Raw genomic sequence first — 121,896 nt, forward strand, 5'->3', positions numbered from 1 at the left:
CTTGGAAACTGCATGGGAATTCACAAATCCCCAAGGCAGAAAGGGCCTAAACCCTCAGATATTCACGATAAAAGATGTATCCAAAAGAATATCAAACGCCCCAAAAAGCTGGACTCCCTTTCCAGCTCCTGAGCTCTTACTCTGTTGAAAGCACACGAATTGTAGTAGCTGGAGTTGGAGATACAGGGAAGAATGTGACTGTGGCCATGTTTCAAGCTTGTAATCTAGTGAGAGTACACACGCACACACATACACACACACACGCACTCACGCACACACACACACACACGCATGCACACACACACATACACACACACACACACACACACATGCACACATACACACACATACACGGTGGGAGGGCACGGAAAGACAGAGAGTAATCCATTGTCCAAAGATGAGCGTTGCTCTAAGAAATGTATTGCACTAATATTTTGTCCTTGTGAGACCATCACGGAATGTGCTTACACAAACCTGGATGGTAGAGACTTCTGCATGCCTAGGTGATAGTGTATGTATAGATAGCCTGTTGCGCCCAGGGTCACGACGAACAAACAATACATGATTAAATCAAGTGTAAGAGAAAATGATGCCACGAAGAGATGCCATAAACATGAGAAATGTTAAGACCAATGCCAACAAAGCAGTGCGGCACACTGCTTCACAGAGCTCAGTTTTAAATAAGTGAGCTGTGCACTCTAAAATAACGCTAAGAGTGCAGTGGGGGTAAACACATAAACCAGCAACACGAGTGCTTATTACGGACTACTCTGTTCTCGCTGCAATTGTATTGCTGGGTCTTTATACAACCGGCAGAGCTGTCAGTGTGCTATACTCGAGTCTTCACAAATACTGTGATGTTACTATGACGACAGCATCACTGAGTGAAAGGGGTTTTTCAAGTCCGTTATTATCTTCGGGAACGTGCAGCATGTATGTGGTAGATGCGGTCTATCACTGACCATGTCATTATGCGCACCTGGATGTTAGTGATGCAAATTATAAAGTATCATAAACTGTGGGAAGCCAGAGGAGGGGATAATGTGGAGGACTCTGTGATCGGGGTGCAGTTTTCTGGGTGATCTTTGAGAGGAGGCTCTGCAGTAGGACACCGGAGAATGCTTATGGCAAAAAGACAGGATTCAGCCTGGATGTAGGAAACCCTACAAGGGTTGGAGAGGGGAGTCTAAGCTGGAAAGATGTGTCAAGGTCCAGTCTCTCAAACTCCTTAATCACACGCTGTTTGCATTTCTATGAGAGGCTATTCAATCACCTATCAACAGCTTCTAGTTTTCTCTCCCACCTTCTTTTCATTAGGTAGGGACGTCGCTCCTTTTCCACTTGAAATAATTATAAAGATGATTATGGAAATAATGGTGTTGGTGGGCTAATGAGGAGGAGGGAGAAGAGGGTTTGTAACAGTTCCTAATCTCCCAGACTCGGTCTCTCCACTCTGGGAAGAACTGTTGAAGCTCTCACTCGCAAACCTCTGTGGGCTGATGTTTACTGAACATAAAGTGCCACAGATAAGAGCTGTTTGGGGAATTAGTAGATCAGGAGCCCTGGACAGTGCTTTAGAAAGCCCAGAAATTCTAAAACACCACCTTTAGGCCAAAACTGGATGCGACTGAAGACTTTCAAATTTCTGTTAGTATTGAGACAGTTTTCGCTACTCTGGGCCTTTCATAAGGCCCTTATGGATTACTGTGGAGTGTTCTTCTGATACAGGTATTAATTCCTTGGTTTGAATGACGCAGACAGGTCAACCAAGCATGTCACACTGCAGCAACCTGGCAGGTTGAGTTAGCAAGAATGACCCTATAAGGTCATTCCATTGGCCATAAACACCGCCTCACCGTGGTGTGTGTATACTGCCAGCCTCTTCATGAAGCTTGTCCTTGTGTGCCTTATCATCTGAACTCAGCTCAGTTCCTGGAAACACTGGAGAGCGGTGACACGAAGAGGCCGCTGTCCTGTGAAGACCAGGACAATAGCTACTTAGTTTGCCTGGGCAGCCAGCACGCGTCAACAATCCCTGGCGTCTGGTGAAAACAACACAAATCTAATCTCTTGTGTCTGGAAAGCGCATTCTGAATACAAGTGTCCTGTGCTAGGCAACCTTCGGTTGTTATGGTGGGATAGTCGACGTAAACAATGTGTGGGAGGAAATAGGAATTTTGGCTGATCGTTACAGAGATTTCAGTCCATGGTGAGTTGGTCCCATTACTTTTAGAGATGAGACGCAACAGCATGGCGGAAGGAAAGCTACTCAACTCACGGTCACCAGGAAACAGAGAGAAAGAGAAGAATAAGCCATGCTGTCAGTGACCTGCTTCCTCCACCTGAACCTACCTGGTGATAGCTCATTTAGTATGGACTCATCAGTGCATTGACCCAGTGATGAAGCTAGCATCCCGATGGTCTAATCTCTTAAGAGCACGATCATTGGGTACCAAGTCTTCAGCACACAATATTTTGAGGAAACACTTCAACTCCAAACCACACCGGGCCCTGAGGTTGGAGGAAGTCTGAGCGTGGCTGATGTGGTTGAAATAGAGAAAGCAAGAGGAACCTAAGAAGTTGAGATAAAGGCTTTTGCTCACCTAGTCCTAGTCAAGTTATCCTAAGGACAGTGGAAGAGTTAGTAAGTTCATGAAGAAAATGAGAGACGTATAAATGATCATTGTCAAGCCTTCTTTCATACACACTATCCACTCTGCTGGCTCTCCAAGGCATCCTTCAAAACAAACTTCCATCCATCCACCTTCCCTGCTTCTGCCCGCCTGCCGTTCCCTCTCCATCACCTCCTTCCTGACTACCCGCTCCAGCTACACACAGAACCAACCTTAACTTCTTTTGTATGTCTCTAGAGAAGCACCAGGGATAGTGTTTGCACACAGGAGCCCCTCAGTGGTGCTTCCCTTCCTCATCCCTTAAAACCTCCCCTCCACTAGGGATTTTCACGGCAAATCAAAGCTGAACTGAGTTTTCCGGAGAAGGCCCCGTTTATGTGCAAAGACATAAGGAGGCAATAGAATCCTTTCAAAGCACTCCCTTGCTAATGCTGCATCTTAGGGAGGAATGCAGTATCTATCACAACCAGATTCCCAGATCAGGGCTAGGAGGCGGTGGGGTGGGGGAGAGGCGAGCGGTTTTTTATAGAGGTTCTCTGGTCTGTTTCTTCTAGACTCTTTATTCATGGGCAAAGGGGGGAGAATTCACATGAAAACACATAGGAAAAATACATTTCATGATGCCAGGTCACCAAGGTCCTGTGTTTTATTTTATTTTATTTTTTGGTAGCTAAGTCAAGTGTGTTTGTGTGTGTGTGAGAGAGAGAGAGACAGAGAGAGAGAGAGAGACAGAGAGAGACAGAGTTCTATCTGGTAAAAGATCTAAAGAACATTAGAGGGCAACACCAATCTCTCTCTCTCTCTCTCTCTCTCTCTCTCTCTCTCTCTCTCTCTCTCTCTCTCTGAGTATGCGTGTTTAAAGAGGGGAGGGGAGAGATAAGAAACAGAGTTGACATATGCTGGAGATGAGAGAGAGGATTGGTGGCTCAAGTTCTGATGAAGAAGCTTAATAGGCATTTGACTGTTAGCTAAATGTGGAAGTATTTCCCCATGAGTGACACCATTATATGGCAGGGGGTTGTCTGTAAGTGGCACACTTCAGGCTGGAAGGTTTCCACACCTGCTTCAATCAACTTCACAAGCATCTTTATGAAGACTCACACTTCCAGAAGCTGGAGTTGTTTTCCTGAGTTCCTTCCTTTTTGCTTATAGCTTGGAACTTTTCCATGTTTTTGGACGCAAATAAATGCAGCTGTTTGCTCTGCAAGAGCTATGGAAAACATATATTTATGCTGTATTTGTAATACAGAGAATGTTCAATTGGGGCTGAATTTGGCTTCTTGCCTTATGTTTCAACTTTTTAATACCATAAGGTCCTTCATTCATACAAATGATACTGTTGACTCATCAGTGTGGCGCTGTGAGGGAAGAGGGGTGTGTTTCGTCAGGAATGACCTTGTGCGGCGCTGTGAGGGAAGAGGGGTGTGTTTTGTCAGGAATGACCTTCCAGGATGTGGCACATCCTAGTCTCCAAAGATGGCCTCCAAATTCTCAAGTCCCAGGAACTCTTCGACAACGTAACTTGACATTTTCCCGCAAGGTGGACAGTCTCTGAGAGCCCCAGTCTCTTCCCGCTTCTTGCAACCAAGCCATCTCAGCAGAAGTGATGGTGCAGGGTTTTTGAATCCCAATCTTAGGGGCCATTTACTTCTGCCTGCCCACTAGAATAGTCACGCTGGAGCCATGCTGTTGTATAAGAAGTCTGGCTGTCCCGAGGCAGCCGTACTGTTAGGAGCTGGGTGCCTGGAGTGGCCCCATGTTGGAACTCCAGGGCTTGTTTTTAAGTTCTCCCGGCTTAAGTGCCAAACGTTTGATTGGAGAGGGCTTTCAATGATCCAAACGCCCTGTCTGAACCTTCAAGTATTTCTAGCTGAGATTCAGGACAGACAGAAGCTTGACCCACATAATCCATGCACACTGTACAATGGCTACTTTGTGCCAGTGTTAGACATAACAGGAATAGATTGAATAACCACAGAAACAGAGAATGCGGAGCAGAGATTCAGAATCTGGGAGTGGAGGATTATTATAACTGCACACTGAAGAGGGGATCCTTGGCTTTGGGATCCGAGGCCGACACTGTGAGCAGAGGAAAGGTAAGAGGGGTGTGGCTCAACGATGTTGTTGCAGGTTCATGGGAAACAGGAAATAAGATCAGACACTGATGGGAGGGGCATTGTTCTTACACACTAGGAGGAAGCTTGACAAAGCTGCTTCTGTAAGAATGCCTAAGACATACAGTGTCCACCGAACTTACATCCAGGCAGAGGGTTGAGGGTGCTCCCCAGTTTCCAGCCACCTAAAACAATATGGGAGGAGTGAGATAAAGGATGACTCCTTAGGTTTCCATGTGGCATAGGTGCTGACAGAGATTCCTGTCCCACCAGGTCCCACATCCGTTTAGTCCCAAATAAACACGCAGAGGCCTGCATTAATTATAAACTGCTTGACCTATTAGCTCAGGCTTCTTAGTAATTGATTTTTACATCTTAACCCATAATTCTTGTCTGTGTTAGCCATGTGGCTTGGGACCTTTCATCAGTGAGACAGTCTCATCTGCGTCCTCTGCATCTGGGTGACAACCGCAGACTGCATCTTTCCTCTTCCCAGAATTCTCCTGTTCTCGTTGCCCCACCTCTACTTCCTGCTTGGTCACCCTGCCTATACTTCCTGCCTGGCTACTGGCCAATCAGCATTTATTAAAAGATAAAAGACCATTGTCCCACAGCACATGTGGAGGCTAGAGCAAGAGTCCACTACAGTATACCAAGGCAGAAAAGGATCCAAAGCTTAGAAACGAGTCCGTGACAGGACTCAGGAAAAGCTGCATGAGCCTTTGTCCGTGTTTGGTTCTCAGAAGGATCCAGGCTCCACCCTCTATCTTCCGGGTCAACCAAAGTCCTGCACATCTTTAGTGTATCTTGTTGATTTTCTTCTCTATGCAGTGGGTTGTTAGAGAGTCTTGTGGGCCTTGCCCCTCAATGTTGTTTACAAAGGCCAGGGACAGAGGAGGGATCCTTCCAAAACAGTGCGCAGAACTTGGTTGCAAAGCTGACTCTATACTGATCCATAGTAAACAAATAAAACAAAACAAAAACCCAGGATTTTTTTTTTACAAGGAATATATCAGCTTTGAATTAGAGGGAATAAATAAAAATCAGTATCTTTGGAGCTTTTTGACCCCCGAACTTGGAAGGGCAAGGAACTAACTGAAAAGTCCAGTCCACTGTGTGCATAGGCCGTGTCTTATGGGGAAAGAATGGTAGCTCAAAGGGCAGGACCAACAACTGCAAAGGAGATGCCCAGAGAACAGGACAGAGTGCCACTCTAGACGCCACGGATGCCTTCTTTGTCCCTGTGTTTGAGGAGGGTGAATAGCAGTTATCTAGAGCATGTCCTCTAGTGTGTGGGGCTGGTACAGGGGACAAAACGTATCTCTCAGCTATGAATGTAAGGGGCAAAACAATGATATTTAAGGGGGTTATTTTTTCTAAAATGTCCTCAAGGAGCCTCATCTACACTTGAACAATGTTTAGAGGATGAGGGTCTGGACTTGTACCCAGTCCAGTTACAGGATAAAATGCTGTGTGTCTTTGGAGAGAAAGGGACTCAGTTTGGACGTGTGAAGGGTATCTTGGCCAGTGTGTGTCTGACTCTTGGGCAGAAAGTATTCTGCTAGGATGGCTGTAATGATTCTTCTGTCTGCAAGCTCCTTCGAGAACTCACCTTGACACTCTTCCCAACAAAAGTTGGAATCAAGGTAAGTTTTTGACTGAGTCCTAATTCCCCCAATGTGGAGGAAATGCAACTTCTGCAGTTTTACTAGTATCGTCATTCTTGAACCTCCATGACACTTTGTGAACTTGGTCACGTGGCTTTGCAAAAGTGCCTGGGAGATATGCTCTCTAGGACAGCCTTGTGATCATGATAAAAAGACATATTTGCAGCAATGGCCACAGCATCTGTCTGATCCAAAGACATTTGATCTAATGTGGTGAGATCAGATTTCTGAGACTTTGTAGTTATGAAGGAAGCCTGTTAGAACAACTCTGCTCTGACAAATACTGACCACGCCCAGGGATCCAGTTCTGTTGCTGCACCAGCCAGCTCAGACCCCATGGTGTAGAACACCTTACTGTAGCCACATATTCCATAATCAAGAATCCATCGAGAGCACAGGAGGGTGGGCATGCTTGGCTCCATGATCCTTGGGACTCAGTGGGAGATTTGGTGACTGGGGCTGGCCTCATTGGAAGGCTCTGTCTTTCCCACACTTAACGCCAGGCCTGCAAGCCTACATAGACTAAATCTGTTAAACTGAGTCCCTCTTTCGCCCTCTCCATGTGGCTCTACACAGCAACCTCGCATATGAATTAAATTCTCTTGCTCAAACCACTGTAGATTTGTGTCTTTTTGTGTTAGGTTCTGATTTCAATTCCAATACACTGTGCATAGGCTCCTGGGGCCGGTGTGGTAGATTCCAATGTCCTTATCCTGGCTTAGGCCCTGGTCCCCCTCCCACCCAGTCTGTTGCCACTTCCTTCCCTACTCTCTATTCTCTGGTCACACGCGTTTTCGTTTTCACCCAATCCTCATATTCCCACCTCTTCTTTGTCCTGGTCATGCCTCCCTGCAGCCCAGCTTCTTGCTGGCTAACCTTTACATATCCTTGGGTCTTCCTCTTAATAACTTAAATTATCTATATTATACATTGTCATAACAACTCTCTATGCTTTTTTTGGTAGATTTACCACTTGGATGGTTAAGCAATTATTTTCACGGTTGTTTGAAATGTGCTTCCCCACTGTTCTGTAGCTATCTCCGAGACATGCTTGGGATTCTTGTGCTCTGTCCTGTCCGCAGGGTCTAAACAATGTCTGTCTCAGAGTAGATGCTCATAAAGTGTTTGATGAGTGCCATCAAATGACCTTCTTCCTCCTCCTCCTCTTCCTCCTCCTCTTCTTCCTCCTCCTCCTTCTCATCTCTCTCTCTCCCCTCTTTCTTTCTGTCTCTCTCTCTTTCCCTCTCTGGTTTTTTGAGACAGGGCTTCTCTGTGTAGCCCTAGCTGGAACTCACTCCGTAGACCAGGCTGGCCTTGAATTTATAGAGATCCACCTGCCTCTGGCTCCCAAGTACTGAAATTAAAGGTGTGCACCTGACCTTCCAACTGAATGACCTTCTAAGATAACCAAATGACCAAAGCTTGTCAGTTCATGATGTCAGTTAGTCATTGAGCTAAGTAACGTGTTAGCCTGCTCACGTGCATCCCTGGCTCTTGACTTATCATACCTACAAGTCAGCTGGGCTCTCACCTGGATGTGCCCTTGGGTCTGTTCCCTGGAGCCCTGATTGTCCCTAGAGATGCTTCTCATAATAGAAGCACACTCTTTAAAAAATTGGTTTATGGACGAAAAAGTTCCAAGTATGTAGGGTGCTGAGTTTAGCAGAATCTGTATGTAAATTGGTATTTTGCTGGTGATCAATCTTGTGCTAAAAATGGAAAATCAATACAAAAAGAAAATCTAAGGGGAAGAAAATAAGTTGTAGACATTTTTGGTCCAATGAGTTTTCCAGTCTGAGGATGCTGCATCTAAAACCAAGGTGACTGCCTTTCAAAGGTGTGCGGGAAAGCAGACGGTTACGTCACAGACACAGAGTGGAGCCTGAGACCTGGGGAGGGACAAGTTCTGGAGGTAGAGTCCTCCACAGTGCTTGGCAGACGGAACCTTTAAGGTGGCTCCTTGGAGCTAGGAAGGGACTCTTCAGATGTGTGTGGCAACCCAGGGTTTCGTAAGCCATAGTCCAGTGAATGAGTACGGGGAGGAAGGCCGAGCCATGGGCCAGCTACTGATTATAGGACCAGCAGTGAGCTTGACAACATCAGAGAGGCATGAAAAACAAAACAAAACAGCAAACTAGTCCAAAAATGCCCATTTCACAGCCTCCAATCCGGTGTCAGAATGGGTTGGTAGGACAAATGTAAGTGCGTTGCATGGGGTGAGGGCAAATAAATATGGTGCAGGTTCCCACTAGGGCATCTTCTGGCTGAGGTCAAGCCGCGAAAGCCCTGGGGATGAGTAAGTATTCAACAGGATGCAACAGCCGTAGAGAGACAGGAAGACATCACACTGAAAATGCAGCAGGCATTATGGGTTGTGACACCCTTCTCAATTCATACGCGGAATCATCTTGACACTTAGTACTCCAAAGTGACCTTCTTTGGCAATCAGGTCATGGCTGATGTAATTAGTTAAAATGAGGTCATTCTACAACAGGTGGGCACCAGTATAATATGACCAGCATCCCTAGAAAAGAGGGAAATTTAGACACAGGATGATGCGGAAAGACAGAGTAGAGATAGATAACAAGTCATGAAAGAGGCCTCTGAACTGACCTAGTCAACACTTTGAACGTCATGCATCTAGAACTGAAGGACAACCAAACTGTCTGTTAAAGCCACCCAGCTAGCCGGGCGGTGGTGGTGCACACCTTTAATCCCAGCACTTGGGAGGCAGAGGCAGGCAGATCTCTGTGAGTTCGAGGCCAGCCTGGTTTACAGGAGCTAGTTCCAGGACAGGCTCTAAAGCTACAGAGAAACCCTGAAAAAATTAAACAAAACAAAACAAAACAAAACAAAAACAACCCAGTTAAGGGTCACACCGTCCCCAAGGAATTAACATACTGGCTTACTACAATGGTGAGCTGCACATACACACTTCTCACCAGCTATGTGCCTCCGGTGGAGTCACCTAAGGCTCTTTAAAATCCTGGCTCACCTCTTCTGAATGCGGATAGGACACCAAATCTTCAACAGTCCATGGGTGCCTGGCAGAAGCCTCTATCCCCGCAGGGCCATAGTTCCCGAGGACCAGCACGGGTGTTGGGTAGTAAGACTCCCACAAAGCATTGACTTTCTGAGGTCCAAACACCACCTGCGCCATGGCCCTTTCTCCCTCTTCAGGGCTCTGGTGACTCAGGATATGGAGACACATGGAGAGGGAGGTGCTTATGGGGAACTATAGAGAGTTCTTAGGAAAGGAGGCCCTGAGGAGTGCCTACTTGGGTGTCCCCTGGGCCGAGGTACTCACCAGAGACAGGAATGAGGGGAGGGGATTCTTGAAGGGTAGTGGAGCAACTGTTATTTTCTAACATCTATGGAAGTGCTTTTGATATGTCTCCAGCCAACATAGCCTTCCAGGCTTTAACCTACTGTCTCAGTTAGGGTTACTATTGCTGTGATGAAACACCACGAAACAACATGGGGAGGAGACGGTTTATTTGACTTATACTTCCACATCACTGCTAATCGCTGAAGGAAGTTAGGGCAGGGACTCAAATAGGGTAGGAACCTCTGGCTTGCTCCCCATGGCTTCCTCAGCCTACTTTCTTACAGAACCCAGGACTACCCCCAACAATGAGCTGAGCCCACCCACATTAATCACTAATCAAGAAAATGCCCCATGAGCTTGACTAGAGCATGGAACATTTTTTCCTTTCCTTTCCTTTCCTTTCCTTTCCTTTCCTTTCCTTTCCTTTCCTTTCCTTTCCTTTCCTTTCTTTCTTTCTTTCTTTCTTTCTTTCTTTCTTTCTTTCTTTCTTTCTTCTTTTTTTTTTGAGATAGGGTTTCTCTTATAACAGTCCTGGATACCCTGGAACTCACTTTATAGACCAGGCTAGCCTCAAACTCACTGAGATCTGCCTGCCTCTGCCTCCAAAGTGTTAGGACTTAAGGCGTGCGCCACAACTGTCAGGCTGGAAACAATTTTCTGATAGAGGCTCCCTCGCTCCCCTCTGATGATTCTAGCTAGTGTCAAGTTTCTGTAAAATGAGCCAGGATACCTACCTTTGTAGTTTGGATAGGAAGTGTCACTCACAGGTTCACATCCTGAAAGCTTGGGTCCCAGCGGGTGGTTCCAATCATGAACAAGTAACTGGATCACAATGTCTCTCTCATCATGGATTTATCCATGGGCAGATTTATAGCTTGATGATATTATTGGGAAGGGATGGAAACGTCTAGAGGTGGGGTCTAGTTGGGAGTAATAGGTTTTAGGGGAGGGTGCTTCTTCTGAGTTATATCTCATTCTGGTTCCCTCCCTCTAACTCTTTGCTTCCTGCCACAAAGGGGTGAGCAGCTTTGGAATAAAGAGTCTCATCCTGACAGGATGCCCTGTCTCACCACAGTCTAGAAACAGGAGAGCCAACTGACCATGGACCAAAACCTCTCAAACTCTGAGCCAACGCAGGTCTTTATTCCTATACATTGTTTCAGATATCTGATCACAGCAACTAGGATGTTGCTTTGCTGAATATGAGGCCTGGGATAATTTTCTATAATAACGTAGTTTTATTAAGGTTCAATGAGGTGACACCTGCCAAGTGCTTGTAAAAACTCAGGCAGGCTTTGAGGTTTCAAGGCCAAGTACCACCCCAGTTCAGTCTCTCAGCTTCCGGTTTGTGGTTTAAGATGTGAGCTCTCAGTTGCTGCTCCATCCACCATGCCTGCTGGCTTCCACACTTCCCCTCCAAGAGGCAATGGGCTCTTACCTTTCTGGAACCAAAAGCCCAAATAAATTCTTTCTTCTATGTGTTGCTGGGGGTAGTCTGAAGGGGAATGCCACTTCTCTCCATAGGTTCCAATGTTTGAATGCTTAGTCCCCAGTTGGTGGGACTGTTTGGGAAAGATTAAAAGGTGTGACCTTGTTGGAGGAGGTATGGCATTGGGGTTTTGAGGTTTCAAAAGTCCAAACCAGGCTCAATGTCACTCTTTTTTTCCTGCCTGTGGATCAGGATGTAAAGCCCTTAGCTACTGCTCCAGCACCGTGCCTGTCTGCTTCCCACAATGACCATAGTAAGTTCCCAATTAAATGCTTTTCTTTCTAAGAGTTGCCATGGTCTCTTCACAGCAATAGAACAATAACCAAGACACCTTGACCATGGCTTCTTATCATAGCAACATAAAAAAAGCTAAGACTGTGGAGGTTCTAGAATCTGTCTTTGGAGAGCAGCTACAGTACTTTCAATGGGCTGTCTTAGTTAGCTTTCTATTGCTGTGATAAATACCCTGACCAAAAGTAACTTTGGGGCGGGATATTTTATTTTTGTTTGTGATCCATTGCCAGTGAAGTCAGGGCAGGATCTCAAGGCAGGAACTGATACAGAGGTCACGGAGGAGTGTTCTTTACTGGCTTGCTCCTCATGGCTTGCTTGCTCAGCCTGCTTCCTTAGACCATCTAGGACCACGCATCTAGGATCTGCACTGTCATCTGTGCGATGGGCCCCACCCACTCAATTGAGGTTCTCTTTTCCCAGATCACTGTAGCTAGCTGACATGAAAACCAGCTAGCACATCGTCTTAATGTTGTTTTTTTCTATCTCATGGGAAGAAAGGGGCTTAGTAAGTGGCAACCACGTGGTATACGAAGACACAGAAAGTTCATACAAGCGCTTCCCTCTCTAAGATAAGACATTTGTCAGAGAAAATGACAAGCTGGCAGTTATCCTAAACGTGATGGGATCATACTCAATCTATTAAACATCTGCCTTACCATCCCCACAAGCCATGATCTTGGATTTGAGATAACCTCCTCTTTGTCTACATTCAGATCAGACCAGCCCTGGAAGCTCAAGCTCCCAGAAGCCCTTCCCTGTGCACTCAGAAACAAATGTAGCTTTGGCAGAAGGTAGGGCCAGTGCTGGAATGAGGGGTGGGGGGCTGGAGGGATGACTTGGAAGAGTGACTCTCAATCTTCCTAACCCTTCAACATGGCTCCTCATGTCATGTTGACCCCCAACCATAACATTATTTTCCTCGCCAAGTCATAACTGTGATTCTGCTGCTGAGTGGTATTTCAGCTCCTAAGACCATCAGAAATATGTCTTCCAATGGTCACCACCCACACAGGTTGACAAACGCTGGCTTAGAGGTTAAGAGGTCAGGACCAAGGTTTGGTTCTCAGCACCCACATAATGGCTTACTGACTCCAGTTCCAGGGGATGCAGCATCCCCCTTTGGCCTCCACAGGGACAAGACATCGCACAATGCACTTACATACATGAAGGCAAACACTCAGACACATAAAATAAAAACAAATATATATTTTAAACAATAAGGAATGAAGGGAAAAATGATACCCTTTGACCTGGCCTGCGGCTGCATCTTGGAGTCTTATTATTATTATTATTACTACTATTATTATTATTTTGGCAGACTTGGGGATGACAGCTGAGGCTCATCTCTGTTGGCTAAGCATTCTGAGATACTTCCCTGCCCTTGATGTGTTGATTCTACTGTTTCGATTGAATTGCAAACTACAAAGCAAGGTCTAGCCCAGAGAAGTAATTCCTAGACCATGAAAGCTTGCTGGCAATGTTCGGCCACAGCCAGGCCAGAGAGACTGCTATTGACTTGGGAGAGCCACATTAATAGACAAGTGTCATGACCTGCTATGAGGAGTGGGGGGACAGAAATCTCCCATCTGCAATAATAAAGGACAGCCTAATGGCCAGTAAACCTTTTACCAGCTCCAGACAATTCTATGGAATACCACCTTTCACCCTCTCTGTCAAATGATTCGCCCACTGCGCAGAAGGAAAAATATGCCTGTCACTTCAGTAGCTAATTCTCTGCACACAGTAGGTTCTTGAGAATGGCAATTCTCTTCCTCCCGGCCCCCTTCCTATTCACACAAGCCTGTCCAGCACCACTGGGTAAAAATCGCTCCCCCACCCTCAGTCAGAACCGAGACAGGAGGCCAATGGAGGTGATCCTATTTTGGACAGTCATCAGCTTTTAAACTTTTTCCCCCTAAGTTTTCCAGAGCGACAGGGTCAGTCCTGTTGCTGGCCTGCAGGAAAGGCCAGTGGCCATCAAGCCATACGGTTCTATTTTCAGCTCCCCGAGTACAGAGAGCAGTCACCTCCCCTCGCTGAGGGCCACGCAGCCAACCCGCCGGCAGCTTGGAGCTTACAGCCTCTCTGCATTTCTATTTCCATAAATTTACATCAAATTTGTGCTGAATCATGGCCCCCAGCCCCCGCAGAATAGATGAAACACATTATCAATAAGTACAACATATTTGAGTGATCTGAGCGCCAAGTGACTTTGTTTGACTTTTCCGTTTAACTCCTTCTGTGGCTGGGGCCCTCTCCATTTCCCACAGGGCTTGGGTTGAATTTTTTCTGACGCCCGAGGTTTTTGACTCTCCTCCTGAGGTTCTCTTTACTTTCTGGTCTCTCATCAGAAGCGTGGGCCCCGCCCTTTCCTGGGTCCCTCGCCCCCTCCAGCTCTTTTCCCAGTTCTTCCCTTTTCGCCCTGGCATCTCAGCCCCCTTCTCTCAACCTCCCCCTTCCACCACCTCCTCCTCTCCCCGCCACTGCCTCCCGCAACGCCCAAGCCAATCAGCCCAGGCGTGCGACTGCTCCGGGTGACAATTGCGTCCCGGAGCCTGCCAGGCGGTCATCAGCCTCACTCAGTGGCTCGGAGCACCTCTGCGCGGTTCAGCGGGAAGTGGAACTTCCTTCCACCCCCTGTGGCCGGGCTGATTGGCAGCCAGCCGGGCTGGAGGCGGATCGTGAGCGTGCATGATTGCTGCCGGGCAGGGAGGGTTTAGAGGAGGTGGCAGGGACACCCCAGGAACTCCACCGGCTAACACACACAGCATGCTGAGAATGAGGAAGCGGCCTGAATCCCTCATCTACCCCTCTGCTGCCTGGCCCTTTGCAGGGAAATGATGAATGAGATCTCTCACGGAGCTCCCTAAGCGGTGGAAGCGACAGAGCCTTGTTTTTCCACAGAACTGAGGCCAGTGGCCCAGGGGACCTCAGGTCTCAAGGCTCTTCAGGAAGCCCTTACAAGGAACTTAAAGATCAATTAGGTCTCTGTCTCCAGCTAAACTCATGAGCAGCCAGTCCATGGAGGCTCGTGGTAGGGCGGGCCAAAAGGAGCCTTTCTTTATGAACAAGAGGTATCCGCAGTCTTTAAGTTAAGTGAGCCAATTAAACACGTGGGCGCGTGCATCCCCCTCCCTTCATAACCCGCAACCATTAAGAATCATTTTTCCCCACAAGTTGGATTTCTTAATTCAGGCAGGAGAAAGGCAGTGATCAGGAGACCTGACTAGTGCCTTGAAGGCTCAGAAAAGGAGGGCCCCAAAATCTCTCTCCAGGTGATCAAATCTCCTTTCATTTAATGAGAACTCTGACATTTTCGCATGGGTGGCCAGAATCCAAACCAACAACACTGTGGAAGTATCAAAAACTTTGGATATTTTTCCCACATGTCTGAAGCTTTTGGGATTGGGTGGGGGTGGAGGGGGTGGTGATGGTGGGGGGTGGAGGGGGTGGTGTGGGGTGGTGGAGGGGGTGGTGGGGGGGCGTGGTGGGGAGAACCAGCCAAGATGATCTTCTCAGCAGATAACTCATTCTGACAGTCAACTCGAATTGTCTTTCATTCCCAGTCTCCCCAGGATCTTTTTGTTTGGTTTGGTTTTGTTTTTGTTAGTATGTACTGGTTTAATTCCTGAGATTGAACTATTTTGGAGTTTCCACATCTAAATCCTTCTCAGACTCTGACAAGTGAGAAACATCCTTCCAAGGCATCTAGGCACTCCTGCTACGTTAGGTGTATAAAAATAAATCCATAAAATTGGTCTTGGGGCTACGAATACTTATGAAGAAATTGGGTCTTGAGAGATATCCTTTAGAAAGCGAAGGGAATGCAAAAACAGAAGCTAAAGCCAGAGTTTCCGTATTTTGTGCCAGGGTGGCAAGTTGAACAGAAGGTCACCTGTTTTAAACTGGCACCATGCACCAGCACTGGGTAGGACATTTAGTGGATTGCTTTTGAGCGAGGTGAGGACACTTGTAGGTAGTTTTATTTTTATTTATTTTTTTCTTTGAAAACAGTTAACCACAATATAATTAGCTTTGTTTGCCCCAGTCAGGGCTGCTGTTGATGAGGTGTCTAGAGGCCTTCTGGTATAGGTGCCTAAAAGCTTAAACTGGATTTAATTATTATTATTACTCAATGTCAGGCTGAATACATGAAAAGAGATGAAACGAATGGCTCGCAGCCCCACCGCCTTGCTGTGTGATTCCATCACATCTTACCAGAGGAGCCAGTGGGAGCAGGCACAGGACAGCTCCAGGAGACCCCCAGCAGCTCAGGACGGTGTTTTTCAACCTGGTGGAAGGTTTCTCAGCCTGCTGGGGAGGGGGTGGGGTAGAGGCCTGGCACATTTTGATTTCCTCCCCAGTTTTTCCTTTTTGATCGCTGTCTGTTATTGCAGGGAAAGAAAGCAAATCACAGGGCCTCGCCTTAAAGGTTCATGGTCTCCAAATGTAGGCATCTTGGCTCTTAGCAGTTCATTGATCACCCATCCTGCCGCCTACAATATCAGGCACGGCTCCATGCAGGCAGCCGCTGAGCTGAAAGACTCAGCGAAACCAGGTATCCAGAAGGGGCTTTCCCACCTGAAGGCCAGCAGGGAGCAAGGCAGATGGCCCAGATCTGCGCGCTCTCCCTATATCCTATTTCATCGACAGGTCAGAACGGAAGCAGATGGTTTGCCAGAGGGCAATATATTGGCAGACAGTACCTTGCTTTTCAGGTAAGAGACAGGCTGTTTGGAATAAGTGCTTGGCACCGAGTTAATTAACCCTAGTGGCTCTATTGAGGGATGACCTCTTTCCACCTTCTCGGATTGCAAAAAGAATGAGCCTAGGTGGCATAGAACGGAGAGAAGATTAGAAGATTTAGTTCATTTCCTCTCCCTCCCCCCTCTTTTCTTTTGTCCTGTTCTCTAGAGCATTAGCTTGCAAACCACCAGGACAGAGATCATGGGCTCCAGGGCTCTTCAGCCTTCTCAGGACAAGTTCAGGCACAAAACCAAAGAGCTCACAGGTAGGAAGGCTTCTTCTCATGTTAGTATATCGTAGAAGCTTTCGTGGATGAGAACTCATTAGGCTGTGATGTCAGGCACACTACTCCAGTAAGGGCTGACAGGGAGAAAACTGAGCCCGTCCCATACCGGTTATCTGCTGCGCTACAGCAGACCAGCCCCAAACACACGGGGGTAAGCCCTGCTTGTTTACCGCACGAGTCTGTGGGTCATCAGCCTGGGCAAGGCTCAGCTGGGCAGTCCCACTGCCATGTTAGCTGGGCTCACCCGTGCACCCGTGTATGATGGGGACCTCACACAGGCGCGGGTTGGTTGGTGGCTGGATGGTCCAGGGAGTCACGTGACAGCCACCACGTCATTCTGGACTTGTTTTCATGGAGGTACTCACCGGTTCCCAGGAGTACTATACAAAACGAAGGCCCAACCCAAAGGTGCTTAGTGACTTGAATATTATAATACATTGACAAACGTGGCTTGGGCCAAGCCCGACCGATGACTGAGCCCAGAATGAGAGATAATGGAAGAGACAGAAAGGCCACCATCTTAGAAACAATCGACTATGTCAAGGGGAAAAAAGCCAAGAGCCGAGCTCAGGGTCTCCCTTTCTCAGGCATGACAGTTCATCTTTAGGTTTACCATACACTGGGGCCAAAGGCCACTTACTGCTCCAAATTCAAGAACTCAGTTCCTTTCTTGATAAAAGGGGGTAGCCGCACTGGAGTGAACCACTAGCGACAGGAAAGGAACACGTAAATAAACACACATTGACTGTGAGGTTTCTGCATCTGTCAGATGGATTGATGACTTCTCAGGCCTCCTACTCATTTGTACAAGCTGTGTTTCCCCCAGTAAGGAAAGCTTTCTGTTGGCAAATACGAGGGGGTCACACAGCATCCACCTGAGGTTCCCTTCTGTCTGCAGCTTCCTTCTAGTCTTCCCTCCAATGAAAGTTTAATGGAATTATCTTTATAAAAATGTTCTTATACCTGGAAACAACCTAGATGTCCTTCAATGGAAGAATGGATGAAGAAAGTATGGAATATATACATATTAGAGTACTACTCAGCAGTAAAAAACAAGGACTTGAATTTTGCATATAAATGGATGGAAATAGAAAACACTATCCTGAGTGAGGTAAACCAGACCCAAAAAGAGGAACATGGGATGTACTCACTCATATTTGGTTTCTAGCCATAAATAAAGGACATTGAGCCTATAATTCGTGATCCTAGAGAAGCTAAATAATAAGGTGAATCCAAAGACAAACACATAGGCATCCTCCTGAATGTTAACCTTCATCAGGCGATGAAAGGAGACAGAGACAGAGACCCACATTGGAGCACCGGACTGAAATCTCTAGGTCCAAATCAGGAGCAGAAGGAGAGAGAGCACGAGCAAGGAACTCAGGACCTCGAGGAGTGCACCCACACACTGAGACAATGGGGATGTTCTATCGGGAACTCACCAAGGCCAGCTGGCCTGGGTCTGAAAAAGCCTGGGATAAAACCGGACTTGCTGACAATGAGGAATACTGAGAACTCAAGAACAATGGCAATGGGTTTTTGATCCTACTGCATGTACTGGCTTTGTGGGAGCCTAGGTAGTTGGGATGCTCACCTTACTAGACCTGGATGGAGGTGGGTGGTCCTTGGACTTCCCACAGGTCAGGGAACTCTGATTGCTCTTTGGGCTGATGAAGGAGGGGGACTTGATTGGGGAAGGGGGAGGGAAATGGGAGGCGGTGGCGGGGAGGAGGCAGAAATCTTTAATAAATAAATAAATTAAAAATAAATAAATAAATAAAATTACAAAAAATGTTATTTATTTTTTTGAGAATTTCATACACTATATTAAGATTATAGCTTTCCTCTTCCCCAAGTTCCTCAGATTCCTTCTATACACGCCCCCTCCCAAACTTCATGTTCTTTCTCTTAAAAACAAACAAAAAAACCAAGCAAAAGCATTTTTTAAAAAAATTATGGAGTTCTGTTTGCCTTGGTCAACTGCTCCTGAACATGGGGCCTGCCCTGGAGTGTGGCTGAAAAGTCACTCTGTTTAAGAAAACCGCTTTTCCCTTTCCCAGCAGCTATCAGTTGCAAACAGCTTCCTGGTTGGTGGGGGGACACCGACGACGACTCTGTGCCACTTTTCTTCCCAGTGCTCGCTTATCTGTCTTAAGCTTGTGTGGGTTTTGGGAGTTCATACCTACATCAGTCCTGCTGCGCTTGCGAAATGCTGTTTACTTGAAGTCGGCCACCCTCTCTGACTCTTAAAATCTTCCTGCCTCCTCTTCAACATAGAACCCTGAACTGCACAATCTTGAACATCTCTCTTAACTCCTGCCAAGTCTCACCATTGAACCTTCTGGCCCTATTCAAAACTTAAAGTTTTGTTTTCCAATTTTGCTTTGCGTCCTAAATATGACATCTGATACCTTTTTAAATTTTTTTTAAAAAAGTAAATATTGGTCGCTTTAAAAAAGTTATATGTGCACAGTATGGAGGGGCTTATTTATGTGTTCAACAAAAACATGTAGAGCGCCTACTACGTGCAGAAATTGTTGCAAACCTTCCTGGGAAAAGGAAGGCCCTTCAGGAGCTTCGATTCCAATGGCGGAGGCCTGACCTGGCTGCATATGGCTGGATGGAGGAATTTGGCTTCTCAGGGTTGGGGTGACACCCAATTGTTCCCCAGCCTCCTTCCCTTTATGGCAGGCCTGGGATTGTGTGAGGGTTCACAGGCCGGCCCCCTTCCCGAGGAGACCGGGCTGGTGACCTGGGGACCCTAGGCGCCGCAGCGGACGCTGGCCCCGGACGGTAGCAGGGCAGTGGTTGGGGCCCGGCTCCTCCTCCCCTTCCTCCGCGGAGGCTGACGTGGAGGCAGCCGCGCGGGCGGCGGCGGCGGCGGCGCGGAGGCTCGGCGGTGCCCAGCCCTCTCCCGGCTGCGCTGGTTGGGGTGGCGGCGGCAGCAGGAGCCGGAGGAGGAGAAGGGAGGCGTCTGTGTAGCCGGCTCGCGCACGCAGGAGGGGACATGGACGGCGATCGGACCGAGAGCGACTGGCAGGGGCTGGTGAGCGAGGTGAGGCCGGGGCTCCGGGCCGGCCTCCGGAGCGGCTGCAGCGGCTCTGTAACCCCCGAGAAGCCGGGTACCAGGTGGCCCCGCAGGACCTGCAGGTGCGCGGTCCATCCCGCACTTTCGAGCCTGCGGGGGCGCCGCCATCTCCCGCGCCATCTGGCGCCAGGCTCTGGGGAGGGGCCTTTAACCCACCAGGGTTTGGCCTAGGATTGGAGAGAATATGCAGCCCTGGGATCCGGGAGGGGAAAGACAAGCCCCACCTGCCAGCCTAGTCACCACTGTTTTGGAGGCAAGTGATTGGATGATTCTCGGTGCTGGAAAAGTGACGCCTGGGGGACAATCCGGGCCCTTGGGTAACAACTGGGCCAGGTGGCATGACTTGGAACAGTGGTTTGGGTGGATGAGTTTGGCGTCCTTGCAACGGCTGGTTCGTGCGTTCACTTCTCCATTCTCCTCAGCTCCTGTTTCCTGCGCCCACTGTGTGTGAAATGGTTCATTCATTTCTCAAAGGAATAAGACAGGTGCAGAAGTGATTTGACCTGTGGAAATAGACAACACCACATCCTCCCCAGCGAGCGTGCCAGAAACATTGCCAGGAGTGAGCTTTCACACTCTTGGTCTGTCTCCTCTTTAATACACCCAGAGTTTGGCGTCCCCCCCCCCCCCCCCCCGCCAGGCTGCTGGCTTCTCTAGGTGAGAGGGATAGTAATGACTCTATTTGCCAAGCAAGCCACCACTCAGCACCACCACCTGTGTGGATGGGTCCTCCAGTTATCTAACCACTTAATGCCCAGTTAATGCCCAGTTAATGCCCAGTGTGTGTAGAGCTCCACCGTCTAGGGTCTCAGCCCTAATTTTAATTGGTTTAGCCTTGGTCTATACTGAAACCTCCCGTAGGATATGTTATATCTCAGTCCATCTCTGTCTCCTCCGTCCGTTAGGCTTTATGTCAAGGGATAGACCCACTGGGAATCTTGTCTCTGGGCGCATCGAGAATCACCCATAGAGTAAAGGAGGCTGGAAGGGGTTCCCCACGGAAATCCAGTGCTGAGCTCTGACTCAGAAGGCACAATATTCCCTGTTCCCTGTTCTAGTAGATGTTTGTTGAGAGTTCTTTTTAGAGGTCAAGACCTGTAGCCAGCCATGGGATGCACGTCCGCGACCCTAGCACTTGGTAGAAGTCGAGGCAGCAGGATCAGGAGTTCAAGGCCATCCTCTGCGACCTAGTGAGTTCAACACTCTACACAAGATTCTATCTCCCCCCTCCTCAATAAATAAACGACAAACAAGAAGTTAGATGCACTATTCTGTGCTTAGAATTCAGTGGCCCTCCATTCAGAAGACTCCTGAGAATCTTCTTCCTGCCTTCAAAGAGCACATGAGGTTCATTGGTGTAGTTTGGGAAGAAAGTCACTCAATAAACAAAGGAAGTAATCAAGAACTAAATCGTGCCAGGTGTCCCTTGAGGGTGCCTCCCACTGGCAGGTGCATTGACCTCGTTGAATAGCCATGGTTTCCTAGCTGGACTGTGTTTTTCAATTGGTTCTCCAATGCCCGCATTTTGAGCTCCATATACAAAAGGTGGTTGATAAACACTTGTTGAATAAGCCCACAGATCATGAGCTAGGTATTTTAAAAGTTGCCCCATCCATCCCAAACGAGCTTCATCTTGTTAATATTATAATATATAAGAACCACACAATCGAGTTACAAAAAAATTGTGAAAACTTTTCATGTTTTAAGTAAGTTCATAATTTGGTGGCTCCATTCATAGCTATCGTGGGCCATATGCTGTAGCATAGTGGAATTTGCTTTGCACAGATGTGTGTTACAGACCTAAAGTGTGAGCATGAGCAGAACTTGCCTTCTGCCTCAGGAGTAACAAATGTCTCTTGACTTTGCCCTTCATGTCGGTCATTGCACAGGAAGCCATATTTTTCTTAGCTATCTGAGCCTCATTCTACATCAACATATGTAGGAATCACTTCATAAGCAGTATGGAAATCAGGGCTGAGGCCAGCCAAGGAACATGTGCTAAGTCTTACAGCTTGTAACTAGAGGGAACGTGATTTGAACCCTGGTACGTCTTGCCCTCTGGGTCCTTGCTTGGCATTATGAAGCAGTGCTGTATATAATCTGTCTACATCTCTCATCAAACGGTATGTCTCCCAAGACAGGGGCCATACCTAGTCCATCTTTGATTCTGCGATAAATATATCAGATTTCTCAAACAAGGCCTACAGATCAGAGCCCCTTTGGATGCCCATGAAAATGCAAATTTTTGGTCTCCAATCTACTTCAGTGGGTGGACGTGTAGTACCCGAACGCCATAGATATATCTGAGTTTTAGCTCTCTGTAGCTGTTCTTATGTTTGGAATTTGGAATTAGGGTCTCTGGAGTCAGTCTTTCTTTGTATTGCCATCTCCCAAATAATAACAAGGAGATTTCTTGTTAATTATGAATGCTTGGCCTAAGCCTAGGCTTATTCCCAGGTAGCTCTTGTAACTTAAATTAACCCATTTATATTAATCTACGTTCTGCCAAATGGCTCATTACCTCTTCTCCATGCTGTATATCTGACTCCTTCCACGTCTTGCTGGCAAAATTCTGCATGCCTTAGATTTTTCCAGTGTTCCCCTCTCCCCACGGAAATCCTGCCTATTCTCTCCTGTCTAGCTATCAGCCATTCAGCTCTTTATTAAACCAATCAGAGGATGCCTTAGGCAGAAACACATCTTCACAAAAAGATTATTCCACAGTAAGTCTTTGTAGATATTGTGAAGTTGAGATCCTTGCAATGAGATCATCCTACATTTAGGATGAGCACTTAATCCTATAATTAGTGTCTATATTTTAGAAAGGAGTGAGAGAGGGGCTCTCAAGACACAGAGACATGGGGGCATGGCTATAGGAAGACAGACACAGAGAAAAAGCATATGGCAACTTCCAGAGGATAGAGGGCACACAAGCCAAGGAGTGTCCACTGCACACTGATTCTGGACATTTGACCTCCCTGACTGGGAGAGTAGGTTTTTGGTTTTTTTTAACATCCCATTTGGTGTCAGTTTGTTACGCTGGACACAGGAGACAAATCCACCTTCTGCTTCTAAGTGCTGAGAGATGTGTGTTGAGAGATATGGCCCCAGGACTGCCTCTTTTGAAATCTCAGCTGCCCAGGAAACTATCTGTCCACTTAAATAAGTGCCAGCAGGGTTCCCTGTGCATGGAGTGGGCCTGGTACCTAGTCAAGTAGAATTCAAGGAAGTATGGCTGGTGGCATTACCAAGAGATTTAGGGATCAGGGCCAAATGAACTTTATAAGGGAACACCATCTCTTTCTGTAGCAGTCCTAATGTCTGTCCTACTGGGGTCCCTACACCATTTCCCTTTGTGCCTTTAGCCCTGGGCTGTTGTTTCTACCTAAGTCTCTATGGTGCTATTTATCCTAAAGACTTGAGAGCCAAATGCTGGAGTGAAAACCTGCTAGCTCAAAGAGGCAGGGAAAGCACCCAGCTGCTTCCTCCTTTGCTGCTGTCCCAGAAAGAGGGCTTTCTCCTATACTGTCTGAAACTTCTCCAACTGGATGTACCTCCCTTCTACTTCCTGCGTGTCTCTCTATCCATCCTCATGATTTCCTCCCACTCTCTATGGTTTTTCTTATCAACTGGTTGCTTGCTCTGCTCTTGACCTATGGTTGATTTTATTGAATCCTGTTTACCACATTCAAGCAGAAAGCTCGTGAATTAAAGGTGCTAGGACTCAGCCACACCATACCTAGAAGCAGGTTCCTCCAGTAAAGACACAATCTCAGGGTTCACAGTGTGATCAAATATTTCAAAACACAGGACTGTCTTCCAGTTGTTTTCTTCCACTGGTTTGGACATGGTTTTCATTTAAAATGCGATTACAGAGATCAGGCTGATTTTTCCATTTTTAGTGTAACCATTGGTGGCAGCCTTCTCTCAAGACCTGACTTCAACACTCTCTGTGTGGGAAAGAGGCATGACTGATGCTCAGAGCTGGACGTTCAGCGCTTAGGGAGGTGCAGATATTGCGTCTCTCATTGCCAGACATGGGTAGCTTTCCACCTTAGAGAAACCACAAACGCAGCCGCACACGCAGTCTGTGACTTGTATTCATTTTTTTCCTGTATCTGTGACTAATTACTTGCCAAAGGTAACTTAGTGGAGGAAGGTTTATTCTGGGCTCATACTTTCAGAGGGCTCAGTCCATCGTGCTAGGGAAGGTATGGTCAAACAGAGCAGTGCACAGACTGGTGGTAAAGAAACAGAGAGCTAAGAGAATTCAGGCCCCTTGCTGGCTTTGTCCTTCACTTCCCCCTCTATCAGCCCAGCCCCCTGGTGTGGGATGCTCTGCCCAGATTCACGGTGGGTCTTCTTTCATCTATTACTCTTCCCTGGAAATACCCAAACAGATCTGCCCACAGCAGAGCTTCCGTCTACCTTCTCAGTGACTCTAAACACAGCCCAGCTGACAATCATGTCTCAGCCTTATCACCGCTTGAAATTTAGTTGGTTAATTTGGGTGTGTGGTATACAGTGGCTGTGAGGCAGACAAAAGACAGTGAGCTTGCTATCTCAGCTCCAAGCCACTAAAGTTCAGGCCTGTGGCTGAAGACCCAACTCTTAGTTTTAGTGTTGACAGACTCTGAAGATATTAAGATACTTAGGGACAAGCCTACTCCAGTTTTGGTGAACACAAAACTTGGATCTACAGAACTTCTAAGAAAAATAGATGTATCTGTTAAAATCCTAGATATCTATTCTCTAAATGTGGTGTTTTAAATAAGATAGACATCAATGTGTCTTTCATATTATAGGACTGCAGTACAACTGGGCCTTACTTGGCTCTGTGAATTAGTTCAAAACCCAGGCTCCTTCCATCTTGTTGCTCTATCATGATTTAAAGCTTGGTCATCAGCTGGGCAGTTGAACAAAGATGCTGCTACCTTCATATCCAAGCCCACAGGAAGGGGAAAGAGAGAGAGGGCAGGGGGAGTTCAGACCATGGGACTTTTCTTTACTGAGGGATGGATGGAGAGCTTTTTGCATTACTTCCGGTCATAAACCATTGGTTTGAGCATTTTTACATGGCAACTACTAACTGAAAGAATAGAAAGAAAATATAATCTTTATCTAGATAGACCCAACTTGTATTTGGGAAGATTTGACCAAAAGGTAGCGAGTGTCTACAGACATGGAAAGAAAAATCATCAAAGAAAGAGGTAGATAAATTGAATTTTATCAAAATTAAAAATTATTTGCCTCTGAAAAACTTGCTTGATAAATGCAAAACAAGCCATAGGTAATGCAAAACAAGCCATAGGTTGGGAGCAGGTATTCACAGAATATATGCATATATATATATATATATATATCATATCTAGAATATAAAAGCAAATCTTATAACTAAATAAGAAAATAAACAATCTAATTTCCCAAATGGGCAAAGTTAAGTACATGCTGCTCTGAAGATGAGATAGGATGGCAAGTAGGCACCTGCACAGATGTTCAGCATCATCAGTCACCAGGGAAATGGAAATTGGAACCACAGGGAGAAACCACAACACTCCGATTAGAATGGAAAAACAGCAAACAACTAATGAAGAACTGACAGGGTGCAGAGCCACCGGAGTCTCCATTGCTGGAGGAGCAGACTGTGGTTGTCACTTCTGAAAAAGTGTGTGCGTGTGTGTGTCTGTATGTCTGTGTGTGTATGTCTGTGTGTTTCTTTGTGTGTGTCTGTGCATGTGTGTTTTTTTGCTCTGTGTGTGTCTATGTGTGTTTCTGTGTGTCTGTATGTGTTTCTCTCTCTGTGTATGTCTGTGCATGTTTCTGTGTATGTGTGTGTCTGTATGTCTGTGTGTTTCTGTTTGTGTGTGTGTCTATATATCTGTGTGTTTCTTTGTGTGTGTCTGTGTGGTTTTCTCTCTGTGTGTCTATGTGTGTTTCTGTGTGTCTATATATCTGTGTGTTTCTTTGTGTGTGTCTGTGTGTGTTTCTGTGTGTCTGTATGTGTTTCTCTCTCTCTGTATGTCTGTGCATGTTTCTGTGCCTATGTTTCTGTGTATGTGTGTTTATATGGCTGTGTGTGTTTCTGTGTGTGTGTCTGTGTGTCTATATGACTGTGTGGTTTCTCTCTGTGTGTATCTATATGTGTTTCTCTCTGTGTATGTTTGTGCATGTTTCTCTGTGTGTGTATTCCTGTGTGTGTGTGTGTGTGTCTGTGTGCACAGAGGCCGGTGGAGGATACCCAGTGTTCTGCTCTATCATTATCTGCCACATTCCCATGAGACAGGGTCTCTTACTGATCCTAGAACTAGATTGGCAGCCAGCAAGCTGCAGAGATCTTATTGGCTCCTCCCCACATTTGCTGGGGTTAGTGTTGGGGTTACAGCATGTGCCATGCCAACAGCTGCCTCTTTATTTGGGTATTGAGGATTTGAACTCAGGTCCTCATGCTTATGCAGCAAATGCTCTTATCAACCGAGCCTTTTCTCCAGCCTGTCATATGCCTTCTAAACACACCTTTACTAAGGTTTAGTTGACATGTGTAAAACACCACACTTCTTTACGGTGTGCAGTTGATGGTTGGGACATTAATATATACCTTGTGATGTTTATTACTAAGACCAAAGAATAAAGAATTCTTTGAAAAGTTAGAAGTAGGGGAATAGAAAAGCCTTGTGGTTTATTAGGGCCTTGAAGTGGTGTAAAAGAGGAACCTGGGGGAACTTTCTGGTTTGATGAACATATCCTGTGTTTTGTTTATGAGAATAAGTTTATTAAAGTATATAGAACTTCAAACTTTGCAGAGGTGGTTTCACCTATGTAAATTACATGTAAATACTATAATAAATGTAGTCTTATTCTTTGTAATTCTTCAACCCAACAGGTTTGTATCTAAATTAGCACATTCTCTCTCCAGCCCTCACTCCCTCTCTCCCAACACTCATCAGGCTAGGCTCAGCATTCCTTCGAAGACACTAAAGACCAAGTTCTCCTTTACACTCTGATTCCATCCTACCCTTGATGTAGGCTATACTCTCTTATCTTTGGGAAATCTTGGTGGAAGGAGCAACTGGGGAGTCATTTATACCTGAACATCACGAGGGCAAGGCGTTTGAAATGGAAAAGGCCATTACTTTACTACCTGGGTTTTGCTGGGCTTCTCCTTTACTGGGACAGAAAGACAGAATGTCTGGCCTCTTAAAAAAGAGACACACACACACACACACACAAGGAAAAATGGCAGTGGCTACAGGAAATGGAGGTGAGATGGGAAGACAGGCCTGCCCTGTTATTATTTTGAAGCAGTCACTCCCATTAAATGATATTTTTATTGACTAAAAGAACTATGCACAATAGTACATGAGCTGGGCAGAGGAGCAGACGTTGAGGAAGTGGATTGCGAACAGGCTCTCTTCTCTTTAGAGGGCAAAGACTATCAGGAGCAGAGATAGGTATGAACCTGAGCTGGTGTTTGTGCTGTTAGGAAGCAGTCCAAGGAGGAACTACTGGATTGGGGGAATAGCACGCATTACAGTTAGATAGTCAGGGTAGATCAGGTGAAAAGTGGATTCAGAGGCCAGACAGCAGGGTGTGCTCTGATGTAGCCAGAACAGAGAGGCACCAAACGCTTGTTCAGCTGAAGTCCACGTTGATGAAAGCACTCGGGGTCAGTTTGTTTCCATTGAACTCGCTTGTCACAGAGCTTCGATCACCCGCAGGGCATGGTGCCAGGCAGTGGGAATGGAATCGAGATAGGACAGGTGAGGGCGAGCTACTGCTGATCTGATCCTTTCTGTCAACATCAACACTCTCAGTTGCCTTGCGTGTTCTGGAGAAAGGTTTCCGAGAGCCAGACTTCTGGTTTTGAGTAAGTGAGTTTATTAAGGGTAGAGGAAGTAAAAAAAAAGAACCAATAGCAAATAGCAGATAGGAAGAAGACGGTAGATTGCAGATAGACAGTAAAATATTAGGTTGGGAGTTTACGACGTTTAGCAGACTTGACAGGAGTAGCACAGTTGAAAGAACAAACAAAGGAGATACCATCAAATCTGGAGCTTACAGATATCCAGTAGAAAGTCAGTGGGGTAGTCTCACGGAGGCACCACCAGTTGGAGGTCTCCTCCTGAGTCCTGGGCCAAGCATAGTGTCCCCTCAGCTGGGCCTCCAAGTGAAAGAACAAATAGCAGCAGGTGGGGATGACATCATTAAACATCTTTCAGGGTGGGCTGGGGAAGCCGGGGCCGTCAGGTGATGGCGGGTCCTCTCCATCCTCCCCATGGCTGAGCAGCAGGCTGTTTTGTTTTATGGGATAAACAGCAGTAACCACAGTTGGAAGTACTTTACTTCCTAGCTGTTCTCAGATGACAATTGACATAAATATACTGGGTCTAAAGTGTGTGTGTGTGTGTGTGTGTGTGTGTGTGTGTGTGTGCTCCCTTTCTGGACTCAGCTTCTCAGTGAATTTCAACAGCACACAGCAACTGACCCATAGAATGGACATTACATCAATGGATCCTAATTATTCTGTCATTGTCCATCTCTCTACTGGACCCAAAAGCATTGAACTTGTTGAGAATAAGTAACTCTAAGTTTTTAACTTGTAACATTGGCACTTAGAACTGGACTTGTCCATTGTAGGGAAGCATGGTCCTAAGTAAAGACTGTAAGATAGGGTCAGTGTTTTGAAAGAATGAAGAGATATAGAAATGCAGAATGAGTGGACATTGAACACATTGACGATGGGAAACATTTCTAAGGAAGACCCATGCAGGATCCACAGCGAGCTGGATGGAGTAGATGGGGGGATGGCTCTTGACGGGTACCTTGAGCATCCCAGTGCTGGGGATGGCAGGAGGTGGGGGCTACGAAGCTTGGTAAGGAGAGGGTGCGTGTTCTATTTTGAACTCTGTATTGTTCAGCTTGCTGGGAGAGCTTGAACTCTTGTGAGGAGAGCAGAGCGCTCACTGGGAATGCTTCTGATGAGCAGCTATCTTTGTAGTGGCAGGCTAATTTCAGAGTAAGTTTATTAAAATTAGCATGTGGGGAGAGGGGATTGAGCACGCTGCTATTTTTAACTAATAGGATTCATGTTCTCTCCTATGCAGAGAAATTCACATATGTACTTCTAAATTTGACAATTTATACTCTTTTTATGTTGAAAAAAATCAACTGAGTTTCACATTGAATCAAATACACTGGCTGAAGACGGGAAGAGGATTGTGGCTAGTCTCTCAATGAAAGTGACCAGAATAAATGATGTTTCTTACACACAGTCTCTTTTCCCATCAATTACTCCAAACTGGGACTGCTGCCTGACCTTTCTCTGGCGAGGCTTGAACAATTGTCTGTTTGCCCACATGGGGCACTGTTGATAGGCCAAAGAAAAGATTCCATTCTAGTTGGTGATACAACGAGCTTCCTGGGAGTCACTTATAGGAGCATGGGTGACCCAGAAGCAGCTGCTTCACCCTAAAGCTTGCCCCACAATGATGACAATTCATAGAAACCCATATCCATGGAGCTCTCTGCCCATCTTGCAGGCAGCTCCATTGAAGAGTGTCCTCTCCCCTGGCGATTGCTCACTGCTCATATAATACTTGAGTCTCCTGATTTTCCCAACTCTTGAGCCTTGCTGACTTTCTGAGCTTCCCCCAGCCTTGGGACTTCTTGGCACCCTGCTTCCCTCCAGGAAGGAATGATTCAATTTGAAAGAAAGCGCTACACAGTGCCAGCTTTGGCTCCCTCATGGCAAGAACTTGGCTTAGGGAAGGGTCTGTTCCTATCCTGGAGGCCACAGACAAACGGTACCACAGGCTGGGACTAAACGATTCCTGTTTGTGTAGGAAGTATTCCCTACCCAAGGTTCAAACAGCAAAAGTTTAATTCCCCAGCAGGTGGTCATCACTGCAAGGAGGCTGGGTCATGAAGGCTGTGACCTCCTTGGAGAATGAATCTGTGTGTGGATTCATACTTCACTGGTGTTACTGAGAAGCGATGAGAACTGGAGGAGGAGGGCTCTCTTGGAGGACGTAAGCCACATGAGGGATGTATTGGAAGGATGTCTGGCCCCAGAGTCTTTCTTTTCCTCCTCTGCTGCCTGGCTGCTGTGAAGAGAGCAGCTGCACTCTTCTGGGCCGCTCTTGCATGATGCTTTTGCCTTGACACAGGCCTGAAAGCATGGGCCCAGCCAACCTTGCCTTGAAATCAAGAACCCTTCTTCCTTTTAAGTTGTTTATGTCAGGCATTTTGTTGGAGGAAATATGCCTCTGGAGGGTGGGCTTTGAGGTTTCAAAAGTCCAAGTCAAACCCAGAGTCTCTCTCTGCCTATTGACCAGGATGTAGCTTCTACTCCAGCACCTGCATGCTGCCATGTTCCCTGTCGTGATGATAATGAACTAAACCTCTGAAACTGTTAGCAAACTCCTATTGAATGCCTTCTTTTATAAGAGCTGTCGTGGTCATGGTATCTCTTCACAGCAATAGAGCACTGAGTGAGATGACTCCCCAAATCATGGTCATTGAGCCGGAAGCTAGTGCTTCTTACTCGGGTATCTTTCTTGAAAACCCTTTTCCATCAGTACTTGCCTGCAGCCTGAGAGAGAACGGAACTTCTCTGTATATGTGAATGAGCTTTTGCAAGGTTAGTGAGCTCTTCAGTGATGGGACATGACTGCTTACGGAAAGCCGGGAGACGGTTTTAGCATGCTGAAGCTTTTGCTGTGGTGACTGCTTGGGAGCACGAGCTGAGGCAAGACCCTGGCAGGATTGATCCATTTTGAACCATTAGCTTCACATCCTCATTTATGGAAAATGAAACGTGGCTGCCCCTGCCCACCTACCCATGGTTTCATTAGTGGCTGCCGCACAGGTAGGGCTCAGCAATGTGAGGATGCACCCCAGTTGTTCCTGGTAGGAAGGGATGGTGCAAAGGAATGGGGGTCCATCCACACAGTGTTTCTGGGACAGGTTGGGTCACAGGTGAAGGTCACCCTTCGGTACACTACTGGGCATGCTCTGGTACAAAGTCTCTTCCCTGGCACAGCTGGCCTCTGGTGTCCACTGGTGACCGAACATGAAGTCATTATATGCATTGTGCTTCAGGGCAAATTAGCCGGGAAAGAGGAAGGTTCTGGATGCAGGTGACTTCTGGGGCAGGAACAGTGGGCAGAATTTCAGCATGTGGGGTGTTTTTGTTTTTTTTTTCTGTTGCTGTATAAAATACCCTGACATAAGGAACTTAATAAAGAAAAAGGGAAGGAAGGAAGGAAGGAAGGAAGGAAGGAAGGAAGGAAGGAAGGAAGGACGGACGGACGGGTCTCTTTCAACTCACAGCTCTAGTATATAGTTCATCATAAGGGTGTGTTGAAGCAGCAGGAGCTTGAAGCAGCTCTTCACAATGCACCTACAGTCAGGAAAACAGAGATGAATCCTCCTCATCAACTAGCTTTCCCTTGTGCAGTCTAGGAATGGTGCTGTCCTCCTTTTGGGTGGGTCTCCATACTTAAATTAACAGTCTAGATCATCCCTCTAAGGCACACCCGGAGGCTAACCTACACTAAATAATCCTTCGGGTGCATCATCTAGGCGACTCTAGATCCTGGCATGTGTTAGCCATCTCGTGGAGATGCAGAGGTGCTCCAGACAGAGGGAACGGAGATGGGAAAAGTGCAGAGCTGGCAGAACGCAGGCTCTGTGGCTTCAGGTGGGGACACTCAGACTTCGAGTGCCCCAGCAGCAGCAGCAGAGAAGCTAGAGGAAGTCTGAAAGTTTGTTTTCGAGCCCCACTCCCGTGCAGAGCGCTTATCTTCGTCAGGCTGCAGGAAAGCCCTTCCCCAGGGCATCGGAGATGCCTCTGCAAATGGAGGTGATGTGTCAGCTGCAGCTGTCAACACGATGCCATTGCAAATTCATGCTGATGGGGCACAGATTGACGTGCCTGCTTGCTCTGCCATCTGTAAATCCACGACGAAGGCAATATTGGAGGTGCTTGGGTGGGGTGGAGGACTCCCTTTTTCTAGCCTGTTCCAATTTGCTTTATAATTGGTTCCAGCCTGATGCGATGCGGGGTCAGCCTGTAACCTTCTTTCCCTCCACAGCCTTTCTAGACCTTGCAGTGTGCTCGCTGGCTACTCTGCCCGTTCCAGGCAACTTCTTGCCTATGACCTCTTTTTGAGAACCTCTTAACTTCCAGCTTTGCACCCCCTTCATTGTCTCTGAGCATCATCTCCTCTCAAGTCCACATTGTTCTGCTCCTCTCCACTCCGGCCCCCGTCTGATATTGAGAACATCGGCCAACCACTCTAATTTCTGGCTTTGCTGAGCAAAGTCGAGTTTAGTGTTTAGGAGAAAGACATGACACTTGCTCACAGGGAACTAACAGTAACCTCCTTCCAGGATTGTATTAGAAACGTCATCAACCTTCCTGCACCCCCAGCCTTCCTGCACCCCCAGCCTTCCTGCACCCCCAGCCTTCCTATACCCCCAGCCTTCCTGCACCCCCAGCCTTCCTATACCCCCAGCCTTCCTGCACCCCAGCCTTCCTGCACCCCCAGCCTTCCTATACCCCCAGCCTTCCTGCACCCCCAGCCTTCTTATACCCCCAGCCTTCCTATACCCCCAGCCTTCCTGCACCCCAGCCTTCCTGCACCCCAGCCTTCCTGCACCCCAGCCTTCCTGTACCCCCAGCCTTCCTGCACCCCCAGCCTTCCTGCACCCCCAGCCTTCCTGCACCCCCAGCCTTCCTGCACCCCCAGCCTTCCTATACCCCCAGCCTTCCTGCACCCCCAGCCTTCCTATACCCCCAGCCTTCCTGCACCCCAGCCTTCCTGCACCCCCAGCCTTCCTGCACCCCCAGCCTTCCTATACCCCCAGCCTTCCTATACCCCCAGCCTTCCTGCACCCCAGCCTTCCTGCACCCCAGCCTTCCTGCACCCCAGCCTTCCTGCACCCCAGCCTTCCTGTACCCCCAGCCTTCCTGTACCCCAAGCCTTCCTGCACCCCCAGCCTTCCTGTACTCCCAGCCTTCCTGTACCCCCAGCCTTCCTGCACCCCCAGCCTTCCTGCACCCCCAGCCTTCCTGCACCCCCAGCCTTCCTGTACCCCCAGCCTTCCTGTACCCCCAGTCTATTCCACCTTTCCATCCTGGCCAGGGCTGCCAGCTCAAGATCCAGAGGTAGGAGTCTGACCATAACTTTTCCTTGCTCAAGGAGCCTCCGCTTGCTGTTGGCTCTCACTTTGGCCCCAGCTTTGCTGTCAATTAAAGCAGGTCTTACTTTCATCCAAACCAAATGGACCAACTCTACATCGCGTTTCTCTTTCCATACGTCTAGCAGTCCTGGCAAGCAGAACCACTTCCGGTATATATGAAGCCTGGTTCCCCTCACCTTCCTTTCCACAGGCTCCGTCCTCTGCCCAGAACTCTCACACCCCTTCTTTTCCTTACTGGCATTTCAAGGCTCAGCCATCAGTGCCACTGCCCACTGCTAAAGTTGTCTCCCTGCCTGCCATCCCACAGCATCCATTTAGCCCAACTTGCTCTGTCCAAATGTCCCTGTGGGGGCTTAGGCTGAGATTGTTCTTGCCTTGTCTTCAGCCTGGAGTTGCTGCAGGAAGGGCAAGGCTATTTCATTGTAGAATCTCCACTGGGCCCCTTGAAGCACACCCCCACCCCCCAGCAGTGAACAAATTCAGAAGAGATGGCAACCTCAATGGTTTGTGGTTAACACTTCAATTGAAAGACTACTGAATCAAAATAAGGACATTATATTTTTTATGAGAATAACATCATCTGATTTTTCCCCCCTCCAAGTCTCCTTCTATCCCTTTCATCCCACAGGGCTTCTGGCTTTCAGAGTATAGATTGTGATCTCTCGGAGGTGGTAAGTCAAGCCACCTTCTGATAAGCTCTCAGGATTTATGCGTTAACTGTAACTCACTTCCCTCCTCCCCGTTTCTCTCCCCTCATTCTTCCCATGCTGGAATTGTACTGTATCAGAGATATTGCTAGGGAAAGGCAGGCAGAGGCTGTGGGTGGGAAATCATTTGGTTATAAAGAGCTATTTCTATAATGGAATCTGACCTGCCCCTGAGTGTTCACCAGGTTTTTCCTCTGCTCTCGACTGGAATTAGCTTGCTCTAAAGGTCGTTTGCCACCTAGGCTTGACTCTTCGGCAATGAAGTTCCACAATTTCTTTCTTTTTTTAAAAAGATGTATTTTGCTTTTTGTTTTCTTCTCTCTCTCTCTCTCTCTCTCTCTCTCTCTCTGCATGCTAGATGAGGGTGATGGATCCCTTCCTGGAGCTGGAGTTACAGATGGTTGTTAGTCACCTGATAGGACTGTCGGGGATTGAACATGTGTCCGCTAGAAGAGCAGCAAGCGCTCCTACCTCCTGAGATGTCTCTTTAGCCCCAGTCAGACAGTGTCTTTGGTCTCTGTGGTCATTTTCTCATCAAGCAAAGTGTTAACAAAGTAATTCTTCACACCTATTTTTCTTCAACTGATATTTAAAGGCATTAACTATATCCTAGGTACTTTACCAAAAGTTGGGATGCACAATCCAGAAGGCCATTCTCCCCACAACTGTGTTGGCGGTTAGACCGAGCAGGTATTCCTGGGAATTCCAAGTGTTTATGAAGTATCTAAAAATTCAGAGCCCTTATTTGTGGTTAATCAGCAACATCTAGGAGCAGAGAACTTTATGTTAATTTCAAATCACACGTTTTCCCGCAAAACCAGGGGTTTGTGCTAGAAGGCGTGTGCTCAGGTATCTCTTACCCTTGCTTTCAGACCTCGGGAAAATATCTTTTCTCATGTTGGTTCCCATCTCACTTAGGCCTATGCCCCAAATATTGAGTTAAAAAGCAAGACTTTGGAGTATCAAGATGGAACAGATTCAAAATTGTGGGCCCTCACGTTGGGGTTTGACCCGGGGTTCCTTCCTGGATGCCACATAGGCTTGCAGCAGCACCAATGGGGTCAGCAGCCCTGTAGTTGTGACTGTATCCTAAAGGGGGCATCAAAACGCCTCTCCTGGTACAGCTGGAAGCAGGGATACCAGATGACCTAATAATACTCAGGGTTTACTTCCCCACCCTGGACTTGCTTCTCCCTGGCCATGTAGAGTGTCCTCAGGCAACATAGAAGGCTTGGCCATGGTGGCCTAGATTTTTGAATGAGGAAGGATTTGGGAAGAAAAGTAAATGACTAAAGCTATTATATAGGCATGATACATATCTTAGGTAATGATGGGTTTTAACTTTAATATTGAGTAATATAAATTCTCTGTACACTTCAAATTCTCAAAATATGGATGTGTTTAAGGAGAGGAATCTATAATTTACCCAGGCCTCACTGCTGTTGACATAGAAGCACAATCTCCCATTTCTCATGTTGTTGTTTCTCCAGAGTGAACCTGTAATATATGCTGTTTTATCTTTGTCCCTATAGAGACTAACGTGCAGGCAGTGAAAGCACACATTGTATGTGGAACAATCAATGAAGGTTTTACATGTGGATGCAGCCATTTGGCCTTGTGTTTACCAGCGTGAACCTGGGAGAGCCAGGCCTAAAAAGGAGGCAGACTAAAGTCTCATGCAACAGCATTATTCAGAGCATCGGACAGTTGAGAAGGGTCACCTGAATAAAGTGGATAATCACAAAGACAAGTCATGCTTTTTGTTTTTCTGTAAGGCATATGAATAACAACAGCTGTAAAATCTCTCCTATCTGCTACGTCTGGAAGGAGCATGGAAACACTTTCCATGAACAGTTCTGTGTTTCGAAGAAGCTGAGGTCTCAGGACTCTTGTCTTGTTTTCTTCGTGTTTTCCCACAAGCACTCAGAATTCTCACGGACTCCATTCTTGGACTGTATTTCAGCTGCCTTGCGTAGATACAAAATCCAGAACATTCCAAGCTCTCCAACAGGTTCTATGCCCTTACTCAACTTGTCCCTCTTCTCCACACCTCCCTGAGGTCACCGTTGTTCTGAATTTGTCACCATATGGTATTTTATTACTCACTTCCTCCCCAGTGGTAACTCTTAAATCATTCCATGGTACTTATTGTTCCTGGTCACTATCACGCACAGTGGAAGGGCAGGATTCCAAGCTACTGATAAACCATACCTTTGTTAAACCTTAAGTGTATGTTTTAGAAATTGCGTTGTTTCCCACTGTCAGAGAGGTCAGAGGTTTGACATCAGGAGCTCTGAATCAGGTTTCCAGGGCAGTGAGGTGAGAGTAGTTGGTATGATATTTTTGGGGTGTAGGGAGCAGGGCATTGGCTTCTGCCTTCCATGGATCACTCTGTAAGTGTGAACACCTAGGTTCTGTGGAACATCCTGATGCCAGTTCTTACCTGTGTGTGAAAGGGCATCTGAGATCCCAGTATGACGATTGCACGGTGGTGTTTGCAGGAGAGCAAATTCTAGATGCTTGCTCATCCCAATTTTAAACTTTTTCTTGGAAAATTCTAGAAGAGGGAGCTGGAAAGATGGCTCTTGCTTTTTAAGAGGATCTGGGTTTAATTCCCAGGACATATGTGATGGCTCACAGCTGTCTCTAACTCCGGTTCTAGGGGTCCAGTGCACTTTCTGGCTTCCATGAGCTCCAGGCACACAAAGTGTACAGACATGCAAGTAGGCCAAGCACTTTTGCACATCAAATAATTTTATAACAAACAAACAAATAAAAATTTCTTTAAAGCGTGAAATAAATTTCGGAAAGAGAAGAGGCTTCCATCTTGCTGTCTGCTACTTTGTACATTTATGGGCTGATCACAGGGTCTGCTTCATAGGTCCTCCTTGTGAGGGCCCCATGAGCCCCCATCTGCTATGGCTGAAACAATTCCAGGACAGGCACCCGTTTGAAATTTAGTCTTTGTACCTGAAATTTAGTCTTTGTACCTTGCCGCAGTGCGGACAGAGACCAGTACTGATGATTCTCAGCATTCCTGAGAGTGGCTCAGCTATTAAGAGCACTTACCACTCTTCCTGAGGACTGGAGTTCAGTTCCCAGCGCCCACATGGTGACCTCTGACCCCCAAACCCATTTACCACGGCTGTGTCCACATCTCCCCTGTCTGCATCTCATCTCCTTTAGAAACGGCTAGTCTGGTCATCGAATCAGCCATCCATCTGATATTTCTGTTTGTGCTGCTCCAGACAATGCTGAATTTCTTTACAGGTGGGGAAATATGTGAACCTGACGTTTCCTGCCTCAGTGCCTTCTGAGTGCGGGAACGCTTCTGTTAAGTGTCAGACCTTCAGACAACACTTGCAGGCTAAAACAGCGCACCTTAGTGACATTTAAATGCTGTTTTGATGAATGGCAGTGACCAAAGTGATGGTGGTGGGGGACAATCAGACTGGAAGAAAACAAAACCTGTACCCAGTGTTGGATTGAGTTCCACGGGTGGTCTGTGGTCAATGGAGATTTTTCATCTTCCGGAAAAGTCATGATCTCAGGCCACCCACAGAGACTTTCTGTTAACATAACCAACCCATGTGCGGTCGACAGCCAGAGAAATAGATCTGGGCGGGCGAAGAATCCTCCATGACTCGTCTTTCCACTTCAGCTTGTCCCCCCGAAAACGCCGGCGGTTTGACTCCCTTCCCCGCATCCCAGACTGAGTCTCCACCTGACTTGTTACTGTGGGCTGGTTCTGAACTGACAGCTCTTGTTGAGGAGAATTTCTCCCTCATCAGTCATGCCTGGAGATGGCGGAAAGAAAAGAAGCAGGGCGAAGATGAAGCAGGAGAGCAAATTAGCAATGCTCCGGGAGAGATGCACAGGGCGCGGAGCGGGCGAGCAAACAGCTCCCCGCCTCAGGCTGCGGCTGGGGACACCTTCATCCTGCAGGCGGAAATTCAGGGCCCAAGTGGTCCTTTAGGGATGTCTATGAGGTTCTCATCCAGAGAAAACGACTGTAATGATCACGATTGGTTGGAATCCTGGCAGATGGTGGCAAGAGCTCTACTTACTTGGGTAATTAAAGCGGTAAGGATTTGCATGGTTGATTTGAAGGATCTCCAGGCTGCGGATGCCCGCGTGTGGGGCTGACTGGGATGGAGCACCTCCTTGCTTTAGAGGATATGCACCTGGCGCCAGGAGGAGAGCATGGGGGCAGAGACTGTTCCCACGCAGGCTCTATCTCCAGCACTCTGGTCCACTCATGAGACTGTTCAGCTCCGCAGGAGATGCAGAAAGATGGAGTCTGCTCTCAAACCTAGGAGGGAGACTTTTCTTCTTTGCGGTGGTTCGGACACAATTTTCTTGATGACTGTGACGACAGGATGTGTACTATTGGGAGTCGTGGCTGTGACTCAGGTGCTCAAGTGCCCTTTGCCTGTTTAGCACGTGGTTGTAGGCAGCTGGAGCCCCAGTACAATCAAAGGAAATGGCTGGTAGCGTTAGAGTTTCAACATTTCATTTTAGGCGAACTGTTTAATGGAGTCCTTGCTACCCTCCTATGAGTGAGATAGGGTGCTGTGGCCCGAGAGCCACCGGGCTGGCCTGCATTCAAATCTCACTGTTGCCAGGGACAAACTATAATGCTTTGCTGGTGTTCTGGGTTCCTTAAGAGCAAATCCCTTGAAGACTTTTTTTTTTTTCCTCTGTAGAGGAAATGACAGTTCATCCGCTTTGGGATGGAGATTTTGATCAATGGGGGGGGGGGTGCAAGGAGCTGTGTTATACATTAAGGCTCCAGAGTGCTGAAGACCCTGTCTATGTTTTATGTGCAGGAGGGGGGATAACCCCCAAGTACCGGGTCAGGGAACAGCTCCTTGTGTTTTCTGGATGAGTGATGGCCATGAAACCCACATGGTGTTCCCCAGACCCCCAGTACAACTCGGCAGCCTTGGCAGATGCCTTCCTGTTAGCTCATTCTGGATTCCCTTTGTCAGCAGCTGCCTAGGAGGCAGAGAGAGTCCTGAAGGGGCCATGTTTCAGCTGTCTGAGGAAGTAAACTTCCTCTGTAACACAGCCTGGGTCCCCTCTGGCTTGCTGCGTTGGAAGAAGGTCTGAGAACTTAGAAGCTGATATTTTTCCAAAGGGAACATTAGTCCTGCCAGCAGAAGTGTTAGGGCCTTTGTAAGGATGGTTGCATTTTTGTTTGTTTTTATTCATTTGCTAGGCATAAACTCTACCACTGAGCAACCCAGACCTGTCTGGAAACGTAGAGTCTTTCTGTTTGACCCAAGTTGGCCTCTTACTCCAAATCCTGTTCCTCTCAGCTTCCCGAGCGCCGGCTTCACAGACTTGCAGCACTGCTCCTGGCTCTGGGTCTTTTTATCGTTTCTTTCCCATTCCAGGGGAGGCTGAGCAGCTGCCGTTTACCAGCTTTTGAAGTCAGCCTGACTAACATGTGCCACAGATTCTGCTGCTCAACCCTGAAGAGCTGAATTGAATTGTCCTCCCATGTGGGGAGTGCCAGAAAAATCCCCTCTGTGTGACTGTTACATAATATAGTATGTAAATAGATACAGGAGCGTCTGTGTGCACGCTGCCCCATCCAGTGTACCCTAGGAGCCCACTCGCTCAGCAACATAGATGGGAACGGAACAACCTCTGCAGAAGCCGGGTGATTGCAGTGCTGTCTCCTGAACATTTGATCTCTGTAACGAACTGGAGCCGCACACCCCACTGGCTGGCGGTGTCTTGGCCCCAGGCAAGGTCGGATTATCCTCACGCTGGTGACAGCAGCGTCACTCTGGGGAAGCAGTGAGTTTGACAAAAATGTGCTGTCTTCAGCAGAGGGAGAGGAATGTCCTGGCTCACTGTGGCCAGCAGAAGGATAGGCAGTCTCCTTCCCTGGCGTTCTACAGACCCAAAGGGAGCAGGAGGCAGGGCAGGAGTGGAAGTGAGATGGTGGGAGGGAAGAAGAGTGGGAAGGAGAGAAGGGTTGAAACAGAGATGCAGGTACAGCTCGTTATTCACCACTTCAGTTAACCAAGACTGTCAGGGAATTTCACATACCCCCCAGCTACTGCGGTTCACGTTATAAACTTTTCCAATTACCTGAAATCTCACTTAACTTAAATTCCAGCACATCCCCTGGGGCCTTCAGATCATCAAAGTTTGCCTGTTGAAAGCAATCCCAGGGAGGGGGAAGTGTGGTGGCGAGTCTGAAGAAGACGGATCATAAAAAAGTCATCTTCCCGGATGGCAAGAGAATCTTAAGACACTGGTTTGGGATTGCTGGATTGTTAGCTAAAAGTTACAGAGTTGAACGCCATCATGGCAAAGGGCCCATGCCATGAGAGATATACCCATGGAGGATGGGCTTAGGTGGGCAGGAAGGGCTCGCGCCCAAGTCTTGAGGGAGGCACATGGGAGGCTGCCATTCTGCAGCAGAGACTTCAGTAAGATGCAGAACACCGTACCTGCCCCACATGGTGTTTTACTCTGGATGGCCAACTCATACCTTCAAGAAGTTAAGGGCACATATGTGTCTCTCTGAGGGACAGTCCTGGGTGCCTGTTTGGCAAATCTGCAGGATAAAGGTGAGGAAGGATCTGTCTGACCACAGAAATGAAGGGAAGTACCGTGTTCAGTGCTAAAAGGTCAAAACCCAAATCCCATTTTGATGACTGTGGGAATTCTCTCACATTCTCGTCGTGTATACACTGTGGCTTGTAGAACTGTACATTTCCCCTGCAACATGAAAAGCTTCGTGAGTGAGTAGGCCTTTGACCTGGCAGAGTGATATTGTCATCTACAGAGTTTACCTTCCAGGACAGAGCAATCACGTTACAAACAAAAAACCACAGACATTCCCATAAAATAATCCCCATAAAATCCCAGGTTTGTGATTTGTGTACAGCCGTGTTTGGGCCATGGGTTGCACACAGCTGGTAGAGATTTAGGCAGAATATCAAATCAATGGCTGTATCACTAAAATATGCAAATACCAAATGTATATATCTGTATAACGATGTATGTGTACATTCGGTTACTGGAGACTGAGGTTGCGTCTCTATTATTTAGTGTGTTCTGAGCTCTCACTGTGGGATAGAGCCTGTGCTTGTCTGTGGGGATTCAATGTTGTGTGTGAAAGGCCTGGTTGCAGAGGCCAAAGGCGTAGAATAGGCAAGTGGGCAGGCATTGTGTCACAGCGTGTATACGTGTGGCTTGCTTGTGCTTGTGCACATACTGTCCCACTTCTGCTCTCGTTGAGGTGCATGCAGAACGCTGTGCAGCCAGCCAGGGGGCATTCTTCCTCTACTTGGGGGTTAAGAGGCTTTTGGGACAGGACATGTTCCTGAGCACTGGATCAACTAAGATGAGAGAGAGAGGAGAGAAAATGAATGTGGGATTCCTTTCTGTATGCTGTGAATATCATTGGTTGGTAAAGAAGCTGTTGTTTGGGGCCTGTGATAAGGTAGAGAAGAACTAGGTGGGAAAAACTAAACTGAATGCTGGGAAAGAGGAGGCGGAGTTAGAGAGAAGCCATGTAGTCTTGCCAGAGACAGACATGCCGAATCTTTGCTGGTAAACCACAGCCATGTGGCAATACACAGATTAATAGAAATGGGTTAAATTAAGATCTAAGAGCTAGCTAAAATTATGCTTATGGTATTGGCCAAGCAGTGATTCAAATGGAATAGTTTCTGAGTGATTATTTTGGGTCCGAGCAGCCGGGAACAAACAAGCAGCCTCTCATACAACAGAGAGTTGGGCAGGGTGGATAACAGCAGGAAGCGTTCATGGGCAGAAGTGGAGCAGGTGAAAGAGCAGCTGCAGCCCAATCAGAGGCAGGCTACTGCCAAATACTGAGGGGGTGTGGCGTGACAATCGCTTTCCATTCAGTGTGTGTGTGTGTGTGTTTTTAAAATATTTTTTATTTTCATTTTTTTTAATGGTAGGAGGAAATCAAAATGACTGTGGGTAAAGGTGCTCGCTGTAGAGACTGATGATCTAACTCAATCCCTAGGTCCTACATGGTAGAAGGAGGCAGCCAAGCATTGCTCTCTGACATTCTCTCTCTCTCTCTCTCTCTCTCTCTCTCTCTCTCTCTCTCTCTCTCTCTCTCAATGGATGAATGAATGAACATTTTTTTTTAAAAAAAAAGAGTGGCAGGGCCTGATTTATGCTTTTTCAAAGCTCCACAATGTGGACTGGGCAGATAGGAAATGCAGAAGAGGCTGTGATAGCCCCGATGTTATAGTGCAGAGCCAAGCAGAGGTTTCAGAACAAAGAGGTTGCTTATTGGAGACGGAGACAGTGTGCTTATTGTTGAGGGCTGTTTACCCGGTGCTTCTGGTGGGGCAGGAAGGAGAGGTTCCTGGAGGGAGACGGGGCAGGGGAGAAAGAGGGCACCGACAACAGCCGGGAAAGTAGAGGGTAACCTGCTGTTGTCAGCTTTCCGTTACTGCGCTCAGTACCTGAGAGAACCTATCAGCAGAGACGGTTCTTCCTGGCATTTTAAAGACTGCATTCGTGGCCAGTTGGCCCCATTGCTTTTGAGGTTTAGGATGATGGAGGTGGGGAGTGTGTGTGTTGGAACAAAGCTGCTCACCTCACGGCCAGGACTCAAAAGAGAGAGAGGAGCATCTTGCCCTACACTGTCCCTTCAAACAGTACTCTCCCATGATCCACAACCTCCCACAAGGCCCTGCCTCTAAAAGGATCCACAGCCTTCTAATATTGCTATGCCACAAAGGAAACACATGGGCCCTTGGGGACATTTAAGATCTAGCAGATAAAGTAGCTCTAAACAGAGTGAGTTTTCAGGTAGCAAATATTGGGACTATTCCTGCTCGTGACCCTCTTCTGTGTGTGTGTTGTCCCCTTTCTAGGAGGCTTTCTTGGGGTAGCAGGCAGGCTCTTGCATGGTGGAGGAAAACCAGCTTGATTTCTTCTCCAAAAAGTGCTCACTCAGGACCAAGGGGCGCTCACTCAGGACCAAGGGGCGCTCACTCAGGACCAAGGGGCACTCACTCAGGACCAAGGGTCGCTGTTTGGTGGAAAAGGTCCCTTGGCAGACATACTCCCCTGACCCTGAGCCACCTCCTCTCTCGGCTACAGCCAGCCAGTCATAAAGCTGTCCAAATCCTAATGTAGTGTGTCAGGTCGTCATTTAATTATTATGGTCTTCCTTGTAGCAATTATGATTTGCTTTATGGCAGATAACCGGAAATGGGTAGATAAAAGCCACTCAATGGCCCAAACTGTGGGATTGGGTTCTTAAGGTGACAAGTACAACTGCCTTCACCTGCGGGCGTGAATTAACATCACACATGAGTTACAAGCTCAGCTTCAAAAAGTCATTGAAATGCAATTCAAAAGAAATCTATTTTTGAGTGGATAATAAAAATATTTCACGATATCTAGTATACATGCCAGAAACGGGGCATATTTTACGGAGCTCCACTCGCTCTTTCTGGGTTGCCCGGTCTACTTGGTGTGTGGCGTCTCCCTCTCTCCTGCTGGTAGGTATGTACCCACCTGCAGCGGTAGGAGTCCCAACAGCCTACAGCTGTCATTGGGAGACACATGCTCCTGCTCCTGATCACCAGCAGTTCAGAGGTCAACAAAAATGAAAGGGATTGCTAACGAATAATCATCCTTTATTTCTCAGCTTTTTTTCATGAGCCACAAGAAGGTTCCAGAACCTGAGCAAGGTTCAGAAACAGTCAGTAAAATGGATCCTCCCCAAGTTGGCCATTTCCCCAATCCCCAGCATTCGTTTCTGTTTCTCAGAGCTCCTTTATTTGGAGACCATTGTCCTTGACCAGTCTGCCTACCATAGGACTGTGGGTAAGGGCCCTGAACACACTATTGAACAGAAAAGATACCAACAAGGGAGCTCAGCTTACCCCTTTGGCAATTCCTGAGCCAAACTCCCCTGTAATGATACCTGGTCGTGGGTGTTCTGGGCTTTCCCTCTCTACCTCCCCTCCCCCTAATCTATCTCTTTCTCCACTAGTCAAGTCTACAAGTGCTGATATTCTCCCAGTACATTGCTATGCTTCCGCGTCTGTCACTGTTACTGCCCACCAAAGCATCCTATCTCTGCATGCAACTCTGCCACCTCCCTACCTCCGCAATCATGAGATCATTGGCCTCTTTGGGCTCAGAGTCCTCACCTTTGAAAAGGGGTTCATCTCACCGCTTGTTACAGAGGCCGGCCACAGGGAACAAATACAGCACTTAGCATAGACAGGAAACTGCTGAACTCACCCCAGTGGTGGCCACTGTTACTATTTCAATGGAAGCCCTTATTACTTCTAGGAATGCTGGTCACGTGGCGGCAAACGTTCAAAAACCAACGTCTTTGCTCCTTCTCCTTTCTTGAAAATAAATTGAATGTTTCTTGACTTGAAATGGGAAAGAGGGTGGAAAAGCCACCATTTTTATTCCAGCTGTGAACTTGGCCAACAGTGTTGTTAGCCGACTAAAGATCAGTAGCAAAAGAATCTGGAGAATAGGGCTGGAGAGATGGCTCAGTGGTTAAGAGCATTGCCTGCTCTTCCAAAGGTCCTGAGTTCAATTCCCAGCAACCACATGGTGGCTTACAACCATCTGTAATGAGGTCTGGTGCCCTCTTCTGGTCTGCAGACATACACACAGACAGAATATTGTATAATAAATAAATTAAAAAAATAAGAATCTGGAGAATAAAGGTGGAGCCTCTGGCCCCACCCAATGGGCTAGAGGGTGGAGACTTTTCTTGGATTTGTCCTGCTCATCAGGAGGACAGTGATGGGGCAGTCACATGACTCATTGACCCACAATATGATCCCCACATCAGGCTCTGTGGCTAAGGCGAATTTCGCGTGTGTCTGGTTGTCCGGGGAAGGCCCTGTCTCACCATGTTGTATTAGACACGGTGAGGACAGACCCCATTAAGAAATAGCAGAGCTGGAGTGTTCTCTGGAGGCCTGCTGGGGCAGACCACGCTGCAGAGTGCAGCAGTGTTGGTGTCCTGAGCCCCACTGTGGGCTGCATGGCAAATTGTGCCCATGTTGTGCAGGCCAATATGAGTTACCCCCTCTGACGGCAGGATAGCATTTTTTTCCCCATGAGAAGATTCTGAATGATCTTCCCCTAGTTAGAGACCCTAGGTTCCTCATTCCTGGGAGAAGAGAGGCTGAACAGCTCAGCCAAATCTGTACCCTAAGGCCTCATCTCTCTTTACCTTCACCCCAAAGAGCCCCCGGCCAGCCCACCCTTGCCACTCATTGTACAATCTAATGTCTTTAGTAAGCCTATGCTTTTGCTTCTCTGCTAGAGCTCTGTTGGCTTCCTGTTGCCTATCATAGTAACCTCTGACCCCACCTCCCGACCTGCAGGCTCCATGCCACATGTCACCCCCTCCTCCAGTGAACACCTTCACTTCCAAGATTTCCCCACTTGTCTCACCCTGAGCGATCTGAGTGGAAGTCATGGCAATCACAGTTAATGTGTTAGAGGTTTCACAGATGCTAGCTCGCTTCTTACATTGTTGCGCTAACCCCTGAAGGTGCTTCTCCATCTCTGTGTGTATACAGGGAGTCTGGGCACACAGTGGCTAACTGATCACATAGCTAGGAAGTAGCAAAGCTAAGACTGGAGCTCAGACATTGCTGGCTCCTTCTGCCACAGCTTCCACCATGACTATATCCTGCTTTGTCCCTTGGAGGGAAGTGTCTATCGCTCTTACTAATGTCTAGGGCACAGTAGTGAGGGCTGCTAGTTAATAATATATTCTCACATCATTATCAACGCCTGCCGACTATGATCACAGCAAAAACTTCAGCATTATTCTGAGTTCATGGTCTGTCTTTCCTTTTTTTTTTTTCTTACAAGAACTTGGAGTTGTTTGCTATCCTGAAAGAGCCTTGAACTTGGAGTGAGACAAGTACACAGCTTACCTAGCTTTGACCAGCCAGCTTTGGATAAGTCACTTTACCAGGCCGAATCCCAGTTTCCTCTTCTGTACACTAAGGAGCCCGGTGTGGGTGACTCAGTGTCAGGGAGTCTGTAAAACGGGGGTGATACCGCAGTGCCACAAGGCCTGGGGAAGCTCTAGATAACATGTGAGGGGTCCTCACCCATCCATGTGAGTAGTGTCTATGTACATATATTCTATGTGTATTATATATCTGCATATAATAGGACAAAGGAGAAAATCCATACGTCATCAGTTTACAGCGTTACACCATATGCATGTGTCTGTGCATGCACACATCTAGATACATGTATGGAGTACCTGCTGTGCACCATGTCTTTTTCTCAGCACTGGGAATCTGGAATGAATATGATGATGTCTCTACTGTCACAGGGGAGATACTGGAAGTAACCAGTCTCTAAGACCAAGCATAGCTCAAGACCCAGGCATACTACAGAAGGGACAGGGAAGTCAGACCAGGCGGCTGGCTTAGCCCTTTCTCTGTTGCTCTGCTGAATACTGTGACAAGAGCAACTAGGGAAGAAAGGGTCCATTCTAGCTTGCAGTTCCAGGAATAGTCCACCATGGTGGGGAAATCAAGGCAGCAGGGTTTGGAGCAGCTCACCTCGTGTCTGCAGTCAGAGAAAGAGAGCCTCTGCTCAGCCTCTGCCCTCCATTTTCACACTTCAGGACGGACCCTGGCATGTCCCCTGTTGAGGAAACATTTTGTTCCTGGGTCCTCAGTCCTCAGTGCTGCCTGTGGATGCAAATGTCTAAGACAGTTCTTCCTGCACCCAGATCCACTTTGCGCTGTTTTGTAAGCGAGGCTTCAGACTAAGGTTTATCCTGCTGATAAATAGCATTGGGCTAAAGTTTTTGACAACCAGGTCTCTAAAAGCAGAAGAAAGACTGACCAGTTGCTTTCTAGAACCATCTTTTTCTCAGTGTAGCTTCACTGTCTGTACAGATGGCCTCTGCTTTCTTTGAGTGTATATATATATATATATATATATATATATATATATATATATATATATATATATGTGTGTGTGTGTGTGTGTGTGTGTGTGTGTGTGTGTGTGTTGTGTTTATGTATGTATGTGGTACATATGTATGATATATATATTATATATACTTTTGTAATATAATTCTATCACCCCAACTCCTTTGTTACCCCCAGACCCTCCCCAACTTGTCCCCCTTCTCACCTTCATGCCTTTGTGTCCTCTTTTTTCTCTTTTGTATACCGCTGTGTCCAGTTCTTGTGGCCTCATGGAATGTTTCTGGATCTTTTCGGCTAGTGCTTTTGTGGGTAACCTTAGCTGTGCCGAGCTCTTGAGCGGAACAGCCATGCCAGCACCTCACTGCTCTCCTCCATCATCAAGCTCTTTCTGCCCCCTCTTCCGTGATGTCCCCTGGACGGAGCTTTAGCTGTCACCCCTGTCACGTGCTCAGGGATGGGCCTGCAGAACTCTCCTTCGCAAACTCTAGACCACTGTGGCTTGTGCAGGCCTCCAGGTCTGGCTTCTACCAGCTTCCACAGAACCAGAAACTGGGTTTTTGTTGTTGTTGTTTTCTTCCTTTCACAGCCTCTAACTTGGACTGTTCCTTGGGAGAGAAATGCTTTTTCTCTTGGATCATTCAAGGGCAGGGAACCTGAGAATTTCTGTTTCTGAGTACGAAGCAGCCTTTGCTGTCCCTTCATGAAATGGGTGTTCTGTGCAGACTTACCTACTGAAATGTCTTGATCCAATTGAGATTCCCTTCCTTACAGTCAAAGACACTGGATGTGTATGAACCCATAGATGGGACCTTCGTGCTACTGATGCCCCAGGCCCCGGGACTGGGGCTGCTGACGGGCGGGGGGGGGGGGGAGAAGAGAGCAAGGGCGGATGGGTCAAGCGGTGTGTAGTGCCTCTTTCCCCTGTGACATCGCGATGCCTCCCTCCCCCAGGACACCACTCAGCTCTGGTATTTATTTGTTGCCGACTTGACTCTTGAGAAATCACTGTGACAACAGGATTATTTTGCATCAGGCAGACAATGTCAGAGTCTCAAAAACTGGAGCGTTTTAAGGCAGGATTCCAACCTCATTACTGCGGGGAATAAAATTCCACCAAGGTGAAATGTCCTTTCTCAGAACTCAAATCTCCCTCAGCACGACTTTTCTTTCCCCTTTGTTTTTGAAACTAAGCAATTACTTTTTTTTTAGGGAAAAAATGTGCTAATGCACAAGACTCTCCTTTTTTTCCCCCTTTCATTTATTTGAAATTGAACTTAACAAAGTCGGTTCTGAGCGAGCACTATATATGAGTAATGCTTTTTGTCCGTAAAGAGCATTGGCTCAAATGGTATGGGAGTGCCGGCTCTTGCTCGGCTTTGTGTGAGCGCCCACAATGACAAAGCGCTCATGTCAGGGTGGATAATGAAACTATAAATTGTTTTCATGAATGCTTTGAATTTGGTCTTTTATGGGGAAAATTCAAAAGGTATTTAGTGCCACATCTCACATATGTGAGTAACGCCAGGCGGTGTAATATATCCAGTAAAAGCAGAATCTCCTCTGAGCTCACATGGGCCGCTGTGGTGGGACTGTTGACTGGGCTTCACTCCTGGAGGGAAACACAGAGACACACAGTGTTGTTGCTTGAAGGCAGGAGTTCCAGCCAGCACTGCCCAGCTGTTGGGAGAATCCAGAGTGTGGCAAAAATACCGACTTCTGAAGTTGGTCTCTGGTGATAGATGGGTGCGTGTGTTTGATCCTTGAAGAGGTTTTACAGATCAGCGCTGAGTTAGTGAACAAATTCTCCAGAGGAAAATGACTGCTTGGTTTCATAGGTGGGAAGGATCAAGTGAAGTGATTTATGGCTTAAAGAGATGATTTTTCATAATATTTGCGGTTATTGTTATAATTGAGAGCATATTGACTTATCCTCAAAAATTTAGAAAATAAAACCAGAAAAGCACAAGGAAAAAAATTTTAAAATTTGAGGGAAAGGAATTACTAGCAAGAAATGATTCCTATCAATATTTATAAATTTTTCATTAAATATGTTTGTGTGTATTGCTTTGTAAAATTTTAATAAAATTTTATGTGGATGTATAAATATATATATCATACTGGATAAATCTGGGATCCTGGCACCTATTTATCCTTACATGTAATTTTAAAAATAGTTCTAATTTATTATTATCATAAGCATGTGTATGGTGTGTGTGTGTGTGTATGCGCGCGCACGCCACAGCACGTGTGCAGAGTCAGTGGAGGAAGTTGACAATTGGCTCTCTCATTGCACTATGGACTCAAAAATCAGACTCAGGTCATTAAGGTTTGATGGCAAGTGCCGTGACCTGCTAAGCCATGACCTGCTAAACCATCTTCCTGGCTTATAGTTCTATTTCTTAACTTATTTGCAAATACATGATTGTATCTCTCCCAGTTCGTGAACGTTCGCGGACAGCTAAGGTTTGACTTTGTCTTGAGAGAACTGTGTGTCAGGCAATGCGGCAACCATTTTGTATATACGCTGCTGTGGAAGTGTCTAAAAGTGTGTGATTCCCGAGCCATGGAAAGGGGGGGGGATGTAGAGCACAGTGCCCTGGGGCTGCGACGCCCACCTGCCATTTCTGACCAGTGGCCATTTGTTCTGCAGTACCTGGTGTGTAAGCGGAAGCTGGAGAGCAAGAAGGAGGCCCTGCTGATCCTCTCCAAGGAGCTGGACACCTGCCAGCAGGAGAGGGACCAGTACAAGCTCATGGCTAATCAGCTGCGCGAGCGACACCAGTCCCTGAAGAAGAAGTATCGGGAGCTGATTGTAAGTCTGGCACTGGAGGGATATCTGGCCCCCTCTGCAAAGACCGGAAAAGGGGCTGTGGTGATTTGCTCTTTTCAAAAGCCACCCCTTGCCAACAGTTCGCCAGGTATCCTTTTATATGCCTGGAACCCTAGCTTGGGAGGTGGAGGCAGGGGGATCAGGAATTCAAGGCCTTCCTTGGCTACCTAGTGGGTGAGAGGCTTGATAACCTGTCCCAAGCAAGCAAGCAACAACAAAAAAAGCCCAAATCAAACCAAACCAAAGTTTAAAAGTAGAAACGTGCACACCACCTGCTTCCTCTACAACCCGCTCCACATGCATGCAGTTCCAGGCTGCTGGACCTAACACATGTGAAGATGCTTATATCCGTGTGTGTTTACTGTGGCTGTTTCCTTATTATTTTATGATGCACTTTTCTTGTTATTTTAAAGAGTATATCTTAAATCTGTGCCAGTCCAGAGGCTGCCAGCTGCACATGGCTCTCCAACTTAACTAAGTTAATTGGCATAAAGAAAATAAGAAACTCAGTCCCTCATTTTCCTGTCCTGTCCCATGGGCTCAAGCCCCACAGGTGGCTGGTGGCTGCTGTTCTGTTCTCCCTCCGCATGGTGTTCTGGACATCATGTGCCAATGCTGCCTTAAGCATGTTCTCGTTACCCAGCACTTTACAGCAAAGGCTTCCTAGGCCTTGTAAACAGGCTGAGGTTACCTATGTTAGCCAGGGTTCTCCTAGAGGAAGAGAGCTTATATAATGAACACACAAACACACGTCCCTGTGTGTTCCTGTGCATGTATGTTGACATGTGTATGTATACATGTATGTACGTGTGTTTTCATATGTGCACATGTTTATGTGTATATATATGTGCTTGTGTCTGTATGCGTGTGCACATCTGTGTGCATATGCAATATGTTTATATATGTGTGTATACATGTGTGCACATATGCCTGTGCGTGACTATGTGTATGTATATGCATTTATATGTGTATTTGTACGTGTATGTGTCTGTCTGTGTATGCATGCATGTTTATGTGTGTCTGCACATGTGCATGTGTGTACATGTGTTTATGTCTGTGTACATTCTTTTTATTCTATTTCAAAGAACTTTAACCAAATGAATAACTATTTCAGTTTTATGCTCTGCTCTAAAGTAATTTTGATCCATCTAGATTTCTCTTTTAGAAACATCATTTTGGAAAATTCATGTTTGGTCTTGATTGAGCCGATTCTCTGGGGTCCCCATCAAGTGGTAGTTATTTTTAAAGCGTCGTCAAGCTTGCCTTCTCGCCTTACTAGCTGCGTGGCTGATGGGGATTTAGATTCACATTGGTCCAACTGAGGGTTGAGATTCTGCGGTAAGTCTGGGTTTATTCTTGGGAAGAAGTAAAATGTAGTTTGTGTTTCTTTGTAGGATGGAGACCCATCACTTCCCCCTGAAAAGAGGAAGCAGGTAAGATTTCTTCTTGGTATCAGGCAACTCTCGCATCAAGGTGACCATGACCTTAACACAGTCCAAAGAATTGGGAAACCCCAACTGTCTAGTGCAAAATTCCTTTTTAAGTTTTCCTGGAATATTTTCAGACACTGGGGGGATGTGGCTGTAAGAGGGACCAGGAGAGGCAGAAGGGATACTGAGCACAGCCCAACAAGATGTGGGGAGACACCAGATGACTGAGCCCTGAGACTCTGGGGGAATTCTCTTGAGAAGCTGGGAACTGAGTGATCAGGCTCCTCCTTTGGAGGAGGCATGCTGACTTTTAAACATATCTCCTATCAAAACTCCCAAGCTGTTTTCTTACTTTTCTCTACATGGCCAACCCTGTCTATTGGTCTACCCCCTTTCTTACTTCCTCTTGTATACACATGACTATTTCATTGGGCTTCCTGTACAGGCCGGTGTCTGTCCTACATGATCCTGATTGTTCGCCTTTGCTGTGTTTTTCATGTCTGTTTGGGTCTGTCCTTTTGCCTTAGTCTCTTCTGTTCAAATGTTTCATATTTGTTACTTTTTTCAGATAAAACTGAAAAATATTTTTATCAAGTCTTCCTGTTCTCATACAGATCTTACTGGAATTTTCTGAAAATTGTTTCATTAAATTGCTACAAGTGAGCATCTAAATTTGTTGGGTGACAAAAGGGGCTATCTCAATTTAATTTCTTTAAAAATTGTTTTTGAAGATGCTGGTTAACAGTAAATTGATTAAATCTGTCAAATTATGGGTTAATTTGAACTCCCTCCTGTGTGTGTATGAAAAGCAGTGATCTTTTTTCTAAGACAGATTTCTTGGACCTTCCCTTAACTTTGCAATTTTTCTAATTTGCCTCGTGCTGTGTGTTAGAAGTTTTATGTGCCCAGGTGGTGGCGATGTTAGTGGTGGCACGTTCTGTTCCAGCAGGCCTCTTCCCTTGGTTCAGAACCGGTGGACATAAACCAAGACACAGACAGGAACCATATGTCCTCGGCCTTACCGTCAACATCCTGTGGTCGTAACTGACGGGTGTCAGTGAACACAGTTGACTGCTAATGTGCAAGATACTGCACATAAAACTCCTAGGTTCATTAGCTTGAGATATCTGATGCTGATGAATAGTGTTAAACACACACACGCACACACACACTCGCTCACACGCACACTCACACATACACACATGTTCTCACTCGTGTGTGCTCACACACATGAACACCTGCTCACGCGCACACACACACTTGCTCACACGCACACTCACACATACACACATGTTCTTACTTGTGTGTGTGCGCACACACATGAACACCTGCTCACACGCACACACACACTTGCTCACACGCACACTCACACATACACACATGTTGTCACTCGTGTGTGTGCACACACACACATGAACACTTGCTCACGCACATATGCACAGACACACACACTTGCTCACACGCACACTCACACATACACACATGTTGTCACTTGTGTGTGCGCACACACATGAACACTTGCTCACGCACATATGCACAGACACACACACTTGCTCACACGCACACTCACACATACACACATGTTGTCACTCGTGTGTGCGCACACACACATGAACACTCGCTCACGCACACACGCACAGATACACACACACACACACACACGACTTTCATCTGTAAATAGCGCCGCTGTCCACATCCACCTGTCTGTGCTGCCGGCTCGTACACTCCTTTCTGCTCTATGTGACTAGTTTATAAAGCTCCATGTTTGATCTAGTCTAATTTTTCTGTGTGGCTAATTGATGTTTTTTTCTAAACAAAATTACATGGGAGTTTATCATTACTGTTTAAAAACTGAAATCCGTAATCTTGGCTTGCTGGGTGTTTTCGATAGCTGTAGGCAGTCATCTTCCCTGTGATTTCAGAGTTTGTTAGTATTCATGAAGGAGTTTTCCAGTTCTAAGTGCATTCGTATTCTGTGACTTTATAATGATACATTTACATTGACTGAGGAGAATCTGATGAATTCCAGTAAGTCTGTCAAGCTGCGTCCTTACCGTTCTAAAAATACAAGTTCAAGGTGCCAAACATGAGCATTGTGGCTTTTAATGTGGTACTCAATTCCCTTCCCTTTGGGGATTAATATGATGCTGAAGCTTGGGCTGAGCATCCTTCCTTCCTGGCTGGGAGACATAGAATGGGGTGCAAATAAGAGAATTCCGAGCTGTGCATCTGGTCAAAGATGTGATGGACTTGAGGAACCAGAATCTCCGAGATGATGCAGTCAAAGGGCTGTGTGACCAGCTGTCTCCTGAGGTTGACAGTACTGTTTCTCTCCTCTGAGGCATATTTAGCAAATAAAAATGCAGGGTACCTAGGTAGACTTGAAGTCAGATAGCCAATGAATACTCTCTTAGGATAAAAAACATGTCATACAAAAGTGTAAGTCAACCTGAAGTTCAAGCTCATCTTATGTTGCAGGAGCTCCTTCCGCTCCTTCAGCCAATAGCTGCTGAGATAACAGCCCATTGGGGCGTGGTCTCCCTTTCTTTAAGAAAGCAGCAACTGCCCTGGCTCCCTGGCTTCGGGCTCTGCTTCTGGCGACTAGGCTCCTTTCCTGATTGTGCAGAGGGATGTTGTCTGGGACAGTGATCTGTAAGTTTTTCCCCTTTAAATAAATAACCATTCTATTAATCATAATTCCAAACTGGTGTGGGATTGTTTGTGACTTACGCCTTCAATCTTACCTGAAAACTCTATTTTTGTGGCAACTGAGGACCCCTTCCTCTTGTAGTCAGCTTCCTTTTATGGCTGTTGCCCCTGAGCAGGAGAGGCGGGATGCCCAACGGTCAAGCCCTTTCCTCCAGGTTGTCCCATGAAGACTATTTCCCATTCTTGCTCTAACCCTCAAGGGTTATTATGCTCTTGGCTTAGGTTGGTCATCTGGGATGGAAGGACCATTAGGGGTCAGCAATGATGTGCTCTAGAATGTGTGGACTCAAGAAGGCATCTCTGGGTACCTCAGCATTCTCCTCCCTAGAATATGATAAATGTGGTACCCACTGTGCGGAGTGTTCATGGGGAGGCAGATGATATGATGCAGGTAGATTGCTCAGTGCAGTGCCTGGCACAGGTGAGCTTTAGCGAAGGTCTCTACTTCTCCTCTTTTCCTCCTCCTCCTTCCTTTCTTCCTGCACTTCTTTTTCCTTCTCTCCCTCTTCTGTTTTTCTTTCTTCCTCCCTCTCTTCCTCCTCTATGTAAATAAAAGTCATTCTCCCCTCAGATGCTAACTGTGCATGACTTCTAGCTCTCCACAGAATATGATGGCCTTCTTGGAGCCTTTTGGTTGCATTTGTAGTTCCAAGTAGCTTTGGCTAAAGAAATGGTTCCTGGCTTCTAGGAGCCTCCCTAGAGTTGTTGTTTGTCCAGTACTCATAGGAGGCCAAAAGACAGTTGTCCTGGGTAGTAGGGAGATCAGCTAGAGTGGCCCTAGGTCTGCCCTCCATGTCAATTCTCTTGCTTAGGCCACTATGACATTGGAATTATGAACCCTACCCTTTTGACCTTGACTCAGGGCAGTTCCCTGGGGCTTAGGGAAGAGCATAGGCCAGGATTGGCCTAGGGTCCATTTCAGGTTAGACAGGCTGGGTTAGGCTTTCTGCAGACGTGAGGTGACTCCCACTGCACCCATGAGATGGGTGCTGGTGCACAGTGTCATGTCCCCTGCTTTATGTGCCTTATTGAAATGATCTAGGAGTGACATATACTAAATATAGTCAACCTTCCTGATCATCCATTCTCACTCACTCTTCCAGGCCCTGAGGGTGACCTCATTTAGCTCCTTCCCAGTCAACCAAGTCAGGCTGTGGTTATGGTGAGTGCTGTCTGACCAGGGTGGAATTGGAAGCTTATGGAGGTCAAGGATATAGAAATCATATGACTAGCTGGCGAGGAATTAGAGCTTGAGAGCCCCTTTGCAGTCCAGCTGCTGGTGGTGACTACTGGGTCTCAGGAAGACCTTAGTGAGCACTTCGCATGCGCCCAGTGCTTATTTTGGCAGGAAGAATCTGGGGTGAAAAGAGCCAGAGCAAAGCCATTGACTTGTTGGACTTGGTGCCGTCCAAGTCACCACTCTTTGATCTCACCTCTTGTCCCGGCATCAGCCCCTCACTTCAAGGTATCTTGGTATGAATGACCAATAATGCAGCCATTATTCATTCTAATGGTGTTACTGTGAATAAGCTAGTGAACAAAGTCATTAAATATAGGCTGGCAGGCAGTAACTGCAAAGGAGAGAAAACTGTGGTCCAAGATAGATTCTGGCTGTGCAAATTGGGGGAATAAGTAGTATTGAGGAATAGTCTTGGTATTAGAAAGAAGGCTCTTTCCCTTTGAAATATTTTAAAATTTTGTTTCCTGATAGTCCTTAGGCCAGTGAATGGTTTTGAGTGGTCATTTTAAAGTCCCTCTGTCTCAGCCCATTCAGAACGGGAAGGAACACGCAGTTGTGTTTTAGACCCTGGTTCCTATTTCGCCCAAATCAGACAGTATGTGTGTTTGTAAGGGGAGGCATGCTCATTTCCTGAGCTGCTTTGTGAACAGGAAGTGGGGGAGGCACACCCCTGACCTGGTGCCCCCAAGCCTACATGGCATATTGATCCCAGATGTGAGCCAGAAGGAGCAGTGTTTACCCCTCCAGCTGCAAAGTGAATGCACCTGGCATGAACAGATGGTGCTGAACCGGACCTGACTGCCAAGTTAACAGAGGCAGCATGGAGGTCACAAGATGTGCACACGGCAGAAGAAGGCGCCCATTATGGTTCTTGCTGTCCAAATGTCCTTATGTCTGTGATAGCTATCCCTGACTTGGAAGGACCTCACTAGGCTCTTGCCTATTCATTTCTTGAATGAGAGATGCTGTGACCATACCTTGTCATACCTTCTCCATTTTTTCAATTCCTAGGACCAGTGTATCTCATCCTTTTGAGAATCAGAGATGACTCTACAAACATGTCCAAAGCCATGGGCCCTCACTCTAGAAGAAGCCCATGTGCTTGTCACAGAAACTTTCCTTCCATTTCACAGAGTCATAGATTCCTTACAGCCTGCCTGTGACTCCTTGGCATTCCACAGGTTGCATGTTAGGAGCTGCAAATGTACTGAGGGTTCTTCATATATTTTGATAGAAAATAGTAACCTTAGTTATCACAGCACTGTGTGCTTTCTAAGAGACCATAGAGGTGTCCATGCCTATGTGTGTAAGTCCTGCTGTGGTCCGAGGGCATATTGGTGAGGTGCACCTTACATAAAGGCAATGCCATGGGGCTTAGATAATATTTTCCAGCCCAGTGAATTCAAGTATAATCTTTTGCTGGCTGGCTGACCCTAGGCAATCTGCATAACCTTTCTGAGCCACCATTGCCTCCTCATCAAAATGGAGATACTAATGAGACATAGTCATGAAGTTCTTTTGAGCAACTTCTACAGGGAAGCTTCTAAGTGCCGTAATTAGTCAGGGTTCTCCAGAGGAACAGAACATATAGAATGAGTCTATTTAACAATAATATATCAATAATCAAGATACTTGGGAGTTATTCTGGGAGTTAGACAGAAACAAAGTCACAGTGTCACAGATCAGACAAATATATATATATATATATATATAGGATTTACTGGAGTAGCTTACAGGCTGTGTTCCGGCTAGTCTCACAATGACTGCCAATGGAAAGTTCAAGAATGCAGTAGTTGTTCAGTTTATGAGGATGGCTGTCTCAGCTTGTCCTCAGTGTATGCTGGAACCCCAAAGTAGGCTCTAATGCTAGTGAAGGAATCAACTTGCCAGCAAGAGGAAGGACAAGCAAAGAGCAAGCGCTTCCTCCTTTCGAGCCTTTTATAAAGGCTGCCAGCAAAAGGTGTGGCCAGGTTAAAGGTGGACCTTCCCACCTCAAGGGATACTTAGTAAAGATGGGTCTTCTCACTTCAAATGATTTAATTAAGAAAAATCCCTTGTGGGTTTTCCCTGCCACTTGAGGTTTAGCTAATTCCAGATGTAGTCAGGTTGACAACCAAGGATAGCCACCCCATGTGCTTTGCCTAGTACTTGGTGATTGCTTGGTCAATGTTGGGTCTTGTATAATTTTCTTGGGATTATCCAAGGCCATACAGCAGGTTCACAGAGCAAGGCTAGGTTCTAGATGACTCTGTGTGTGGTGATGTTTGGGGTCTGTCTTACATCTGTAGGACTGCTTGAGCAGGAATGAACCATGGTCGTCACCATTAGTCCAACCCAGTTTGGAAGTCCTGTTCAGAGCCCGCTGACAAGCAGTAGGAAAGAACCAGAAATGGAGGTAGGGATTTTACACTAAGCTGTTGTGGTGTATCCACCAGAGAAGAATACTCGGACACTAGGAAGTCTGTGGTAGCTGACTGGAGGTGATACTGGGGATTTGGGGTCTCAGTGTAATCCCAAGCCTTTTTCAGAAAGAAAACTTTTAAATAGAAAAACAATCTCCTGGGCTGACGAGCTTCAGGTGGTATGAACCGTTAGCCAGAAGCAAAGCTACAGAAGCCAAAAAGCAAGGTTAGTACATTTAGAGACTTTTCCAGAGCTATGGACTTTGATGGATTAGGTCTTTGTTTTTGTTTTTGGCAGGTGGTGCTGTCTACATGCTGAGTTTTGTGGTGTGAATAGTACTTTCATCATGGTGGCAATAGTGCCAAGGTGTGGGAACCTGTTACATAAACTAGTCTTGTTTCTGGTGGCCACCAGCCACTGACCATAATTGTGTCTGTCTTTTTCCCTTCTTAATCTCCTTAGAACACAGACTTGAACTTCACGCTTGTAAATTCTAGGAATATAGTTGTCATGCCTTCCTTTTGGACCTTGGACTTCTTTTTCAAACAACTCAATTTCCAGTGGTAAATCACCCGTTAAAGAAGCTGTGAAGAAACCAAGAGAACAGCGATTGCACTAATAGCTTCTCATGGGATATTGAAATGAAAACGTCTTCCCATTACTCCAGGCAGAACTGTACACAGTGCGCCCCTTTGCACTGCGCAGAGAGATCATGGGAAAATCTCCAACGACCCTTTAAATATTTTTCTTTTGCTAAACAAGCACTTTCCGTGAAGGAGACAAAGGGGAATTGAGATGATCTTGGGTTAATCTTCTTAGGTGATAGGATTCTTTTGGGTCACGGCGGCACACTCCTCCCCCCTAAACTCCTCCTTGAACAGACAGTCAAACACATCTTTAATATCTTTGTCTTTGCTTGTTTGATTTCAAGCACGAGAACCCTGGGAGGCATCTCCCCTGGCCCACCAGGGAGCCTTTGCTTTCTTGCCTCTAAAAAGGGATGGCTTATTTATACAGTGACGTGCGCGAGATGTCAACGCTCGGGGAAATGGAGTGGAGAGTGGCCCCGTGCAGGAGAGGAGGGGGCCTTTTATTTCAGCAAAGCCTTCTTGGTCAAGCTTATTTTAGTCCCCGGGGCCCACAAATCAGAACGGCTTTGTACAGGAATCCTGGTTTGATGTAGAGAACCTGAAACTTCCTTCAAAGACTTCAAGCGCTTTGTGGAGTTCTGTCAGAACACTTTGAAAGGAGTGACTTACTGTCGCGCTAGGGAAGCCAGGAGGCAACGCAGGTCCAGCTGCTCCGAGCCCTCCCCGGCAGGACTGTGGCTCCATCTTGGCTTTCACACTGCAAATTCTCATAACGACTTGACATGGAGTGTGGGTGTGCCCCCGATTCATAGACTCACTCTAAAACACTTGAAGGTTATCCTGGGAGCCACTAGCAAGCAGCAGCAAAATCATAATGTCCTAGGTCAGGCAAATATTTATTTAAACTGTGCCTTTCCTAAGGTCACTCAACAGGTTTGCCTGGAAAGAGGTTTATCTGTGAGGATGGGGGAGGAGGCTGAGCTCTTGTGCTGATCGACGTATGCGCAGAACATGCTCGCTGTAGCTGGTGTCCATAAATAAGAGCGCTGCCGGTGTGATGGGGGATATTGCTCCGGCAGTCTCTATGAGCAGGGGCCCTTTGCTGAGCAGGTTTTACTCAATTACTGTGAACATAGGAGTTACCACTGGACCAAGACAGCATAGTGGAAAGTGCAATTAAACTTGCCAGCATCACAGGCTCTAAGGACACTGGTGTTTCATCAAATGTAAGGTGGGTATATATTTTTTAATGTATTTTTGCTTTATCTTGTACTCTGCCTTTTGGAAGCTGTGGCTTCCAGGGGCCCAGGATTTAAACTTCCCCGTGCAGTGCAACCCAGCAGTGTCCTCTGAATTTGCTCTTTGTTTCTTTCTCTCATTTCTTGATCAAGTCAAGGACTTGCTTCTCTTTCTGTCTCGTCTTATTTTCATTTTACTTTTAACTTCCTATTTTGATAAGTCTGTAAATGAAGAGGTATGTTGTAAGACTTACGAGTGTATATCAGCTATTTGTGTAACGTGTGCATGTACATGTGTGTATGTGTGCGCGTGTGTGTGCATATGTGTGTATGTGGGGGGGTATGTGCATGTGAGTGTGGGTACCTGTGAAAGCCAGAGGTGTCAATTATTCCTGAAGCTGGTGATGCAGGCAGTTATGAGTTGCTCGATATGGGTACTGGGAATTGAACTCGGGTCCTCTGGAAGGATAGTAACCTCTGAGACTGAGTCATCTCTCCAGCCCAGGCCCTATCATTTTATATTATGACATAGACTAACCTTTCCATGGCTTGATGGCTAAGCTGCTGTGTATGTAATGGATTCCAGAGGAGATGCAGAAGGGAGAGAGACTAAGCTTCCCCAGTGAGAATTCCTACCAAAAGGTGGCCCTGAGGTTTGAGTGAGAGGTGCTGGCTCCCTGATGTCTTCATACTAGCCGTCAAGAGGTGTGGCAATTGCCCTGTGCAGAACATTGCCCGGGCACACTGTTCTCACAGTTAGGAGCTGGCTTGGGGAGTTGCTGAGGTACACAGATGTCTTAGTTAGGGCTTCTGTCATGATAAAACATCATGACAACTTTGGGGAAAGGGTTTATTTCACCTCACAGCTTATAAGTTCATCATCCAGGGAAGTCAGGGCAGGAACTCAAGACAGAAACTGGAGGTAATAACTGATACACAGGCCATGGAGGAGAGCTGCTTGCTTGCTTGCTTAGCTTGTGCTTGCCTTCTTACAGCACCCAGGACTACCAGCCTAGGGATGGCACTTCCCTCCCATATCATTCAGCATTCGAGGAAATGCACCCTCGGCTTGCCCACAGACAAATCCTAAAGAGGCATTTTACTCAATTACCATTCTTTCTTCCCAGATGACCCTAGCTGGTGCCAAGTTGGCATTATAAATTAGCTGATACAGCATGCATCACCCATGCGTCCCCCATGTGTCACCCATACATTACCATGTAGCATCCATGCGTCACCCACCCATGCATCATCCATGCATCACCCATGTGTCACCCATGCACCATCCATGCATCATCACCCATGCACCATCCATGCATCATCACCCATGCACCATCCATGCATCATCCATGCGTCATCCATGCATCATCCATGCATCACCCATGTGTCACCCATGCACCATCCATGCATCATCATCCATGCATCATCCATGCATCACCCATGCGTCATCCATGCATCATCACACATGTGTCACCCACGTATCACCTATGAATCATCCATGCATCACCCATGTGTCACCCATGCATCATCACCTATGCATCATCCATGCATCATCACACATGTGTCACCCACGTATCACCTATGAATCATCCATGCATCACCCATGTGTCACCTATGCATCACCCATGCATCACCCATGTGTCACCCATGCATCACCCATGTGTCACCCATGCGTCACCTATGCATCACCCATGCATCACCCATGTGTCACCCATGCATCACCCATGTGTCACCTATGCATCACCCATGCATCACCCATGTGTCACCCATGCATCACCCATGTGTCACCTATGCATCACCCATGCATCACCCATGTGTCACCCATGCATCACCCATGTGCCACCCATGCATCACCCATGTGTCACCTATGCATCATCCATGCATCACCCATGTATCATTCATGCATCATCACCCATGCATCACCCATGTGTCACCCATGCATCACCCATGCATCACCCATGCATCACCTATGCATCATCCATGCATCATCACCCATGCATCACCCATGCATCACCCATGTGTCACCCATGCATCACCCATGCATCATCCATGCGACATCCATGCATCATCCATGTGTCATCTATGCATCCTGCGCTGGGGCCCAAGCTTCCCCTTATTAGAGGAAAGGTCTCCACAATGCAATGTGACAAGAGCCTTTAAGCCTCACCTCTCCCTACTTGTCACTAAGGTTATATGCTGTGTGTTTGTATCTACGAGTGACTGGGCATGTGTGTGAGGATGTTCCTGGGGCAGAGAGTGTGTCTGAACCCCCGGAGCTGGTATTATAGGCAGCTGAAAGCTCTGGATCTCTGGAAGAGCAGCAAGGGCTCTTAACCAACAAGCCACTTCATCGCCCTCTCTTCCTGTATTATCCTTGCAAATCTCCTTCCCTCTTCTGTCACAAGTACAGTTTTTAATTACATTCTATTTATTTAATCTGTGTGTGTGCACATGAGCCACAGCACATGTGTGGAGGTCAAGGGGCACGTTTTGGGAGTTAGTGATCTCCTTCCACCATGTGGGCCCAAGGGATCGAACTCCCTTGTCAGGCTCAGCAGGCCCCCTGGTTGGCTGAGCCATCTCACTGGTCCGCAGTCACAACTTGACTTAAGGACAGCTCGAGTGACTTAAGTGTGAGGAGTCTATAGTTTGCCCACTGTTTTCGGCACACACTCTTATTATCAAGGAGAATATGTCAGCCTTTTCTAGCTTGGTCTGAATATTTAAAAGAGGCTCCTTTATGTCCCTTTGAGCTTTTTTCCTGGGCCACCACCTGCCCTGGCAATGGAAAGATGCGCGCTCCTGGGCCCATCTCCCTTCCCTCTGAAACCCTAGTGCCTTGCCACATTCTCCCTGACATTTCTTTCACGAAGTGCTATTCCAAACTGATGGTCACGGAGTCCTTCTCAATAACAGGGAGACAAAGCGCTCTGCATAGCAGATAAATTATAAGCAGGCACCACCTGCTCGCGTGATGGATTGTTAGAGCGGGTGTGTGAGTCATGGCTGTTATTTTTGGTCAGGAGAATTGTGTGAACTTTGCTCCTCTATTCCAAGCTCTTGAAAATGTGCCACACCCTCCCTTTTAAGGTGTTGGGTACCCTAGCAGAATAGTCATTTTCTGGTGTTTAGTTACTGTTTCACAGTTGAGAAGGCAGAAGGCTTGAGTAAAGAAGGGTTGTGTGTTGACAACCCTCCCTTACAAGTATAAAAAAAAAAATACAGTCACTTGCCTAAAGGCAAGAGTGCCTCTCCTTTCCACTTCTACCCCTGAGGTCAAGCACACGACTGGGGTAGATATACTGTGAACTCACAGCCCCAAAGGTATTGTGATTGCAACTGACCACCACCACGGCATTGTGGGTGATGGCGGGATGCCTGGCTGTATTGTGGTTGTAGTCTTTTCAGCTGGGATGCAGACTAAATACGGCTTGATAACGATGGCTCTGGCTCTCTGAATGCCTTTTCTGTTACAGCCCAAACCTCTACCCCAGTATTCTCTGGGATCTTGGGTGTTTATCCTGGGTTTCTGTCCTGCTCTAGGTCCAAATGTCCAGGAGCCCCAAGGCCAGCACTTATCAGAGCAAGGCCCTAGGTGTAGAGCCACGATGTATGCTAATTGTTTCTGGTCCATTAAAAGATTATCAAGGAAATTAGGAAAGCTTTCGTAGGCCTTTAAAACCATTGTATGGGCATGGCTTTAAAATACAGAGTTTTATTAAATTTGTTTTCCTAATAATTCATGTTGGCTGCATTGCACAAAAGCATTGATCAGGGACGGACTGAAGAATGCGTCTCTTTTGCTGCACGAGATGAGTTTGCTAATTCAGTGGCTGTGGTCCCTGAATGTCAGGGTCTCCCCTCCCTGCCAGGGGATGGAGCCAATGTTGATTGAAAAGGGGACTCTGGGGGTGTGGCCATCTTTGTGTTTTGGTTTCCTTGTATGTTTTGATTGGTGCTCATGGAAGGGTGCAGGTAGCAGTGGCTCCTCCCCTGAGACCATCATCCTTCCTGCCTGGTGCCTGCCCTTCCATCTGGGTGGATGCTGCTGCTGGCTCTCTAGGAGGATCCATGAGCTAAGGTCTGGGAATTTTCTGAAGTTCAGTGGAAGCAAGGCACAGTGCAGAAACCAGGAAATGTCAATCAAGAACAATTTCCAGTGCCTGCACCCAGCCTATTCTGTGTCTTTAAACTGTACACACACACACACACACACACACACACACACACACACACAGAGAGAGAGAGAGAGAGAGAGAGAGAGAGAGAGAGAGAGAGAGAGAGAGAGAGAGAGAGAGAGAGAGAGAGAACACTCTGAGATATGTGGTGAGGAATGCCCCTTTCCTGCCCCGGATTCTTGCCTCCAGGAAACCCACAAGGTCCACCATCTCCTTTTCACTGTGACCTCTTCTGCACACTCTGTTTCCTGTACTTCTAGAGTAATACCTGGCCAAGTACCACATGGTATAACATATAATTAGTAGCTCCACAGAACCACAGAGTTTTGTCTGTTTGGGTCATTGCTACGTCCCCAGGCCTTAGACAGAGCCTAACCCAAAGCTGATACCCAGTAAACATTGTGTAAATAAACAAGTGACGGATGAACAGTGCAGGCACAGAGTCATAAAGGGCCAGCTGTGGTCAACGAGGGACTTGCTGTGTCCCCACAACTCTGTCCCCTGTGTACTTGAGTTAGCGCCATGGGGAAAGGGCTTTAGGTAGCACCCCCTGGGTGCACAACCTGGGCTTCAGTATTCTGTGTTTACTGTACACATTCCAGGTCACCACATGGAAAGTTGGGTGTTAGTTCCCTTCTGCAGATGGAGAAAATGCCCTGGGCGGCTAGTGACAAAGCTGGGAAGGAACTTTGAATCCCCACAGGGGAACTTTCCAAAATCAGTTGGGAGCAATGGTTCCTTGTTGCTTTATTTACAAAAGGGAGTCTAACTTTTGCTGTCTACTGCAACTTTGTATCTCCTGAGAGCAGAGTTCTTGGAAAATGGGGAGCAAGATATTGTAAGCTATGAGCCTTGCCAATATGGGGTTGAAGATGTAGATTGCACTGTGGCATGGAGATTGTTTTGGGGACAGTACAGTTTGTCCCAGGCGAGACCGCATGCTAGGCACTGGTTTTAGGACTTAGTGCTTCTTACTCCCAATGCCGAGGCCAGAACCTCCAGCTCAGCTTCTCATTTCCCCTTTCAACTGTGTTAGGGCAGAGGGGAGGAGCAAGAACTAAGTTCCTCGCCCTTCATGGAACTTATGCTTGAGCAGGGAGAGGGAGGCAGGAAATAAACAGCAAGCAATAAACCATGAAGTGAATTATATGGTGTGTTAGGAGATGGCACGCGCCTCAGACAAAAGGCACGGGAGCAAAGGGGAGGGTGGCCGTGTTAAATCCAATGGTCCAGGGGGCGTCCTGTGGGGACCAGTGACCTCTATGAAAAAGCCTGAAGGAGCTGACAGAGATTTTGGGCAACAAGATGGGATCAGGCCTGGCATGGAGGAAAAAGGAGTGAGAATGGAGGAAGAGACAGAAGGCAGTCCCAACCAATGAACTGTGGAGGTCTGATTGGGGTGTGTGTCAAGAACTGCTAAAGATTTCATCTTTAGAGTCTTTCCCTTGCTGCCTTTTCCTACCCAACATAATTGTTCCCAGAAGTGTAGCACTGAAGGCCTTGGAGACGTGGCCACTAGAGGGGGGTTGTCCATTTACACCTCTAGATTTGGGTTTCCTGAACTTCAGCAGGAAGGCATCTGGAGATTTAGCTCTGTGTACAGCTTTTTAAGTGACTGCTGTGAGGCCCCCGCTTTTTCCATCCTTCGTCCTCATCCCGAGGCTTGGAACACACACATACAGCCTTGTGTGACTGACTGCCGTGTTCAGTGGTTGTCTCCACTAGAGGTGGGGAGAACTTGGTCTGTCAGGTAACAAGTTTTCTTTGTAAAACAAGGGTAGGTTTCTGCAGAGCAGGGGACAAGGGTGAGCTAAAACTGTGTAGGGGTGTCCAGAGTCTGGGGGAGCCCCATGAAGAGATGGGTATATGTCAGAGGGCCAGAAGTGCTGCTTTGGGGAAGGGAATGGAGCTGCCTAACTACGTGAGCCCCTCCGACAGGGTCGGTACCCCAGGTCTAGATAGGAGTAAGTGTTTGTGAGAGAAGAAGCTTGTGGTGTGTGTGGGGGGATGATGTTTTGAAGACTGGGGTGGAAAGCAATAACCTGGGCTCTTTGGCACCGTGAGAACTACCATCAGGAAACAATGAGATGGGAGACAGACCAGGAGACCAGAGAATCACAACTAGATCCCAATGTTGGAAACGGTCGCCTTTCAGAATGGCAACTGAAGTTCTGAGCATTCAGCCTGGGGAGATGGCATTGTGGGTAAGATGCTTGCTGCAAAATCATGAGATCTGAGTATGATCACCAGCACACTTGTAAAAAGAAGGCACAGCTACAACTGTAATCACATTGTTGGGGAGACAGAGACAAGGCGGTTTCTTAGGGCTCACTGGCCAGGTAGACTAATGGAATTGGCGAACCCTAGGTTCAGTGACAGACTGTCTCAAAAAAGTAAGGTGGAGAGCAATTGAGGAAGATATTTGATGTCAGCCTCTGTCCTCCACATGTGTAAACACACATGCATACACAGATGCACAAGCAAATAGACACACAAATTCTGGGCACTAAAATAGCAAAGAAGAGTTCATTAAACAAGACACATTGGAAGGAACAGAAGAAATGACCTAATTGAGACAACGAATCCTTTCTTACATTGCTGGCCTTAATTTGTGAACTCAACACCATCCGATTTGAAAGTGGCTATTTTATCATCTGTGTGTATACATGTGGTGTATATGTGTGCAAGTATGTGCTTGCGAGGGTACAGAGGTCTGAGGAGGACACCAGGGGTCTTGCTCTATCATTCTTAACCTTACTCCCTTGAGACAGGGTCTCTCATTGAGCTCAAAGCCATGCCTGACTTTTTATGTAGGTGTTGGGGATTTGGACTTGGATCCTCATGCTTGCACAGTAACCCCCCAGGATAGACAAGCTCTTAGGAAAGTTTTGTAACCTGTCCACTTCTGTGAGCCACTCTGGAAAAGAACCTCCCACACATTCACTGACACGGGGTTCTGTGGGATCCAGCTGAGCTGGATGCCAGCATCCGTACATCAGGAAAGCCCACGTTTGTCCATACCTCCATACTGATTGCTCTTGTGCTATGTTGATATTTCCAGGCTAATCTTGTGCAGCTGTTGAGAGACTCTCAGGACAGGAATAAACATCTGGGAGAAGAAATTAAAGAACTCCGGCAGAGGCTTGGCGAGGTCCAGGGTGACAATAAGGTACTGTGAACGTCGACGGGGAAAGGCTCACTGTGGGAGTGCGCGCTGGACACTTCTGAGTGGGTAGCACATCCGGAAATGCACTGCAGCATTGGTGGGGAAAGATTGCTATAGATTTTATATTTGCCATCATGCAAATTCACAGTTTAGAGCTTGCCTTTATCGCAGCCCCTTTGTGGGTGCACGCGCGTGCACATGTGTGTGCTCCGGAGCTGCTCTGATATCGTCCCAACCCATTCTAGAACTTTCGCTCTATCCAGCTTGGTGGTAGATAACATGTGGTTGAAGGCAAAATAAAAGCAAATGCGATACTTCCTCCCTTCTACACAAATAATGGGTTTGTGGCTCCGATGATTTGAATTTTAAGTAGTCATTCTACTAATGATGTTCACATCACCAATTTACTTTATTGCTAAATTTGGCAATTTGTATGGAACATTGCTCAAAATCCACTGCTCGGCATTAATCAAACTCCCCTGTTGGCAACGTTAATTATAAAATATGAACTCATAAACTCCACACTAAACGCGTGCATCCACTCTCTCCCAGCTGAAGCTGCGAACAAAAGTACAATCAAAAAAGAGAAGGAAAACTGAAGTTAAATTCTGTTCCCCCAAATAATTCTCCACTTTGCCCGGTGTGGACAGATTCATTTTCAGCCTTTTGCCAGAGGCGGTGCTCACAACAGCAAGGGTGCTGGGTTCCGACTTAGAAACTCTCTATTGTGTCTCTGTGTGTCCAGGGGTGCTTTCTTGGGGAGACATTTTTTTCTAGATGTTATCACATTCCTTGACAAACGAAGGTAGCTTTCTCTTTTATGGGGAGTGGTTGGTCATTAGGAGGCACCATTTTGAAAGATGTTCACTTTGTGTGTGTGTGTGTGTAAAACATGTTTAGTACTCTCTGGAAGTCAGTTGCCTACAGGGAACTCTTCCACAGTGAAAGATCAGAGAGGCCAGTGCTGACTGCTAGGTGGGAAGGAGGCCCAGATGGTTTGGATATGGTGCCATCCTTGTACCCCACCCCACCCCATTTGTGGACTGGAAGTTTGGCCCCTGTGTTAGTTACATAATAAAAGCAGCTTTAGGAAGCATCTTGCTGGGAAAGGAACTGCGGCAGGAACACGATGTGGTCGCAGAAAGAGATGGTACGGTACTGAAGTGTTCTCCTTTTATTGGTCCTGGACTCCAGCCCACAGGCATCCGTAGCCTACGTTTAGGGTGGTCTTCCCACTTCATGTAAGTTAGCCTAGGAGATTCCTCACAGCCTTGTCAGCTGTTTGTTTCTATGGTGATTTGTCATGTCAAGACTACCTGCCACAGTCCCCAGTCATGGTTGTGAAAGGAGCTAGGACCTTGAAGAAGTAGGGTCTGGTAGGTCAGGTCAAGAGTGCCCTCACCAGGGGACTACTTACTTACCACCTGTGGACCGGAGCAAACCGGGTTTCTAGTCGTCTACAAGAGTCAGTACCATAGGAGCGGCTGACCCTTCTTCTCTGCTGTCCCCCTTTCCCCCTCCCCAGCTGACATCTTCTGTGTCTGCCATACTGTGCTATAGCCATGAGGCCCTCACTAGAAGTCCTCTGAAGATGTGAGCCGAGAAAGCTTCTTTACTTTCTAACGTACCCAGCCATTGGTGGTTTGCTCCCGTAATGGAAGATGGGCTTGGGGAAACCCTCAGCAGTTAAGAGCGCTTGTTGCCTGTGTCTGGGAGCTAGAGTTTAGATTTTGGCGTTTCTTAATGAACCAGGTGTCCTGAATGTATCTATAAGTCCAGCTCTAGTTGGGGCAGTGACAGGAAGTTCTCTGGGCTTGATGGCTTTCAGCCTAGTGAAGAAAACTAAAGCCCCAGGGTCGTGGAGTGAGCCTGTATCAAAGGAATACATGGAGCATGGCAGGTGGGAATACCCAGTACCCCCTTCTATTCTGAGAGTAGTGCACACAGACATTTTATTTTAGCTCACAGCTCTAGGACATATAGTGCATGTTTAATAAATTAAACAGAGAAATAAAAATATTTTTGAATGAATTAAGTCTTCATTGATCTATTTTTGAGATAGGATTTCACTGTATAGTTGTGATTTATCTGGAATTCTTATGTAAGATTATACTAACCTTGACCTCACAGAGATCCACCTCCCTCTGCCGAAATTAGCTAACTCTTTTCCATCTAACTACTGTAAGACATATAGATAGGTAAAGAGATAGATAAGCAAACCTCTGTATTTAACATAAATTTGAAAACGGAGGCTCTGTTTTTCCTGGTTGTGAAATAGGAGTGAGAAAGAATGCCCAGAACAGGTTTTCACTAGCACCCCAGAAGCTCGGCAGGCTCCCATGTGGCGGATGCATCATGGGATGATTAGGTCAGGGATCAAAGGTCAACTCTGGAAGTGTCTTCCTCCATCAGTCACAACAGAGCGTGGTCTTTCTAATAAAATGTGCAGTTGTTTTCTTTATGCTCATAAAAATACAACGTGGATTTTGGAGCCAGCAGAAACAGTTTTTCAAACTGTTTTGTGACTGTTTCTGATCCATGCTTCCTTAGTAGTATATTAGTTCCCTATTTTCCTTTTGTTATTCTGAGCGAATCCTGCTTATAACTTTTCTAATTATGTTTCTGCTTTACCAGTTGGTTATGTCTTGATCTTAGGCCTGTTCCCTTTTCTGTGTATGTGCGTGCGTGTGTGTGCGCACCTGTGTGTGTACATGTGAGTCTGTGTCTTTGTCTGAGCCCGTGCTATGATCTGCACATGTGTCAACTTGTATCCAAGATTTTGGATTTAGTGACTCCTTCATGGCCTGTAGAGCAATCTGTCCACTGGCAGGTACCTGGAGGCTGTTATCTTGTTCACCAGACCCCTGCTCATATGTGGTTCCTCTCCAAAGATACAGACATGGCAGCAAGCCGCAGTCACCATTCTGTTCTTTGTGTCTACACTTTTGAGGCTGGCCAGGTCCCTGAAGTTGTTTTCAGGCCCATGGCCACCCTTCTCTCAGCACCTCCAGGCCTTGGTAAGATTGCTGATTTCACAGTGGTAGTAGACCTCCTGACACTGAAGGCCCTGTTCAAAGGTAGCTGGGGCTGTGTGATAGAGAACTGGTTAAGCCTTTGAGGTCTGTGTGTGTGTGTGTGTGTGTGTGTGTGTGTGTGTGTGTGGTATTGTGGTCATGGTGGGGTTCTGATGGTTGGTCATTTTTGTCGTTTTGATCCGTTATGCCATGGGTAGCTACCACTCTTTGAGGTCTCTCTGTGTGTGTGTGTGTGTGTGTGTGTGTGTGTGTGTGTGTTTGTGGTGTTGTGGTCATTGTGGGGTTCTGATGATTGGTTATTTTTGTCGTTTTGATCCATTATGCCATGGGTAGCTCCCACTCTTTCTTCATCTTCAAGATACTGGCCATGTTTCTGTCACAGTGTGCCAGGCATCCATGGTCTGTCCACCACCAGTTTTTCCCATCACAGTCGGACTGAAACCTTCATGCAGGCTTCAGCCTATCTGCCTTTCTGCCTGTGTCACGGGATCTTTACACCTATTACCTACCCTGGGGCCGTCTCCTTGACTCCGCTTTCTGTCCACTCCCATTGCAGTCAGATCATGGATTACATGTTACCTTTGCCAGCTTCGGGTGCCAGTCCTGTGTCTTCTCACTGTGTTTGGCTCTGCTTCTCTGATACTGTGTGGCCCTGTAGCCCGGGGTGGGGGAGATGCTCAAAAGATGAATGCTTGTCCCATACTTCAGCCTAGGACCCTTAGACCCCTTCTTAGGAAATCTCCCAAGAAGTGGAGGGGGGGTTGCATTGACTGAGTGAGCAGTGCTGTGAGGGGATAAAGGGAACCAGAAGAAGAGCAAAGGGACTGATACGGCGCTCACGAGTAAATCCAGCACTTGTTAGTCAGAGGCAGGAGGATTATTTATTTATTTATTTATTTATGATTTCTGTCTCTTCCCTGCCACCACCTCCCATATCCCCCCTCCCCCAATCAACTCCCCCTCTCTCATCAGCCCAAAGAGCAGATCGGGTTCCCTGCCCTGTGGGGAGTCCAAGGACCTCCCACCTCCTTCCAGGTCTAGTAAGGTGAGCATCCAAACTGCCTAGTCTCCCACAAAGCCAGTACGTGCAGTAGGATCAAAACCCATTGCCATTGTTCTTGACTTCTCAGCAGTCCTCATTGTCCTCTATGTTCAGTGAGTCCGGTTTTATCCCATGCTTTTTCAGACCCAGTCCAGCTGGCCTTGGTGAGTTCCCGAAAGAACATCCCCATTGTCTCAGTGTGTGGGTGCACCCCTCACGGTCCTGAGTTCCTTGCTCGTGCTCTTTCTCCTTCTGCTCCTGATTTGGACCTTGGGGTTGTAGTCTGGTGCTCCAATGTGGGACTCTCTGTCTCTGTCTCCTTTCATTGCCTGATGAAGGTTAATATCCAGGAGGATATCCTGTATGAGGCAGGAGGATCTTGAAATCAAGACTAGCCACAAGAGAGTGGGACAAAGGAGTTTAATTAAAGAGAAGGAGAGAGGGGCGCACAGCAATGCGTGGTGTGAGGAAGTCGGAAACAGAAATAAAAGTTATAGAAAAACAAAAGTCCCAATAAGGGACAAATAGCAGCTCCACTGGGAGCCCGTGGAAGGGGTGATAGGTGCGAGGGCAGAGGACAGACGCTGTGGCCAGAGGGTGCCCATGCCTGTCCTGCTCATGGCCAGGCCCATTCCACTCAGCATACTGAAGGGCCAGGTATTTGCTGCTTGGAGACCAAACAGGGGCCAAGTGCAGTGTTTGCTGAACACCTGTGCCTGTGGGCAGCATCTCCGAGCTGCCATTTAAGAGTGACCCGTCATGCCAGAGGAAGGCGGACTGTGGGTATTAAGCACATGTGAGCACTGAGGTGACAGGAAATGGCCTGCCTTCGATATTGCCAGAGAGACTGATTTTTCTATTTGTTCAGCTAGGGCCTTGGCACCCTACACTCTATAGAGCACTTCCAAATGTTTTCAGGAGGCTTTGCAACGATAGCAGCTAGTACAGCTTCGTATTTGCATAAGCTGGGGGGCATGTATCTTGTGACATGTGGGTGAGGGTGCCTGGAACTCATCACGACCTGACCTCCTCTGATTAGTCCCCAAGAATTGGGGTGAGGAGCAAGAATGCACCCAGAGAAATACAAACTGCCAACCCGAACCAGATGAGAGGATGACAACGGAGTCCCGCCAGAAGCTGCCCCTTCCTCAGAATTTCAGGGTCTTTGTTTTTGTTTGCTTTGTTTTGATTTGGTGGGATGTGTTCACACATGTGTGGGTGCTTGTATATTTGTGCATGCATGTGGAGTCTAGGGATTAAGGTAAGGTGTTTTCCTCGATTACTTTCCTTTTATTATTTTGAGACAGGACAGGGTCTCTTACTGAATTTGGAACTTGTTAGTCAGAAAGGCACAGGGATCCCCCTGTCTCCACCTTCCCAGTGTTGGCATTAAAAATGTTAGTGTTTAAAGGTCAATGAGGACTTGGGAAGAAAGGCTCCAGGCAACACCCATCACCTTGGGGAAATCCTGGTGGTTGATACAGGGCCCTTGTATTCATCTGAGGGAGGGAAGAAGTAGTTATGTGGGAAGGAGCCCTCCCATCTGTACTGATCCTACTCTGAATGTCCCCAACATCCCTGGCCTTTGCCTGCCTTTTCTTCTAGACGTGGAACAGAGAGAAGGGTAAGGAGATGGAATGTGGCAGAAGAAGGGGATCTCTGTGTATCTAAAATTTCAACAGCAAGCTTGTAGAGGCTGTCTGAGTCTTAAGACCAGCTCTCTGGCAGAGAGAGCCCAGCTTCTGGAACTTAGCCAGCTTTCTTGGCATAAGAATCGATGTCATAGCAAACATCAGGTCCCTGTTTTAATCAGGGTTACTATTGCTGTGATGGAACACCAATACCAAAGCAAGTTGGGGAGGGAAGGGCTTATTTGGCTTACACTTCCTTATTACTGTTCATCACTGAAGGAAGTTAGGATGGGAACTCAAACAGGGCAGGAACCTGGAGTCAGGAGCTGTTGCAGAGGCCGTGGAGGAGTGCTGCTTACTGGCTTGCTCCTCATGGGTTGCTAAGCCTTTCCTATAGAATCCAGGACTACCAGACGAAGGGTGGGACCACCCACCATAGCCTGGGCCCTCCCCCATCAATCATTAATTAAGAAAATGTTCTACAGGCTGCCTATAGCCTGGTCTTGTAGAGGGGTTTTCTCAATAGAAGTTCCCTTCCTTCACACGACTATGGCTTGAATCAAGTTGACATAAAGCTAACCAGTATACCACCAAACTGATGTCTATGATCTTGGGATGGTTTGCCACCCAGAAGGATCTGGCTGAAGAGCAATAGTGCAGACAACCGAGGAGACCCCACCTTTGGGCATGCTTAGACCCCAGTGTGTGTTCCTGCTCTGCCTGCCAGGGTGTAAGTGATCTGAAAAAATTTGGTCATGCTCTGGGTTTCCCGTGTCCTCACCTTTAAGATGCCCATTGGTGGTGGCCGGGCTTCTTTCTGTGTCCACCCACACACACCTGGTGACTTCCTGTGTTCCAGCAGCTAACATTGCATAAGAGGCTGAGAAACACAAAGTTCCCCACTAGGGAACTTAAACGCTGATTGGGGAGACAGACAGAGAACAAAACACATAAAGTCATCAGACAGTGTCTAGTGTGAGGAGATGAGAGAGCGGGGTGATGAGCTATAATGAGAGAATGTGTGCTCCATCCTTCTCACTGTGCAGCGAGTTCTCCGGCTGGGAGGGGACGGCGACCTTTAATGTGTCACGACCAGTGTTGCCTGAGAGTCCCCTCCCTCACACTAGTGTCACCAATAGCCACAAACTTCCCTCCTGTGGTCCCACTATTTCCAGGGCCCTCAGTGTATGCCCTGGGAGAGACCACGATCCAAGCTCAGCCCCCTCATCACCACCCCAGGTGTTGCTAGCAGCGAGCATCATTTTTATGCAGGGCTTCTGGAAGCTCTTGGTGTGCCGTGCACCCTATTAAAGGAACACCTGTAAGATGCACCCACAGCAGCCACCCCCAGGCCCTCTGGGACAGTGACGTCAGTGATGGCTCTGGCACTATTACAGCAATGGTGGCTCTTGTGTGCCTTTCATTTCGTGTCGTGGGCATGGGCATAGCATGGGCAGAGGCAGAAAACTTGTACTTTTTTAGTCGTCTCCGTGACACTGGAGAAATGCCGGCTTTGCCTTCAATAGTAAGCTTTACGTTTCACCAACTGGCAGCCCTGAGTACCTCTCTTTGATCTGGTGTTGGCCCCGGAAAGCCACAGAGCCCTTCTGTGACTGCCGGTTGTGGGGAGTGGCTGGATGGATCCTGCAGAGCAATGAAGCCCAAGTCATCAGCCAATAAAGACAAGCCAGTGAGCAAGCAGGTGACCAATTAAAGTATACTTTGCTTATTAAAAAAAACAAGGAAAACATGTTGTGTTCAGCTGTGGTTGTTTGTCATGGTCTTGGATCAGAGCTGGGGAAGCTGTGTACAAGCAAGCTGTTGTAGAGGGTTCACGGAGGGGTCTGTTGCACTAATCTCCAGGAGGGGACACCTAATGAGACATTCTTTCTTGGAGTATAGCAGACATTTTGTTTTGAGGTAGAGTCTCATCTAGCCCATGGGTTCTGTTCATTTAACACATATGCTCTGGGGATGCCACACAAAAAAAAAAATAAGACCGTACTTCTATGGGACTTCATTTGTGGTAGAGCCATAATTGAACAAACAAACAAGTCCCTTTCCTGGATCCTGGGAAGTGGAGTTTCACCATTGCACCTCTGGATAGCACACAGTCTGGGTATGTCAGCCATGGCAGGCCCTAGGCAGACCATGAGGCTAGCTGGCTAACAGTAGGGGTACCCCAGAAGTTCTTCCCTCACATGCCCAGGCCACAGAGACCCTGGAGAAAGGAGAACAGATATCTGGGGGATGGTTTACAAGTGTCCTGAGGTAGAACTGAGTAGAATGTATGTTTGAGGATTACATTGGGAAATTGTAACACATGCTCACTTGGAGCAGGCTCTGCAGAAGTATATGTGCTTTGTCTGAGCAGGGGTGGGACAGCACAGTGCCACAACAGAGGACAAGCCGTGGACAGCCAGGACCAACCCCACCTCAGTCATTCCTAGGACTTGGGACTTAAAGCCAGTGACCTTGCCTCTCTTGGTCTGTGCTGGATACAGTGGCTCTTCCCCAAGTCGAGCATGTTTCAGCACCCTGGACAGCACCACTCCGTGGACAGGGGTCGAGTGATCCTGCCTCTCTGTAAGGAGGGGACACCAGGATCTTCTTTGGCGAGACAGTGACCTGAGAAGCATTTGGAGATCCTTGCGGGGGGGAGCCTGACGCTGGGCTGTGGGAACTGAAGTGTTCAGGAGGTACCATGGAGCTGATGGCAGGTGCCACACGCAGATGTGGAAAGAGGCAGGCACTGGGAAGCAGGGGACCTGGGAAGAAATAGCTTTAGCTGAGACGAGATGTCTAGGGAAATCTCTAATCTGAGCCCTGACAAGGACGGCAGGGGTGACTGTGGGATGTTTTATCACTAACTGTGCTAGGGGCAGAGGAAGTACAGAACCTGGGGGCTGGGATGGATACTAGGAGGTGGGCGGGATGGGTGAAACACAGACACAAGGTAGCTGGGAATGGCTTTGGGGCAGGTAAGAAGGGCCATTTGGGCCTCCAAGTCTTAGCAAGAGCTCTGAGCCCATCTGGTGCAGAAAAAAGCCACTGCGAGTGATTTGAGGACATTGCTTTCTCATCCCAAGTAGGGAGCCCATTAGCTGATACACACACTTAGTGTGTAGATGACAGTTTCTTGAGGCCCAGGAGTGGTGCACGGACCTCACAATCTTGTTACTTTTTTTCTTTTTGGTTTTTTTTTGGACAGCGTTTCTCTGTGTAGCTCTGGCTGTCCTGGAACTTACTCTGTAGACCAGGCTGGTCTTAACTCAGAGATCCACTTGCTTCTCCCTCCTGGGTACTGGAATTAAAGGCCTGTGCCACTATGCCCTGCTGACAGACTCCTTTGTATAGATGCTAGTATATCTATAAGAGTATGCTTATCTTTGTTTTTTAAAATCACATGTGGCTTGGCAATGTTAGGTGACTTTATCAGGGCACATAGGATTATCAGAAGAAGAATCTGAACACAGGTAACATGCAGAGAATAGTGGTTCCCACCTTGGCTGTTTCTCAGTGCCCACTGAACAAAATGGATTCCAGCAAATAAAAAATATATAAGTCGGAGAATGTTGAAGACCATGACAGGAGGAAGCTGGGAAGAGGTCAAAGAAGGACTGAGCCCCTCTGACTCAAGGACTAGGAAGGCCTTTCATAGGTTAGGTCTGGTGAGGCCTGGGCGGCTGGCAAAGAACCCGGAGCCTTCCTGCGACATTGTTTTGTTCCCTGTCCCTCAGCGACATCTGAGCTGCAGCTGGGCCTTGTGCACCAGCCAAGACTCATGTCCATAATTCATTCATAAACATTTATTTCTCTCTAAATCAGTGAATGATGGTGTCCCTTGGTGACAGAGCGGGTGTTCACAGAGCTCTCGTCCTCTTGGCACTGGGAGACTAGCTGTATTGTTGTGATGCCCTGTTTGAGGATAGCCAGCATGGGGATCAGTGCTTATTGTCACTTCCCCTGGAGGACAGCCACCCCCTCAGGCTCCCTTTGTAAGCCTGGGTCTAGAGCTCAACTTCAGCCATTCGAAGACAGCAAATTTCCCTGGGTGGTTGTTAGGAGCTCTTGAACAGATGATGACAATGACAATGACGACAATGATGATGATGATGATGATGATGACGATGATGATGATGTGGTGATGGTGGTGAAGACAGCAACAATCATTACGACAATGACAGCAATGAAGGTGATGGTGATGGTGATAACCATCCTGCAAGCAGCTGGTATTAGTTACACACTTTCTCTGCTCCTGGACAAAGCTGGTGTCGTAGAGAAGACAGCCATATCCTTCATGGCTGTCCTCAACATGGGGCAAGCTCAGATGACCTGGATGGTCCTTAAATCACACAAACAGTCCAGGACAAACAGTTGCATGTATGCTTCCAAGCTGTGGCATTATTGATGATTGCAAACATTACAACTCTGCATTATATAGCTGAGGAAATGCAGTCTGTGAGCATTGAATACATAAATGCAGTATCTCTTAGCAGAAGGGTGAGGGGAATCACTCAATTTTTAGAATTAGTTCTTTTCCTCTGCCTCCCTTATTCCTTATCACCTATGTGACCCCTAACCCGGTGTTCCCTGACTATGGCTCCACTCGCTCCAATTTCATGCTGTGCTCTCAGCAGGGAGATACAGAGGCCTGGAGAAGTTCAAGCTCATTCTTGGGGACTGAGCATAGGAAGCCCTAAGCAGGTGACCCTAGAGCCTATGAGCTGTCTTTAGAGAGGCAGACTTGATGTCCCTGGGCTCTATGTAGGCACAGCAATAGCCGCATCAGGCCCCTTCTGTTGACTGCATTTAAATTTCAGACCCAAATAACAACCCAACTTGAGCCTCCGTTTAAATGTGTTTCAACCAGTTCAACCCTGTAGTGTGGGAGCAATATTATCTGCACATTAGACACCAAATGATAGCTAACGTGTTGATTGACATTTAACCAGCATCCAGTGTGAAGATGACTCTGTTCTATGGAGTGGGGCCTCACTGGGCGTGCGTAGCCACTAACTGGCATTAACAAACATAATTGCGTGACTCCAAATAAAATGTGCGGTGAGGCCAGTTGTGACTGGAAAGTGAGGTTTCTTTACATCTAGTTCGTGCCGTCTGTCTATCAGGGAACATTTCAGGGAAAAGCTTGAGTCTTCAAGACACAGCCCGAGTCTCCTGCAGCCTCCTGCCAAAAGCCTGCGTGCTTGAGATCCTGCCTCTGGGGCTTGACAAGCGCTGCTTCTTGGCTTTGCTGTGTGTCTTTGGAAATGTGCTTTTCAGAGTCCTGTTGTCCTGAGCCCAGGACCAGGGGACATGAAAGATGTTTCACATTCAAGCTTTTGCTCTAGTCAACCGCTTCTGTGGTCCACTTGTTCCATGAGGCTACTTCAATGCCTAGTGTGAGAGTCTTGGCCCACTGGTCCCAGGGGAGGTGGAGAGGCTCCTTCCAGCCTCTGTCATAGCTACTGTGCCCATTCTCATCACATATGTGGTTTCTGTATCTTCCATTGAACATACACTTATTTAACAGAGATGTTTAACTTATCATCACTGTACTAATGGGTTCACCATTCTCTAACTCAGACTCAGAGGGAACTGCTTTAATTCACATGTTTTCCCTATGAGGCACATCGCAGCCTCTGTTCTTGCACTCAGGGACTCTAGACAGTATGCTAGCAGTGTGCATGAAGCCATGGCCAGGAGACCTTTTCTACACCACCAGTGGAAGGGTAGATTAGCACAATGTCCCAGTGGAAGGGTAGATTAGTACAATGTCCCAGTGGAAGGGTAGATTAGTACAATGTCCCAGTGGAAGGGTAGATTAGTACAATGTTCCAGTGGAAGGGTAGATAAGCGCAATGTCCCAGTGGAAGGGTAGATTAGCACAATGTACCAGTGGAAGGGTACCAGTGATTAGTACAGCCATGGGAAGAAATGCTGTAATCCTTCAAATTATAAATAAATAAAATGTTATATATATGCACACCAACCTCTAGCAGTTGCAGTACTAGGTATGTGTAGAAGGAGCTGCGGGCAAGCCTGCTTTTTGTCTCACCCGGCTCCGGCATGGCTAGCTTAACACATGAAATAACAACACACAAATTGTTATTCATTTAAACACTGCCTGGCCCATTAGTTCCAGCCTCTTATTGGCTAATTCTCACATCTTGATTAACAAATTTCTAATAATCTGTGTAGCACCACGAAGTGGTGGCTTACTGGGAAGATTCTAATCTGCATCCATCTCAGAGAGGAGAGTTATGGCATCTGCCTGACTCTGCTTCTTTCTCCCAGCATTCTGTTCCATCTAGTCTGCCTATCTAAGTTCTACCCTATCAAAAAGCCAAGGCAGTTTCTTTATTAACCAATGAAATTAGCACATAGACAGAAGACCCACCTACATCAGGTATGTATTCAAGGGAATGACATCACTGTATCAAAAAGATGCCTGTGTGCCCATGTTCATTAATATGCTACTCGGGCTAACCATAGTGTGGCATCAACCTAAGTGTTTATCAATGGACTGGATAAAGAAGATCTGGTACATGTATACAGTGGGATACCACTCTGTCTTCATAATGGATGAAATCCAGAAGATATTATGTTAGCTAAATCAATCAATCAGTCAATCAATCAATCACAGAAAGACAGTTGCCACAGGATCACTGTCATATCCAGAGTCTTGAAAAGGGTCTTCACAGAGACGTTGCACTAGGTAGTTTTTATCGTCAACTTGGCACAACCTTTAGACACCTGGAGAGAGAGACCCTCACCTGAAGCATTGCCTCAATCAGATTAGTCATTGGCCATGTCTGTGAGAGAGTGTCTTGACTGACATGCGAGGTCTCAGCCTACTGGGATGGGGGTGGGAGAGAGCAAGATCTCTACACAGTTGGATCTGGGCTGCATAAGACAGCTAGCTCAGCATGGGCCAGGAGCAAGCCGGTCAGCTGCTCTGATTTTGCTTTCTGCTGTTCCTGCTTGACTTTCTGCCTTCATTTCCCTCAATGATGGCCGGTGGCCTGGAAGTGTAAGCCGAAACCAACCGTTCCCTCCCCAAGTTGCTTTTGGTCAGAGTGTTTTTATCACAGAAACAGAAAAGAAGTAGGAAAAAGAACCGTGTTAATCTGAGACTGAGATGGGCATAGGAGAATAGGTGTTAGTACCCCGATAGAGTCCCAGACTGCAGGGATTGAGTACCCCGATAGAGTCACAGACTGCAGGGATTGAGTACCTCGATAGAGTCACAGACTGCAGGGATTGAGTACCCCGATAGAGTCACAGACTGCAGGGATTAAGTACCCCGATAGAGTCACAGACTGCAGGGATTAAGTACCCCGATAGAGTCACAGACTGCAGGGATTAAGTGCCCCGATAGAGTCACAGACTGCAGGGATTAAGCCCCACACTTTGTTGTGTAGTAGGTGACTATGGTTAATTAGCACATTGATTGTGCATTTCAGAGCAGTTAGCATCCAAAGCTTTGCATGATAAATAATAGATGTGGAAGGTGAAGTGTGTATTAATTACCCTGCTATGACCATCATACAGTGTATATATGCATGGAGGCAACACACTGAGTCCCACAAATTTGTGAATTTTATAAAACCATCAAAATTATCAAAGAAAAAAATGTGGGCACTCAGCACCAAGCAGGTCATGGCCAGGCCGTCCATGGTATGAGACAGGGAGACAGGAAGTGGCCTTGTTGACCTCATCTGGGCTGAACATCTGGCACTCACATTTTTCCCACTCTGTGAATGTTCAGCCATGACACTGGAAGACCTTGAACATGAATTTGGGGGTGCAAATAAGTTGGCCTGAGTAGGAAAATCCACAAGTACACACGCTGTGAACTCCAAGTATGGACTTACCAGATTCCATTAGGCGTGAAGTTTTGCATGTGAGTATCCTCCACCCCGTGCCAGTCCATGGCTCACGGCGCCCAGTAGACACTGTGAGAGTCAATGCGGCAATGGAGGGTCACTGCATCCTGTCTGCCTTCCTGCAGTTCCCACTTCTCTCCATTGCTGTCATCATTTCAATTAGGTAATTCTGCCTTGGCTTGAATTAGCTTTCTCTCTCTCACCTGACCCAAATCCTTTGGAAATGCTGGAGTTTAACCACTTGTACTGGTCAGTGTTCTCCAAGACTCAATCAAGCAGGAACAAGAAAAGAGCATGTTCACAGGGAGCCTCACTGGTCTGTCATACCCATATGATAGGGACAGCGTATTCCGAGGGCTTCATGCTTATGTGAGCCCATCCACATCCACCCATAGAGAGAAGACGATGCATTAGGAATCTTTTAGGATAAGTACATGGTGATGGGCAGGCATGGATCCGCTGAGACTATGGGTTCATCCTGGGACCTCTCCCATAATTCCTGCTTTACCTGGGGGGTGGGAGCTGGGATGCAGTATGCAGGAGGTCTACATGGCCAAACACACACACTTGAGTACTTTATGTATTTGGTCACTTTCTGTATTCTCTCACACATTAGTTCTTAGCACACACACTTGGTCACGGTGCATACAAGATTTGTGTTCTTGAGTGCACTCTACTTATCTTTTCCTCAATAAGCAAGTCCAGTCCACATCTGGATCATTCACAGACCACATTGGCATGAGCTTGCTGGACACTGAATAGCATTTTTCAAGTTCTTGAGAGCCTCGCCTAGTGTTTCAATGTGGGGCATGCCATCTCAGCAGATTCTAACCAGTCCTAGGGGTTATTATGGGTCTTGGCTAAGTCTAAATGAGGTTCAAGATTTTCTTCTTCATTGTGGCAGTGCCCAATAGCACATCCGCCTTCCAGGATCAAGCCTGGGTGCCCTGGCCTTACACTGAATGCACAGATGTATCAACAAGCACAAATTATAGCAGAAGTTTTCTCTTTCTTAAAACTTAATCATATTGGCAAGTCCTTTCTTCCAGTAGTTCTTGCAAGAATTTTGTTCTTCCAGAAATTTCTGTATAGGTCCTTGAGGTTTGGGGGGATGTGCTCATTCATATTCTTTCTCTCTTCCTTTGCCTTTTTTTTTCTAATCATGGAAAATGCAGCTGTTGAGGATGACAATTGCTAAACAAAGGCTCGGAGATGAAGAAATTGGCATGAGGCATTTCGCAGCCCATGAGCGGGAGGATTTGGTTGAGCAGCTGGAGCGAGCTAAGGAACAGGTGACTGTTGAGCTCTGGTTTGGGTGGGGAATGCCTGAATGTGGTCTCACAACAGGAAGCAGGGCACACATGCTCCCATGGCCCCTCACAACAGGAAGTAAGACACACATCCAAATCCAAGAGAAGGCCAGGGATGCCGAGAGGTCTTGACTTTCTCAGTTCTTCCTAGGTTCATACTGAGTGTCTGACCCCTAGCCAGGAGTATCCAGCATTGATTTTCTATTGTTCTGAGCACATCAAGAAACTTGCCGCCCTCCACCCACTTAGACAGTGGGGATGAAATGTGACAAACTGGCCTTTAACTTAGGAGTTTCCACTAAGATGCTGAGCAATGCTTTGTGGGCAGGATTTCAGAGGGCGCAGAGCCCTGTTTGGGAAGCAGCCACAGGGGCAGAGTCTTCCTTTTCCTTCTTTTGCTAACTGGGCCCAGGACACCCGGGTTGAGTGACTTGGAACTGCATTGCCTTTGTAGGACTCTAGGATCAGCCTGTCCTTTCCATGTCTGTGAATGGGGGCAGTGTGCAGGGATTAGAGATCAGGCTCAGCAATCCCACCCATGTTAAGTGTCTGGTTGGAAGGTAGCCCCCAGCTCCAAGCCCTACCCAGCATGCAATGCAACATGGGTGACTCTAGCAGTACCCCTAAGCTCTCCAAGTCAGCTAGTCTAGTGGAAGCCCGTGGCTGAGAACACTATGACACTCCTTGGATTTCAGATTGAGTCCTTGGAACATGACCTGCAGGCGTCAGTGGATGAACTCCAGGACGTTAAGGAAGAGCGGGCTTCCTACCAGGACAAAGTGGACCGGCTGAACCAGGAGCTCAACCATATCCTGGGTGGTCATGAGAACCGAATCATTGATGTGGATGCTCTGTGCATGGAGAACAGGTGAGTGCTGAGCATCCAAGGGAGGCAGTCTGGGGGGCGGGGTGGTCCTGAAGCCCTGCCTGCGGTTGAGACAGCCGCATTTGGAATAAAAAGTAAGTTACAGCCCACAGATATTGGCAATGGCGTGTGCTGGTTATAAAAGAAGGGGAGTGGGAGACGCCCACTTGTCTAGCCCCCCTCGCTTCCCACATCTTCTCTGATTGGGCCACAAGGGTGAAGAGCTAGGAAGAGTTGTTTGTGATTGCTGTCAAGGAGAGGGGAAAGAATAAGAAAATAAATTGAGAAATTCCCTTAGCTGTGTCTTTGCCCCCAGGCACATTTCTGCGTGTGGATGTGTCTGACTTGTGTTATGGCTGGCGTCTTCTCTTCCTGGTTTGCTCCCTGGTGCAATCATCTTAATGAGAATTATGTGAAAAAGGATGTTGTTGTCCCCAAGGGGATCTCCGAGAGGGCTGTTTTAAAATGGGGTGTCTGTGATTTGGGCATGTCTGACCTTGATCGCATCCCTTTAATAAAAGGTCACATTTTCCCGCCCCTGCCCTCCAGGATGAGAAGGAAGTCGTTACACACAAATGACATCTGGGCTCCCTGTTTTGCTCTTATCATTCGGTGGGCTTCATTTCTCCCCCATGCCCATCCTTGTTAGGTGTGGGTTGTTTTTTTTTCTCCAGATATCTCCAGGAGAGATTGAAACAACTCCATGAAGAGGTCAGCCTTCTGAAGTCCAACATCGCCAAGTACAAGGTACCACAATCAAGACCAAGTCTGTGATTCTCCACTCAGCATCCGTGTGACATCTTATTTTGAGTCTCTTTTATGTTTCAAAGACATTTCATCGCTTTTCTATCCTCCCAAATGGAGCTCAGTAAGACCCCCTCGTTGGGGTAGCTAGTATAACCAGTCACAAAACAGCAGACTCCCAACACCATTCCCCCCCCCCCCAGTATCTGCTTCTACATCTATAGTCTGGACAGGGCATCCTGAGACCTCCAAAACCTGTGTGCTTCCACCTGGGAGTCTCAGCCCTGTGAACTCAGGGGTCCTCTCCACTTCCTCTATGAAATGTACAGTTGTCAGATGCTATTTGTGTCATAATTATCCCCCAAGAAAAGGGTTTCAGTGGAAGAAACAAAGATGTAACATCACAACCCAAACGCTAATATTTGAGGCACACTGCAACGGTAGGATGTTTGAATTCACCTCACTCTCATTTAGTCTAATTCCAGTTCCACTGGCTTGATAATATCTATTTCTGCTGTGTTAGTTGTAAGTGTTATAATTGGAAAACTCTCCTGGGTCTCTCTGCTTTGAAAATAAATTGATGGCTCTTCCTACGGGTGGAGTTTTACAGCCAGCTGCATGCTAGGGAGAGCTGGCTCAGTGTCATGGTTGTTGACATTGGCTTTTGTTCCCAGAGATCACCATGGCTTTCCATTTGGCGGGAGTCACACTTTCATTTATATCGATCTATCTATAAACTTGAAGCAAAGAAGTATGTGCTTTTTAGCATATAAATTTCCAACCATGTGTATCCTTTCATATATCATGTATCTTGTTCATATTCCAAACATGGCTGACTACTATATATCAGTGTGAAGGCAAGAGTCCATTCTAAGACCATAACAGCGTGTGTACTTAATCCTATGTCCAAGACAGACATCACAAATTGGCAATGATCTTTTCCCAAGCCAAACATCATTGGTACCACCATTAATTAGTACATGAAAGCAAATGTCATCTTCATCTCAGGTCTATTCTAAAAACGAATCCAATAACAAGTCTCTCCACACATTAGCCTGCCTCAGATTCCTTTTAAAGAATGTGGATTAAACCCCTCTGAATACAAGGCTACGGTTACTGCCTTTCTCCTTCACTGTAACTTCAAAACCAAACAGACTCTCTATACAGAGTCTTTTAAAAGCCCAAGGACAGAGAGGTCTATGTTTTGGGCTACATTTTGAGTCTGCCAGCATTCATGGGGTGTATCCCCTTAACGAGGTATTTTTTCATTGCTGCCTTTTCTGACAAAAGCTTTTGTTTTTTTCATTGCTGTTGCAGAATGCTCTCGAGAGACGGAAAAACTCCAAGGGTCAAGGCAAGTCCAACAGTAGTGCTCTGACCGGGGTCCTGTCTGCAAAGCAAGGTAGGAGTTAATATCCAGGTTGGACCAATTTCTGAGCAAAGAACTGGAGTACATGTCCCACCCAAACCCTCAGGGTTTGTGGGACAGAAAACGAGCACCCGATTGCCACTTGCAGCAGGATTGCCTGAGTCTTTCTAACCCAGGTTACGCCCACCCAGGTTTCTGGTTTTCCCAGTCTTAGGGGTGAGACCTGAGAATCTTCATCTTCCGGATGCCCAGGCCATGCTTTTGTAGTGGGAGACCCCACTTTGAGAACCATCACCTTGGAGCTTCTCCAATGACTGGATCCTCTTGAGAATCTTTTTCCTTCCCATCACCACCCGAGAGCCTCTAGGTGCCCAGCCCCCTCTAAGCATATTTCTCCTGGCCTCTGCAGACAGAATGGAAAAGCCCCCTACTGCATAGATCATGGGAATGCATGCCGTTTTCAAAGAAGCTTTTATTGATTGCAGCTTTGTTCTTCCTTCCTGTCGATTCCAATGAAAAATAATGATCTTCCGGGAGCAGTCCAGGGGAATAAATAGCAGAGAGCTTGAGTCTGGTACTTCGTTTTCTGCAGTCAGTTCTTGACTTAAGCCTAGGTTGCACAGGTCGGCTTCTCAGCTGCTGACAGTGCCGACCGGTAGCTACCATGGCCCAGTCTTAATGGGAACTGGCTTTCAAAAGCATGGCTTATGCAGTGGGCTTCACAATCAAGGTTCTTTCCCAGGCAACTTCTTTTCCCCACTCACCTAGAAATGAACACCCTAGAAGTGTTTGTGAATGGGAAGCTATAACACCCTAGAAGGGAAAGCCCATCTATGTGGCTCAGCAGGGAAAGTGTCTGCTGTGTAAGCAAGAGGACCCAAGTTCAGATCCCCAGCACCCATGTCAAACACTGGCTGTGGTGGTGCACACTATAATCCTAGCACTGGTGAGGAAGGGGCGAGAGGACCATTGGAGCTTTCTCACCAGTCCTGGTAGCCTAATTGGTGAGCTCCAGGTTCAGTGAGAGACCTTGTCTCAAAAAAAAAAAAAATAAGATAGTATCAGGCAAAGTGCCTTTTATTTCCCTTTTATTTCAGCTCTCTGGGAGCAGATATCTCCAGGAGTTTGAGGCCATCCTGGTCTACATATCGAGTTCTAGGCTAGCTAGGGATGCACAGTGAGACCTTGACTCAAAAATAAAAAAGAAGAGAGAGTAAAGAAAGCCCTGATGTCGATCTACAGCCTCCACACATGTACACACGCATAAACACATATGCACAGAGAGAGAGAGAGAGAGACTGAGATAGAGAGAGAGAACCCAATGCATGGTTGACTGTGGATACCATACCTAGCAACCAGTTTAGAGGAAGGATCCCTGTCCTGACTCTTATGTCACAAGTGCCAGTCAGAGTCAAACACCACAGGCAGTTAGTTATCCACTGACTCAGGTCTTCTAGAAAAACCTATGAAAGGAGCCTATGACATGGCCTATGGGATCAGTAATCTAAGTGTATGAGCATGGCAGCCCATTATAAAAACCCTAATTGATCCCCTAGTAAGAACTAGTAAGAAATAAATTAGACATATAGGAGCTTTTTGCCATAAGAAATTTCTTCAAACCGGGCCATGGTGGTGCACGCCTTTAATCCCAGCACTTGGGAGATAGAGGCAGGCAGATCTCTGTGAGTTCAAGGCCAGCCTGGTCATACATTCTATGTTTTAACTGGAAATGGCATAAATATCTCGTAATAGCTAAATGAGCTTTTATAAGCCTAGATGAACTATTAAAGTGGGGATTCACCTTTATATTTTGGGGTTTACTAATGGGATGGAATGCTGTTAAACGAAAAAGTGTATTTTCCCCATTTCAGAAGAATATTGAATGGATCCGTATACATGCATACAGTCCCAGGAAATGGTGCTTCAGAGAGCACTGTGCCTTTTCATAGTCAGGAGGGCACCAGGGTGCCTGTCACTTGTGTTTTTTCCCCGTTGATTTACCCCTTTAAAGTGGCGTATTACTTTTGCCCTAACCAGAGAGCCTGAAGGGCGGGGAAGCTCGGTCATTTGCAGGGCAGTACAACCTTTAGTAAGTGTTTTTTTAACCCATCTGAGACTTGCTTTATTGTTAACAAAATGGAAATAAATAATGCTTGCTAGGTTTGGGGTCTTTTTTTTCCCTCAGTTCTGAGTCTCAGTGAGTTAGCATAAAAATGCCTTCACAGGCTGGCAAGCGAAAATGTTGTTAGTCTCTGAATAAGCTGCAAATGGCTGGAGTGAGTGTGGCTCAGCGGGCATTCACGCTTGCTTGCTTGTTTGCTTGCTTGCATAGCAGGAGAGCCCTCGGCTCCACCCCAGTTTGACAAAAAGAAGAGAATTTAAAGGTGGGGGGAGGTCCAATTTCTTTGAGACTTTTTCACTTAGCTCTGAGTTTCATGTTGTATTCCCTGTGGTAGTTGAGATAGGCTCTCAGGACAACACAGTATCATGTCAAAGCTTGGGGTGCCCCATTCCCCAGGAAGAATGGACATGGGTCTGCAGCCCCACGTGTCGGAATCCCTGACTGAGCTGTCAACCTTTGTGTCTTCCCTAGTCCAGGATCTGCTCTCTGAAGATCACGGGTGCAGCCTCCCAGCTACTCCACAGTCCATCGCTGACCTGAAGTCTCTGGCCACGGCCCTGCTGGAGACGATCCATGAGAAAAACATGGTCATTCAACACCAGAGGCAAACCAACAGGTGTGCAGTAGGTCCTTAGACTGGGGGACGGGAGAGTGGGAAAGGGGCTGCCAGAAGTAAACCAGGAGCACTCTGGGAAGAAGGTAACATCTCTGAAATCTAGCGGGGAAAGAACCCATGGAACCAGAACTAGTCTTTTACTTTGCATTGGCATCCGGGTTATCCACCAGAGTCAACGAAGCAGGAATCTTGATTTCTTAGTGAGCTGTGCTCTGTTAACACCAGTTTCATGGTAGCTCAAACAAAACAATGCCAGTTCTCTCGCCTCTTCCTTAGCCCTCCTTTTGAGGCGGGAGCTGCCTCAGTGCCCCTTCAACTCCAGGACTTGAATCTGAGGGTCTCTGATGACCAAAAAAGCAACCGTCAACTTCGACGGGCTGCTGTCCCTGTGAGGGAACTTCCTGCCAAAGGACGAGTCAATTAAGATGGAGCATCCTGTTTGATTTTTAAATGAGTGTTGATTATGTTGTACCAAACTGAGCAAGTTAAGGCACCTCAAAATAGCGGTCAGGAGTAGCAGCGCACAGTTGAAAACGTCCTGAGAACGCTGAGTGAAAAGTGAATTAAAACCAACAATGTCACCTACACCAGTCGGTTTTCTGTTCCTAAAGCTGAGTACCCGAGACTAGGTAGTTTATGAATATTTTTTTAAAATGAGAAGTTCACTTCTCATGCCCCAGGAGGCTGAGTTCCAGAGCATGCCACTGTGTCTGGTGGTGGCCTTCGTGCCACATCTGAACATGACCCGGGCACCACATGGTCAGATATAATAAGCATGCTTGCCTGGATTGCTTTCTCATAAACCCGCTGATGCTATGGCGGGGCCCTCACCCTCCTCCTCATCTCATCCTAACCCTCCTAAGGGCGATTAGCATTGCCCTGCGAGCTTGGAAATTTAGTGTCTAACACGGGAACTCATTTGAATCACAGAACCAGCTTTGTGGCGTGCAGTCAGCACCAAGAAGGATTTGGCCTTTGGCCAGATACTGTTACCACCATCTTGAAATTCATGATACTTATTTTTTCACAGGGAGGTGGGGGGAGCACATTTTTATCTTGCACAGAACCCTGGAAGTTATAGGTGGTCCTGCTCCTGAGACTCACACTTAGAGCCACAAGGACACTGCAGGAGAATGGTGCAAAGACAGATGTTAGAGTTCAAGGGGAGGGACCAGAGCTGGGACTGCCCAAGGCAGGGACGCTTGGGGAAGAGACCACGGGAAAATGATTGAAAGTGTTATAAAAACAAAAGAGAAAAGGGAAATGATGGAGTGCAGAGAAGCCCGTAGCAGAGATGAAGATGTATGTGGGAGAAAGCAAGAGCATCAAAGGGAGGCCGGCAATCTCCCTGGATGACAGGGTAATTTATTGACAGGAGACGTTTGCAACAGCCTTGCAAAATGAAACAGCCATGCTGAACCGCAGCTACTTCTCAGGAAGCAGGGACGGGACTCTGGTGGGGGAGGGCTGTCTTTGGGGATCCCCTGGAGCCAGCAGTCAGTCTGCTTCTCACTCCTGGCCCGCTCTGGGCTCTTTTGAACCCCCTGCAATGCATAGGCCCCAGATGCAAACCACTTTCTCGCTCCGTGGAGGCTGACATTTCCATTCATCGTGGGTTTTTTTTCTTGTTATTTTGTTTTGTTTTTAAGTATCACTTTGCACATGAGCCACGGTTAAATAACCGTGACCCTCCACGCATCTTGGCTGCCCAAATCCCCTCCTTGGGAGAAGTCACCATTTCTTGTGTTCCGTGTGACCTTAGAATCATGCAAACAAAGGCGCAGTATGTGAAAACACACCTCAGTATTCTTATATGTATGGATATTTTTAAAAACAAAAAAAAGCAGTGGTTCTTTATGAAAGAAAAGGGAGGGGCGCCCTTTGTGTCTGTTCTTTGGCTTGCTTTTCTCCTGTCACGGTAGATCGTGGAGGTAGCATCGTATCGGCACACAAAGGAGTGTTACATATGCCTTTTTTTTTTTTTTGGTACTTTGAAGGCCTTCAGTTTCATTACTTCCTAGAGGTGTATAAAGAAGTTAACTGTACTATAGATGAAGATTGAGAACAGAATGTGAATTTGGTCAGCTTGCCGGTACCCCTGTGATTTAGCCTTATAACTGAAAAAAAAAAGGCTTTATTGAAGTGAGGTAGTACGTCAGAACTGAAGAGCCTCCCTTCTGGAAGCGCAAGCTCTGCCTACTGGCTTTCTTCTCTTTCACAATGGCCTCTATTAGGCAGAGGGTCCTGTGGAAACCACCTTGATAACTGCTCAGTACCGTGGGACTTTGCATTTGAATGATGCTCAATGGCGTGGCAGTTTGCTCGCTCTGTTTCTTGATGACGCCTGTGCCATTACCTGGTTCCCACTAAAGAAGGGAGGAGGCTCCCTTCCCTAACAGGCTGACGCGCAGCAGAGGAAATGGCTGTTACAGGCTGAAAATTCAGTGACATACCTTGGCTGCTTCCCTAGCCGGTGGCAAAGGAGCTGGGAAGTTTTTTTAATCTCATGTAACAGTGATGTCCTGGATCACAGCAGCGTTTCAGGGGGCTCCGGGTGGGGCACGCCAGGCAATACAGAGAGCCACAGCTTCCCCTTCAGGCTGAGGCCCCTGTCTGGACCCTCACCTAGGAATTCTGCCAGACTGGCCAGCTCCTGGGTTCTCTTTGTTGATTTCTAACCTTATCCCCAGGAATGGCATCAGAAGCTGTGTGGCAAAGTCAGTATGGGGGCCTGACATCTGGAGGCTTTTCTTAGACTAAGGGGCAGGGGGTGGGGCACATGTACCAATATCTGTACTATATCTTGAAACAACCTGTAACTACCTTAAAAAAAATAAAAAAAAATAAAAAACCTCTCATCCTACCCATTCCAAAAACCTCTCCCAAGCCTAGGTGCGCCTCCATCTCCTGCCCTGGCTACATTTGTGTGCTACTGGCTGTCTTCACTGCAGACCCATCTCCCTCCCAGCTGCTAACCTGTCTTAACTTCTCATTTGGAACTGGGCTTCCCTTCATGCTCCTGACACCAAGGTAGATGTCACATCTCCCGTGAACTTCTTGGAAGAAGTGGACCCTTTTCTTTAGCATTTCTCTCCTAGTGGCTTCCAGGCTCTGTCTTGTCCCTGTTCCTTTCCTTGTCACAGCCCTTTCTTGCCAGTCTCCAGTTCCTGCCTCACTCTGTTGGCAAGAGTAGATCTCCTCTTTGGCCCTGTGATCAGACGGTTATCTCTTCCATGAGTTTCCATGTGGTCAAGCATCTTTAACACAACCTCAGCTCCTCCCCTCCCTCCTTGTGGCCCTGTTCCTTTGGATCCCCTCTATCCCCACTGATTGTTGGTCATATCTTCATGTTCCTGGATGACTTCCAACCAAGTGGTTTTTCTGTCTCTACTGCTAATCCTTGTCTGTTCTCAACTTCATGTGAGGACCACTTCCTAAACTGCTTTCTGCTGCTTAGAAGACCTCAATAGCTCCCCAGAACTTGTGTTTAAAAGCCCGAGCTCTCTCAGCATGACCATAGGCTCTTTCTCCATCCGAGGTGCTACTGGCCTCTCCGGTTCTGCCTTCTCATAGCTCGTCAGTTTGCTCTCAGCTTTTATTAGACTTGTGTGTTTTCCGGCTTAGTCTTTGTCTAGTCCCTCTGATTCCCAGCTGTGTGACCCTGAGTAAGTCATCGTCTTCTGTGAGCTTCAAGTTTCTCATCTATAAATCAAGGACTTCCTAGCACAATGTTGAAGATAAACAAAAAACAAAAATGAACAAACAAAAAATAACAGGGCAGTATGTTCGTATTCTTCAAAGGCACAATACCTAGATTGGAACAAATGCTGGCTACATATCAGCTGTCCTTAGGTTCCCTAACACACTGTCCATGTGTGTCTGCTAACACACTATTGGTCTCTAGGAACTGGGACAGGGTCCTCTCCTTTCGGTTCCCCGTCCAGCCTGTAGCACAGAGGTGGATCCCAGGAGCTGGTTTCTCATTGGTCAGACTTCCCGAGCCACATTTGTTCTTACCCCTCCCTCCATCCTGAGAGCTGCCAGCACGGTGGCTCCCCCGGCTGAGTCTGGGCAGGAGATCCCTTCCAGTCATGCAAAGCATCTTGGGTTGTATTCTGCACATCACCCATGGCTATACCCACAGTTCCATGAGCACAGCTTTTTAAGGAATTGCAGTCACTATTACTGATGGTTCTATTGCTGTTGTTGCCATAGCCACAGCTTCTCTCCCGGATCCTTTCTTACCTCTAGCCTTGCACTCAGGTATTGGACCAGAGAACACAGCAACCACTGAGAAACTCTAGCAGGCTCTATGGGAGTAGGAGGTAGGGGGTACCGGCCACTTCACTCGTTCCATTTCTCTGAGAAATAGTTGGGTTATCCGGAAACAGTATGAACAAATCCTGCACTCAACCTATAAACCTAGCCCGGGGCACCCCTCAGCATCACTGAGGAGTAAAGCCTTAGCCTTTGTCCTAAGAAGCAGCTGCAGACATGTGATCTCATCTCATTAAGAAACAAGGGAGTACCGCTGTGATTGCACGTCAGACCCATCAACCGCGAGGAAGGGAGCTGGCATCAGAAGCTCCGTGCAAAATATTGAAAGGCAGATTAGGAACAGAGGCATTGATGGAAGGGTCAAGGGTGTAAAAGCAAAACAGACCCCACAGATGGTGCGAACCTGGAAGGAGTGGATGAGGGCTGTGAAGAGGGAGAGACCGGAGGGAAGGAGGGAGAGAAGAGCTGTAGAGGATGCAGGAAAGCAAGCAGAGCAGGGCCAGTTTCCCCTGTGAACTCTGAGAGAAGACGAAGAGCCTGCAGGTCGATTCAGGTAAAATCAGGATGAACTGTATGTATGTGCAACCATATGCATATTCATGGCCCCGAATGTACGTGGGTGTGAGCAGCTATCTCTGGAACAGAAAGAGACGTAGGAGAATAATTCAGCTGCTCTAATTTTTCCCCACTGAAAGGAATCGAGAATTCGCTATTAAGGAGATTTTCATGTCATCTCAGCACAGCGGTGCCAAGAAAATCCCCCAAATGAAAATAAAGACTGGTTTCCAATTCCAGACCACTGGAAAGCAAGGTTTTACATGGCTGTCAGTCATGTCCCGGCTATGTTTGATGCCTGGAGCGAATGACCGGATGTTTACCTATGCGCGCGCACAGAGCCCGCCTTCCAAGCCCACAGTCTGACCTTTTCTAGTGCACATTTCAGAACTGAGCTGTCCCAGTGAATGGTCATTTGGAAAACAACCTCCTTATCTTAGTGATTTCCAAATCACTGTAAATTATTTTTAAATTCTTTAAGATTTGTTTACTTATGTGTCTTGGAGGTGGGGTATACATGTGCCGTGTCTGCTGTATGGAGGTCAGAGAAAAGCTAGCAAGAGTTGGTTCTCTCCTTCCACTGTGTGGGTCCTGGGGATCGAACTTAGATCGTCAGGCTTGCTGCCAGATGCCTTTGCCTGCAGAGTCATCACAGAGTCCCGCTGAAAGCTCTTTTGAAATTCTTATTATTCACCCTTTCTATAGATGGTTACAGATAGCGACAAAAGAAAAGGCCTGTGTTTAATTACACATGTTTATTAGCCACCTACACTGTATCCGACATGGTTCTTGATATCTAGGGCATGGGCATCAGTGAGACCTCGTGTGGGTCTGTGAAAGCCGATCTTATAACTCTATTGCCTCAGAAGAAGCATTTTCAGGTGTGCCCCTCTATCTTACTTGCTGGTTCCAAAATCAAACTTACGCTCACAGAATGAGGGTCTGCTGCAGCTAAGAGTGTTCAAAATGAGTTGTCACCTTTAGCAATGAACAGTTGTCATATGGAATCCAGGGGATTGCCTTGTGGAGCAGAACTCAGTCGCATAGTATACGTGTGTGTGTGTGTGTGTGTGTGTGTGTGTGTGTGTGTTTCACTTTATTTTCTATTGATTTTCAGGTTCCACATGCACTTTGAACAGACTGTATCATGTGCACATGTGTGCCCGCTTGCCCTACTGACCTCCCCATTAGCTACACCTAGGCCTAAACACTGACGGTGGTGACTCAGTCTCCTCATATTTCCCTGTCTCTTCCAGAATCCTAGGGAATCGAGTGGCAGAGCTGGAGAAGAAATTAAGAACTCTGGAGGTTTCCGGTTTGTGGAGTCTCCCAGGTAAGTGGAACCTCTGAACGGTGCTGGCTTTCTTCTGCATTAGGATTTTGTACCCTTTGAAAAGAACAGTCTCGCACAATTTGCAAGAAGATTCTGCTTGTTCAAGGCCCTTTGGTTTGGAGACTTCTGAGAAACAAGCCACAAATGTTTCAAATTGAGAAGCCATCTGATGGCAGGTCCGTGGAAGGGACAATAAATAAACAATAAAATTTCAAAATCTCATTAGTGGGGCGCTGGAGTTTAGGTAGCCTAACTCCTCAAACTATCGTGTGTGTGTGTGTGTGTGTGTGTGTGTGTGTGTGTGTGTGTAAGCACACATGCATACTAACCCCTGTGACAGCCCATGAGTTGTTTCGTTTCTTATCAATAATCATCAAGATTTGTTCCATGTAACCTTCCCTCCTAAAAGAAATGGGAGGCTACACAAAGATTTGTTCAGTGTAATCACCAGTCCTAAAAAACGAATCTCAGATCTTACCGAGATTTGTGCAATTTAATCATCAGCCCTAAAATGGAACGTAAAACCACACAAAGATTTGTTCGGTTTAATCACCAGTACTAAAAATGAAGCGCCAACCATTTCTTCAACCCAGATGTACTTCATGACCACCTTCCCCTGCCTCTCCCCCTCCCGACCGTTTTATGTAGCTTGAAAACAAAAATTTCCCGAGGAGATTTTTCTCCCCGCGTTTGTCCAACGTGTGAGAAGCCGTGGTGATTCTCTCTAATGAGCTATACTTATCCCGTTTATCCCGGTAAAATAGCCCTCTCAGGAGACCCCGTCAGTTCTCCGCCTTGTCTTTACGCTGTTTGGAAACTTATATTTATCACTTTTTGCCGCCTCCTGGTTCCCTGGAAGGAACATTGTCCGGGTATTTTTAGTGCCTTACCCTTTCAGCACGGAGCAGTCTCTTCCCTCGGCTCCCGTGGGCTGCATCCCTGTACGGATGAGAAATGAAAATTGCCACAGGAGAGGAGGTGGACAGCGTCACGTTTTCCTTGGTGGAAATCTGAATAGCTGCCTTCAGTTGCCCGCAAGTGTGCTTCATAAATTGGAATTTTTTGCAGAGATTCCTTGAACTGGATGTCAAAAGACCTCACAGAGCTAATTAGTGGCAAGTGCCGTCCTGGGGGTTTGAGTGGTCCTTTTCCACCTCCCGCTTCTGGTGATGTTCAAACCTCATCTTCTGGGAAGGCCTTTCTTTCACTGTGTTGAATTTCAACACAGACAGAAAATTCGTCATTTACTTGTGCAGTCAAATTGCTGTTTTTGTGCATGTACCGAAGCTTTGGGTTTTTCCCCCCCTCTCAGAATGAGTTAGTGAATTTCTCACTGCTTCATTTGGGTGATTTATGTAAAAAGATGGAAGCTGAATGGGTGGATCGATGCTGGGAATTTCCCGTGGCTGGTGTTTGTTTGGTCAGGTGGGACTGCAAATGGCTGTTCTACAATAATCACTGTTTTTTTTTCCTTCTTTGTGCTGCCAAAGGCCTGAGCTACAATGTTTCAGTTGGATTTGGGAGTATGTTCATTTTGAAATATTTGGGGTTTCTTGTGGCTAAATCGGGGACACAGTCTACCATCCATGTATGTGAAGAGCAGAAATTTGCTGTCCACCTTTCTGAGAACTTTCTAGATAGAATAACTTACTGAAATAGAGAACCCAATTCATGCAAAGGAAGCACTTGTGTACACATAGCCGGAAGGACCAGCCTCACTGGGTTTTATGCTGTAGGCATCGGGGTTCTAGTCTCTGGCCACCACACAGATACAAATGGGGGCACAGGACAGGGAGTGGCACTTTTCCTTTTGGGTATAGTTTTGTCATTGCAACAGCCTTGTCTTGGGGTGGGTGCGATCCTGAAGAGAAAGAGCAGGGGGTGGGGTGACTCTCTGTGTGTATCACAGCTCTTCTCCTCCTGCTTCTTTCTGTGTCTCCATCTTAAGCTCTCCTCCTGCTTCTGTGTGTCTCCATTTAACCTACTGCCAGCCGAGCAAGAAGCAGTGTGTCCTCTCCCCGTCACACCTCCTCTGCCTCCTCCTCTTCTTTCTCGTCCTCTCCCCAAGCAGCAGCTAAATCCCAGTGGAAGGTGCTGAGTCCCATTGATTTCAGGGAATTGTCTTGTTTACCAGCATCTGGGAGGGGATGAGCAAAGTCTTCTCCACTTATATCAGTTCATCCTTGGGCTGGTACCCGTTTTGAGCTTCAGCTTTGTGAGTACAGCACCGATCATGCCAGGCAACCTGCCCCGCCCCCATGAACCTGTAGTCTGCCTAAGGAAGTAAGGTGAATGTCCATCAAGCAGTGGTGGGGAGATCAAAGCATTAAGGGCTTAGTGCTGACTGAGTGGCCGAGACAGAAGCACTAGGGAGATGATGGGTTGACTCTGATGCCCTCTGTGATGAACAGTCAAGAGCAAGAAGATTCGGGATGACAAATACTTGGTGTGTGTTATGTACCCCATTCTCACACCTGTGACAGACATGACAAATCTATCACAGCGTTTTTCCTTGCTGATGTGGCAGCCATCTTCCGTATTGGCCAACTTCCAGTCAGAGCTGACATATGGAAGAACACTTTTCCCTTTCCTGAGCGAGTCTGATACACTTGTTTTAGAGCAGGAAACAGGGAGGGGTTAGATGACACACAGGTCATAGAAGATGGCATTAGCTTTGCTTGTTTTGAGTTTCACCAGCCATCTTTTATGAGTTCTGGATGGCCACAGTTCTGAGCCAAGATACACAGGCAAATGACATTAAGTGGATACTGGTTTCTGGACCAGAGAGAAGGAATCTGGAAACCTCTTCTGAAACTCTAGTGGGCTGTGGAAAAGAATTCACGAGACAGAAGACTTTGTGAGTCCTCTCTTTGCCCCTCTTCACTCTCCTGACCAATACTATCTAGTTTTATTTTGTTTTATTTTATGAGATAGTCTCGTGGTGCCAAGTTTGGCCTTGAACTTGCTGAGGTAGCTGTGGATGACCCTGAACTCCAGATCCCCTTTCCTCTACTTTCTAAATGCTAGCATCGCAGGCATTCACTGTCACACTATCTCCATTAATGCTGTGGATTGAATCCAGGGGCAAATGCATGCTAGACAAGCTTGGTACCAATAAGTTATATTCCCCAGCCCCATTGTAGGAATTTTGACGGTAGTTTGTAGACTTGGAGCCAATCTGTGATCTTGCTAAAGAGTAAACGTATTTGACAAATGTCAGGCTATAGAAAGAAGTCATCTAGATAGATGAGACTATTCCAAACTGTTTATCCTGTCCCTTGATAGCCATAAAGCAAGTGGGCTACTTCAAGGAAGCCAGATGGTAGGTGTTGCAGGCCATGGTCCCTAGCTGGGACTGATCCCTTTACTCCCGCCCGCTGATGTCCTTCCCTAGGTCTTCTCAGATCTATATAGGTTGCTCTGAGGAGTGCTGACCTGGATGTACCCACATTCTACAGAGAAATGTCATGAGTTGGAAGCTGGCTGCACAAGCAAGAGGACCTGAGTTTGAGTCCCCAGAACCCACATAAAGCCAGGCATTTTAGCACACATCTGTAATCCCAGTGCTCTGACAGTCACATGAGTTGGAGAAGCTCAGGAGCCAGACACCCTGGTGCACACAGCAAATGTCAAAATGAACCAGTCTCAAGTGAGGTGTAAGGCAAGGACAACATCCAAGACTGTCTTCTGATTCCCATGTAAGAGCTATGAGACATAGGCCTCTCTCTCTCCCTCCCTCCCTCCCTCCCTCCCTCCCTCCCTCCCTCCCTCCCACCCTCCCTCCTGCCTTCCACCTCTCTCTCCCTCCTCATATACACACAGACAGGCAGACACACACACACACACACACACACACACAGAGAGAGAGAGAGAGAGAGAGAGAGAGAGAGAGAGAGAGAGAGAGAGAGAGAGAGTGGAAAGCACAGATACAATCCACAGAAATGCCAAAAGCCAAAAAGCAATCTGGTTAGATGCTATAATCTGGCTTTTTGAGCTTTTAGTCTTCATTCTGTCTCCACTCCAGGCATCAGACTGAGGAAGAAAAAAAATCTGGGGGTTGAAAGTATTCGGCTCATTTGTAGAGGCAGGAACGAGAACTTTGGTGCCATACGGACTCAGCAGAGCCTGCAGCCACTGGGTGCCAGCGGAGTGACAAGCCTGTGTGGCCTTCTGCACTAGTGGTCCTTTGACCTGGCACACGGGATTTCCTCCCAGACACACCCTCTCCTCTAAGGATAAGCCAGATGAAAGCTTAGGCCACCCGACTGCCCATTAGAGCTCGGTTTAGTGCCCACAGCTGCCTGCAGACCTTTGGAGGGCAGCCGATCCAGGAGCCTTCCAAGAAAGGCTTTGAATTTCCCAAGCATGACAACAAGAGGGACCAGACCTTGGCGTGTTGCTAACATGGGAGCACCATCTCCAGGCAAGAGTGTGCAGTGATGTGTCTTCTTCCCACCCCGCCGTGCCTGGCATAGTGGAAGGCTGACTTGTTCGCCTTCTCTACATTCCCTTCGCTCAGATTTTTGCAGAAGCTTCTTGTTTGGTTTTTTTTTTTTGAGAAGCCACTTTAATAATGATATCCTAGGGTTTGGGGGGGCCAAGGGGACATTCCATCCTAAAGAATTCCCATGAGAGGAACCCCCAGTGCCTTGATCACTGCTGACTCCCACTCATATCTCTGCTTTAGATTCTTTGGCCACCGGGGTTAGAGACTGTTTCATACGGAGGGAGGGAGCCCCCAAGATGGCTAGGAGGGTGACAGTCTACCTGCTGGAGACAAATGGCCATGAAATGCAATACTGACCTTGACCTGAAGACGGACTGTGTTGCTGTTTAGAGATAAGGGAAAGGAGTCTCCTGTGAAGCTCCTGTTGCCTGTTAGCGTTCCTAAAGCCAGTAACCTAGGATCCATGAAGGCATTTCCAGATTGCGCTCTAGAAGAGGGCCAGCTTGGAGGGTATTATGAGGGCTTCCAATGTCACCCTGAACCATTAATCCACAGTGCTCTTTGGAAAACCTTTCCAGATGGTAACACTGAAGTTTCTAGATTTGTTCCACCAGAGACAGTGGAAGTAAGTGCCTGGCAGAACCCCAGAGTCAACTCCAAGCAGTTTCTCAGCTCACCTGACACTCAGGAGACAGAGAACCCAAAGGTTATAGAACCAATCACTTGCCATTTGCCCAAGACGGCAGCACGCACCAAGCGTGCCAAACACCAGGATCCATGAGACCCTTCAGTTGGTGACACAGTCATTATCAGGCCTTTAGTAAGCTCCTACTGTGTGGGGAACTCTCTCACACAAGTTAATCACGTTAGTAAGACAGCGTTCTAAAGCAGAGGGACCAAGGAACACACTGGTGAAATGTGCTTGCCTTCATCTGGTTCTCCAAAGGAGGTGTCGACATCTATCTTTACCCAAGTGGCCTTCCGGGCTCTGATGAATGGGAGACCAAGTAAAATCACGGAACACCAGTGAAAATCTTGCCTAGTCCAGACTGGAGCCCCAGCTAGATTCATAATCTGGAGCTTTTGTTTGGGGCCCAATGGTTTCCACCCAGAGAACCCTTAAGTGTTGCAAGCCAAGACTCGGTGTTATAGCAGGTCTACAACTCTCGTGACCTCAGAGTGGCAACACCGCTCGCTCATGCATTTGGTGCCAGCGTGTCTGTCTGTCTCTCATGTCTGAAGCTGTTCTCCCTGCTGCTCCTCCCGTGGCCTCCTCTGCCTTCTGCTGTGGGAATGTGGTGCTTTTCCCGTGCATCCTCATTCACTCCTAACCTCTCTATCCTCTATAGAGAACTCATGCTAACAGGCGGTAAACTGAGTGTAGGTCCCAGGTGGGAATACAGCTAGGATAACATGGAGGACATGATGCCACCCGCCTTGTGACAGTTAAATAGTTGACATGACAGATGCACTTGGGACAGATGTCAGGTGTGTGGGAGCCGGTGCCGATGATCTCAGCACGCGAGGCGTTTGCTGCATGCTCTCTAAACACCCGGTGCCTCTTCCTGACCATTCCGTTTTTTTCTTCACAGTCATCCATGTTGAGGTTTAGAGAGTGAAAGTGACCCCCTTGCTGTCCCCCAGTGAGCAGGCGATTCTGTCCAGAGCACAGCTAATACAGTGTACCCCCCTCCCCCTCAAGCTCCCTGCTGCCGCCACTGCTGGTGTTCTGCCCACCTGCTCATTTCTGCACAGCCATACAAACTTCTTTACTGGTAACACTGTGGGCAGCTGTTCCCGAGCAGCTCCTCGGGAATGAGTCAAGGCCTCCCATCACGGATGGAGGAGCTGTGCTCCATCCACACGCTAGAGAAGGACCTGTTGACTGTGTTCCTTGTACTGCCCCCAGCTGAAGGAGTTTCCTAACCCCGTAGCTAGCTCATTGTGTGGGGGTTTAGTTTCATTTCCGGTGCTACGATAAAAACACCCTGACGAAAGAAAGAAAGGGTGCACTCAGCTTACAACTCCAGATTACGGGGAAGCCAAGACGGCAAGAACCTGAAGCATCTAACCACACCCCAGTTAAGGTCAGAGAGACTGTGTAGACGCTTGTGCTCAGCTATCTTTCTTTTCTACAGTCCAAAAGGCCCTGACTAGGGAACGAATGCCGCCCACCGTGGGCTGGTTTTCTCACCTCAGTCAGTGTAGTCAAAACACCTCAGAGGCCAACCTGATCAAGGCAGCCCCTCATTGAGACTCTTCCCCAGTGATTTTACAGTACTCTTACAAGATATAAATGTTACCCAGCTAAACCAGTGGCTGACAAATCAACTTTCCCATCTCCCTCATAGGGGGCAAGGACACCATACTGTTCAGTGACCCGGCTCTTCCTGCTGTACAGAGGTCAAGGTCCCCACTGTTGAAGTTTGTGGAACCACCCACTGAGAACAAAGAGAGCACCAGGGATGGTAAGTGCCTCTCAGGTCTGCTCTCTCTTCCTGGTCTGTACCCTCTACATAGCGTGTGTCAGTTCCAGTAGTAAGCACCTCGTACTGCAGCTACTGTGGGACTCTGTGAAGACATCCTCACCCCATACCTAAACACACACACACACACACACTCACACACACACACACACACACACACACACACACACACACACACTCACTCACACACACACTCACACACACACACACACACACACTCACACACACTCTCACACACACACTCACTCACACACACACGCTCACTCACACACACACTCACACACACACACTCACTCACACACACTCACACACTCACACACACACTCACTCACACACACACACACACACTCACACACACACACACACACACACACACACACACACACACACACACACGTCTGCAGCTACAATCTCCTAGTTCTCACTCAGAACCTACACTTCCCTAGCAGTCTGTGGGCTTCTTGGTATGGCATCTCCAACTCTTCCTGCTTCCCCTTTTGTGTGTGTGTGTGTGTGTGGTTACTCATCAACTCCTGTCAGTATCTCTTCCCCATCCACATGTGACCTGTAGCAAAAGTCTTTCTGCAGGGTTCCTTGGACCAGCCTCCCACTTGTGGCTCAGCTCAGTCTGGGCCCTTACTGTGTCCTTGGAGGCTCCTCTCCAGAGCTGCCCACCTTCCAACCCATCCCTGCTCAGTTCCCATCCTCATCCGTCCGCTGTCGGATCAACCCGTGGTGATACCTTCCCATTCCATTTTACCCTGCCCAGTTTCCAAGTTACCCTGAGCTGTCTTGACTTTAGTGCATCAGCTCCACAGTGTGATCTAGCCTACCCTCCTCCCCTCATGATTGGACGACCCTTTAGCAAGATGGAATGACTAGCTCTATCATCAGCTCACGCTGTGAAAATAGCCAGCTCACAACTTAGAGCTTAGAGCGTTAGTGGGATGATGTAAGACTCATGGGGACAGACAGGTGGTTCTGCCCACCAGAGCTGGGCCAGCAATGTTCACCCATCATCTTCTAACTGCTCACCACAGGGCCAGAGCAGTAATAACAGAAGACATTTCTACGTTTTCAAAAGAAACATTTCCAGGTACCTGTGAAAGAATCCCTAGATACAGCTTCTTCCCTGGTTCATCCACCATTGACTAGAAAGCAAAATTGGGTCATTCATTGTAGCCTCCAGCTTGCACTGCTTGTAATACCGGCCTCCAGCACATGGGGGCCTTGTATTGTGGCTAGTGGTCATGGCTTGCTGGCAGCCTGTGTCCTCATGGAGTGCCGAGCCTCTGACTGTTCTGGGTGGCCCCGGCCTGCCTGCTGCGCTGAAAGGAGCTCTCGCTGTCTTGATCTTCACAAGGGCAGCATGAGTGAGGGGCTGATTCGAAATGATAGCTTCCAGAGTCCCTTCATCAGTGCGCATTGTTCCTGCCTGTCCTGAGCCAGCTCTGGGTGGGAACAAGGACACGTTCTCTGAGAGGCTGTCAGTGTCCCAATGGCCTCGTCACTGCTGTGGCCTGATTAATTCCATCTGAAAGCTGCCACACGCAGGAGGACAACAAAGCCCAGCCAGCCAGCCAACAAAAAAGATGACAAATGTCCCCTTTGGGCCCATGAGCGGGGGACACATTTTTAGGGGACTAACAATCTTTGCTACACTCTTTCTTCTTCATCTTTTAGAGAAAAAGAAACAATATTTTTCTTCCCACTCTGTCCTGAAGCATTTGCCTCATCCTTATTGATGTGTGCGTTGTGACTAATAAGTACTAATGATATTAATTCTGTTTGTGACAGAAGCCCAGAATAATTACTATTATTTGCAATAATATTTTCCAACTTTGCCTAATTCATAAGTCTTTTATGGAAATGTCAGTGCTGTGAGTCTGTAATTAAAGTAAAAGTAAAGCTTCTCATGGCTGGCTTAAGAGCTAACGCCCCGAGTCTTAGCATTCAAAGAGATTTGGTTCCCATAGGAAAGAATCAGAGGTCCTAATGAAGGCATGACAGCTGTCACATGTTTCAGAAGTTTTCTGTGTGTATTGATGGTTGACTTTAGCTGTTTGGATGCCTTCTAGATAGGCACGAGGGAAAAGGGGTATTGATAAACCCTGCCGTACCCACGATTTCCAGAACTCATATCCATACTGTTCTGGTACTGTCTAGCAAAGTAAACCGGAACACACAACAGAACCACGGCTAGTGTCCCTCCTCCTTTTCAGGGGTCTACCATCTCTCTGGTATCCATCACTCTCTTTGGGTATCCATTATTCCTTTCCTCTAGCTACACTAAGCCTATGGCGATAACAGCGGGGGTATGTTCCTCATACCCTGAGCAAAAGTTTAAAATAAAAATGTTTCCCTGGTAACCTCAAAGGCTTTTCATTAAAGAAGGAGGGGGTAGAGAAGGAGGAGAAGGAAGAAGAGGAGGAGAAGCCGTTGTGGGGGGCGGGGAGGGGGTAGAGATAGATGGTGACAAGATTCACACATCTAGACAGGACTGGAATATCATATAAAGAAATAGTACAAGGCGAAGCACCAGCAACCAAAAGGGCCTGGCATAATTTAGACCAACTTCCCTTAGATGTAAATGAGGGTGGCAAAGGTCTCAGCTGACCCACAGTAAAAACACACCGCCAGTGGTTTAGGGGTGAGGCTGTTCTGAGGAAGGTTAATTAATTTTTCGGGGGCACCAGAATATACTATTAACTGTCTCAGGAGAAGTAATTTCATGAGAGTCATTTCCAGAAGGAGTTTATTCACCTCACACTGGTGAAAAATGTGGCTGGAGGAAACACCATAATTCGCTCCTTTTGAGTAACTCTCCCCCACTCTGCTGGGAGCGGGATCCGTTTTGACTCAGTGTTTCTCTTGCCTCTCTACAGCCACTGGAAGGGTTTTCATTTGCTAGTTTGAAATTGATGTAATTGCTTCCTTGAGCTGCCTAGGATGTAGCTAAATATTTGTCGGAGTTAGGCATCTCTGTCTCTTTTGAGAAAGAATCTCTTCGAGAAGTTTTAGGGTAAGTTACCTGAATCTACCCTAAAATGAATACTATAAATTCAAGTTGCTTTCATAAAGTGATGCATGGGGTTTAGGATATATGCTAATAGATTCCCTTTTTCATGAATGCATGTATAAGTCCATATATTCAAGCACTTAGTAAGATATTTATTGAGTCTCTGCCGTAGAACAGTGGCGAAGTTAAAAAATTAATCAGGCAAGACTTTGTACTTAAGGTAGTTAGTTATAAGTAACAACTTGAGGTGGGGAAAAAAAGCCTTTAAGTTTTAGGAGGTCCAGACCACCTCGTGCGAAGCCTGTCGCTGGGAATAGGGCTTGTGGCCAGATTTAATCTTCATGGAGGAGGTGAGGGCTGAGTTGTTCCCCAAAGGCTCCCTTAGAATGGAGAAGGGAATGAGAGCTGCAGGGAGGAGGGGAATGAGCAAAGGCCCTGGGGAAGATACAGTACCCAAAGGGACTGATGTGGCTGGGTGGAGGGGTAGAAGGAGAGGAGCTGGGATGTCAGATACAAGGAGAAGTGGGTGTTGCATCATAAATGAGTGAACACTAGGTTGCAAATTTGGGCTGTGCTCCCCAGACTCGGCCGCCTTTGGAGGGTTTCCATGTGGAGGAAGACACGGGGATGTTTGTATGTCACTCTAACGGGAACCACCATCACCCAAGGCCTTGTGAAAGCGTGCATTCTGAGGGGTGGAGCCAGAGACCCTGTAGCACTAACAAGCGCCCAGGTGCAAGTCCCTAGACCCAGTCAGAATGGCAAAGCTGTGGGGAGGCCCCCAGCTTGGCAGTGGGGATTGGAGCATGACCCTGTTAGGAACTGCACGCACTGTCATCTTGGCTGAACAGATCGCAACAGGCAACCCCCCCCCCCCCATTCAATGCTTGCTTTACTCGTATACGTGTTCATGCATTTCATTGTAAGGACAAGTGCTGGGCTCATTTTCCAGGATAAGACTGTGAGGAAGAATAACACAAGGTGTCCATGGCTGAATACAGACTTGAAAATGAGAGGGAAAATATTGGTCAAGAACCTGTCCCTAGGATTCCTCTGTGGTATCCAAAAGGCTGACGAAAATGAGACGACTCCTTTAATGTGAAAAATTAAATTCAGATCGGGAGACCTAGGTGGAAGAGGTTTGGGGACAAGAGGCGATGCTCGCCTTGCTCGGGTGAAGCCCATGTCTCCTCCCAGTGACTCTAGTGTGTTTGTCACCTACAGCATCACTTCCGCTGTGCCAGCCATCCTCTTCTCTTCGGCGGTATCACCAAAGCCTTGTAGAGAACCTGGTTCCGTCTGGTTTCTCCTGGGGTTCTTCAGTTCTGTTCCAACCAGGGATCAGACGTTTTAAAACTATTTAAGCTGACATATAATGGCTGCACTTAGTTATGACGTACGGGACGCCATGTGACATGTAACACATGGATATAGTGCAGAAAGACCAAATCAGAGCAGTTGGTATAATCACCACCTCAGACACTCGCCAGGCTTTAGGTGTTAGAGACCTTCAAAAGCCTCTCTACCGATTGTTTTGAAGTCCACGAATAGATTCTGTCAACCTTACAGCTTTTTCAAAGTTTATTAAACCTTTAAATGCATACTAGGTAACTAAATGCACCCCCAAATGAGTATTTGTTTAATTAAATTAAAACCCCTATCCCTTCCCACTCATATCCATCAGTACGTTTCCTGCGTTGTGTTAAAATGGATCATAGATGTAATAAATTACCACATGTTGTGGAAATTCTAAGCTGCATTTTTTAACTCAGCCTTTTCAGATTATACCCACTTTTCAGGTTATAGTTCACCTTACATATCCAACTGCATAGGTTTGTACTTTAAGATACATAACATGTCTAACTTACATAAGGAATCCTCTCAAATTTGTGTTGTATCCTCTTCCGTAGTTAACACACCTGTCACCTGTCTGAAATCCAGGGCTGGGTGCCCTTGTTTCCTGGGTCACTTACCTGTTTGTTGTGATGCAAGGGACCCCTCTCCCTGAACCTAGAGGACACAGACCAGAGAGGCGGGTGCAGAGGCTTTAGACAGCCAAGCCATGCCTGATGCCATGGAAGGGTGAGAGTGAGAACTGCCACATGCATTCCCCTGCGTCTCATTCAAATGGGTTTGTAGAACAGAGCAAAGCAGTTGGCTGAGTTGTGTAGTGAGTATAGTTCTGCAGGCTGGGAGGGTCAAAGTGTCGGTACACTCTGTGTCTGGGGAGGGCTCTCTTCCCTCTTGGCTGTGTGCTCACACACTGGAGAAAGAGAAGGCTCAGATCTCCTCTTCCTAGGAGGGTACTGAATCCATGGTAAGTGACCCATATCCATGACTCACCTAAACCTCTCCCAAAGTCTCACCTCCAAATGCCCCCTTCTGAACTGGGGGTGTGGAAGGGGGCTTCAACCCCTGGAGAGACACATCTGCAGTGCTGGAGGACAAAGCTGGGACTGTGCATTTCACAAATGGTGGAAAAGATGAGGAAGGACACTCTTGTGGCTTTGAAGTCTGAAGTCATGTGACACAAAGCAGTACTGAGATAGCTAATGGGAGAAGACGTGTGTGTGTGTGGGGGTGAACCATTTCTAGAATGTAACAGCAGTTTCTCCAGGGAGGAGGTAGGAGTGGGGTGGGAGTAGTTCCAATGGACACTAGACTCCTGAGTCTACATCTCCTACACAAAGCAGGATGCGCAGGCCTAAGGGATGTTATTGTGGGTGGGAGTTCGATTGCCAGTAACTGAATGGGATGAAGGAGAAGGAAACAGGGCAGATACACAGGAAGGTATCCTCAGAGAGCCAGGAGTAGACAACATGTCAGCAAAGGAATGAGGAGGGTCTGTGTATGGAGAGGGTTGAATGATGTTCTCGGGGGTTCCCAATGGACCCACTCAGCCTTATCTCCTATGGTGAAAGCACTTTGCAGATGGGACTCATCTCTGGGAGTGAGGTGAGAATATGATCCTGACTGGACAGTTAAATGGATCATTTTACAAGATAGAGGCAAGAGAGAAGCATGGCCCACATAGACAGGCCAGGCCATGTGGCTGTGGAAACAGGCACTGGAAGAATTCTGCCACCAACCAAGAAGCCACCAAAATCTAGGGAAAGTGGAAAATGGATTGTGCCCTAGAGTCACCCAGGGACTGTGATCCTGCTCTGCCCAGGGAGACCGACCGAGGTCTTAAAGAATCGGTGGGTGTGTTTTAAAGTCACTAAGTGGGTGGGCATTTGTTACAAGGCACAAACAAGACAGTAATCTGTGTGCACCCAGAAGTGGACTGGAAGCGGAAGGAAAAACCCTGCTATTCCAGAAACCACCGGCAGAGCCAGCTAGGGAGGAGGCTGTGGCTGGTGGAGACAGAGGGAGACTAGATGGAGAAGGTAGGCTCTGAGCGCTACAGACCTCACAAGGGAGGGGCTGGAGACAGACCCAGGACATTAATCAACGCTGGGACAGGGAAGCGGTGGAACAGTGATGAAGCGGGGCCTTAGCTAGCCTCCTCAAGGGGCTTGTTTTCTTCTCCTTCCTGGTCTCAGGTGAGCGTATTGGTTTCACCCTTGTGCCTTCTACCACAACATGCTGCCTGGCATAATGCAACGACAGCTTATTATGGGCTAGTGCTCCTAAACCTGTGAGTCAAAATCCAAGGGCTAGGGATGTGGCTCAGTAGCAGAGAGAGTGCCTAGCTTGTGAAGGTCCCTAGGTTCAATCCCCACTGACACCCTCACCCCAACACATGCAGTTCAATCCCCACTGACACCCTCACCCCAACACATGCAATGCCTCTTTCTTTATGTCAGTTGATTATCTTGGTGTTTGTTACAATAATGGCAGGCCTCTCCAGTTCTCCCCACATATGTTAATATTTCTACTCAAAAGTAAAAGTTAAATTCTGTTTTTAAAATATTCTTGGATGTTCAGATGATGCCCAACACTGTTGACAAGTCAGTGGAGGCTCCCTATCTCATGGACCAAAGTTTGACAAGAAGATAAACCATGCCATGTGTGTGGAGCAGCTCCTAACAGAAAGGGGCACCCAGTAAGTCCTAGCCAGTCAGCACTCTAGAGCTGGAGGAAGTGGAATGGTTTCTGCGGAGATCTAAGGAGTCTTGTGCTAGGTGCGGCTTCCTAGAGGAGCAGAACCAAGATAAAGTTCATATATTAATGATAAAGGGATGATTGGATAGGTTTTACTATAGACTATAAGGACTGGTAGGCCAGCAGCAGACAGGCAGAGGACCAGGTTCTCGGTGTAGAAAGCAGGATGCCTTGGTAGTCCCAGCCTGGAGCTGAAATGCTCGGAAGATTCCAGAGAGCTGCTGGTATTGATTCTATGATGGAAAGCCTGCTCTCAGCTCATGTAAGGTGCATCCCCACCCTGCTGCCTTCCTCGGATTCTGTTTATTATCTGGGCTGCCAGCTGGAAGGTGCCTCCTCCATTCCAATCAGGTCTTTCCAGTCACTATCCCACACATCAATCCTCCCTGAAAAGGGCCCCCAAACTCATGGGTGTATCTCCGAAGTCCCAAACATCTCTTCAGACAGACAAGTTGGCAATAAGTATATCACAGGTGTGTTACATAGCTGGAAAGATACACGTGCATGAGCCAACCTTGGAAACTGAATCAGCGGGTCATTAGGAGCTGACCAGTGTCAGAACTAACCCGGAAGCAGCAGGCTCCCTCAAATGGTGTAACGTGGGAAAATGGAAGGACCATGTGTTCTGCCTCCTGCCAATCTTCCACAGTCCAGCTCCACCCACCAGCTGTCAGCCCAAGAACATTCCTGAACTTGTCTAACGGTGGGCCTGACTATACCTAGTGTATGTTGTTCTACTATGGTTCCAGTCAGGTACTCGGAAAGCATCCCTGGGGCCTTTGTTCTTGCACCAAGGCCTATGCTCATGCTAGACTCACCCAGCTTTGCATCCTCCCTCTCCTTTATCACTGTGGTTCCTGAGGTCCCAGAACACACTGGCTTATGGGAAACTCACAGCATCGTACCAAATGCACATGTCTTGGTACTAAGAGCAGTTGGCTCCTCCCTGGTCACGTGATGCCGCCTCATTTATTAGGCCAGGGAGGGACGTTAGCATCCTCCTTTTCACTCATCTGAGAAACTGAGGCTAGACAAGTTGTGACCATACAGCAAGTGAGGAGGGAAATGGGGACAAGGTGACAGCACCTCGTGCTCATCCCTTGTCTTCTGCCTGCTGCCTGCTGCACCTCTAGAGTTTCTGGCGGATCGGGGTGTTTAAGGCCGAGAGTCTGGTGCTGAGGGAGGGAGCTAGAAGCCGTTTGCACATAGTCTTTATCTAACGCTGGGCAAACATGGTGTCTTCCCCTCATACAGTGAGGTGCTGTGGAGAAGAAGGGTGGAGATGGCATTAAATCTCCCCAAGTTATCCTCAGAAGGCGGCTGGAATCTCTGTTTGTCACTAACAGGCCCAGGTATTTCCTCAGCTTCCGAAGGACAGCTTTTGTCCTCAGACTTAGTCTTCTGTGGGTATAGGAGGTCCCTTGGCAATAAGGCAGAGGTTTAAGGAAGGTGCTTGCTTGGCTTCTGAACATGAGTCCTTCATCCACCTGGGCTCCAGTGACCTGCCTGGAAGAGGAAAGAGGAAAGAACTATCGGTTCTTCAAGGTCATGGTCAGGTAGCTGGGCAGGAGTTGACAAGAGCAGAAGATGATGCCAAGCTGCTGCCAGAGAGTTGATGCTGTCCCTTGTCTGTTTTCAGGGGAGACTCAGAAGCAGGAGCGGGATGAAGGCTGCGCAGCTGCTGAGGCGTTGACAGTGCCCGGGGATGCTGGGAAGCCTGCTGTCAGCTCCCCAACACAGCCGAGCAGCAAGAACCAATACTCCTGCTTTCCGCACCCTCCGTTACCCCAGCCACCTTCAGAGGACGTAACCATGGTGGGAAAGGGGATAACTCAACTGACTGATGGCCAGGAGGCTGCAGACCTGGAGGAGGTCACAAGGGAGGCTCTCACAGAAGAGCAGAGGTGTGACCCAGGCCCATCTCCTCCTAGTCTGGCTCTCCAGAACCACCTGCCTTCCATGCAGCCAGAGGCCAAGGCGGCCAGTGTGGAAGGTGACAGAGGGGTCTCGGAGAGCAGAGACACAAGAAGCACTGTGCAAACATGAGGGGAAGAGAGACTGATGGGGTGACATAGTGAAGACACCAGGGACAGCGAGGGACGCTTGAAGCCTCAGAACAGGCATCCAACCACTTTCCGCTAAAACACCTTCCTGTCTGCAAATGAGAAAACGCTGTGATTCTGCTACAAGCTGGGAGCGCCCGATGGTGCCAGCTCTGTCTGATTTATTAAATGCTGGTCTGTGAGCTTCTCGGTGTCACCTCTGTCTGCCGAAGACGTGCCGCTGTGAACATGGCCGGGCACGGGAATCATAGTTGCCATATGGCTGCCTTTCTACATCCCTCTCCCTGTCAGCATTTGTTTTATTAGAGAGAAGATGTTTTTCTATTAGCATTTAATGTTGTCCGTCAAAATGATGGGAGAAGCTGGGAAAGGAAGGGTTTTTTGGGTTGTTTCCCCCCTCCCCCCGGGTCTCAGTCTTGGGACTGACTGGGTAGCTAGAAATAAAGATGTAATTGAAGTGTGTTCATGGGGCCATGGCTGCACTTTTTCATGTAGCAATCTCTAGGGATCCCCCAGAAATGGGTGTTCTTCGCACCCAGTGTTTTACGGTGGTAGGTGGGAGGGACCAGAGCAGGCTGGGAAAGTTGGGCTGCAGGTTGGAGTGGCTGTTTGCTGACTGAGCACAGAGCTGAGTGTTCTAGCCAAGGTCTGGAGCTTTCCCTTGCCTGGAGGGATGGATAACAAGACGCTACCAGGAGCCGGGGACTTCCTAGTGGTATTCTGATGGTTGCTGTTGTTGTTGGTATTTAGATGGTATTAGAAACACTAGCTGTCTTTATCCAGCACAGCCTGCATAGGATGATGTGGATCTTCGGGGTCTGGGGAAAGCTCGCTGCTTAGCATCATCCCATTTCCCCACTTGAAACTCTGAACCACTCACTCCATCAGCAGAACGTTGCATTTGGGCCTCCAGGGACTCAAGTTTTAAACACAGGACTCTGAACTTGTGGTCTAGTAGGTGAGGAGGAAAGATGAGTTCATTCCCCTTGACCACAAAGGGAACTGTATACCAAGGGTAAGATCCAAGGAGAGAGGAGGGAGTTGCCCATGCTGCCTGCTGCTTCCTCGCAGGGCGAAGATGAGCTACAGAAATTCACAGGGTCATTGAGCCCCAGACTTTCCTTTGAGCTGAGCTCAGTTCATCTCCCCAGGAATGTGGGGTGGCTGAGATCCCCAAACTCAGACTGTCTCTGAGAGCCAGAATGGAATGGACCTCAGAAACTCGAGCTAAAAAGGGAAGTTCAGAGATGGCACATGTTCCCATTTATCCTAAAACCTGTCTATGCCCTGGTACTCCTGGGCACACCTTCAGACAGGGCCCCAGTGTTCTGTTTTATCCCTTTGTCCCCTTCCCACAAAGGCCAGTCCCATAGAAGAGGCCTTGAGGCTGCAAGTCCAACACGGGCCTGTAGTCCCGAAGGGATTTTTTTTTTTTGTCTGGATGAAGACCTCAGTTGGCCATATGTATTTGGCTGCATATGGTCAGTATTGCTGCATAGGACACCAGAGCTGCTAAGGGAAACCCAGCCGGATGTGACTCAGTGAAAGAAAATAAACACTTGAACCTCCCAGAAGCTCTGGCTTGGATACACATTGAATAGGTACACGCCATTGGGCCGTACATCACTTTCAGGAGAGTGGGGTTTATAGTGAACTCTGGCACCTTCTAGTAGGGCAAGAAGCTGCAGTGAGCCCCAGGGTCTCTGCTTTAGGAAGTCAGGAGGAGAGGGGTCTAAAATGTAAGCTCATTGTATGCAGCCAGCCTGGGGCCTGTGTTATTAGATGGAATTAGAGCCAGTAAGTTGATGTTGTTGCATATGTAACCATGACAACACAATCCCCACTTCTGCTGTGCCCTCCCAACATGGCTCTTCTATTCTGTAGACAATAAAGAGAGTTCCAGCCACTAATTATGGTTTCCTTTGGTCTTTTTAAAAGAGTTAATTGTGGCATCTTCTCTCCAACTCCACCATATCGCCTGCATCCACCATGGTATTCCCAGCAACAGCTCATACTCAGAGAAGCTTAAACGATGGGGTGATGAATCCTATTGTGTGGCCAGAACTTCTGAAATTGAGCATCTCCACTCAAGAATTTTCCGGGGATCTGGGTACCCATCTCCCATCTTTGCTTGATTTGAGTCAGTTGCACTCACGGTTGCAACAGCTCCAGACATCACCTCTATCGTATTGTGTTCAAAGGCATGAGGATAGTTCTCCCAGGAATGTATAAACGCGTTTTAAGTGGCAGAGGGGAGGAAAAGGGGTCTCTGCCATACTTTGATCTTCGCATAGTCTCACACGCCTATGTCTAGACGTGTGAAATATTATTGTGATGGGTAAAGGTCCAGCTAGGTGTGCCCTCTGCCTTCTCCCTGATATGAAGATGCTAAAAGAGAAACTGACAAAACAAAATCATGCCTTAGGCAGCAGAGTGAGCAAGTAAGTAGATTTGACCCCGACATAACTTTTTTGTTCTTCCTTCATAAAGCAGAATATTATGTTGCTGACGGGCCTGCAGCTGGACAGCAACTGTGGTTAGGAGAAAACCCTGTTGAGGACGTGTTTCCTCCATAGGTGTGAGTTTTCCACCTTAGATCCTTGGCCAGCAGAGTGCAGCGAGCAGTCTAGAGACGCCGATTTGATAGTCCTTAAAGAGAGCGGGTTTGTGCTCTTTATCTTCTGTGCTGTGAGCCCTTAGGCATGGAAATGAATTGGTGCTTGAGAAACCAGCCTTTCTCATGCTCACTTCCTCCTTTCCCAAGCCTTGCCTGTCCCCTTTTGACTGTTCCCCCACTCTTCAGCCTCTTCAGCATCCCTTTGAGCCTCACTAACCAGGAGGTCCCTGCTAGAGCCTCCTCCCCAGTGAACCTAAGTCAATTAGTTTAGGTTCCTTCCTGGCCATCTGACACACTCTGTCATCCATCACAATGCCAGGTTCTAGAGGGGGCCCCGTTGGTGGCATTCCACACAGTGGATTCGTACGACATCCCTGCCCTGAGAGGACCTCCACCAGCTCCACTAGCTGGCATGAGAAGGTCATTTTACTTGCTCATTAATATAATTCTTTCCTGTCTGTCACTTTACAATGTCGACTTATTTTTGTCCTTCTTGTTTTCCTAACCCCCTCTCCTACCTCACATCCAAGGGCTTTCCTGTATAACCCTGTGAATTGCCTGAGTACAGCCCTCCTCTTGGGCAGTTTCTGCTGGGGTGTTCTGGAAGGTGTGATTGGGAGCATCCTTCCTTCCTGCTTCTGAGCATTCATTCCCTCTAAAGGCAGCCGGTAGGCTGTCCAAAGGTCAAAGGGTGGCCACGAAATCACACTTGAATGCCGTCCTTTCCCGGGGCAGCTGAACAGAGAGAGCCAAGAGGAGTGCGGGAGAGGGTCTAATTAGCGGGAAAAGCAAGGAAAGTAGGCCAGCCGGGCTCTCCAAAATGGGGCTGCACGAAAACAAACCACCACGGCGCAGCGTGGGCGCAATTTACACCTCTCACTAAATGACAACGTTTCCTTTAGGCTGTGGAGGGAAAGTCCACGCCACACTGGACAGCTTCACTTTGGCCAGTCCCCATGAGCTTGAGGATGTATGGGGAGGGAATCTCAGCCGAGGCCAAGATTGCTCCTTTGGTACAAGGCTTGTCTGTTAAGCAGGAGTTGAGTTTGAGCTCCAGCTCGGAAGTGGGAAAAACCAAACCAAACAAAAACACGAAAACTCCAGGCTGCTGGCGTACACTTGTAGACCCAGAGTACTGAGACAAAAATCAACATGGGTGGGTCCCTGGAGCTCCCTGGGCAGCCCAGTTAGTTATTTGGTAAATTCCAGGGCTATGAGAGACCCGGTCTCAAAACAACAAGAATAGTGGACTGTGCCTGAGGAGTAACACTTCCGATTGTCTTCCTACTGCCACACACATGCACGGACACTCACATGCAGCACTAAAGTACCGTACGTACATGGTACTGTTTTCTAAAAGCTACTTGCTATTTCTTAGTTTTGTTTAATGAAAGAAGAAACTTCAACTCCTTTGCACAGCGAGCTGGGTTCCTTCATCATCACAGATCATCTATCACTAGATCTCATGCCACTATTACCTGAAGTACAGAAGCCTGGGGCTGGGGAGAGGGTTCGCTGCTGCTGTGGGCCGCCTGTACAGCTGAGGACTGGAGTTTGGATGCACGGCACTCAGGTGAAATCTGGGTGGATGTGGCAGTCTCCTGTTCAAGCCTTTGGGACACAGAGACAGACTCTCAGGAGCAGCTATCTAGACTAGCCAACACAGTGAGTTCCAGAGTCAGTGTATTTGAGAGTTTGGAACACACACCCTTCATATGCAAAAGGGGAAGAAGTGGAAAAGGAGGAGGAGAGAAAGGGAAAGAGGGTGAGTTTAGGAGCTCTATGGCTCAGTGGGCAAAGGTGCACAAGCTTAGCAACCAGAATTCAAGGCCCAGAACCCTGTAAGCAAAGTTGTTTTCTGAGCTCTGTGTGTGCATCATGACAAGTTCACGCCGTGATCCCCGCATCACGCACAAGCGCACAATGAACTGTTTGTAAGTGTTGACTTTGCTGACTTGGGGACTAAAGGTCTACATTAGCTGTGTCACCCTTTCTCCAGCCTCCACCAAGGCCGAGCCCTGGCTGTGCATTGCGTCCGGCATTCTACGGCGACCTAGCCCCTGCATTCTTTCACCTGGAGTTCTTTAATCACACGGCAGTAGTGAAGACTATGGAGAATGTAAAGATCTTATGCATTTTGTCCAAACAGCAGATCTAAACTCGGTTGGTTTATTTCCTGCAGGCTTTTAAAGCACTCACTGATTTGCTCTATTTTCTTAAGTTTTTTAGTATTTTTGTGTATATGCACTAATAAGCCCCACTTGGGAAAAAAATTAAAAACATCCCTGCCATTCTGAAAAACAGCTTATCCTAACATCTAAAGATAGCATCCCTAATTATTGTCTACATTGTGTGTAAGCTATGCGGGCATCGAGCATTATTCTTGCTTTACCAGCTGTGGGTAGGTGCAGCCATTACATCAAATGCTTCTAATTTTACAGAAAGAAATCAAAACAAGTGTGGGTTTAAGTCCCAGCAATGAACGCAAACTCTGTGAGTCAAACCAGCAAACTGATTAGCAAGCCGGCCAGGAAGTCGAAACAGCAAATATAAAGAGATCCATAAGCCAGATCTGTAAGATGAGGGAAGTAAAAATAGAAGCCAGGGATCAAGTAGAGTCCAGTGGGCGGTCTTGGTGACACACAAGGTTTTGTGCCAAGAACCAGATGTCCGCCTTAATGGCTCCCAATCTTTTCTTCTCCTTCTGTCCCCTCCCCACCAAAGCTGTAAAGGCAGAATGGTCTCCTGTGGCCTCTGGTTGGTTGGCTGTGGCAATACTTTCTAGAAACCTCAGGTGGCAAAGCTTTTCTTTACTGAAATCCTTCTAGTTGCATGACCCGCGCTACCTTACAAGGTGGCTGGATCCATTGTTAGGGATAGCTTTGTCCGATTGAGCTGCCGCTGTTAATAGACTAATCGGGTCGCAGTCAAAGATGTTCTGCTCAGCACCTCTCATGACCACCCCCATTTAGGCTTCAGAACAACCCTTGTGCCATGACCATATTTTATACGGGTTCTGTGACTCATTCGAGTCATACAGCTTGGAAGCATGTGCCAAAGTTGGGGTTCAATCAGGTCTTTCTATGTGAGCCCAAACTGCTGACTAGAATTCCCTTGCTCTTTCAGTGACCTGAAACTTGTCCTCTTGCTATTTTCCTAGGGTTTCTTAGCTCTGAGCACCCAGGATAGTTGCTAACTCTGTGAATGGACAGAGTAAACATGGATTGGGCCTGCTAGGGTGTATGGCGGCCCCAGAAGAACAGAATGCAAGCCATGAGATGCAGCTGATGATCCCAAGCCTGGCTTCCCCCAGGGTTCTGAGTTGGCCATCTCAGAGCAGCAAAGGAGAGGATGTGGCTAGGGATGGACTTTGTTCCTCTCCATCATGGGCTGCCATGCCACTGGCGTCTTGTTTGCACGACTTTTAACTATGGAAACAGGGTGAAACTCAGCACGGGCTGGCGGGGAGGAGGGATGGATTTCTGGCTGTGGTTCAGTTTGTCTCACAGCTGAGGTCTGGGAGAAGTGGAGGATGCCTTGCAGGACCAGTCGGGAAGTCTCTGCTGGGAGGTACTCAGATGAGGTAGAAGACATACACAGGCTGTTCTCTTATATCTGGGCAGCTGCATGCCTGGGTACCTCAACACTGACCTCACTCTCAATCAAGTAGGGGCTCCAGCCTACGACTCACTTTACAGCCAATGGATTTTTCTCCCCTCTGGCTCTGGACTGTGTCTATATCTTTTTGTAAGGAAGCCACACACAGGTACATTTAAATGTCCTTGAATGGCTCTTACTCCTCAGTCCTCCCGAAGGATAGCAATTGATGATGGAACCTTCTCCCTACAGGACTGGGGAGGCAGGAGAAGGCTTGCAAAGACTCCAGGATATTTTCAGAGGGTAGGAAACTGAACTGAGCAATTTCAAAAAAGCACCGAGGCCAATGAAGGACTGAATTGCTGCGTTTTTTAATGTGCAACACAAAGGTTGCCAAATACCCTAGCAGGAGCTGCTCTCCGCTGGGTGCAGGCACCATATGGGAAATAGCTGGAAACAGAACTGGGGCCACGGCAGGAGGTGAACTGAGACATGGAACCCTAGGTGTGCGTGAGACACGGTGTTCTCAGCACCTAGGAGGAACAAAAGAAAAAGGAAGAAGAGGCCCCTATGGAAGAAAGGAGTCTCTTGTGTTAGGGGTTAGGAAAGAAAAGAACAGCAAGAAGAAGTGGGGTGGGGGTATTTCAGTAGACCTGGGGGGTGTCCTCAAAGGTGCTGACTGGGAGGTCCTCATTGCCGAGAGTGTGTGAGCAAGTTCCATATCGGCGGGGGTAGGGGAGATTGGGAGCAAACAGCCTCAAAGACTGTTTCAAATGGGATTGTAGGGGCATGTGTGATTGTCGGGACACAGAGGGGCCCTTAAGGTAGCCTATCCAGCATGGAGGGGAACCTCCATCATATGGAGGTATCTGGGGCAGGAAGTAGCACTTCTGTGGAAGTGCCTAGAGCATGAAAGGACTCCTGGGTGTGAGGTGTCCTGGAACACAGAGGAAAGGTGTCTGGGGGACATCTGGGGAACACGGAGATGACAGGGCGTGGTGGTGGGGAGTGGTCTTGAAGGCATCTGGAGCCATACAGATGTGTCAGGGGTTAGTGCAAGCGTGTAGGACTCACAGAAGAGACTGGGTTGTCTGGAAGACATCTGTCTGGGATGCGTGGAGGCGACTGGGGGTGGAGAGCGTGCGGAGGCATCTTTGCGCGAAATGGTTGGGCTCTGCTGCCAGAAGTGACTCTTAGGCGGCTTTGCACTCGCTTTCCCGCCTCCGCTTCTTGCGCTCTTGTGCCTGCCGGTCCCAGGCCTCGTAGTTGCTGGCGCCTACCACACAACAGGCGAGCCGGCGACCAGCGTTGCCGTTCGCCAGGCTGGCCTGATTACCGCCCTGGCCCATGTCATCCTCGCCGGCGTGGACCACCACCGCGCGGCCCAGGATTGAGTGCGGGCCGGCCAGCGACGCGGTCAGGCCGGTGCGGAGCTTCCAGAGGCGGCCGTCGCGCACCACGAAGTTGCCGAAGTCGCCCGGGTGCTGCGGGTGCGGCACGGACATCGGGTTGTAGTGAGGACCTGTGGACTCACAGCCCTGGCTCAGGTCCCCATACTGATGCACGTGGATGGCGCGGCTGGAGACATTTGGCTCGGCAGGGAAGCCCTCCAGATCGAAGAAGGCCTCGAGCCTGGAGTCTGGGGACAGCTGCCGGAAGAGGACCAGGCCGGTGACCCGTGGCTGATCCGTCGCCAGCGAGGCTGAGGGTTGTACCTGGCAGATTGCGTACTTCTCCGAGGCATCTGCCTCCCGCCGTCGTCCCATCTCCATCCAAATCTCCAGCACTTTGGCATGAGTTTCTGTTATCTTCTCAGCCAGGTCAGGCGTGGTCTCTGCTAAGTCGAAGCTGGAATCCTTCTGATCCGACACGGGCTGGGTGACAGAGCCACGGGCCGCCAGAAGCAGGCCACAGAGCAGGAAGACCAGCATGGCTGAGGTTCTGCACCTACAGAAAGTTCCCGTACACGTGGGAGGAAAGCAAGCCTTAGTCACTTGAAATATCCTAAACCCACAGCCCCACCGGGGAATGCCTGGGCCATCTCCCATGCTTGTCTGGGCTTGCTGGGTGCCAGGCACAACATTATGGGCTGTGTACACAGTAGTGCCACACCCCTACATTCAGAAACTCACACAAAATGACAGTTCTCTCACGTCCTGTCTCCACAGCCAATAGCTGATAGGAGCCTTAGGAGCCTGTATGAGCGTGTGTGTGTGTGTGTGTGTGTGTGTGTGTGTGTGTGTGTGTACGCGCGCTTGCGCCCACTGGGGATTATCTCACTGCCTTTTCAGATGCAGCTCTTCCCGGTCCCATGCCTGATCTCCTGCCAGGCTCTCTGCAAGTCCTTCTGGTAGGCAGGCATGAGACTGTCCCTGCCATCTTGGTTTTTGCTGGTACCAAACCTCTCTCTGAAGTGTTTGCACCCTGACCCCCACCACTTGCTAGCTGACTTGGAGCTTGAGGTGGTAGCAATTTCGTTTCTTCAGGATTTCTTTCTTCCTTGAGTTCCTGGTCCTCAGCCTCTGTCTGTCTGTCTGTCTCTGAGTTTCTGTGTTTCTGTCTGTCCCTAGACTGTGCCCACTGCCTCTCAACTCCTAGGTTCATAGCAGGCATCAGGATGCCTAACTGTTGAAGAAAGACAAGGGTGAAGGCAGGCGGGTTCTCAAGTCATTCCATCACAGTTAGTTCTAAGGCTGAAGTTGGAGCATGGTGCTGGGAATACCGAAGAAGCCATATCCATCTCCAGGTGGGAGTGGGGCAAGCGTACAGATCTAAAACATCACGTCCAGCCCATAAATATGAGCAAATACATATCAGCCTCAAAAAGTTTAAGTTTTAATCTAAGAAATGATGAGAAGTCTGGGCTTTAAAAACCAAGGGAACTGGGGAAAAGCAAAGGGTACAGTCTAGGGACAGAGATGGACCCAGATCCAGAGAGACACACCCTTAGGACTAGTTAGAGTGCTATTGCAGGAAGCCAAGGCAGAAACTGTGAAAACTATTCCTAAGTGGAACTGGCAAACAGAGAATGGCATAGGTGTGGTAGCCGTGGCCAGAAGGAGGAAGAGGAGTAGCAGTTGCCAGAGGCTGAGGTGTCCCAAAGGGGAGAACATGTGGTTATATGTAGGTAGCAGGCCCAAGAGGAGAGGAAGTGGGCTAGATTATGTGCAGTGGTGAGGACATCTGGACAGATGCTGGAAGCTCGGGCCTGGCACTTGGAAGAGGCCAGGAGATTAGCTTAGTGTTGAAGTGTTAAGCGCACATCAGATGTGCTTGTGTGTGTGTGTGTAGGAGCCCAGGGTAGACATCAGACATCGTTCTCAATTGCTCTTCACCTTATATATCAAGGCAGAATCTCTCACCAAGCCTGAGGCTTGTTGTTGTCCTTCTGGCTCATCTGGCTAGCCAGATGGGGATTCCCTAGCTCCTCCTCCCTGTCTTTAAGAGAATACAGGTGGAATACCATGCCCATCCATCTCTTTACATAGTTTCTGGGGATCCAAACTCCCCATCTTTGCTTTACCCATTGGGCCAAGCCCCCAGCCTGGATTCTGGTTTCTAAAACCAAGATCCCCAACCATGCCCCACCCAAGAGATCCTAATTCAGAAGAGCTTAGCTGGCTTTTTTTTTTCTTTTGAAAAAGTTTAAATATTTTGGAAAGGTACAGAATTCAACCTCAGTCACAACACAGCTGACTCACTCGGTATGTGGGTGATCGATCCCAGGATGCCTCTCCATGGATGCCCAAGTCCCTTACATAAGATAGCCAGATGTGTGCGCAGAAGTGGCTCAGATGATCCCGTGCACTTACAAACCTGCCTGGATGCCTTACTGCGGCCTCCAGGGTCAACGCTGCATAAACGGCCATTGCAAGGAGAAAGGTCTGTATGTGTTCAGTGCAGATGTAGGGTGGGCTTTTCGTCTGTTGTCTGAGGTTGTCTGGGTACCTAGCCCAAGGACATGGAGGGTGGCTGTACTGTGACTTCGTAGGGCTACAGTCCATAACCTCGGGTCCTTACCTGTAAAATAAGGCCAGTTCTGCTACAGAGGCCACGGTGAGGGTCGAGGCAGTTACTTATAAAGGGGATACTTTCACACTTTAAAGCCTGCCCTAAGGGATTAATGATGCCTCCGAGGGGGTAGTTGAAGGTCATCTGTCCTTTCAGGGTCCTGAAGAGGAGCCATTGGAAATGAATGGGGTGTGAGTTCTTCCAGAGCTGTTACAGAAGGGCAATTTAGTATGGTGATTATAAGAATGGATTCGGGAACTCGCCCTGTGAATCTAAAACTCAACTGCCACTGGCGCTCTAAGGTTAGCTGCCATTGCTGGTTCTAAGCTCAGCAGCAGTGCCGAGCTGCAGAGTGTCATTGGACCTGCTTCCTCTCTGAATCTGTTTCTCACCTACAAGTGGGGGTGCAGGCATACCTGCCTCGGGGGCGCTTACTACCAGGCTTCAAAGAGAACATCGAAATTGCCAGCACCTGTTGAAAACTTTGGCGGGTTACTGTTAAAAGCCTTCGGCTCATGTGAATTTTGTACATATATAGGTGTGTGTACATCTGTGCATGCGTGTATGGTGTGTGGAGATCATTGATTGAGTTAGATTGACAGGCCAGTAAGCCCTCCGGTCCACCATTGTGCCTGACTTTTTCATGCATGCTGGAGATCAAACTCAGGTCCTCGTGCTTCCATGGCAAGCACTTTTCTCCGCAGTCCCCCCGCCCCCCCCCCCCACTTTCAATCCTGGCAAACACCCTATGAGATGAATGCTTATCTGGATACAATGGGCGGAAAGCAGAGGCCCAGATGTAAGCAGCTCTCCCAAGGTTATGTATTCACTGAAAAGCTAAGGGCACGACGTGGAAATGAGTGGCTATCTCTCAAGCCCATCAGAACCACACGCCACAGTTTTCCACTAGGGTTCTCGTTCAGAGCAAGTTCTCAGCACAAGGCGGTACACGGCTGCCAGCCAGAGGCTCCTGATGGAGCTGTGAAGACCGTCAGCTGGGAGATGCTATAGAAGCCAAAGAAGGATGAGGGACCCAGGAGAGATTTGAGAAGGAGTAAAATGGAGAGGTATCATACTGAAAAAGTGATATCTAGAGATCACGCCCCCCTTTGAACGTGGGCTCGTGTGGCACTGCTATTGAAGCTTTGGGGAATGGGTGGGAAGTAAGGGAGCAGCCTTGTGTATCTGCCTTAGCTCTCCCTGGACGGGATCCTCTCCTGAGGCAGGCAGACTGTCACTCGGCATGTTCCGTACTTACGCTTTGCGTCAGGAATTCTCCCTTCAAAGCCCAGAGCAAAATCCAACTACAGTGTGTTTGTGGGCTTTTCTAGGAACGAACATGCTTCCTTACCCCCAGGTAAACCCAGACTCCTTGTTCGTGAGGTCTCCTCTCTTTGGGTATTTTCACCTCTTCAGCTGCTCGTTAGAAGGAGCATTTGCTGTCAGCCAGAGCTGACAAAACCCTGGGACTTTTAACTTCCCAAAGCAAGAGACTCTTGACGGTACCTACTCATCATCAACCTTCATAACTCCAATGCCCAAGCCACGCAGTGTCCAAAGACAGCCTTCATTCCATGACATTTATAGAGCCAAAGGACTCTAGGACCAGCCACTGAAGGCCAAGAGCAGGCAGCTTTCTCTCCATTGCCTTCTTCCCATTCTTCATCCCCCTCTTCCCATAACCCTTCTCCCCATTCTAGATCACCCAGGCCCATGGCTAAACAAGAACACGACTGAACCTTTTCCAACAAATGCCGACTGACCCAGCCCAGTCTCCATCTCTTCAAAAGCACACTCCTAAAAGAATGAAGTTAAGCTCAGTTTGGCACGCACCTGTCAAGCTCTCCCAAGAGCACTTTCCCTCTGGCGAAGTGGGGAGCAGCACCCAGCTAGGGGCCTGAGAAAGCCTGTGGGCTGCCTCCCCAGAGCAGTCTGGCAGGCTGTTTGTGAGCTGCAGCAAGGCCAGCCCCGGGGAGTGGTCAGCAAAAGGGAAGAAGGTCATTGGACTGGCTGGGAGAAGAGAAGCCAGTCTGGCTGTCCCTTGTGGTAAAGTTGCTGCCTCCTCCTCCTCCTCCTTTTCTCTTCCTCCTCATATTCTTCCTCCTCTTTCTCCCTTTGTTCCTCTTCTTCCTTCCTCCTCCTCCTCTACTTCCTCCTCTTTCCCCAGCTCCTCTTCCTCCTCCTTTCTCCTCCTCCCCCACTTCTTCTTCTCCTGTCCCCAGCTCCGGGATCCTTTCCCACTGCTCCTTCCCCTTGCCAAGTATGCCTTTCGTGACTTCCCTGGCTTGTGCAGACGTAGTCAGTGACCTTCAGAACGCAGCAGGGGAGCAGAAATGAGAAAGAAATAAGCTTGTTTGGAGAGGTGGACAATGGTCTCTTTATTGAGGGGCCTTTTCTTTTTCCCTGGCTCCCTGGGCTATTGACTTCTGCTGCTGGATGCCTGGATGTGCTTAAGACAG

The 121,896-nt window shown here is 47.7% G+C and overlaps 2 protein-coding genes across 6 annotated transcripts; one reads left to right on the forward strand and one right to left on the reverse strand.

Annotated features, from left to right (window-relative positions):
- Positions 1 to 19,413: 19,413 nt before the first annotated feature.
- Ccdc149 (coiled-coil domain containing 149) lies at positions 19,414 to 111,120 on the forward strand. Of its 5 annotated transcripts, none has more exons than XM_075943551.1 (13): positions 19,414 to 19,612; positions 49,168 to 49,329; positions 50,742 to 50,780; positions 66,197 to 66,304; positions 81,074 to 81,190; positions 81,904 to 82,076; positions 82,748 to 82,820; positions 84,135 to 84,219; positions 86,780 to 86,924; positions 93,014 to 93,090; positions 94,581 to 94,613; positions 99,889 to 100,005; positions 108,789 to 111,120. In XM_075943551.1, exons 1-13 carry the CDS (start codon positions 19,565 to 19,567, stop codon positions 109,193 to 109,195), a joined length of 1,584 nt encoding a protein of 527 aa, XP_075799666.1. In that variant the 5' UTR covers positions 19,414 to 19,564; the 3' UTR covers positions 109,196 to 111,120. The 5 variants fall into 5 exon arrangements, with proteins under 5 accessions (XP_075799666.1, XP_075799667.1, XP_075799669.1 ...); XM_075943550.1 differs by lacking the exon at positions 19,414 to 19,612 and adding an exon at positions 37,324 to 37,638; XM_075943555.1 differs by lacking the exon at positions 19,414 to 19,612 and adding an exon at positions 39,150 to 39,315.
- Positions 111,121 to 115,773: 4,653 nt separating this feature from the next.
- Positions 115,774 to 121,394, reverse strand: Sod3 (superoxide dismutase 3). Its single transcript, XM_075943556.1, has 2 exons — positions 121,271 to 121,394; positions 115,774 to 117,373 (listed from the first exon to the last, which is right to left on the reverse strand). The coding sequence occupies exon 2, from the start codon at positions 117,355 to 117,357 to the stop codon at positions 116,620 to 116,622; it is 738 nt and encodes a 245-aa protein (XP_075799671.1). The 5' UTR covers positions 117,358 to 117,373; positions 121,271 to 121,394; the 3' UTR covers positions 115,774 to 116,619.
- Positions 121,395 to 121,896: the final 502 nt, after the last annotated feature.

This window comes from Microtus pennsylvanicus, chromosome 12 (genome assembly GCF_037038515.1).
Source record: "Microtus pennsylvanicus isolate mMicPen1 chromosome 12, mMicPen1.hap1, whole genome shotgun sequence".
Lineage (NCBI taxonomy): Eukaryota > Metazoa > Chordata > Mammalia > Rodentia > Cricetidae > Microtus > Microtus pennsylvanicus.

Coding starts and splice junctions, on each gene's coding strand:
- Sod3 (XM_075943556.1), bottom strand. CDS start 117,357: ATGCTGGTCTTCCTGCTCTGTGGCCTGCTTCTGGCGGCCCGTGGCTCT.
- Ccdc149 (XM_075943550.1), top strand. CDS start 37,426: ATGCACAGGGCGCGGAGCGGGCGAGCAAACAGCTCCCCGCCTCAGGCT. Junction 86,925..93,013: donor CACCAGAGGCAAACCAACAG/GTGTGCAGTAGG, acceptor TGTCTCTTCCAG/AATCCTAGGGAATCGAGTGG. Junction 100,006..108,788: donor CAAAGAGAGCACCAGGGATG/GTAAGTGCCTCT, acceptor GTCTGTTTTCAG/GGGAGACTCAGAAGCAGGAG.